The sequence below is a fragment of the Protomyctophum parallelum genome (genome assembly GCF_964188405.1).
Source record: "Protomyctophum parallelum genome assembly, chromosome: 7".
NCBI classification, from domain to species: Eukaryota; Metazoa; Chordata; class Actinopteri; order Myctophiformes; family Myctophidae; genus Protomyctophum; species Protomyctophum parallelum.
The window spans coordinates 18,085,241-18,213,529 of NC_139705.1; the positions used below are offsets into that span (position 1 = coordinate 18,085,241).

Sequence of the window (128,289 nt, forward strand, 5' to 3'; positions counted from 1 at the left end):
ATCATTTTTGAGGATTTGAAAAAAATGAAAAAAAACAAAAAACATGGGTTATAGCCCATCGTTTTTTTTTATTTTGAAAAAAAAAAAAAAACTCGTTTTTCATCATTTTTGAACATGGGCTATAGCCCATACCGTACGGCATACTATAGCACGCCGTTTTTCATCATTTTTGAGGATTTGAAAAAAATGAAAAAAAAAAAAAAAACATGGGTTATAGCCCATCGTTTTTTTTTATTTTGAAAAAAAAAAAAGACCTCGTTTTTCATCATTTTTGAACATGGGCTATAGCCCATACCGTACGGCATACTATAGCACGCCGTTTTTCATCATTTTTGAGGATTTGAAAAAAAAGAAAAAAAAAAAAAAACATGGGTTATAGCCCATCGTTTTTTTTTATTTTGAAAAAAAAAAAGAAACTCGTTTTTCATCATTTTTGAACATGGGCTATAGCCCATACCGTACGGCATACTATAGCACGCCGTTTTTCATCATTTTTGAGGATTTGAAAAAAATGAAAAAAAAAAAAAAAACATGGGTTATAGCCCATCGTTTTTTTAAATTTTGAAAAAAAAAAAAACTTGTTTTTCATCATTTTTGAACATGGGCTATAGCCCATATAGTACGGCATACTATAGCACGCCGTTTTTCATCATTTTTGAGGATTTGAAAAATATTAAAAAAAAAAAAAAACATGGGTTATAGCCCATCGTTTTTTTAGATTTTGAAAAAAAAAAAAAACTCGTTTTTCATCATTTTTGAACATGGGCTATAGCCCATACCGTACGGCATACTATAGCACGCCGTTTTTCATCATTTTTGAGGATTTGAAAAAAATGAAAAAAAAAAAAAACATGGGTTATAGCCCATCGTTTTTTTTTATTTTGAAAAAAAAAAAAGACCTAGTTTTTCATCATTTTTGAACATGGGCTATAGCCCATACCGTACGGCATACTATAGCACGCCGTTTTTCATCATTTTTGAGGATTAAAAAAAAAAAAAAAAAAAAAAAACATGGGTTATAGCCCATCGTTTTTTTAAATTTTGAAAAAAAAAGACCTCGTTTTTCATCATTTTTGAACATGGGCTATAGCCCATACCGTACGGCATACTATAGCACGCCGTTTTTCATCATTTTTGAGGATTTGAAAAAAATGAAAAAAAAACAAAACATGGGTTATAGCCCATCGTTTTTTTAAATTTTGAAAAAAAAAAAGAAAATGTTTTTCATCATTTTTGAACATGGGCTATAGCCCATATAGTACGGCATACTATAGCACGCCGTTTTTCATCATTTTTGAGGATTTGAAAAATATGAAAAAAAAAAAAAAACATGGGTTATAGCCCATCGTTTTTTTAAATTTTGAAAAAAAAAAAAAACTCGTTTTTCATCATTTTTGAACATGGGCTATAGCCCATACCGTACCGCATACTATAGCACGCCGTTTTTCATCATTTTTGAGGATTTAAAAAAAATGGAAAAAAAAAAAAAAACATGGGTTATAGCCCATCGTTTTTTTTTTTTTTGAAAAAAAAAAAAGACCTCGTTTTTCATCATTTTTGAACATGGGCTATAGCCCATACCGTACGGCATACTATAGCACGCCGTTTTTCATCATTTTTGAGGATTTGAAAAAAATGAAAAAAAAAAAAAACATGGGTTATAGCCCATCGTTTTTTTTTATTTTGAAAAAAAAAAAAGACCTAGTTTTTCATCATTTTTGAACATGGGCTATAGCCCATACCGTACGGCATACTATAGCACGCCGTTTTTCATCATTTTTGAGGATTAAAAAAAAAAAAAAAAAAAAAAAACATGGGTTATAGCCCATCGTTTTTTTAAATTTTGAAAAAAAAAAAAGACCTCGTTTTTCATCATTTTTGAACATGGGCTATAGCCCATACCGTACGGCATACTATAGCACGCCGTTTTTCATCATTTTTGAGGATTTGAAAAAAATGAAAAAAAAGGAAAACATGGGTTATAGCCCATCGTTTTTTTAAATTTTGAAAAAAAAAAAAAACTTGTTTTTCATCATTTTTGAACATGGGCTATAGCCCATATAGTACGGGATACTATAGCACGCCGTTTTTCATCATTTTTGAGGATTTGAAAAAAATGAAAAAAAAAAAAAAACATGGGTTATAGCCCATCGTTTTTTTAAATTTTGAAAAAGAAAAAAATCGTTTTTCATCATTTTTGAACATGGGCTATAGCCCATACCGTACGGCATACTATAGCACGCCGTTTTTCATCATTTTTGAGGATTTGAAAAAAATGAAAAAAAAAAAAAAACATGGGTTATAGCCCATCGTTTTTTTTTATTTTGAAAAAAAAAAAAAACTCGTTTTTCATCATTTTTGAACATGGGCTATAGCCCATACCGTACGGCATACTATAGCACGCCGTTTTTCATAATTTTTGAGGATTTGAAAAAAATGAAAAAAAAAAAAAAAACATGGGTTATAGCCCATCGTTTTTTTTTATTTTGAAAAAAAAAAAAGACCTCGTTTTTCATCATTTTTGAACATGGGCTATAGCCCATACCGTACGGCATACTATAGCACGCCGTTTTTCATCATTTTTGAGGATTTAAAAAAAAAAAAAAAAAAAAAAAACATGGGTTATAGCCCATCGTTTTTTTTTATTTTGAAAAAAAAAAAAAATCGTTTTTCATCATTTTTGAACATGGGCTATAGCCCATACCGTACGGCATACTATAGCACGCCGTTTTTCATCATTTTTGAGGATTTGAAAAAAATGAAAAAAAAAAAAAAACATGGGTTATAGCCCATCGTTTTTTTTTATTTTGAAAAAAAAAAAAAAACTCGTTTTTCATCATTTTTGAACATGGGCTATAGCCCATACCGTACGGCATACTATAGCACGCCGTTTTTCATAATTTTTGAGGATTTGAAAAAAATGAAAAAAAAAAAAAAAACATGGGTTATAGCCCATCTTTTTTTTTATTTTGAAAAAAAAAAAAGACCTCGTTTTTCATCATTTTTGAACATGGGCTATAGCCCATACCGTACGGCATACTATAGCACGCCGTTTTTCATCATTTTTGAGGATTTAAAAAAAAAAAAAAAAAAAAAAAACATGGGTTATATCGTTTTTTTTTATTTTGAAAAAAAAAAAAAACTCGTTTTTCATCATTTTTGAACATGGGCTATAGCCCATACCGTACGGCATACTATAGCACGCCGTTTTTCATCATTTTTGAGGATTTGAAAAAAATGAAAAAAAAAAAAAAAACATGGGTTATAGCCCATCGTTTTTTTAAATTTTGAAAAAAAAAAAAACTTGTTTTTCATCATTTTTGAACATGGGCTATAGCCCATACCGTACGGCATACTATAGCACGCCGTTTTTCATCATTTTTGAGGATTTGAAAAAAATGAAAAAAAAAAAAAAAACATGGGTTATAGCCCATCGTTTTTTTTTATTTTGAAAAAAAAAAAAGACCTCGTTTTTCATCATTTTTGAACATGGGCTATAGCCCATACCGTACGGCATACTATAGCACGCCGTTTTTCATCATTTTTGAGGATTTGAAAAAAAAGAAAAAAAAAAAAAAACATGGGTTATAGCCCATCGTTTTTTTTTATTTTGAAAAAAAAAAAGAAACTCGTTTTTCATCATTTTTGAACATGGGCTATAGCCCATACCGTACGGCATACTATAGCACGCCGTTTTTCATCATTTTTGAGGATTTGAAAAAAATGAAAAAAAAAAAAAAAACATGGGTTATAGCCCATCGTTTTTTTAAATTTTGAAAAAAAAAAAAACTTGTTTTTCATCATTTTTGAACATGGGCTATAGCCCATATAGTACGGCATACTATAGCACGCCGTTTTTCATCATTTTTGAGGATTTGAAAAAAAAAAAAAAAAAAAAAAAACATGGGTTATAGCCCATCGTTTTTTTAGATTTTGAAAAAAAAAAAAAACTCGTTTTTCATCATTTTTGAACATGGGCTATAGCCCATACCGTACGGCATACTATAGCACGCCGTTTTTCATCATTTTTGAGGATTTGAAAAAAATGAAAAAAAAAAAAAACATGGGTTATAGCCCATCGTTTTTTTTTATTTTGAAAAAAAAAAAAGACCTAGTTTTTCATCATTTTTGAACATGGGCTATAGCCCATACCGTACGGCATACTATAGCACGCCGTTTTTCATCATTTTTGAGGATTAAAAAAAAAAAAAAAAAAAAAAAACATGGGTTATAGCCCATCGTTTTTTTAAATTTTGAAAAAAAAAAGACCTCGTTTTTCATCATTTTTGAACATGGGCTATAGCCCATACCGTACGGCATACTATAGCACGCCGTTTTTCATCATTTTTGAGGATTTGAAAAAAACGAAAAAAAAAAAAAACATGGGTTATAGCCCATCGTTTTTTTAAATTTTGAAAAAAAAAAAGAAAATGTTTTTCATCATTTTTGAACATGGGCTATAGCCCATATAGTACGGCATACTATAGCACGCCGTTTTTCATCATTTTTGAGGATTTGAAAAATATGAAAAAAAAAACAAAACATGGGTTATAGCCCATCGTTTTTTTAAATTTTGAAAAAAAAAAAAAACTCGTTTTTCATCATTTTTGAACATGGGCTATAGCCCATACCGTACCGCATACTATAGCACGCCGTTTTTCATCATTTTTGAGGATTTAAAAAAAATGGAAAAAAAAAAAAAACATGGGTTATAGCCCATCGTTTTTTTTTTTTTTGAAAAAAAAAAAAGACCTCGTTTTTCATCATTTTTGAACATGGGCTATAGCCCATACCGTACGGCATACTATAGCACGCCGTTTTTCATCATTTTTGAGGATTTGAAAAAAATGAAAAAAAAAAAAAACATGGGTTATAGCCCATCGTTTTTTTTTATTTTGAAAAAAAAAAAAGACCTAGTTTTTCATCATTTTTGAACATGGGCTATAGCCCATACCGTACGGCATACTATAGCACGCCGTTTTTCATCATTTTTGAGGATTAAAAAAAAAAAAAAAAAAAAAAACATGGGTTATAGCCCATCGTTTTTTTAAATTTTGAAAAAAAAAAAAGACCTCGTTTTTCATCATTTTTGAACATGGGCTATAGCCCATACCGTACGGCATACTATAGCACGCCGTTTTTCATCATTTTTGAGGATTTGAAAAAAATGAAAAAAAAGGAAAACATGGGTTATAGCCCATCGTTTTTTTAAATTTTGAAAAAAAAAAAAAACTTGTTTTTCATCATTTTTGAACATGGGCTATAGCCCATATAGTACGGGATACTATAGCACGCCGTTTTTCATCATTTTTGAGGATTTGAAAAAAATGAAAAAAAAAAAAAAACATGGGTTATAGCCCATCGTTTTTTTAAATTTTGAAAAAGAAAAAAATCGTTTTTCATCATTTTTGAACATGGGCTATAGCCCATACCGTACGGCATACTATAGCACGCCGTTTTTCATCATTTTTGAGGATTTAAAAAAAAAAAAAAAAAAAAAAAAACATGGGTTATAGCCCATCGTTTTTTTTTATTTTGAAAAAAAAAAAAAATCGTTTTTCATCATTTTTGAACATGGGCTATAGCCCATACCGTACGGCATACTATAGCACGCCGTTTTTCATCATTTTTGAGGATTTGAAAAAAATGAAAAAAAAAAAAAAACATGGGTTATAGCCCATCGTTTTTTTTTATTTTGAAAAAAAAAAAAAAACTCGTTTTTCATCATTTTTGAACATGGGCTATAGCCCATACCGTACGGCATACTATAGCACGCCGTTTTTCATAATTTTTGAGGATTTGAAAAAAATGAAAAAAAAAAAAAAAACATGGGTTATAGCCCATCTTTTTTTTTATTTTGAAAAAAAAAAAAGACCTCGTTTTTCATCATTTTTGAACATGGGCTATAGCCCATACCGTACGGCATACTATAGCACGCCGTTTTTCATCATTTTTGAGGATTTAAAAAAAAAAAAAAAAAAAAAAACATGGGTTATAGCCCATCGTTTTTTTTTATTTTGAAAAAAAAAAAAAACTCGTTTTTCATCATTTTTGAACATGGGCTATAGCCCATACCGTACGGCATACTATAGCACGCCGTTTTTCATCATTTTTGAGGATTTGAAAAAAATGAAAAAAAAAAAAAAAACATGGGTTATAGCCCATCGTTTTTTTAAATTTTGAAAAAAAAAAAAACTTGTTTTTCATCATTTTTGAACATGGGCTATAGCCCATACCGTACGGCATACTATAGCACGCCGTTTTTCATCATTTTTGAGGATTTGAAAAAAATGAAAAAAAAAAAAAAAACATGGGTTATAGCCCATCGTTTTTTTTTATTTTGAAAAAAAAAAAAGACCTCGTTTTTCATCATTTTTGAACATGGGCTATAGCCCATACCGTACGGCATACTATAGCACGCCGTTTTTCATCATTTTTGAGGATTTGAAAAAAAAAAAAAAAAAAAACATGGGTTATAGCCCATCGTTTTTTTTTATTTTGAAAAAAAAAAAGAAACTCGTTTTTCATCATTTTTGAACATGGGCTATAGCCCATACCGTACGGCATACTATAGCACGCCGTTTTTCATCATTTTTGAGGATTTGAAAAAAATGAAAAAAAAAAAAAAAACATGGGTTATAGCCCATCGTTTTTTTAAATTTTGAAAAAAAAAAAAACTTGTTTTTCATCATTTTTGAACATGGGCTATAGCCCATATAGTACGGCATACTATAGCACGCCGTTTTTCATCATTTTTGAGGATTTGAAAAAAATGAAAAAAAAAAAAAAACATGGGTTATAGCCCATCGTTTTTTTAAATTTTGAAAAAGAAAAAAATCGTTTTTCATCATTTTTGAACATGGGCTATAGCCCATACCGTACGGCATACTATAGCACGCCGTTTTTCATCATTTTTGAGGATTTAAAAAAAAAAAAAAAAAAAAAAAAACATGGGTTATAGCCCATCGTTTTTTTTTATTTTGAAAAAAAAAAAAAATCGTTTTTCATCATTTTTGAACATGGGCTATAGCCCATACCGTACGGCATACTATAGCACGCCGTTTTTCATCATTTTTGAGGATTTGAAAAAAATGAAAAAAAAAAAAAAACATGGGTTATAGCCCATCGTTTTTTTTTATTTTGAAAAAAAAAAAAAAACTCGTTTTTCATCATTTTTGAACATGGGCTATAGCCCATACCGTACGGCATACTATAGCACGCCGTTTTTCATAATTTTTGAGGATTTGAAAAAAATGAAAAAAAAAAAAAAAACATGGGTTATAGCCCATCTTTTTTTTTATTTTGAAAAAAAAAAAAGACCTCGTTTTTCATCATTTTTGAACATGGGCTATAGCCCATACCGTACGGCATACTATAGCACGCCGTTTTTCATCATTTTTGAGGATTTAAAAAAAAAAAAAAAAAAAAAAAACATGGGTTATAGCCCATCGTTTTTTTTTATTTTGAAAAAAAAAAAAAACTCGTTTTTCATCATTTTTGAACATGGGCTATAGCCCATACCGTACGGCATACTATAGCACGCCGTTTTTCATCATTTTTGAGGATTTGAAAAAAATGAAAAAAAAAAAAAAAACATGGGTTATAGCCCATCGTTTTTTTAAATTTTGAAAAAAAAAAAAACTTGTTTTTCATCATTTTTGAACATGGGCTATAGCCCATACCGTACGGCATACTATAGCACGCCGTTTTTCATCATTTTTGAGGATTTGAAAAAAATGAAAAAAAAAAAAAAAACATGGGTTATAGCCCATCGTTTTTTTTTATTTTGAAAAAAAAAAAAGACCTCGTTTTTCATCATTTTTGAACATGGGCTATAGCCCATACCGTACGGCATACTATAGCACGCCGTTTTTCATCATTTTTGAGGATTTGAAAAAAAAGAAAAAAAAAAAAAAACATGGGTTATAGCCCATCGTTTTTTTTTATTTTGAAAAAAAAAAAGAAACTCGTTTTTCATCATTTTTGAACATGGGCTATAGCCCATACCGTACGGCATACTATAGCACGCCGTTTTTCATCATTTTTGAGGATTTGAAAAAAATGAAAAAAAAAAAAAAAACATGGGTTATAGCCCATCGTTTTTTTAAATTTTGAAAAAAAAAAAAACTTGTTTTTCATCATTTTTGAACATGGGCTATAGCCCATATAGTACGGCATACTATAGCACGCCGTTTTTCATCATTTTTGAGGATTTGAAAAATATAAAAAAAAAAAAAAAACATGGGTTATAGCCCATCGTTTTTTTAGATTTTGAAAAAAAAAAAAAACTCGTTTTTCATCATTTTTGAACATGGGCTATAGCCCATACCGTACGGCATACTATAGCACGCCGTTTTTCATCATTTTTGAGGATTTGAAAAAAATGAAAAAAAAAAAAAACATGGGTTATAGCCCATCGTTTTTTTTTATTTTGAAAAAAAAAAAAGACCTAGTTTTTCATCATTTTTGAACATGGGCTATAGCCCATACCGTACGGCATACTATAGCACGCCGTTTTTCATCATTTTTGAGGATTAAAAAAAAAAAAAAAAAAAAAAAACATGGGTTATAGCCCATCGTTTTTTTAAATTTTGAAAAAAAAAAGACCTCGTTTTTCATCATTTTTGAACATGGGCTATAGCCCATACCGTACGGCATACTATAGCACGCCGTTTTTCATCATTTTTGAGGATTTGAAAAAAACGAAAAAAAAAAAAAACATGGGTTATAGCCCATCGTTTTTTTAAATTTTGAAAAAAAAAAAGAAAATGTTTTTCATCATTTTTGAACATGGGCTATAGCCCATATAGTACGGCATACTATAGCACGCCGTTTTTCATCATTTTTGAGGATTTGAAAAATATGAAAAAAAAAAAAAAACATGGGTTATAGCCCATCGTTTTTTTAAATTTTGAAAAAAAAAAAAAACTCGTTTTTCATCATTTTTGAACATGGGCTATAGCCCATACCGTACCGCATACTATAGCACGCCGTTTTTCATCATTTTTGAGGATTTGAAAAAAACGAAAAAAAAAAAAAACATGGGTTATAGCCCATCGTTTTTTCTTTTTTGAAAAAAAAAAAAGACCTCGTTTTTCATCATTTTTGAACATGGGCTATAGCCCATACCGTACGGCATACTATAGCACGCCGTTTTTCATCATTTTTGAGGATTTGAAAAAAATGAAAAAAAAAAAAAACATGGGTTATAGCCCATCGTTTTTTTTTATTTTGAAAAAAAAAAAAGACCTAGTTTTTCATCATTTTTGAACATGGGCTATAGCCCATACCGTACGGCATACTATAGCACGCCGTTTTTCATCATTTTTGAGGATTAAAAAAAAAAAAAAAAAAGAAAAACATGGGTTATAGCCCATCGTTTTTTTAAATTTTGAAAAAAAAAAAAGACCTCGTTTTTCATCATTTTTGAACATGGGCTATAGCCCATACCGTACGGCATACTATAGCACGCCGTTTTTCATCATTTTTGAGGATTTGAAAAAAATGAAAAAAAAGGAAAACATGGGTTATAGCCCATCGTTTTTTTAAATTTTGAAAAAAAAAAAAAACTTGTTTTTCATCATTTTTGAACATGGGCTATAGCCCATATAGTACGGGATACTATAGCACGCCGTTTTTCATCATTTTTGAGGATTTGAAAAAAATGAAAAAAAAAAAAAAACATGGGTTATAGCCCATCGTTTTTTTAAATTTTGAAAAAGAAAAAAATCGTTTTTCATCATTTTTGAACATGGGCTATAGCCCATACCGTACGGCATACTATAGCACGCCGTTTTTCATCATTTTTGAGGATTTGAAAAAAATGAAAAAAAAAAAAAAACATGGGTTATAGCCCATCGTTTTTTTTTATTTTGAAAAAAAAAAAAAAACTCGTTTTTCATCATTTTTGAACATGGGCTATAGCCCATACCGTACGGCATACTATAGCACGCCGTTTTTCATAATTTTTGAGGATTTGAAAAAAATGAAAAAAAAAAAAAAAACATGGGTTATAGCCCATCGTTTTTTTTTATTTTGAAAAAAAAAAAAGACCTCGTTTTTCATCATTTTTGAACATGGGCTATAGCCCATACCGTACGGCATACTATAGCACGCCGTTTTTCATCATTTTTGAGGATTTAAAAAAAAAAAAAAAAAAAAAAAACATGGGTTATAGCCCATCGTTTTTTTTTATTTTGAAAAAAAAAAAAATCGTTTTTCATCATTTTTGAACATGGGCTATAGCCCATACCGTACGGCATACTATAGCACGCCGTTTTTCATCATTTTTGAGGATTTGAAAAAAATGAAAAAAAAAAAAAAACATGGGTTATAGCCCATCGTTTTTTTTTATTTTGAAAAAAAAAAAAAAACTCGTTTTTCATCATTTTTGAACATGGGCTATAGCCCATACCGTACGGCATACTATAGCACGCCGTTTTTCATAATTTTTGAGGATTTGAAAAAAATGAAAAAAAAAAAAAAAACATGGGTTATAGCCCATCTTTTTTTTTTATTTTGAAAAAAAAAAAAGACCTCGTTTTTCATCATTTTTGAACATGGGCTATAGCCCATACCGTACGGCATACTATAGCACGCCGTTTTTCATCATTTTTGAGGATTTAAAAAAAAAAAAAAAAAAAAAAAACATGGGTTATAGCCCATCGTTTTTTTTTATTTTGAAAAAAAAAAAAAACTCGTTTTTCATCATTTTTGAACATGGGCTATAGCCCATACCGTACGGCATACTATAGCACGCCGTTTTTCATCATTTTTGAGGATTTGAAAAAAATGAAAAAAAAAAAAAAAACATGGGTTATAGCCCATCGTTTTTTTAAATTTTGAAAAAAAAAAAAACTTGTTTTTCATCATTTTTGAACATGGGCTATAGCCCATATAGTACGGCATACTATAGCACGCCGTTTTTCATCATTTTTGAGGATTTGAAAAAAAAAAAAAAAAAAAAAAAACATGGGTTATAGCCCATCGTTTTTTTAGATTTTGAAAAAAAAAAAAAACTCGTTTTTCATCATTTTTGAACATGGGCTATAGCCCATACCGTACGGCATACTATAGCACGCCGTTTTTCATCATTTTTGAGGATTTGAAAAAAATGAAAAAAAAAACAAAACATGGGTTATAGCCCATCGTATTTTTTTATTTTGAAAAAAAAAAAAGACCTCGTTTTTCATCATTTTTGAACATGGGCTATAGCCCATACCGTACGGCATACTATAGCACGCCGTTTTTCATCATTTTTGAGGATTTAAAAAAAAAAAAAAAAAAAAAAAACATGGGTTATAGCCCATCGTTTTTTTTTATTTTGAAAAAAAAAAAAAACTCGTTTTTCATCATTTTTGAACATGGGCTATAGCCCATACCGTACGGCATACTATAGCACGCCGTTTTTCATCATTTTTGAGGATTTGAAAAAAATGAAAAAAAAAAAAAAAACATGGGTTATAGCCCATCGTTTTTTTAAATTTTGAAAAAAAAAAAAACTTGTTTTTCATCATTTTTGAACATGGGCTATAGCCCATATAGTACGGCATACTATAGCACGCCGTTTTTCATCATTTTTGAGGATTTGAAAAAAAAAAAAAACAAAAAAAAACATGGGTTATAGCCCATCGTTTTTTTAGATTTTGAAAAAAAAAAAAAACTCGTTTTTCATCATTTTTGAACATGGGCTATAGCCCATACCGTACGGCATACTATAGCACGCCGTTTTTCATCATTTTTGAGGATTTGAAAAAAATGAAAAAATAAAGAAACATGGGTTATAGCCCATCGTTTTTTTAAATTTTGAAAAAAAAAAAAAACTCGTTTTTCATCATTTTTGAACATGGGCTATAGCCCATACTGTACGGCATACTATAGCACGCCGTTTTTCATCATTTTTGAGGATTTGAAAAATATGAAAAAAAAAAAAAAACATGGGTTATAGCCCATCGTTTTTTTAAATTTTGAAAAAAAAAAAAACTTGTTTTTCATCATTTTTGAACATGGGCTATAGCCCATATAGTACGGCATACTATAGCACGCCGTTTTTCATCATTTTTGAGGATTTGAAAAAAAAAAAAAACAAAAAAAAACATGGGTTATAGCCCATCGTTTTTTTAGATTTTGAAAAAAAAAAAAAACTCGTTTTTCATCATTTTTGAACATGGGCTATAGCCCATACCGTACGGCATACTATAGCACGCCGTTTTTCATCATTTTTGAGGATTTGAAAAAAATGAAAAAAAAAACAAAACATGGGTTATAGCCCATCGTATTTTTTTATTTTGAAAAAAAAAAAAGACCTCGTTTTTCATCATTTTTGAACATGGGCTATAGCCCATACCGTACGGCATACTATAGCACGCCGTTTTTCATCATTTTTGAGGATTTAAAAAAAAAAAAAAAAAAAAAAAACATGGGTTATAGCCCATCGTTTTTTTTTATTTTGAAAAAAAAAAAAAACTCGTTTTTCATCATTTTTGAACATGGGCTATAGCCCATACCGTACGGCATACTATAGCACGCCGTTTTTCATCATTTTTGAGGATTTGAAAAAAATGAAAAAAAAAAAAAAAACATGGGTTATAGCCCATCGTTTTTTTAAATTTTGAAAAAAAAAAAAACTTGTTTTTCATCATTTTTGAACATGGGCTATAGCCCATATAGTACGGCATACTATAGCACGCCGTTTTTCATCATTTTTGAGGATTTGAAAAAAAAAAAAAAAAAAAAAAAACATGGGTTATAGCCCATCGTTTTTTTAGATTTTGAAAAAAAAAAAAACTCGTTTTTCATCATTTTTGAACATGGGCTATAGCCCATACCGTACGGCATACTATAGCACGCCGTTTTTCATCATTTTTGAGGATTTGAAAAAAATGAAAAAAAAAACAAAACATGGGTTATAGCCCATCGTATTTTTTTATTTTGAAAAAAAAAAAAGACCTCGTTTTTCATCATTTTTGAACATGGGCTATAGCCCATATAGTACGGCATACTATAGCACGCCGTTTTTCATCATTTTTGAGGATTTGAAAAAAATGAAAAAAAAGGAAAACATGGGTTATAGCCCATCGTTTTTTTAAATTTTGAAAAAAAAAAAAAACTTGTTTTTCATCATTTTTGAACATGGGCTATAGCCCATATAGTACGGCATACTATAGCACGCCGTTTTTCATCATTTTTGAGGATTTGAAAAAAATGAAAAAAAAAAAAAAACATGGGTTATAGCCCATCGTTTTCTTTTATTTTGAAAAAAAAAAAAGACCTCGTTTTTCATCATTTTTGAACATGGGCTATAGCCCATACCGTACGGCATACTATAGCACGCCGTTTTTCATCATTTTTGAGGATAAAAAAATAAAAAAATAAAAAAACATGGGTTATAGCCCATCGTTTTTTTAAATTTTGAAAAAAAAAAAAAACTCGTTTTTCATCATTTTTGAACATGGGCTATAGCCCATACTGTACGGCATACTATAGCACGCCGTTTTTCATCATTTTTGAGGATTTGAAAAATATGAAAAAAAAAAAAAAACATGGGTTATAGCCCATCGTTTTTTTAAATTTTGAAAAAAAAAAAAGACCTCGTTTTTCATCATTTTTGAACATGGGCTATAGCCCATACCGTACGGCATACTATAGCACGCCGTTTTTCATCATTTTTGAGGATTTGAAAAAAATGAAAAAAAAAAAAAAACATGGGTTATAGCCCATCGTTTTCTTTTATTTTGAAAAAAAAAAAAGACCTCGTTTTTCATCATTTTTGAACATGGGCTATAGCCCATACCGTACGGCATACTATAGCACGCCGTTTTTCATCATTTTTGAGGATAAAAAAATAAAAAAATAAAAAAACATGGGTTATAGCCCATCGTTTTTTTAAATTTTGAAAAAAAAAAAAAACTCGTTTTTCATCATTTTTGAACATGGGCTATAGCCCATACTGTACGGCATACTATAGCACGCCGTTTTTCATCATTTTTGAGGATTTGAAAAATATGAAAAAAAAAAAAAAACATGGGTTATAGCCCATCGTTTTTTTAAATTTTGAAAAAAAAAAAAGACCTCGTTTTTCATCATTTTTGAACATGGGCTATAGCCCATACCGTACGGCATACTATAGCACGCCGTTTTTCATCATTTTTGAGGATTTGAAAAAAATGAAAAAAAAAAAAAAACATGGGTTATAGCCCATCGTTTTTTTGTATTTTGAAAAAAAAAAAAAGACCTCGTTTTTCATCATTTTTGAACATGGGCTATAGCCCATACCGTACGGCATACTATAGCACGCCGTTTTTCATCATTTTTGAGGATTTGAAAAAAATGAAAAAAAAACAAAACATGGGTTATAGCCCATCGTTTTTTTTAATTTTGAAAAAAGAAAAAAAACTTGTTTTTCATCATTTTTGAACATGGGCTATAGCCCATACCGTACGGCATACTATAGCACGCCGTTTTTCATCATTTTTGAGGATAAAAAAATAAAAAAATAAAAAAACATGGGTTATAGCCCATCGTTTTTTTAAATTTTGAAAAAAAAAAAAAACCTCGTTTTTCATCATTTTTGAACATGGGCTATAGCCCATACCGTACGGCATACTATAGCACGCCGTTTTTCATCATTTTTGAGGATTTGAAAAATATGAAAAAAAAAAAAAAACATGGGTTATAGCCCATCGTTTTTTTGTATTTTGAAAAAAAAAAAAAGACCTCGTTTTTCATCATTTTTGAACATGGGCTATAGCCCATACCGTACGGCATACTATAGCACGCCGTTTTTCATCATTTTTGAGGATTTGAAAAAAATGAAAAAAAAAACAAAACATGGGTTATAGCCCATCGTTTTTTTTAATTTTGAAAAAAGAAAAAAAACTTGTTTTTCATCATTTTTGAACATGGGCTATAGCCCATATAGTACGGCATACTATAGCACGCCGTTTTTCATCATTTTTGAGGATTTGAAAAATATGAAAAAAAAAAAAAAACATGGGTTATAGCCCATCGTTTTTTTAGATTTTGAAAAAAAAAAAAAACTCGTTTTTCATCATTTTTGAACATGGGCTATAGCCCATACCGTACGGCATACTATAGCACGCCGTTTTTCATCATTTTTGAGGATTTGAAAAAAATGAAAAAAAAAACAAAACATGGGTTATAGCCCATCGTCTTTTTTTATTTTGAAAAAAAAAAAAGACCTCGTTTTTCATCATTTTTGAACATGGGCTATAGCCCATATAGTACGGCATACTATAGCACGCCGTTTTTCATCATTTTTGAGGATTTGAAAAAAATGAAAAAAAAGGAAAACATGGGTTATAGCCCATCGTTTTTTTAAATTTTGAAAAAAAAAAAAAACTTGTTTTTCATCATTTTTGAACATGGGCTATAGCCCATATAGTACGGCATACTATAGCACGCCGTTTTTCATCATTTTTGAGGATTTGAAAAAAATGAAAAAAAAAAAAAAACATGGGTTATAGCCCATCGTTTTCTTTTATTTTGAAAAAAAAAAAAGACCTCGTTTTTCATCATTTTTGAACATGGGCTATAGCCCATACCGTACGGCATACTATAGCACGCCGTTTTTCATCATTTTTGAGGATTTGAAAAATATGAAAAAAAAAAAAAAACATGGGTTATAGCCCATCGTTTTTTTAAATTTTGAAAAAAAAAAAAAACTTGTTTTTCATCATTTTTGAACATGGGCTATAGCCCATACCGTACCGCATACTATAGCACGCCGTTTTTCATCATTTTTGAGGATTTGAAAAAAATGAAAAAAAAAAAAAAACATGGGTTATAGCCCATCGTTTTTTTTTTTTTTGAAAAAAAAAAAAGACCTTGTTTTTCATCATTTTTGAACATGGGCTATAGCCCATACCGTACGGCATACTATAGCACGCCGTTTTTCATCATTTTTGAGGATTTGAAAAAAATGAAAAAAAAAAAAAACATGGGTTATAGCCCATCGTTTTTTTTTATTTTGAAAAAAAAAAAAGACCTAGTTTTTCATCATTTTTGAACATGGGCTATAGCCCATACCGTACGGCATACTATAGCACGCCGTTTTTCATCATTTTTGAGGATTAAAAAAAAAAAAAAAAAAAAAAAAACATGGGTTATAGCCCATCGTTTTTTTTAATTTTGAAAAAAAAAAAAGACCTCGTTTTTCATCATTTTTGAACATGGGCTATAGCCCATACCGTACGGCATACTATAGCACGCCGTTTTTCATCATTTTTGAGGATTTGAAAAAAATGAAAAAAAAGGAAAACATGGGTTATAGCCCATCGTTTTTTTAAATTTTGAAAAAAAAAAAAAACTTGTTTTTCATCATTTTTGAACATGGGCTATAGCCCATATAGTACGGGATACTATAGCACGCCGTTTTTCATCATTTTTGAGGATTTGAAAAAAATGAAAAAAAAAAAAAAACATGGGTTATAGCCCATCGTTTTCTTTTATTTTGAAAAAAAAAAAAGACCTCGTTTTTCATCATTTTTGAACATGGGCTATAGCCCATACCGTACGGCATACTATAGCACGCCGTTTTTCATCATTTTTGAGGATTTGAAAAAAATGAAAAAAAAAAAAAACATGGGTTATAGCCCATCGTTTTTTTTTATTTTGAAAAAAAAAAAAGACCTAGTTTTTCATCATTTTTGAACATGGGCTATAGCCCATACCGTACGGCATACTATAGCACGCCGTTTTTCATCATTTTTGAGGATTAAAAAAAAAAAAAAAAAAAAAAAAACATGGGTTATAGCCCATCGTTTTTTTTAATTTTGAAAAAAAAAAAAGACCTCGTTTTTCATCATTTTTGAACATGGGCTATAGCCCATACCGTACGGCATACTATAGCACGCCGTTTTTCATCATTTTTGAGGATTTGAAAAAAATGAAAAAAAAGGAAAACATGGGTTATAGCCCATCGTTTTTTTAAATTTTGAAAAAAAAAAAAAACTTGTTTTTCATCATTTTTGAACATGGGCTATAGCCCATACCGTACGGCATACTATAGCACGCCGTTTTTCATCATTTTTGAGGATTTGAAAAAAATGAAAAAAAAAAAAAAACATGGGTTATAGCCCATCGTTTTTTTAAATTTTGAAAAAAAAAAAAAAACTTGTTTTTCATCATTTTTGAACATGGGCTATAGCCCATATAGTACGGCATACTATAGCACGCCGTTTTTCATCATTTTTGAGGATTTGAAAAATATGAAAAAAAAAAAAAAACATGGGTTATAGCCCATCGTTTTTTTAAATTTTGAAAAAAAAAAAAAACTCGTTTTTCATCATTTTTGAACATGGGCTATAGCCCATACCGTACCGCATACTATAGCACGCCGTTTTTCATCATTTTTGAGGATTTGAAAAAAATGAAAAAAAAGGAAAACATGGGTTATAGCCCATCGTTTTTTTAAATTTTGAAAAAAAAAAAAAACTTGTTTTTCATCATTTTTGAACATGGGCTATAGCCCATATAGTACGGGATACTATAGCACGCCGTTTTTCATCATTTTTGAGGATTTGAAAAAAATGAAAAAAAAAAAAAAACATGGGTTATAGCCCATCGTTTTCTTTTATTTTGAAAAAAAAAAAAGACCTCGTTTTTCATCATTTTTGAACATGGGCTATAGCCCATACCGTACGGCATACTATAGCACGCCGTTTTTCATCATTTTTGAGGATTTGAAAAAAATGAAAAAAAAAAAAAACATGGGTTATAGCCCATCGTTTTTTTAAATTTTGAAAAAAAAAAAAAAAACTTGTTTTTCATCATTTTTGAACATGGGCTATAGCCCATATAGTACGGCATACTATAGCACGCCGTTTTTCATCATTTTTGAGGATTTGAAAAATATGAAAAAAAAAAAAAAACATGGGTTATAGCCCATCGTTTTTTTGAATTTTGAAAAAAAAAAAAAACTCGTTTTTCATCATTTTTGAACATGGGCTATAGCCCATACCGTACCGCATACTATAGCACGCCGTTTTTCATCATTTTTGAGGATTTAAAAAAAATGGAAAAAAAAAAAAAACATGGGTTATAGCCCATCGTTTTTTTTTTTTTTGAAAAAAAAAAAAGACCTCGTTTTTCATCATTTTTGAACATGGGCTATAGCCCATACCGTACGGCATACTATAGCACGCCGTTTTTCATCATTTTTGAGGATTTGAAAAAAATGAAAAAAAAAAAAAACATGGGTTATAGCCCATCGTTTTTTTTTATTTTGAAAAAAAAAAAAGACCTAGTTTTTCATCATTTTTGAACATGGGCTATAGCCCATACCGTACGGCATACTATAGCACGCCGTTTTTCATCATTTTTGAGGATTAAAAAAAAAAAAAAAAAAAAAAAAACATGGGTTATAGCCCATCGTTTTTTTAAATTTTGAAAAAAAAAAAAGACCTCGTTTTTCATCATTTTTGAACATGGGCTATAGCCCATACCGTACGGCATACTATAGCACGCCGTTTTTCATCATTTTTGAGGATTTGAAAAAAATTAAAAAAAAGGAAAACATGGGTTATAGCCCATCGTTTTTTTAAATTTTGAAAAAAAAAAAAAACTTGTTTTTCATCATTTTTGAACATGGGCTATAGCCCATATAGTACGGGATACTATAGCACGCCGTTTTTCATCATTTTTGAGGATTTGAAAAAAATGAAAAAAAAAAAAAAACATGGGTTATAGCCCATCGTTTTTTTAAATTTTGAAAAAGAAAAAAATCGTTTTTCATCATTTTTGAACATGGGCTATAGCCCATACCGTACGGCATACTATAGCACGCAGTTTTTCATCATTTTTGAGGATTTGAAAAAAATGAAAAAAAAAAAAAACATGGGTTATAGCCCATCGTTTTTTTTTATTTTGAAAAAAAAAAAAGACCTCGTTTTTCATCATTTTTGAACATGGGCTATAGCCCATACCGTACGGCATACTATAGCACGCCGTTTTTCATCATTTTTGAGGATTAAAAAAAAATGAAAAAAAAAAAAAAACATGGGTTATTGCCCATCGTTTTTTTAAATTTTGAAAAAAAAAAAAGACCTCGTTTTTCATCATTTTTGAACATGGGCTATAGCCCATACCGTACGGCATACTATAGCACGCCGTTTTTCATCATTTTTGAGGATTTGAAAAAAATGAAAAAAAAAAAAAAACATGGGTTATAGCCCATCGTTTTTTTTTTTTTTTTTTTTTTTTTTTTAAACTCGTTTTTCATCATTTTTGAACATGGGCTATAGCCCATACCGTACGGCATACTATAGCACGCCGTTTTTCATCATTTTTGAGGATTTGAAAAAAATGAAAAAAAAAAAAAAAACATGGGTTATAGCCCATCGTTTTTTTTTATTTTGAAAAAAAAAAAAGACCTCGTTTTTCATCATTTTTGAACATGGGCTATAGCCCATACCGTACGGCATACTATAGCACGCCGTTTTTCATCATTTTTGAGGATTTGAAAAAAAAGAAAAAAAACATGGGTTATAGCCCATCGTTTTTTTTTATTTTGAAAAAAAAAGAAAAAACTCGTTTTTCATCATTTTTGAACATGGGCTATAGCCCATACCGTACGGCATACTATAGCACGCCGTTTTTCATCATTTTTGAGGATTTGAAAAAAATGAAAAAAAAAAAAAAAACATGGGTTATAGCCCATCGTTTTTTTAAATTTTGAAAAAAAAAAAAACTAGTTTTTCATCATTTTTGAACATGGGCTATAGCCCATATAGTACGGCATACTATAGCACGCCGTTTTTCATCATTTTTGAGGATTTGAAAAAAATGAAAAAAAAAAAAAACATGGGTTATAGCCCATCGTTTTTTTTTATTTTGAAAAAAAAAAAAAAACCTCGTTTTTCATCATTTTTGAACATGGGCTATAGCCCATACCGTACGGCATACTATAGCACGCCGTTTTTCATCATTTTTGAGGATTTGAAAAAAATGAAAAAAAAAAAAAACATGGGTTATAGCCCATCGTTTTTTTAAATTTTGAAAAAAAAAAAAAAACTTGTTTTTCATCATTTTTGAACATGGGCTATAGCCCATATAGTACGGCATACTATAGCAAGCCGTTTTTCATCATTTTTGAGGATTTGAAAAATATGAAAAAAAAAAAAAACATGGGTTATAGCCCATCGTTTTTTTAAATTTTGAAAAAAAGAAAAAAACTCGTTTTTCATCATTTTTGAACATGGGCTATAGCCCATACCGTACGGCATACTATAGCACGCCGTTTTTCATCATTTTTGAGGATTTGAAAAAAATGAAAAAAAAAACAAAACATGGGTTATAGCCCATCGTTTTTTGATTATTATGTTGGCTTTCCAAGTGGGAGACTAGGGTTCGATTCCCGGCTGTTACACTATCATATAAAAGAAGACCTCAACAGCGCTAAGAAACATCTGATTAATATGATTCTGTGTTATTTAAACTTTACTAACTGAAGGCTAACGAACAAAAGATCACTTCAAAATTACCAGGAGACTTAGCCTGAGAGTGTCTGACTGATGGTGCAATGGTCTAATCATCAGGCTTTCAGTACAGACATTCCATGTTCAAGTCCTGTTCCTCCTACAGTTCAATGCTGCAGTAATTTGAACTTTTCAAGGCTTGAATAAAAAATATAAACTCAAAAGCACCAGGAGACATCTGCTGAATGCCCAAAGGTGCCTTGGCGTAATGGTGTGGAGCGCTTGACCCGTTGCCTCTGCTACAGGCAGTTGGCAGGTTCAAGTCCCATGTCATGACATCAAGGTGCTGGAGGACCATCGGGAGAGGGTGCTCTCTCCCCCTGTTTCCTGAGATGTAACGGTTGGGGCTTATGTCTGAAAGAACCCTGTCCAGCTAACCTTTTACCATGAAAATGTCCAATTTAACATACTCTTACCACCTCTCAGTGTGCCCTTTTCCAACTGGCCTGGAAGCCAGACATAAAAGAGGGACTTTCCAACCAAGTTTTGGGCCACCAATCAGGGCCCAGTATGCAAATACACAGACTATTCTGTCTGTCAGATGATGGGCCAAATTGCTATTTTATTTTTAAACGTTTGACCTAATTCTTATCTGTAAAATTTTAGGTGGACAGGGTTCTTTCAAACATAACCCCCAACTGCTACTTTTCAGGAAACAGGGGGAGAGAGCACTGTCTCCTGATGGTCCTCACTAGCAACCTTGCTGACATGGGACTTGAACCTGCCAGAGGCAGGAGGTAGCAGAGGCAACCGATCAAGCACACCACACCATTGAGCTAAGGCACCTTGGGGCAATCAGCACATGTCTCCTGGTGCTTATGAGTTTTTATTTTTTATTCTAGCCTTGAAAAGTTCAAATTACTGCAGCATTGGTTGAGTATTAGTTTTGAACCAGTAACCTTTGGATTATGAACCTCAGATTTATCTTTTGAGCCACATTGGCATGTAAGGTACAATCGGGAACTTATATTTAACCAGCCGTTAAGAATTTAGATGGACAGTGAAAATGTTCTTCAGGAGACTTGAACCCGGAATGTTGTGCTTATAAACCCCAGGTTTATCTACGGTGCCACACTGGCATGTGAGGTACAATCGGGAACTTATATTTAACCATCCGTTTAGAATTTAGATGGACAGTGAAAATGACGTTTTTTATCCCATTTTTAGACGCACGTCTAATAGCCGGCTATTGCTCAGTGGGATGGTAAAAGAATGATGAAAAACGAGGATAAAAAAAAAAATCAAAAAATCAAAAAAATAATGGGCTATAATCCATCGTTTTTTTTTTCTTTTTCATTTCTTTCAAATCCTCAAAAATGATGAAAAACGGCATGCTATAGTATGCCGTACGGTATGGGCTATAGCCCATGGTCAAAAATGATGAAAAACGAGGATAAGTTTTTTTCATCATTTTTGACCATGGGCTATAGCCCATACCGTACGGCATACTATAGCACGCCGTTTTTCATCATTTTTGAGGATTTAAAAAAAATGAAAAAAACAAAAAAAACATGGGTTATAGCCCATCGTTTTTTTAAATTTTGGAAAAAAAAAAAGACCTCGTTTTTCATCATTTTTGAACATGGGCTATAGCCCATACCGTACGGCATACTATAGCACGCCGTTTTTCATCATTTTTGAGGATTTGAAAAAAATGAAAAAAAAGGAAAACATGGGTTATAGCCCATCGTTTTTTTTTATTTTGAAAAAAAAAAAAGACCGCGTTTTTCATCATTTTTGAACATGGGCTATAGCCCATACCGTACGGCATACTATAGCACGCCGTTTTTCATCATTTTTGAGGATTTGAAAAAAAAAAAAAAAAACATGGGTTATAGCCCATCGTTTTTTTTTATTTTGAAAAAAAAACAAAACTTGTTTTTCATCATTTTTGAACATGGGCTATGGGCTATTTCAAAAAAAAAAAAAACATGGGTTATAGCCCATCGTTTTTTTTTTTTTTGAAAAAAAAAAAAAGACCTCGTTTTTCATCATTTTTGAACATGGGTTATAGCCCATACCGTACGGCATACTATAGCACGCCGTTTTTCATCATTTTTGAGGATTTGAAAAAAAAAAAAAAAAAAAAAAAAACATGGGTTATAGCCCATCGTTTTTTTTTTTTTTGAAAAAAAAAAAAGACCTAGTTTTTCATCATTTTTGAACATGGGCTATAGCCCATACCGTACGGCATACTATAGCACGCCGTTTTTCATCATTTTTGAGGATTAAAAAAAAAAAAAACAAAAAAAAAACATGGGTTATAGCCCATCGTTTTTTTAAATTTTGAAAAAAAAAAAAGACCTCGTTTTTCATCATTTTTGAACATGGGCTATAGCCCATACCGTACGGCATACTATAGCACGCCGTTTTTCATCATTTTTGAGGATTTGAAAAAAATGAAAAAAAAGGAAAACATGGGTTATAGCCCATCGTTTTTTAATTTTGAAAAAAAGAAAAAACTTGTTTTTCATCATTTTTGAACATGGGCTATAGCCCATATAGTACGGGATACTATAGCACGCCGTTTTTCATCATTTTTGAGGATTTGAAAAAAATGAAAAAAAAAAAAAAACATGGGTTATAGCCCATCGTTTTTTTTTTTTTTGAAAAAAAAAAAAGACCTCGTTTTTCATCATTTTTGAACATGCGTTATAGCCCATACCGTACGGCATACTATAGCACGCCGTTTTTCATCATTTTTGAGGATTTGAAAAAAATGAAAAAAAAAAAAAAACATGGGTTATAGCCCATCGTTTTTTTTTATTTTGAAAAAAAAAAAAAAACTAGTTTTTCATCATTTTTGAACATGGGCTATAGCCCATACCGTACGGCATACTATAGCACGCCGTTTTTCATCATTTTTGAGGATTAAAAAAAAAAAAAAAAAAAAAAAAACATGGGTTATAGCCCATCGTTTTTTTAAATTTTGAAAAAAAAAAAAATACCTAGTTTTTCATCATTTTTGAACATGGGCTATAGCCCATACCGTACGGCATACTATAGCACGCCGTTTTTCATCATTTTTGAGGATTAAAAAAAAAAAAAAAAAAAAAAAACATGGGTTATAGCCCATCGTTTTTTTTAATTTTGAAAAAAAAAAAAGACCTCGTTTTTCATCATTTTTGAACATGGGCTATAGCCCATACCGTACGGCATACTATAGCACGCCGTTTTTCATCATTTTTGAGGATTTGAAAAAAATGAAAATAAAGGAAAACATGGGTTATAGCCCATCGTTTTTTTAAATTTTGAAAAAGAAAAAAAAACTTGTTTTTCATCATTTTTGAACATGGGCTATAGCCCATACCGTACGGCATACTATAGCACGCCGTTTTTCATCATTTTTGAGGATTTGAAAAAAATGAAAAAAAAGGAAAACATGGGTTATAGCCCATCGTTTTTTAATTTTGAAAAAAAGAAAAAACTTGTTTTTCATCATTTTTGAACATGGGCTATAGCCCATATAGTACGGGATACTATAGCACGCCGTTTTTCATCATTTTTGAGGATTTGAAAAAAATGAAAAAAAAAAAAAAACATGGGTTATAGCCCATCGTTTTTTAAAATTTTGAAAAAGAAAAAAAAACTTGTTTTTCATCATTTTTGAACATGGGCTATAGCCCATATAGTACGGGATACTATAGCACGCCGTTTTTCATCATTTTTGAGGATTTGAAAAAAATGAAAAAAAAAACAAAACATGGGTTATATAGCCCATCGTTTTTTTAAATTTTGAAAAAAAAAAAAAGACCTAGTTTTTCATCATTTTTGAACATGGGCTATAGCCCATACCGTACGGCATACTATAGCACGCCGTTTTTCATCATTTTTGAGGATTAAAAAAAAAAAAAAAAAAAAAAAAACATGGGTTATAGCCCATCGTTTTTTTAAATTTTGAAAAAAAAAAAAGACCTCGTTTTTCATCATTTTTGAACATGGGCTATAGCCCATACCGTACGGCATACTATAGCACGCCGTTTTTCATCATTTTTGAGGATTTGAAAAAAATGAAAAAAAAGGAAAACATGGGTTATAGCCCATCGTTTTTTTTAATTTTGAAAAAAAGAAAAAACTTGTTTTTCATCATTTTTGAACATGGGCTATAGCCCATAGTACGGGATACTATAGCACGCCGTTTTTCATCATTTTTGAGGATTTGAAAAAAATGAAAAAAAAAAAAAAAACATGGGTTATAGCCCATCGTTTTTTTTTTTTTGAAAAAAAAAAAAGACCTAGTTTTTCATCATTTTTGAACATGGGCTATAGCCCATACCGTACGGCATACTATAGCACGCCGTTTTTCATCATTTTTGAGGATTAAAAAAAAAAAAAAAAAAAAAAAAACATGGGTTATAGCCCATCGTTTTTTTAAATTTTGAAAAAAAAAAAAGACCTCGTTTTTCATCATTTTTGAACATGGGCTATAGCCCATACCGTACGGCATACTATAGCACGCCGTTTTTCATCATTTTTGAGGATTTGAAAAAAATGAAAAAAAAGGAAAACATGGGTTATAGCCCATCGTTTTTTTTAATTTTGAAAAAAAGAAAAAACTTGTTTTTCATCATTTTTGAACATGGGCTATAGCCCATAGTACGGGATACTATAGCACGCCGTTTTTCATCATTTTTGAGGATTTGAAAAAAATGAAAAAAAAAAAAAAAACATGGGTTATAGCCCATCGTTTTTTTAAATTTTGAAAAAAAAAAAAAACTCGTTTTTCATCATTTTTGAACATGGGCTATAGCCCATACCGTACGGCATACTATAGCACGCCGTTTTTCATCATTTTTGAGGATTTGAAAAAAATGAAAAAAAAAAAAAAAACATGGGTTATAGCCCATCGTTTTTTTTTTTTTTGAAAAAAAAAAAAGACCTTGTTTTTCATCATTTTTGAACATGGGTTATAGCCCATACCGTACGGCATACTATAGCACGCCGTTTTTCATCATTTTTGAGGATTTGAAAAAAATGAAAAAAAAAAAAAAACATGGGTTATAGCCCATCGTTTTTTTTTATTTTGAAAAAAAAAAAAAACCTAGTTTTTCATCATTTTTGAACATGGGCTATAGCCCATACCGTACGGCATACTATAGCACGCCGTTTTTCATCATTTTTGAGGATTAAAAAAAAAAAAAAAAAAAAAAAAACATGGGTTATAGCCCATCGTTTTTTTAAATTTTGAAAAAAAAAAAAGACCTAGTTTTTCATCATTTTTGAACATGGGCTATAGCCCATACCGTACGGCATACTATAGCACGCCGTTTTTCATCATTTTTGAGGATTAAAAAAAAAAAAAAAAAAAAAAAAACATGGGTTATAGCCCATCGTTTTTTTAAATTTTGAAAAAAAAAAAAGACCTCGTTTTTCATCATTTTTGAACATGGGCTATAGCCCATACCGTACGGCATACTATAGCACGCCGTTTTTCATCATTTTTGAGGATTTGAAAAAAATGAAAAAAAAGGAAAACATGGGTTATAGCCCATCGTTTTTTAATTTTGAAAAAAAGAAAAAACTTGTTTTTCATCATTTTTGAACATGGGCTATAGCCCATATAGTACGGGATACTATAGCACGCCGTTTTTCATCATTTTTGAGGATTTGAAAAAAATGAAAAAAAAAAAAAAACATGGGTTATAGCCCATCGTTTTTTTTTTTTTTGAAAAAAAAAAAAGACCTCGTTTTTCATCATTTTTGAACATGGGTTATAGCCCATACCGTACGGCATACTATAGCACGCCGTTTTTCATAATTTTTGAGGATTTGAAAAAAATGAAAAAAAAAAAAAAACATGGGTTATAGCCCATCGTTTTTTTTTATTTTGAAAAAAAAAAAAAAACTAGTTTTTCATCATTTTTGAACATGGGCTATAGCCCATACCGTACGGCATACTATAGCACGCCGTTTTTCATCATTTTTGAGGATTAAAAAAAAAAAAAAAAAAAAAAAAACATGGGTTATAGCCCATCGTTTTTTTAAATTTTGAAAAAAAAAAAAGACCTAGTTTTTCATCATTTTTGAACATGGGCTATAGCCCATACCGTACGGCATACTATAGCACGCCGTTTTTCATCATTTTTGAGGATTAAAAAAAAAAAAAAAAAAAAAAAAACATGGGTTATAGCCCATCGTTTTTTTTAATTTTGAAAAAAAAAAAAGACCTCGTTTTTCATCATTTTTGAACATGGGCTATAGCCCATACCGTACGGCATACTATAGCACGCCGTTTTTCATCATTTTTGAGGATTTGAAAAAAATGAAAATAAAGGAAAACATGGGTTATAGCCCATCGTTTTTTTAAATTTTGAAAAAGAAAAAAAAACTTGTTTTTCATCATTTTTGAACATGGGCTATAGCCCATATAGTACGGGATACTATAGCACGCCGTTTTTCATCATTTTTGAGGATTTGAAAAAAATGAAAAAAAAAAAAAAACATGGGTTATAGCCCATCGTTTTTTAAAATTTTGAAAAAGAAAAAAAAACTTGTTTTTCATCATTTTTGAACATGGGCTATAGCCCATATAGTACGGGATACTATAGCACGCCGTTTTTCATCATTTTTGAGGATTTAAAAAAAAAAAAAAAAAAAAACAAACATGGGTTATAGCCCATCGTTTTTTTTTTTTTTGAAAAAAAAAAAAGACCTAGTTTTTCATCATTTTTGAACATGGGCTATAGCCCATACCGTACGGCATACTATAGCACGCCGTTTTTCATCATTTTTGAGGATTAAAAAAAACAAAAAAAAAAAAAAAACATGGGTTATAGCCCATCGTTTTTTTAAATTTTGGAAAAAAAAAAAGACCTCGTTTTTCATCATTTTTGAACATGGGCTATAGCCCATACCGTACGGCATACTATAGCACGCCGTTTTTCATCATTTTTGAGGATTTGAAAAAAATGAAAAAAAAGGAAAACATGGGTTATAGCCCATCGTTTTTTTTAATTTTGAAAAAAAGAAAAAACTTGTTTTTCATCATTTTTGAACATGGGCTATAGCCCATAGTACGGGATACTATAGCACGCCGTTTTTCATCATTTTTGAGGATTTGAAAAAAATGAAAAAAAAAAAAAAAACATGGGTTATAGCCCATCGTTTTTTTAAATTTTGAAAAAAAAAAAAAACTCGTTTTTCATCATTTTTGAACATGGGCTATAGCCCATACCGTACGGCATACTATAGCACGCCGTTTTTCATCATTTTTGAGGATTTGAAAAAAATGAAAAAAAAAAAAAAAACATGGGTTATAGCCCATCGTTTTTTTTTTTTTTGAAAAAAAAAAAAGACCTTGTTTTTCATCATTTTTGAACATGGGTTATAGCCCATACCGTACGGCATACTATAGCACGCCGTTTTTCATCATTTTTGAGGATTTGAAAAAAATGAAAAAAAAAAAAAAACATGGGTTATAGCCCATCGTTTTTTTTTATTTTGAAAAAAAAAAAAAACCTAGTTTTTCATCATTTTTGAACATGGGCTATAGCCCATACCGTACGGCATACTATAGCACGCCGTTTTTCATCATTTTTGAGGATTAAAAAAAAAAAAAAAAAAAAAAAAACATGGGTTATAGCCCATCGTTTTTTTAAATTTTGAAAAAAGAAAAAAGACCTAGTTTTTCATCATTTTTGAACATGGGCTATAGCCCATACCGTACGGCATACTATAGCACGCCGTTTTTCATCATTTTTGAGGATTAAAAAAAAAAAAAAAAAAAAAAAAAGGGTTATAGCCCATCGTTTTTTTTAATTTTGAAAAAAAAAAAAGACCTCGTTTTTCATCATTTTTGAACATGGGCTATAGCCCATACCGTACGGCATACTATAGCACGCCGTTTTTCATCATTTTTGAGGATTTGAAAAAAATGAAAATAAAGGAAAACATGGGTTATAGCCCATCGTTTTTTTAAATTTTGAAAAAGAAAAAAAAACTTGTTTTTCATCATTTTTGAACATGGGCTATAGCCCATATAGTACGGGATACTATAGCACGCCGTTTTTCATCATTTTTGAGGATTTGAAAAAAATGAAAAAAAAAAAAAAACATGGGTTATAGCCCATCGTTTTTTAAAATTTTGAAAAAGAAAAAAAAACTTGTTTTTCATCATTTTTGAACATGGGCTATAGCCCATATAGTACGGGATACTATAGCACGCCGTTTTTCATCATTTTTGAGGATTAAAAAAAAAAAAAAAAAAAAAAAAAACATGGGTTATAGCCCATCGTTTTTTTTAATTTTGAAAAAAAAAAAAGACCTCGTTTTTCATCATTTTTGAACATGGGCTATAGCCCATACCGTACGGCATACTATAGCACGCCGTTTTTCATCATTTTTGAGGATTTGAAAAAAATGAAAATAAAGGAAAACATGGGTTATAGCCCATCGTTTTTTTAAATTTTGAAAAAGAAAAAAAAACTTGTTTTTCATCATTTTTGAACATGGGCTATAGCCCATATAGTACGGGATACTATAGCACGCCGTTTTTCATCATTTTTGAGGATTTGAAAAAAATGAAAAAAAAAAAAAAACATGGGTTATAGCCCATCGTTTTTTAAAATTTTGAAAAAGAAAAAAAAACTTGTTTTTCATCATTTTTGAACATGGGCTATAGCCCATATAGTACGGGATACTATAGCACGCCGTTTTTCATCATTTTTGAGGATTTGAAAAAAATGAAAAAAAAAAAAAACATGGGTTATAGCCCATCGTTTTTTTTTTTTTTGAAAAAAAAGAAAGACCTCGTTTTTCATCATTTTTGAACATGGGTTATAGCCCATACCGTACGGCATACTATAGCATGCCGTTTTTCATCATTTTTGAGGATTTGAAAAAAATTAAAAAAAAAAAAAAACATGGGTTATAGCCCATCGTTTTTTTAAATTTTGAAAAAAAAAAAAAGACCTAGTTTTTCATCATTTTTGAACATGGGCTATAGCCCATACCGTACGGCATACTATAGCACGCCGTTTTTCATCATTTTTGAGGATTTGAAAAAAATGAAAAAAAAAAAAAAACATGGGTTATAGCCCATCGTTTTTTTTTTTTTTGAAAAAAAAAAAAAGACCTCGTTTTTCATCATTTTTGAACATGGGTTATAGCCCACACCGTACGGCATACTATAGCACGCCGTTTTTCATCATTTTTGAGGATTTGAAAAAAAAAAAAAAAAAAAAAAACATGGGTTATAGCCCATCGTTTTTTTTATTTTGAAAAAAAAAAAAAGACCTAGTTTTTCATCATTTTTGAACATGGGCTATAGCCCATACCGTACGGCATACTATAGCACGCCGTTTTTCATCATTTTTGAGGATTAAAAAAAAAAAAAAAAAAAAAAAAACATGGGTTATAGCCCATCGTTTTTTTAAATTTTGAAAAAAAAAGAAAGACCTCGTTTTTCATCATTTTTGAACATGGGCTATAGCCCATACCGTACGGCATACTATAGCACGCCGTTTTTCATCATTTTTGAGGATTTGAAAAAAATGAAAAAAAAGGAAAACATGGGTTAAGCCCATCGTTTTTTTTAATTTTGAAAAAAAGAAAAAACTTGTTTTTCATCATTTTTGAACATGGGCTATAGCCCATAGTACGGGATACTATAGCACGCCGTTTTTCATCATTTTTGAGGATTTGAAAAAAATGAAAAAAAAAAAAAAAACATGGGTTATAGCCCATCGTTTTTTTAAATTTTGAAAAAAAAAAAAAACTCGTTTTTCATCATTTTTGAACATGGGCTATAGCCCATACCGTACGGCATACTATAGCACGCCGTTTTTCATCATTTTTGAGGATTTGAAAAAAATGAAAAAAAAAAAAAAAACATGGGTTATAGCCCATCGTTTTTTTTTTTTTTGAAAAAAAAAAAAGACCTTGTTTTTCATCATTTTTGAACATGGGTTATAGCCCATACCGTACGGCATACTATAGCACGCCGTTTTTCATCATTTTTGAGGATTTGAAAAAAATGAAAAAAAAAAAAAAACATGGGTTATAGCCCATCGTTTTTTTTTATTTTGAAAAAAAAAAAAAAACTAGTTTTTCATCATTTTTGAACATGGGCTATAGCCCATACCGTACGGCATACTATAGCACGCCGTTTTTCATCATTTTTGAGGATTAAAAAAAAAAAAAAAAAAAAAAAAACATGGGTTATAGCCCATCGTTTTTTTAAATTTTGAAAAAAGAAAAAAGACCTAGTTTTTCATCATTTTTGAACATGGGCTATAGCCCATACCGTACGGCATACTATAGCACGCCGTTTTTCATCATTTTTGAGGATTTGAAAAAAATGAAAAAAAAAAAAAAAACATGGGTTATAGCCCATCGTTTTTTTTTTTTTTGAAAAAAAAAAAAGACCTTGTTTTTCATCATTTTTGAACATGGGTTATAGCCCATACCGTACGGCATACTATAGCACGCCGTTTTTCATCATTTTTGAGGATTTGAAAAAAATGAAAAAAAAAAAAAAACATGGGTTATAGCCCATCGTTTTTTTTTATTTTGAAAAAAAAAAAAAACCTAGTTTTTCATCATTTTTGAACATGGGCTATAGCCCATACCGTACGGCATACTATAGCACGCCGTTTTTCATCATTTTTGAGGATTAAAAAAAAAAAAAAAAAAAAAAAAACATGGGTTATAGCCCATCGTTTTTTTAAATTTTGAAAAAAGAAAAAAGACCTAGTTTTTCATCATTTTTGAACATGGGCTATAGCCCATACCGTACGGCATACTATAGCACGCCGTTTTTCATCATTTTTGAGGATTTGAAAAAAATGAAAAAAAAAAAAAAACATGGGTTATAGCCCATCGTTTTTTTTTTTTTTGAAAAAAAAAAAAGACCTCGTTTTTTATCATTTTTGAACATGGGTTATAGCCCATACCGTACGGCATACTATAGCATGCCGTTTTTCATCATTTTTGAGGATTTGAAAAAAATGAAAAAAAAAAAAAAACATGGGTTATAGCCCATCGTTTTTTTAAATTTTGAAAAAAAAAAAAAGACCTAGTTTTTCATCATTTTTGAACATGGGCTATAGCCCATACCGTACGGCATACTATAGCACGCCGTTTTTCATCATTTTTGAGGATTTGAAAAAAATGAAAAAAAAAAAAAAACATGGGTTATAGCCCATCGTTTTTTTTTTTTTGAAAAAAAAAAAAGACCTCGTTTTTCATCATTTTTGAACATGGGTTATAGCCCATACCGTACGGCATACTATAGCACGCCGTTTTTCATCATTTTTGAGGATTTGAAAAAAAAGAAAAAAAAAAAAAAACATGGGTTATAGCCCATCGTTTTTTTAAATTTTGAAAAAAGAAAAAAGACCTAGTTTTTCATCATTTTTGAACATGGGCTATAGCCCATACCGTACGGCATACTATAGCACGCCGTTTTTCATCATTTTTGAGGATTTGAAAAAAATGAAAAAAAAAAAAAAAACATGGGTTATAGCCCATCGTTTTTTTTTTTTTTGAAAAAAAAAAAAGACCTTGTTTTTCATCATTTTTGAACATGGGTTATAGCCCATACCGTACGGCATACTATAGCACGCCGTTTTTCATCATTTTTGAGGATTTGAAAAAAATGAAAAAAAAAAAAAAACATGGGTTATAGCCCATCGTTTTTTTTTATTTTGAAAAAAAAAAAAAACCTAGTTTTTCATCATTTTTGAACATGGGCTATAGCCCATACCGTACGGCATACTATAGCACGCCGTTTTTCATCATTTTTGAGGATTAAAAAAAAAAAAAAAAAAAAAAAAACATGGGTTATAGCCCATCGTTTTTTTAAATTTTGAAAAAAGAAAAAAGACCTAGTTTTTCATCATTTTTGAACATGGGCTATAGCCCATACCGTACGGCATACTATAGCACGCCGTTTTTCATCATTTTTGAGGATTTGAAAAAAATGAAAAAAAAAAAAAAACATGGGTTATAGCCCATCGTTTTTTTTTTTTTTGAAAAAAAAAAAAGACCTCGTTTTTTATCATTTTTGAACATGGGTTATAGCCCATACCGTACGGCATACTATAGCATGCCGTTTTTCATCATTTTTGAGGATTTGAAAAAAATGAAAAAAAAAAAAAAACATGGGTTATAGCCCATCGTTTTTTTAAATTTTGAAAAAAAAAAAAAGACCTAGTTTTTCATCATTTTTGAACATGGGCTATAGCCCATACCGTACGGCATACTATAGCACGCCGTTTTTCATCATTTTTGAGGATTTGAAAAAAATGAAAAAAAAAAAAAAACATGGGTTATAGCCCATCGTTTTTTTTTTTTTGAAAAAAAAAAAAGACCTCGTTTTTCATCATTTTTGAACATGGGTTATAGCCCATACCGTACGGCATACTATAGCACGCCGTTTTTCATCATTTTTGAGGATTTGAAAAAAAAGAAAAAAAAAAAAAAACATGGGTTATAGCCCATCGTTTTTTTAAATTTTGAAAAAAGAAAAAAGACCTAGTTTTTCATCATTTTTGAACATGGGCTATAGCCCATACCGTACGGCATACTATAGCACGCCGTTTTTCATCATTTTTGAGGATTTGAAAAAAATGAAAAAAAAAAAAAAAACATGGGTTATAGCCCATCGTTTTTTTTTTTTTTGAAAAAAAAAAAAGACCTTGTTTTTCATCATTTTTGAACATGGGTTATAGCCCATACCGTACGGCATACTATAGCACGCCGTTTTTCATCATTTTTGAGGATTTGAAAAAAATGAAAAAAAAAAAAAAACATGGGTTATAGCCCATCGTTTTTTTTTATTTTGAAAAAAAAAAAAAAACTAGTTTTTCATCATTTTTGAACATGGGCTATAGCCCATACCGTACGGCATACTATAGCACGCCGTTTTTCATCATTTTTGAGGATTAAAAAAAAAAAAAAAAAAAAAAAAACATGGGTTATAGCCCATCGTTTTTTTAAATTTTGAAAAAAGAAAAAAGACCTAGTTTTTCATCATTTTTGAACATGGGCTATAGCCCATACCGTACGGCATACTATAGCACGCCGTTTTTCATCATTTTTGAGGATTTGAAAAAAATGAAAAAAAAAAAAAAACATGGGTTATAGCCCATCGTTTTTTTTTTTTTTGAAAAAAAAAAAAGACCTCGTTTTTTATCATTTTTGAACATGGGTTATAGCCCATACCGTACGGCATACTATAGCATGCCGTTTTTCATCATTTTTGAGGATTTGAAAAAAATGAAAAAAAAAAAAAAACATGGGTTATAGCCCATCGTTTTTTTAAATTTTGAAAAAAAAAAAAAGACCTAGTTTTTCATCATTTTTGAACATGGGCTATAGCCCATACCGTACGGCATACTATAGCACGCCGTTTTTCATCATTTTTGAGGATTTGAAAAAAATGAAAAAAAAAAAAAAACATGGGTTATAGCCCATCGTTCTTTTTTTTTTGAAAAAAAAAAAAGACCTCGTTTTTCATCATTTTTGAACATGGGTTATAGCCCATACCGTACGGCATACTATAGCACGCCGTTTTTCATCATTTTTGAGGATTTGAAAAAAAAGAAAAAAAAAAAAAAACATGGGTTATAGCCCATTGTTTTTTTAAATTTTGAAAAAAAAAAAAAGACCTAGTTTTTCATCATTTTTGAACATGGGCTATAGCCCATACCGTACGGCATACTATAGCACGCCGTTTTTCATCATTTTTGAGGATTTGAAAAAAATGAAAAAAAAAAAAAACATGGGTTATAGCCCATCGTTTTTTTTTTTTTTGAAAAAAAAAAAAAGACCTCGTTTTTCATCATTTTTGAACATGGGTTATAGCCCATACCGTACGGCATACTATAGCATGCCGTTTTTCATCATTTTTGAGGATTTGAAAAAAATGAAAAAAAAAAAAAAACATGGGTTATAGCCCATCGTTTTTTTAAATTTTGAAAAAAAAAAAAAGACCTAGTTTTTCATCATTTTTGAACATGGGCTATAGCCCATACCGTACGGCATACTATAGCACGCCGTTTTTCATCATTTTTGAGGATTTGAAAAAAATGAAAAAAAAAAAAAAACATGGGTTATAGCCCATCGTTTTTTTTTTTTTGAAAAAAAAAAAAGACCTCGTTTTTCATCATTTTTGAACATGGGTTATAGCCCATACCGTACGGCATACTATAGCACGCCGTTTTTCATCATTTTTGAGGATTTGAAAAAAAAGAAAAAAAAAAAAAAACATGGGTTATAGCCCATTGTTTTTTTAAATTTTGAAAAAAAAAAAAAGACCTAGTTTTTCATCATTTTTGAACATGGGCTATAGCCCATACCGTACGGCATACTATAGCACGCCGTTTTTCATCATTTTTGAGGATTTGAAAAAAATGAAAAAAAAAAAAAAACATGGGTTATAGCCCATCGTTTTTTTTTTTTTTGAAAAAAAAAAAAAGACCTCGTTTTTCATCATTTTTGAACATGGGTTATAGCCCATACCGTACGGCATACTATAGCACGCCGTTTTTCATCATTTTTGAGGATTTGAAAAAAAAAAAAAAAAAAAAAAAACATGGGTTATAGCCCATCGTTTTTTTTTATTTTGAAAAAAAAAAAATACCTAGTTTTTCATCATTTTTGAACATGGGCTATAGCCCATACCGTACGGCATACTATAGCACGCCGTTTTTCATCATTTTTGAGGATTAAAAAAAAAAAAAAAAAAAAAAAAACATGGGTTATAGCCCATCGTTTTTTTTAATTTTGAAAAAAAAAAAAGACCTCGTTTTTCATAATTTTTGAACATGGGCTATAGCCCATACCGTACGGCATACTATAGCACGCCGTTTTTCATCATTTTTGAGGATTTGAAAAAAATGAAAAAAAAGGAAAACATGGGTTATAGCCCATCGTTTTTTTTAATTTTGAAAAAAAGAAAAAACTTGTTTTTCATCATTTTTGAACATGGGCTATAGCCCATAGTACGGGATACTATAGCACGCCGTTTTTCATCATTTTTGAGGATTTGAAAAAAAAAAAAAAAAAAAAAAAAACATGGGTTATAGCCCATCGTTTTTTGAAATTTTGAAAAAAAAAAGAAACTCGTTTTTCATCATTTTTGAACATGGGCTATAGCCCATACCGTACGGCATACTATAGCACGCCGTTTTTCATCATTTTTGAGGATTTGAAAAAAATGAAAAAAAAAAAAAAAACATGGGTTATAGCCCATCGTTTTTTTTTTTTTTGAAAAAAAAAAAAGACCTTGTTTTTCATCATTTTTGAACATGGGTTATAGCCCATACCGTACGGCATACTATAGCACGCCGTTTTTCATCATTTTTGAGGATTTGAAAAAAATGAAAAAAAAAAAAAAACATGGGTTATAGCCCATCGTTTTTTTTTATTTTGAAAAAAAAAAAAACCTAGTTTTTCATCATTTTTGAACATGGGCTATAGCCCATACCGTACGGCATACTATAGCACGCCGTTTTTCATCATTTTTGAGGATTAAAAAAAAAAAAAAAAAAAAAAAAAACATGGGTTATAGCCCATCGTTTTTTTTAATTTTGAAAAAAAAAAAAGACCTCGTTTTTCATCATTTTTGAACATGGGCTATAGCCCATACCGTACGGCATACTATAGCACGCCGTTTTTCATCATTTTTGAGGATTTGAAAAAAATGAAAATAAAGGAAAACATGGGTTATAGCCCATCGTTTTTTTAAATTTTGAAAAAGAAAAAAAAACTTGTTTTTCATCATTTTTGAACATGGGCTATAGCCCATATAGTACGGGATACTATAGCACGCCGTTTTTCATCATTTTTGAGGATTTGAAAAAAATGAAAAAAAAAAAAAAACATGGGTTATAGCCCATCGTTTTTTAAAATTTTGAAAAAGAAAAAAAAACTTGTTTTTCATCATTTTTGAACATGGGCTATAGCCCATATAGTACGGGATACTATAGCACGCCGTTTTTCATCATTTTTGAGGATTAAAAAAAAAAAAAAAAAAAAAAAACATGGGTTATAGCCCATCGTTTTTTTTAATTTTGAAAAAAAAAAAAGACCTCGTTTTTCATCATTTTTGAACATGGGCTATAGCCCATACCGTACGGCATACTATAGCACGCCGTTTTTCATCATTTTTGAGGATTTGAAAAAAATGAAAATAAAGGAAAACATGGGTTATAGCCCATCGTTTTTTTAAATTTTGAAAAAGAAAAAAAAACTTGTTTTTCATCATTTTTGAACATGGGCTATAGCCCATATAGTACGGGATACTATAGCACGCCGTTTTTCATCATTTTTGAGGATTTGAAAAAAATGAAAAAAAAAAAAAAACATGGGTTATAGCCCATCGTTTTTTTAAATTTTGAAAAAAAAAAAAATCGTTTTTCATTATTTTTGAACATGGGCTATAGCCCATACCGTACGGCATACTATAGCACGCCGTTTTTCATCATTTTTGAGGATTTGAAAAAAAAGAAAAAAAAAGAAAAACATGGGTTATAGCCCATCGTTTTTTTTCTTTTTTTTCTTTTTTTTTAAAGACCTCGTTTTTCATCATTTTTGAACATGGGCTATAGCCCATACCGTACGGCATACTATAGCACGCCGTTTTTCATCATTTTTGAGGATTTAAAAAAAATAAAAAAAACAAAAAAACATGGGTTATAGCCCATCGTTTTTTTTAATTTTGAAAAAAAAAAAAGACCTTGTTTTTCATCATTTTTGAACATGGGCTATAGCCCATACCGTACGGCATACTATAGCACGCCGTTTTTCATCATTTTTGAGGATTTGAAAAAAATGAAAAAAAAGGAAAACATGGGTTATAGCCCATCGTTTTTTTTAATTTTGAAAAAAAAAAAAAACTTGTTTTTCATCATTTTTGAACATGGGCTATAGCCCATATAGTACGGCATACTATAGCACGCCGTTTTTCATCATTTTTGAGGATTTGAAAAAAATGAAAAAAAAAAAAAACATGGGTTATAGCCCATCGTTTTTTTTAATTTTGAAAAAAAAAAAAGACCTTGTTTTTCATCATTTTTGAACATGGGCTGTAGCCCATACCGTACGGCATACTATAGCACGCTGTTTTTCATCATTTTTGAGGATTTGAAAAAAATGAAAAAAAAGGAAAACATGGGTTATAGCCCATCGTTTTTTTAAATTTTGAAAAAAAAAAAAACTTGTTTTTCATCATTTTTGAACATGGGCTATAGCCCATATAGTACGGCATACTATAGCACGCAGTTTTTCATCATTTTTGAGGATTTGAAAAAAATGGAAAAAAAAAAAAACATGGGTTATAGCCCATCGTTTTTTTTTTTTTTTTTTTTTTTAAAGACCTCGTTTTTCATCATTTTTGAACATGGGCTATAGCCCATACCGTACGGCATACTATAGCACGCCGTTTTTAATCATTTTTGAGGATTTGAAAAAAATGAAAAAAAAAAAAAACATGGGTTATAGCCCATCATTTTTTTAAATTTTGAAAAAAAAAAAAAACTTGTTTTTCATCATTTTTGAACATGGGCTATAGCCCATATAGTACGGCATACTATAGCAAGCCGTTTTTCATCATTTTTGAGGATTTGAAAAATATGAAAAAAAAAAAAAACATGGGTTATAGCCCATCGTTTTTTTAAATTTTGTAAAAAAGAAAAAAACTCGTTTTTCATCATTTTTGAACATGGGCTATAGCCCATACCGTACGGCATACTATAGCACGCCGTTTTTCATCATTTTTGAGGATTTGAAAAAAATGAAAAAAAAAAAAAAAACATGGGTTATAGCCCATCGTTTTTTGATTATTATGTTGGCTTTCCAAGTGGGAGACCAGGGTTCGATTCACGGCTGTTACACTATCATATAAAAGAAGACCTCAACAGCGCTAAGAAACATCTGATTAATATGATTCTGTGTTATTTAAACTTTATTAACTGAAGGCTAACAAACAAAAGATCACTTCAAAATTACCAGGAGACTTTGCCTGAGAGTGTCTGACTGATGGTGCAGTGGTCTAATCATCAGGCTTTCAGTACAGACATTCCATGTTCAAGTCCTGTTCCTCCTACAGCTCAATGCTGCAGTAATTTGAACTTTTCAAGGCTTGAATAAAAAATAAAAACTCAAAAGCACCAGGAGACATCTGCTGAATGCCCAGCAGATGCCCGTAATGGTGTGGAGTGCTTGACCCGTTGCCTCTGCTACAGGCAGTTGGCAGGTTCAAGTCCCATGTCATGACATCAAGGTGCTGGAGGACCATCGGGAGACGGTGCTCTCTCCCCCTGTTTCCTGAGATGTAACGGTTGGGGCTTATGTCTGAAAGAACCCTGTCCAGCTTACCTTTTTACCATGAAAATGTCCAATTTAACATACTCTTACCACCTCTCAGTGTGCCCTTTTCCAACTGGCCTGGAAGCCAGACATAAAAGAGGGACTTTCCAACCAAGTTTTGGGCCACCAATCAGGGCCCAGTATGCAAATACACAACCTATTCTGTCAGATGATGGGCCAAAACCATGAACTATAGTATGTCGTTTTTTCATCATTTTCATATTGGTTTTTGAAATCGTTGCGAAAATCATGAACATGGTTTTTGCGACGATTATTAAACAAATAATAGTGTGTAGTTTTTTCATTGTCATTGTCGACGATTATAATCGGGGCCCAGTATGCAAATACACAGACTATTCTGTCAGATGATGGGCCAAAATGCATTGGGCCAAAATGCATTGCTATTTTATTTGTAAACGTTTGACCTAATTCTTATCTGTAAAATGTTAGGTGGACACGGTTCTTTCAAACATAACCCCTGTTAACATAACTGTTACTTTTCAGGAAACAGGGGGAGAGAGCACCGTCTCCCGATGGTCCTTCCCAGCACCTTGATGACATGGGACTTGAACCTGCCAACTGTCTGTAGCAGAGGCAACGGGTCAAGCGCTCCACACCATTGAGCCAAGGCACCTTGGGGCATTCAGCAGATGTCTCCTGGTGCTTTTGAGTTTTTCTTTTCTATTCTAGCCTTGAAAAATTCAAATTACTGCAGCTTTGGTTGAGTATTAGTTTTGTTTGAGTTTTGAACCAGTAACCTTTGGATTACGAACCTCAGATTTATCTTTTGAGCCACACTGGCATGTAAGGTACAATCGGGAACTTATATTTAACCATCCGTTTAGAATTTAGATGGACAGTGAAAATGTTCTTCAGGAGACTTGAACCCTGAATGTTCTGTTTATAAAGCCCCGGTTTATCTCCTGTGCCACACTGGCATGTGAGGTGCAATCGGGAACTTATATTTAACCAACCGTTTAGAATTTAGATGGACAGTGAAAATGTTCTTCAGGAGACTTGAACCCTGAATGTTCTGTTTATAAACGTATAAAACAAGTCTAAAAATAGACGTGTTTTAGACGTCTATTTTTAGACGTTTTTTATCCCATTTTTAGACGCACGTCTAATAGCCGGCTATTGCTCAGTGGGATGGTCAAAAATGATGAAAAACGAGGATTAAAAAAAAATAATAATAATAAAAAAACGATGGGCTATAATCCATCGTTTTTTTTTTGCTATATAGCAAGCCGTTTTTCATCCACGTACGCCGTACGGTATGGGCTATAGCCCATGTTAAAAAATTATGAAAAACTAGGTTAATTTGTTTTTTTCGAAAATTCTATAACCCATGTTTTTTGTTTTTGTTTTTTTTTTTTATCCTCAAAAATGATGAAAAACGGCGTGCTATAGTATGCCGTACGGTATGGGCTATTAGACGAGCGTCTAAAAATGGGATAAAAAACGTCTAAAAATAGACGTCTAAAACACATCTATTTTTAGACGTTTTTTATCCCATTTTTAGACGCACGTCTAATAGCCGGCTATTTCTCATTGTGATGGTCAAAAATGATGAAAAACGAGGATGATTTTCTTTTTCAAAAATTCAAAAAACGATGTTTTTCTTTTTTTTTTTTTTTTTTTTAAATCCTCAAAAATGATGAAAAACGGCGTGCTATAGTATGCCGTACGGTATGGGCCATAGCCCATGGTCAAAAATGATAAAAAACGAGGATTAAAACATTTTCTAAAAGTCTAAAAACGATGGGCTATAACCCATGTTTTGTTTAGTTTTTTCATTTTTTTCAAATCCTCAAAAATGATGAAAAACGGCGTGCTATAGTACGACGTACGGTATGGGCCCATGTTAAAAAATGATGAAAAACGAGGTTAAAAAAATATTCAAAAAACGATGGCCTATAACCCATGTTTTTTTTTTTTTCCCATTTTTTAAAATCCTCAAAAATGATGAAAAACGGCGTGCTATAGTATGCCGTACGGTATGGGCCATAGCCCATGGTCAAAATTTCAAAAAACCAGGATAAAAAAAAAATCTAAAATTCAAAAAACGCCCTCATCAAGTCACCTTTCGCGCAATGTGGCCCTTGCCCCAAAATGATTTTGACACCCCTGCTATAGACCCTCTACAACAGTGGTTCCCAAACCTTTTCTTGTCATGGACCCCCGAATTTACACTTTATTAGCCCGTGGAACCTAACCCTAAACCTCAATGGCAGCTCTATGGGACGTCAAAAAGTCACTTTCACCTAGAAACTCCATTCACACTTTGTCAAATTCAGCTTACTGTGGAGACACATGCTAGAACTTTTTACTTTGAAATGTTTTGTAGTTTCTGAGTTATTTAACTTAAACGCCCAATGCATTCTCAATGTCAATAGCACAAACTTTGACATGGTACTAGTCCTACATACTTACACCTAGAAACTTACACCTAAAATGTTCATCTTACAGTGGACATGTTTGCCTGAAAATTTATCTTTGAAATGTTTATAGTTTTAGAAATATAGTGCTTTCAAATGTCATAGGCTACATTTATAACGGGGGTACATTTTTGGCACGTCAAAAAAAAAAACATTTTCACCTGTAGAAACTCACTTTTCACACTTTTCAGCTTACTGTGGACAAACATGCTGGAACTTTTAACTTTGAAATGTTTTGTAGTTTTTGAGGTATGTATGCATTGTCAATGGACGTGGAGTCGGACTACATGTTTTCTCAGTAAAGCGTTATTCATAGTCTGGATTTTCGGTGGTGATGTGACCACCGAACTACAACATGACGTCACATGCCGCTGTGAAGAGCAAACCACCGCCACCGCCCTAGCTCGGGGCGGTGGCAGTGTTTTTTTACTCACCACGCCTCAACGTTATTACAGCTCCGGTGGTCTCGTCACCTCACCACTGGAGCGGTGGTCACCTCACCACCGAAAATCCAGACTATGAATGAGCCTTTAGACAGCCCTCCCCCTATCCACAAAAGGAGCAGTGCACCAAAGTATTATGGGAATTGTGGTCCAGGAAGGAACTAAGCCCAGTGTCCATGACATCATAGACACTGGGCTCACTGCTATAATCTAAAATATCTAAAACCACATATTGCACACTAAAGACCCTGTGAGGAAGTGTCCCCAACACACTGCCTGCCAATGACGACATTTCTCATCATCTCACTCACTGTTTAGCAAAACAACCTCAACCAATAATAGCCGGTGACATTTTTTAGCAAAACAGTGTTTTATTAGAAATATCTGGTATAAAAATGATACATGCTCTACAACATTTTCATATGTTTCTCTATAGATGATCCATAAATATCCCAGGCACTGTAATAATCCTCTTTTTTGTATAGCTTTCTTTTTTGTTTTGTTTTAGTTTTTTTTAATAAGTTCAGTACATATAAAGCAGACATGATCAATTTTTTTAATAACGCACATTAAACTTGTCATTTAAATTCTGTCAGCACTCACATACTCTATTTTTTATTTAAATGTTTTGCAACACAGACAGTGTGTGTGTGTGGGGGGGTGTAGGGGTATTTCACTTTTTAAAACATGTCTGGGTTCATTTTAACATCTACCCTGTCACCTGTGTTTCACCCCAGACTGCTTTAAAGTTCCTTGATTCAATGTTTACATATTTAATATTCATCTGATTAGATACGCTCGATCCTTCCTACAGGATATGAAGGTCCGACGTACTAACAGTCCAACATGCATTAGTCCGACACCCTACCCAAAACCCAATCCGCCTCACAGGAAGCCACGGGTTAGTTTTAACCTGCCACGCATGCTGGGAGCCACTGGTTAATTTTAACCTGCCACAGGTTCATTTGAACCTGTCACATATATCGGCTGCCACGGGTGAGTTTAACGGGCCACGCATGTCTGGAGCGACGGTGTTGTCTGACTAATGTCTGACGGAATGTACTGTATGTCTACCCAACTTATGCACCCGTCACGATAAACTCAATGTTTACCATGTTAGACGCATTGAAAACACACGTCTCTACTTCCCGTGACTGATATTGTCCTAAGTATAAGTAAGTAAGTCAGATTGTTGGTATTAGGCAGGGTGCAGGAGTCTATTCCCGTTTCAATGCGCTAGACCTCTGGGAGATGGAAAGCTGAGGTGGAGGGCAACACCTACAGTACCATCATCAGCTCCTAGTACTTACACCACCACCTACCATCAGCTCCCAGTACTTACCGCATAACATCAAGCCATGCTACTCATACGCAGAGGTGGTGTTGGCCGGGATCGAACCCATGACCTTGCAGTCAAAAGGCAAGTGCTCTACCGACTGAGCTACCCAGACACAAATGAATGTTACTCCTTGTACTGTAAATACAAATCCCTGCTTCTGGTGACTGATATTGTCCTAATGAATGTTAGACTAATTGAAAACACGTCTCTGCTTCTGGTGACCAATATAGTTCTTCCAATGAACGTTAGACCATTGAAAACACACGTCTCTGCTTCCGGTGACTGATATTGTCCTTCTAATGAATACTAGACTCGTTGAAAACACATGTCCCTGCGAGGGGACCTTTTTTTTAAATAATATATACAAATAATAAAAATATTGAATCAAGCAACTTAAAAGATTGTCTGAGGTGAACACAAAAGCCTGAGTAGACGTTAAAATTACCCCAAAGACTTAAGTGAGAAAGCCCTTTAAAAACAGAACGGACAGGGGAAGAGAAAGCAGGAAATCATCAAATTTTACAAACACAAACAATCTCACAAAATACTTTATCAAAACATGGAGGAAAAACAACGTTAGCGGGCGGCAACACCTCGGAGCGCAAGAGAATTATATTAATTTAATCAAAATGTTATTTTGTGTTGTTTTGTCATTTGTATTTTTGTTAAATAGTTTCCTTGTGACACGTGGATATGGCAGCGGTCTCTCAGATTCTTCACGACATCATCAGTATGAGACTGACATCATTAGCACGTGACAGACACAACATCGTTTCCGATGATAGCAAAGTTGAAATGAAATGTAAATAAAATATAATGATCCACTATATTAAAATATCATAATGAAATGTGAACGGATCCACTATTAATGCATTAATGGATCCACTGGTCTCTGCAAATCAAACCCTAGAAACAGTAAAGTGTGATTACGGGCCGACTCTGAATGAGTCCTTCACTCAAAATCAACGTTTGGAAGAGCAGAGTGGGAAGACAGCAGATGTCTCAAATAAATCGTAACTTTATTCCACAAACTTAAAATACGGAACAAAGTGTACGTGTCCCGTATCAGTTAATTACGGCACACGTCTTTTTAGTTTCCAAGTAGCAATGGTTGGTAATGTACACTCAGGTAACATGTATTCAATTATGGACGATTAATTTAACACTTGGCCCGGAATAATAAAATGTTGGTCACGTTGGCTGGCCAGGAAAATGCCACCCTGATGTATGTGTGTGCGTACGTGCATGTACTGTATGTATGAACTGTTAAATACTGTATAGTGTATAGAGTATACACATATATACTGTATATTCCAGTTTTTGACTTTCATATCATTGTAACCCTCCCCAGCAGGTCAGTAATGAGAACCATTATGACAAAATGTTGCATTCCAAAGACAGACGGACGTTGACATCGTAAACACAGCACACAGTTAAACACGTGATGCAATGCCCACAGCATGCTCTAGATGGCACTGTTTACACAACAAGGTTCTCTGAGAGGAAGGCTTCATAATCATCACCATCACCAACATCATCATCATCATCATCAAACACTTCAGTCATTTTTTCACTTTATCTTCATGTAATTGGTCCACACTAAAGCCAAATTCCAATACTCAATGCCTCCTCGCTTCCCCCGTCATCTGTCCTCCAGCATAGCAGTGTTATGGTGAAGTCAGTGACCTGCCGAGATATGTGACCATCTTGTGGACTTTGCATCACTTACACAAAGGTCTTTAACACCAGAGTGTCTGTGAGGACTTTCTGACCCATTTTGAGATTTTTAAGTTGAATCTCTGAGAAGGTTCGATTCAAATTATTAGTTTTTGGTCATAATGACCGCTGCCTATTTCATCAGGTCACCAATTTAAAGCGCAAATAACATGCATTTTAAAACTGCTTTTAATATTTAATAATCATATTGTCCATGTCCCTCAAAGTTATTTCTAATGGTTTGAGCCTCAATCACCACTCTGATATAACCAGGCCTTGTCAATTCTTTCTGGACTTTGAAAGCAGTTTTAGCTGCAGTACCACACTGTCCTGAGGTGGAGTGGGTGCTGATATGCAGATTATTTAATATTTGAGTCATTATAATACTCATGCTAGATAAAACCAGGCTTGTTTCCATTCCATGCCAGCTTGGAAAATCAACAATGGTGGACATTGTAAACAAAGTGGAAATGCAAATTTGCAACTGAAGACTGAAGAAAAGGAGGAATTATACAAAGTAGGGTGACATTGATGACATCACGATGAGGCCAAAATCAGTCGAGCTGTTTCTGAGAGCAATTTCCATTAAAACACCCATATGACATGAAGGCCTGATTGTTCAAAATTGGTTATTTGTGGGGATAGAAAACATATAGGAGCCCCAAAAACACAAAATAAATGGAAAAAGTTGAATTTTATGTTATAGGTCCTTTAACTGCAAGAAAGAACATTTGAGTACTGGAATTCAGCTTTAGGCTCTTTTTAGGCGGAAGCGGGCTGTAGAGAAAACAGCTAAATCAAATACCGTTTAGACGACAATGGCATTTTCGGAGGTTGAAAACGCAACAAAGTGAAAACCCCTTCCGGAGTGGAAATCCTTGACAACACTCAACGGGGGAATCCGCAATACAAGTGACATCATGGCTCACGTCGACTCGCGTCAGGTATGCTTATTACATTGGTGCAGAGCCGAAGACGATATTTTTCAATAGCTAAAGTATAACATAATGTTTAAAACACCAAAAGGGGTTCCCATCCTGAATGGGTTAAGTCACTGTTGCGCCTCAGTCTAAACGCAGAATAAGAAAGTGAGAACACAATGGGAATTTGTTGTTTTGTCTAGAGACCGTTGTTGTCTAAACATGGCCTAATGTTCATTATGAGATGACACCATGTCTGTCTACTCACTCTGTGTCTCATTGGAGGGCTGTGGACAGTTCAGAAACCAGTGATATGATCGATTGGGGAATTTGAGTCTGCAAGCTTTCTATTCCTGCAGGGATAGGTAGCATGCTATAATAGAAGCCATTGTTCTCTCATTAATAAAACAAATACAAATATTGTTTACTTTGAAATTACCCAACATGACTTATGTCATCACTGGTAGGCAGGTTTCTGAACTGTCCACAGCCCTCCTCTGAGACACAGAGTGAGTAGACATGTAGGTTTCAGAACTGTCCACAGCCCGCCTCTCAGACACAGGGTGATTAGACAGGTTGCTGAACTGTCCACAGAGTGAGTAGACAGTTTATTGAACTGTCCACAGCCCTCCTCTGAGAAACAGTGAGTTTCTGAACTGTCCACAGCCCTCGACTGAGACACAGAGTGAGTAGACAGAAATGGTGGCATATTACGATAAAGAGCATTATTGAGGCCCAAATATATGAAGATAGGTTGAAAATGAGTGAAGTGCTCCTTTAACCTATCAATGATGATGATGATAGGTGTTGCACAGCTCCAAGTTGTTTGACTGCATTCAACTTATTTTCTTAAATATAATAATTATTATTCTTCATAGATTTTTTTCCTGTTAACATAACAACACAAACGACTCTGAGACAAACTGAAAATGTTGTGCTATTAGAACACTTCAGAAGGACAAGAGAACAGACTGTAGGGGGCGCCACGTGGCCACTTCAAACCTGCGGCAGGAAAAGTCAAGACAAAACCCTCGACACGTCGCATCACCGCCACGTCGTCGTCACGGAGAGGGTGAAGAGGGACAAAAACACCTCCCCGCCCGCCTGGCCGATCATCCAAATCAAACACCTTTTCCGTTTCTTTTATAGTTGGCGTTCCAATTATTTGCCCAAAGATCCTCTAACGAGGGGAAAACGAAACCAAACAAAAACCAAACAACATCCAGTCTTTTTTTTTCTTCTTTTTTTGCTTGTGTTTTATGAAGTGAGAATCCCTTCTTTTTCCCCGCTATCCCGGTATTTCCCAGTTCTGCGGAGGCAGCTGGTATGTATGGTTTCGTGGTTCTCCCCCGCGGTGCGGTGGTTAGGTGTTTTCCCCCCCATGGTGCGGTGGTCAGGTGTTTTTCCCCCCGCGGTGCGGTGGTCAGGTGGTCCCTCCTCGGCAGGCAGACAGACAGGCAGGCAGGCGGGCAGGCGGTTCCGTTCAGCTCGGCAGTGGGTTCCGACATGTCGACATCTCCCAGGTGTTTAGATGGCGTGGTTACTGTAGCTGATGTACGTCTGCTTAGAGGCCAGCGCTGGAGGAAGTGACAAAGTACATTGATTACTGCATTGTCTTCTTTTTTTTTGCTTTAGGGGGGGGGGGGGGGGGGGGATACTTATGGGTTTCACTCCACAAAAAGACAAATATTTTACGTTTGACTCCATTTAACCACTTATTTCAAATATAATGGAAGTAGCAGTTCTACAAGCTCTGCTATTTCATTATTAGGCTATTGATATGTTTTGAAGAAAGAAGGAACCATGACAATTAACCTCGTTTCCTATGGCCTGTAGGCTATTCAATTCGTCACTGTCAGGAGAAAAAAGAAAAGAGCAGCGGGTGCGGTCGACTGCCACCAACTGCACCAACATTTATATAATATCAAACAGTGTGTTACATTCATAATAATCATCATCATCATTATGTCTGTCTGTTAGTGAGGTGATTTCTGCCTCCGAAGGGTGAACAAAACATGTTATTTAACAAATGGTTGCTGTCGTGCAGAAGCCTTGTATGTGCATATTTAACTATTAGTATATTAATATTAATACTTTTAAAAAGTGTTATTGTTTAAGCTTATAGTCACTGTTCATTGATTCACTCGTATAGCAAAAATCCACTTGAACAAATGCTTCACTGTTCTCAGGTCAAATATTGTTATGCGATTAAAATGCAATTAATGTTGATCAATTAATTACAAAGCCTCCAATTATTACTTGCGCAAGTAATAGTTTCGCCCGGGACTCGTATGCACCGTCCCAGCCAACCCGCCACTTTTGATGCGTATGCACCGTCCCAGCAAACTGTGCCTGATACGGCAGTGGTGCCAGATTACATGGTGTGTATATGTATAACTAGCTCTCAATGATGACATAAAAAAGATGTGGATTAAAGGACCCAATGCCAGAGTGTAATTGGTTTTCGATGGTGACGTAATGACGATATGTTTTAGTGTTGGGAGGATTAAAGGTAATGCTCCTATGTATACATGTATGTAATCTGGCACCACTGCCGTATCAGGCACAATTTGCTGGGACGGTGCATATGCATCAAAAGTGGCGGGACGGCTGGGACGGTGCGTACGGCGCAAAGTAACCACAGTATACCGCTAATCAACTTACAAATTACATGTATGTATAACTAGCTCTCAATGATGACGTAAAAAATATGTGGATTAAAGGACCCAATGCCAGAGTGTAATTGGTTTTCGATGGTGACGTAATGACGATATGTTTTAGTGTTGGGAGGATTAAAAGTAATGCTCCTATGTATACATGTATGTAATCTGACACCACTGCCGTATCAGGCACAAGTAGTCATTACTGAGATTTGACAGTTTGTAGCGGTCGAAAGTACTAGTAGGCCATTTATGGCCTAATAGTGTGCAACAAGCAAGTATGCACTCGATAGAGTGCAGTTCTAGTTTAGATTGTTTTAATCAAGTCTAATTATACCTGCATTGGATCCATTGGTCTTTGGGACTTACAAGGTTTACACCCGTCCGCCCCAGACTAAATAACATCTAAATTCAAACAATGTCAGACGAAAAGTGTGAAGAGAGACGAATGTTCCCTTCTAAAAATAAATAAATAAATAACGATAAGACCAAACTGCAACGTGTATTGATTTCTGTTGGAAAAGTTCACTCCTTGCTAATAACCATCCGTTCTAAAATTACATTATTGCAAAACAAGTGATGCAAAAGGTGAACTATCATGTGCCAATGCTTATAATAGTTCTATTTAGAGGAAGGGTGAAAATCTGACGTAACAACACTTTGCGAAAGTAGTGGGTATAGTCTATTTACAAGAGTTTGGGCTGGAAAGCAGTGTACATTTACTTAAGTACTGTACTTAGTCCAATTGTGAGTTATTTGTACTTTACTTGAGTATTTCCAATTACCAGTAATTTTACTCCACTACCTCGTGAATCCAAATATTGTACTTTTACTCGTTGTACCTTACTAATAGCTGATCTACAAGCTTGCATGGTGAGCTTGTAGATCTGCTATTTTCAAAATATTATTTTAGCATTTGAAATATTGAAATGGGAGATTCTGCACAATGAGTATATTTACTTTTGGTATGTTAAATACATTGATGCCAATACTTTTGTGCTTGTACTCAAGTAAATGTTGAATTCCCAACCTTTAGCCTACTTGTAACAGAGTATTTCTATATTGCAATATTGATACTGTTAGCCTACTTAAGTAAAACATGAGTATTTTTTTGCACAGAGGCAATTCACTGGGGATATACATACAGTAATTAGAAAAAGTGCCCCTCGGGACCAGGCCAGGTCAGATTATCATGGCCTCCTGGTGGTGCTCTAATAATAGGTCAATGTGAAAAGGTTGCCATTTCTTCTCACGCCTTTGGCAATTGGAGGCATGTTGTTCCAAAAATGTGTTTAGCAAAAATCCACCTGTTGGTTGTGCTATAACAGGCTAATGTGGAAGGAGTGGGATATATTCCTCTGCCTAGTAGGAAAGTGTGTGGAAAAAGTCACATAAATTGCACGCTGCGTTCATGATTTGAGGCTTTTTGTTCAAAACCGGCCAATCCTGCCAATTTTGGAAGCCAATGTTAGGCAATTAGGATGGAATATGAAATATCAGACAGATCCGGATTGAACAAATGACTATAGAGATAATGTGTAACTATTTGCGGGATTTTGGACAGAATCAATATAAAAAATTTGTTTTACAAAAGTTGGCTTCCTTTTTTTTTTTTTATATATATATATTTTTTATCCCACGATTTTGTAACCCATTTTTCACCCCTGTGTCAATCATCTAATGTCATCCTGGGCTCTACACAAAAGTTGGCTTCCTGGTGGCGCTATAAAAGGCAGATGTGAAAAATGCAGGTCAAAGGTTTTTCCTTGGCGCTATAACAGGCCATTCTGGAATTTTTTGGGCAGAGGTTCGTCGTTGGCATCCAGGGAGTGTGTGTGTACATTTGGCATTGATGACGCATTAACGGTGCCGGAGATTAGGTGTACGCAGACAGACGGACGGACGGACTCACACACACACGGACGGAGTGCAAAACATACTCTCTCCCCACGCCTTCGGCCTGGTGGAGACAATAATAGGCCTTACAGGGTTTAGATTAAATATATGCAAGTTCCTCTTCAAAGGAAAACTTCAACCGCAAAAAAATAACCTTTTTCATCTTCTAATTCCACACCTCAAATTTCATAGCTGATTACAGAACAGGTGATAAGACGCACTGTATGGCGCCAACTACAGATGAAGTACACAGTAGTACTTTATTTATGAATTTATTAAATGAATCAATCCCATGGTTTTGTAACACATTTACCACCCGGTGCCAATTGCCTAAAATGTAATCCTGGGCCCTACTCTCCCTCTGCCAACCTGGGAAGAGCCCCTAACTGAGCTCAGTGCATGAGGAGTGAGCAGGCCGATTCTTATCATCTCGACAGGGGGGGTTTCCCCGGATGGACGTAGCGCGTGGAAGGAACACGTTATTCCAACCCTCCATCAGGATGACCATGAGGAGGCAGTATAGAGACCAGGATTATTTTTCTTTTGTTTCGTTTTTTGTGAGGGGACACGGGGCGAACATGCAAACTATACAGAAAGGCCCTTTCAGCCAACCCCACCTAGGTTATGGGCACTGATGACGCAGAGGAGAGAAAGCGCACACAGCGTCCCTGGCAGGAATCGAACCCCGGACACTCTAGCTGTGAGGCTGTGACCCCCACATACCAGTTATTGTTATATGTATTTTCACTATACTTTTTAGCCTGTGATCCAAAACAGAATTTAGACAGATCTACATGCAGATTGGCTATTTAGTACATTACTTCTTTGCTTATAATTAATGGACATTTCTTAGATGAAGTTACAAAGTTTTTTTAATGTTTTGAAATAATAATTGAAAAACCAAATTTAGGAAATAAAAAAGGGGTCCCATAACGATCTACAAATGGGTTCCGGCCCAGTGTTTGGGACCCAGTGCACTATAGCGTTAGAGTTAGTCAAACCGTTCAGATGCAAAGTGTTCAACAAACATGCAGAGATCCAGCATGTCTCTGTGCACCAAGCAGCCATGCATGCGGTCAGCGTGATTGAACATAGTTTTCGACCGGAGGGACGTGGCGTCCTCAATGAACTGTATTGACAAATGATAAATATACACATAGTTTGTCCTCTTGCATTTCACCTAAATGTCTGCAGCAGTGGTCAGCCATATACAGTATATATACGGTCTCTCTCTCTCTCTCTGTGCATGTCAGGCAGGAGTGAGCATGAGCAGAACAATAAAGGGGTGTACGTGTTTGTTTTTGTTTAAAGAGCTCTTCATTGTGACATAATTCATTGTTTAAAGAGCTCTTTATTGTGATATAATTAATTGTTTAAGAGCTCTTTATTGTGGTAGAATTAATTGTTATAATTTTATGTATTTATCGTGTATCATGAAAGAGTTCTCTTTTGATCGGATGAAATTGGCACACTATAGCAAATTATAACTATCACAATATAGAGCTTTAAACAACACATTGTTTTGTTGAAACAAACAAACTTTCAGCACCTTTCAAGGGTTACCATCATCATCCATTAAAGTGAGAAGGATGCAACAAGCTTAAAGGTTCTAGTTTTACCTTTGAGGGTCTACAGCCCTTCACTGGGCTCTGGTCCCTCTACAGAGTCTGAAAAAATACACCTTCAGTTTCACAGTGTTTCTACACGGTCTGAATGGCAGGGTAGAAAATACACCTTATAGTGTGTCCAAATTAACCTTAATTTTCAGAGTGTGTCAAAATGGAACCTTCATTTTCAGAGTGTCAAAATAAACCTTCATTTTCAGTGTGTTTCAAAATAAACCTTCATTTTCAGTGTGTTTCAAAATGGACCTTCATTTTCAGAGTATTCATTTGCATGTTTGAGTGCAGCTAATCTCCCAAACGCTTGTGTAATGTGTTATGCTATGTTGATTAATTGAACACAATTAACAAAATGGTCAATTAACGTTAATGACAATAACCTTGTGTCCCCAGACTCACTCACTCTTGACCTCTCTATTAGTAATAATAATTAGTATTAATTTGTATTAATTCGTTAATTGACCAACCTTGCGTCTCCAGGCTCTCACACAGTTCACTCTTGGCCTCTCCGTTCGGCCTCAGGCCTCCCTTGGGGTTGAACTTGTTGGACATGGTCGCCGCGGTAACGACAGCCTTCAGGCTGCGCTTGCGCTTGGGCACGTTCTGCTCGGGATGGACCAGGACCACATAGACTTTGGGCATGTAGAGCATGCCCAGAGACACGCTGGCGCTGAGGCTGACTGAGATGGTCAGAGTGGTGGTCTGGATGTAGAGCTGTAAGGACATAGAGCGGGGAACACATCTGTCACTTTGAGCAGTAATACATTGGGCATGTAGATGATGCCCAGAGAGACGCTGGCGCTGACACTGATGGTCAGGGTGGTGGGTCTGGATGTGGAGCTGTACATAATAGAGAGAGACGTATAGACATTAAAGGACCACTTCACCACTTTTCAACCTATCTTCATATAATAGGTCCTCACTAATAATCATGAAAATATGGCGCATTTTTTTCTACCGGATGTCAACCGTCCTCCAGTGACATCATCGATGGGGGAATACAAGCTAATAGAAACTGCAGGCTTTCTAGTCCTGAAAAGTTGTAATGCGAAATGATGCCTAATGATGCTGTCACTAGAGGACGGTTTCTAAGATGCCCACAGCCCTCCTATGAGACACAGACTGAGTAGAAAAAGATTGTGCCATTTGATCATGATTATTAGTGAGGAGTATAATAGACCTGATAGATAGTCTGGATGTACAGCTGGAAATTATAGAGAGACAAAGTGAGTTATGTTTAACATCTCATCTGCACAGGCAAGGAGCGAGCGAATGACAGCGCACCAATGGCGATATTGCACGGAGAAAAAAAAAGCCCTGATATGGAGCGTCAGCAATTGCATTGCATTGCGACGTAGCCTGAACCAGTCAACCTCGCTCAAAATAAGACTGTGCTAGTGAATATAGGAGGGGTGGACGATGTCGCTATTCTAATGAGATTTCATCGTTCGCTCAATCACATCCCTGGCAGTGCGGATGAGGTGTAATAGACTAGAGAGACGCTGGCGCTGAGACTGACAGAGATGGTCAGGGTGCTGGTCTGGGTGCAGCCGCTGTAAATTAAAGAGAGACACATTATGTCTCAAATGATGCGCGTGGCTGTCCTGTATACAGAAAATGCAGACAATATGCAGAGATAATGTGTCTCAAAGATGCACGTGGCTTTCCTGCTACTGGGAAAGAAGTTCTGTTCAGTTTTGATAATCCAGTGCAGTTAGAAGGCTCGGACTGCACCCTGTTCCTTTGACTCACTGCAATAGAATGTATGAGGTAACAGATTGTATGCGTGCTTTTTGCAGTAAAAAAACTAAAACAAATGGTGGCTCAGAGGTTAGAACAGCGGCATCTAGTGGCCAAAAGGGGAATTGCGTCATATTACGATCCTTGGCAGTCATGGGCTTAAAAAAAAACACACCCGTGTGAACTGAGTGGTGCACTCAGTTCCCCCCCCCCCACACCTATCTCTCTCTCATTAGCAGGCAACAGTGCATCACTATCCCTGTCTGTTTCTGCACAACAGCGCCCCTACTGGTACTCATTACTTGCGCAAGCAGAGCGCGCAAGTAATAATTTCGCCCGGTCTTCGTTCACCGTGACAGCCAACCCGCCATTTGATGTGTATGCAAAAAAACAGCAAATCCGTGCCTGGTTTGCTGGGACCAGATTACATAAATGACCATATGTCTTACGTCATCATTTAGAGCTAGTCATACGTATACTATATACATAATCAGTAAAATAAAATAGCAAATTGTGCCTGATCTGCTGGGACCAGAGTACGTGGTGTGTATATGTATGACTAGCTCTCAATGATGACGTAAGAAATATGGTCATTTGTGTAATCTGGTCCCAGCAAACCAGGCACAAATCTGCTGTTTTATTTGCATACGCATCAAATGGCGGGTTGGCTGGTACGGTTTTTGGCGCAAAGTAACCACAGTATACCGCTAATCAACTTACAACTACATACTCTATATAGTATATGTATATGTATACTAAATTGAAACTTGAACCATACTTGATAATACTAGGTGTTTATATGCATAAAGTAGGTAGGTAGCAAATAGTTACACCTAATAATTAGACATTTCAAATGTTCCTTCACAGAGATAGTGAGATTTGACAGTTTACAGCGGTCAAAAGTACTTGCGCGCTCTGCTTGCGCACTAGTTGGCCATTTATGGCCTACTAGTGTGCAACAAGCAAGTATGCACTCGACAGAGTGCAGTTCTAGTTATACTGGTGCTCATTTACCAACACATAGGTGAACACACACGGACATTGCTGTTCCTTGGAGTGGTTGCACCACTCAAAAAGTTTTGTCACATTACGTCACGCATGCACACACACAAATAGAACTGGAGGTACATTCTTTCCCTCTCTGACAGTTTGACATGAACAACAACAACACTCTATTGTTATGGTGCAACACAACAGCAATTGTCTCTATCTCTCTCACACACACACACGCACGCACACGCACACGCACACGCACACGCACACGCACACGCACACGCACACACACACACACACACACACACACACACACACACACACACACACACACCGGCTGCAAAATGACACATTCTGGCTGCAAAATGACACATTCTGGCTGCAAAATGAAACATTCTGGCTGCAAAATGACACATTCTGGCTGCAAAATGAAACATTCTGGCTGCAAAATGAAACATTCTGGCTGCAAAACATTGTGTTTGACCTTCTGCTTTTGTTTTCAGCAGCTGTGACCGTGTGGCTGCTGTTCTTTCTACCGTGTGAGTGTGTGTTTATGTAAGTCTGTGGACAGATATGAGAGTCTGATTGACTGGGGTTGCGTCAAAATAATCCTATTTATTACATGAGTAAAAGAGTTAAGGTAGAGTCAGAGGGTTTCCTGCCGGCCCGGGCCTCCCGTCAGGCTTTGCCTCAGTGCAGGGACATGCAGAGAAAAGAATGAGAGCTTGTAGATCAGCTGTTTTCGGTGAGCGAGCCCACATTCTTTAGCTACTGAAGCCTACAAGATTTTTAAACAGGATAGTTCGGGAAAAAAAAGCAATTCTGTATACCTTCTCAGCAGACTGCGACGTTCCAAAGAAGATGGGGATGAAGGCGAGCCACACGATGCAGGTGGTGTACATGGTGAAGCCGATGGGTTTGGCCTCGTTGAATGTCTCCGGGACGCCTCGCGTCTTTATGGCATACACCGTACACGTCACCATCAACAGCATGCTGTACCTATAGGGTTAATTATACATGTATATACAACTATTATACAATATGCTGTATACCATTACGGTTAATTTTACAATTTACAAGTTAGGCATTTAGCAGACGCTTTTAATCCAGAGCGATGTACAGTAAGCAGGAACAAAAATACATGGCAATACATTGAATACATGAAAAATAGTCATTATGAATCATACGTATGCTAAGAACCTAACAGTGGAATGAATATCTTTGTCTACATAAAATGCCATCTAAGTTACATAAGTTGAGCTTTTGCGTATGCCTGTAAGGTTGTCGGGGCAGTGGCAAGTGCTACAGCAAGTGCTACGGGCTAAGATGGAGACTGAAGAGGTGGGTTTTCAGACTACATATACGTATACAAATATAAATCTACTATACAGCATGCTGTACCTACGATTAATTATAGCAAAGGTTCTATGGTCACAAATCACCAGGATGACTTGATTCTAGGCTTAAAATAATTGATATACCGGTAAATACTTTTGAAAATCTCTAAGGGAAAAATGAATGGCCGATTTTTCAGTGGAACCAGAAAACCATACCCACTGCTATGCCCTATAGAGGCCCCTGCCGTACGTACCCCAGCAGGCAGATGAGCGACAGGTCAGAGATGTCACATTTGAGGACTCCGCGGGCGTTGTGGGGGTTGGACGTCCGCTGGTCCTCGTAGTCGATGATGGCCTGGGACGGGTCCACGCCGAACCACACGCACACACCCAGCAGCTGCACCGAGATCAGGCTGAACGTGATGACCAGCTGGGAGGCCGGCGAGATGAAACGAGGCGCGCTGACCGACAGCTTGCCTGAACACACACACACGAACACACACACACACACACACACACACACATATTCAACTCAACAGATGAAGTGAGGCACACTGACCGACAGCTTACCTGAGCGCACACACACACACTCACATTCAAGCGAGATGAAGGGAGGCACGCTGACTGACAGCTTACCTGAACGAGCGTACACATGCGTGCGCGCACACAAACGCACGCACGTGCACACGCACACAACTAGCTTCTGGCTAACTCTTGTCCATTTACATGGAATCAACATTGATTAAATTAATTAATTACCAGCTGCATTATTATAGTCTGCGGGGGTCTGCTCCCTCTTTGTCCGTTTCAGCGCAGAATAGTTTAGGTATAGGAACCAAAACTCTCTAAGGCGGAACTATTGTGTTCTGAGTCGTTCGTTTCCGCCCTGACATATTTGCGGTGGGCAGCCAGTGAGAAAACCAGCTGGGCCAGAGGACTAGAGGACTAGCTTGCACATCAATGATAGACTCAGGTTGCTATTGCATATAGCAGCTGGTAAAAAAAACACTATCATATTCATCACTGGTTAAGAAGCAATACGCATCCTATCCTAAGCATCCTAACCTTGCTCGAAGATGCGGTAGATGCGGTTGGTCTTGGTGAACAGCGCGGCGTAGCTGATGCTCATGCCCAGGCCCAGGAAGATGCGGCGCAGCGAGCAGATGCCCACGTCGGGTGTGCTGATCATCAGGAAGGTGGTGGCGTAGCACAGGAAGATGCCTGTCAGCAGCACATAGCTCAGCTCGCGGCCCGACGCCTTCACGATGGGCGTGTCATTGTAGCGCACGAACGTCAGCACCACGAACAGGGTGGCACCGATGCCCGCCACCGAGATCAGCACGGGGATGACGGCCCACGGAGAACTCCACTCCAGCTTGGAATGGATGATGCAAATGTATCTTTTTCAGATCTACAGTCTCACTTAAAGGTATAGGGTCAGTGATATTTTGGGGTTTAAACAAAACGTTTTTGTTAAAAGGTTAAATCACTATATTCTGACAGTAATCATTGCTAGTGTTTGTTCAGTAACAGATGCCTGCCTGTCTCTCCAGCTCTTTAATAAACATTTTTAGGTAGGTGACAACATTTCAGCCAATCAGGAGAAAGTAGCCATTTATCAGCTTAATGTTTATAGTGTTCCAGTTTCAATTTTGTCTGCTCATTTATTTGTGTCACCTATAATTCCACTTGTTTCATCTGTATCCAGATTCTCTATACTGATTGGATAAAATTGGTATTCCGACCTGAACAAACATTTTTTTAGCAATGAGTACAATCACAATATAGAGCTTTTTATTACTTATTTGTTAACCAAAGAAAATCACTTATCCTACCTTTAACATGCTGTGGTGGAAAAAGTATCAACATTTATTTATATAGCGCATTTCACACAACCGGAATTGACAAAGTGCTTCACTGGTTCAAAGAGCCCTTTCCTTAATGATGGGGGTGGAGTCACACATCCCTTACCTTAAAGATGGGGGTGGGGTCACACAACCCTTAGCCTCGATAGCCAGGCTTTCATTTCGTCTGCGCGAAAGATGAAAGCCTGGAAAAAGCCGTGGGCTGAACAAGTCTAAAAGTGGGAGTCAACCCTTCCGGGTGGGCGTCGCTCTAAATGATGTGACGTAGCGCTGCACTAGGGGGGAGAGGAGGGGCCGGGGGTGACGGACAGATCGATGAGATCCAATCAGGGTGCGCGCATTTCTGAGGCGCGACCCGCCCCTCTAGACGAGAAATGTCTCGCTCTGGGTCAGGCTACACAACCCTTTCCTTAACGATGGGGGTGGAGTCACACAGCCCTTACCTTAACGATGGGGGTGGAGTCACACATCCCTTACCTTAAAGATGGGGGTGGGGTCACACAACCCTTTCCTTAACGATGGGGGTGGAGTCACACACTCTTACCTTAACGATGGGGGTGGAGTCACACATCCCTTACCTTAACGATGGGGGTGGGGTCACACAACCCTTTCCTTAACGATGGGGGTGGGGTCACACAACCCTTTCCTTAACGATGGGGGTGGAGTCACACATCCCTTACCTTAACGATGGGGGTGGAGTCACACAGCCCTTACCTTAACAATGGGGGTGGAGTCACACATCCCTTACCTTAACGATGGGGGTGGAGTCACACATCCCTTACCTTAACGATGGGGATGGGGTCGCAGGCGGTGTGGTTGGCGTTAGGCCTGAGGTCGAAGCGACACATCTTGCAGGAGAAGGTGTCGGCCTGGTACTGGTAGCCGTCGCAGTTCTCGCAGTGCCAGCAGCACGGGATGCCCTTCACCGTCTTCTTCCTCTGGCCCGGAGTGCACGGCTGGCTGCAGATGGACGACGGGACCTCCAGGCTGCCAGACGGCCACTGCATCTGGTCGGTCTGACGGAGACAGAAACGGTACATCTCATTGGTCTGACATGGCGTTCGGCCATTTAAGCCAGGGCTTCTCAACCTGTGGGTCGCAACCCCTCGGTGGCGTCGCCAAATTATTTCGGGGGGTCCCCAAATTATTAAAAAATAAAAACATATTTTTTTTGTGGTCTAATATCAGTTGAGTCTAATGTAATAAGAGGTTTAAGGGCATATTATATAATGTACATAGAGGAGGAATCATGCACATTATAAAAAGAGTTACATATGGTACATTTGCTCTCCAAAGGGTATTGATCAAATTTATCTGTTGAAAATCCAAGATGGCAGTCATTTTTCAACAGTTGGCCTCCCAAAGTAGTTTTTTCTATTGAAATTTATGTAATTACCCAATTAGATTTTTTCTTTTCAGAGGATCGGTGGGCGGATTGTTGTGGAGAAAAAAATCTATAGTTCTTCAATGGTTAGTAAAAAACGATTGAAATTGCTGGCAAGGGCAGCTATAGACAAATCAACAATTTGGTTGCCGGGGAATTTTTTAGATGGCGGAGGAAATCATGCAAGGCACATTAGGGGTTCAGAGTCTTGCCCAAGGACACTTAAACACTAACTCTGGGGGAGCCCGGTATCAAACATCGGGCCTCTCTACCAGCCACTCTACACCTGAGCCACTGCCGTTCTAGAGTCAAGCATACATTATTTAGAAATAACACACCCACCGCTGAATTCAGCGATTGACCAATCAGAATCAAGCATTCAACCAAGCCGCAGAATAAACGGAGTTAACTACGTACGTCTAAGTGCAGCTGGTCGCTCCAGTGTCCGATGCTCTTGTACTCTGTGCTGTCGTTGTTCATCTGGTATTGGTAGATCTCGTAACGACCGGGAGCGTCTCCGTTCACGTTGAACACCACCGGAGTGCCTGCAATCCCTGAGAAAACAACAATAACTCAGTCATGCTTTCCAGCTGTCAGCAAGCTCTCGTTTATGAAACACGTTGCAGCGTTCAGAATATGGGTTTTATCCATTCAGACTATGGGTTCTATGGGTACGTCTGCCATTGGCTTAGAGGCAGCCCAGAGGCAGCCAATGATGAGAAAGTTTCCACTAGGTCGCTAATACGGTCGCTAGTAGAGGTAGGTAAACATGGGCCCTATTTTGCGTGTCTTAAGTACCAGGTTTTATGACTTAACTTAACTTAAGACATGGAGGTGTGGCCAGTGCTGTTTGGCTGTTTTTAGTAGCTAAACAGCATTGTTTCAGGTCTGTTAAGTCATACTTAAGTCGTACTTAAGACACGCAAAATAGGGCCCCATGTTGTCCAGCCGCTTTTGAAGCAGCTGGCAAAAAAAGGGAAAAAGAAAAGTAAATGAGACACCGTTTTTTGCTTACTGCAAACTGCAGACCTGCTGATACGGCAAAACGGCCCAAACTCTCGTGCACTTTGTTATCGTCTGCAAATTCATTCAACTTTGTGCTGAGCCAGTCCACTCTACACAGTATAGTACTTGACACTGATGATGGAGCAATGTTCTGAAGTTAATAGAACAATATGTGGAAAAGTGTGTTGTCTCAAAGTCTTTCTGTGAGAAATTTCACTCTCTCTCTCTCCGACTGTCTGCCTCTCTCTCTCTCTCTCTCGTTGCGTTCACACGGGCAGACGCAACGACGCCAAGACGTGTTGTGAGTTAATTTGGAGTAGCTACTAAAATATTTTTTATCCCACGATTTTGTAACACATTTTTCACCCCTGTGTCAATCATCTAATGTGATCCTGGGCTCTACACACCCTCCACCAACCTAGTCCCCATACATGGGGGACATGGGGAGAGCAACGGACTTGAACTCATGCTTCCTTCATGCCTGAGTGTCCAAGTTGCTCCTTTACACCTGACAGTGGGGAGTTTCGTGGTTGGACGTAGAGCGTGGAAGGAACACGTTATTCCAACCAGTTCCTTTCCCCTCCATCAGGCGCCCCGGCTGGCCAGAGGGAGGCAGTTTAGTGACCAGGATTACTGCATGTTTTTTGTGAGGGTACCTACCCTAGGGGACACGGGGAGAACATGCAAACTCCACACAGAAAGGCCCTAATTTGGAACAGCTACATGCATCATTATTTTGCAACGTCATTTTGCTGGCTTCCATTGACAATGAACGGTAGACTGCATATTTTTCATCTGCCTGTGTGAACAGCCTGTGTAAAAACAAAACGATCAATCTATAAGCTCGATATAAAAAAAGGAGAAAAAAAAAGATTTGGATTATTACAAACCAGCCATTTTAAAATAGCTCACAATGTTCCCAATGTGAGCTTGTAGATCTGCTATTTTCTAAATATTTGTAGAAATGGTACATCCTGCATAATGAGTACTTTAAGTACATTTTGATGCCAATACTTTTGTACTTTTACTCAAGTACATTTTGAATTCCAGACTTTTACTTGTATTTCTATACTACAGTATTGATACATTTACTTAAGTAAAACATTAGAGTATTTTTTCCACCACTGCTGTTAAGTCACAGAGGCAGAGGGTGGCTTCACGGACCAGCGTGCTGTTTCTCCAAGCATTTCCTTCTAAAACAAAAGGAATAACGGTTAGAAATAGAGACACAAATTGCAGCGTTTCCAGATAGCTTTTTTAAAAGCGCTGAAAGCAGCAGAGACAGTAATTTATGGTTGGAGTGAAGCAGAGAGGCTGAACCTTCAGGACTATTATTCATTCTGTTGACTTAACCCATTCAAACCGGGAAATCAGTTTAGATTTGATCAAAATCCGATCAAAAAAGTTTCATTTTAAATGTGGGCTGTCACTTTTCCACCGGTTGGTTCCCAATGGGAACCGGTTCAGTTCTTTTTGGTTAAGGATAAGGGAAACTTTATTGTCCATTACATTTACATGAAATGGAAATTTGACTTTGGCACACCGGCAGTCAGTTACAACAATAAAACATTACATAAAATACATGCACAGATGCATTAAAATACTATATAATATAGTATTTTCTTCTAGTTCTTAGTCCATGAGCCAGAGCTCCAAAATTGGTGGGAAAACTAGACCTGTATTAAATTGTTGTATTGTATACTAGGATGAATACAAGTACATTAATACATGATAACCCTTCCACAGTAGTAGCTTTTTCATGTTTTCTATTATTTTGCATATTTTCCTACATAATGCCTCATTTGCATATTTAAAAATGTAAAATTTGTAATACAATAAATCATTGTCTTCGTGTAAGTAATCAAATGGGGAAGTATCATGGTGATAACAATCTAATATAGGTATGGTTTTGCCCACTCAATTATTAACGTTCCAATTTTGGAGCTCTGGCTCATGGACTAAGAACCAAAAAGAACTGAACTGGTTCCCATTGGGAACCAACCGTTGGAAAAGGGGCCTTTGAGCTTGTAGATCTGCATTGTTTTTAAAAAATATAAAAAAGTGAAACATGAACATTTTAACGATATATTTTTTTGAAGCAAACAATTTTAACTGAAATCTTTGCTTCTGGGAGGTTCATGGAACAACATATTTTCAGATGTGGGTCAGCGACCAAATACATATAATTCTGGGGGAGCCCCTTGAGCAGCAGTCCACTGATATAGAAACATACATTTAATAATAAAGCTGTTAACATTTTAGAATACGTTTGCACAAGCGGCCTCAGTTCTTAGTGGGTTAAAGGTTCAGTTAATTATTGTTCTCTTTCTGGTGATACTGACCTCGTATAGGAGCATCCCTTTGTCTAGAGGTTGTATTTTACCCTATTGTGTTGGAGGTAGTATTTTACTCTCTCTCTCTCTCTCTCTCTCTGTGTGTGTGGTGTTTAGCTGTCTTTCTGCCTACTCAGGAATAAAGGGTGGGTTGTGTACGGACTCGTCAGGCCTGTAATTAAAGTTCCCAGAGCAGACGTTATGGCTCCGTACAGGAGCTAAACCAACAGTAAAACAGAATGCATGGAGCATGTTTATGCCTCCATGCAGGGATAAATAAAGCAGCCTTGTTGGCTGTAAAGTGGCCATAAGTTGTTTTACAACTAGACACCTCTTCCTCTCTTCCTGAAAGGTTGAAACTTTAGTTCTTCCACATTACTGTCCTCAGATGGATGTTCTAGCGACGCCGTGCTTTACTCCCGAGGAGATGTGCTCCTGATGTTGAAGTGCAATGCAGTACTTTATAGGAGAACAAAGGAAATGCATGAACTAATAATGTTGTATAGCTAATAAAGCTTCTGCCTTGTCGGATATTCAGCTGGAAGTTTTATTTTAAAGACCACACGACCGTGAGGCAGCGACGCTTTAACCCTTTAGGACTGAGGCTGAGACTGATTAAAAAGAAAAAGTCTTCTAAATACTAATTTTTGAAAAAATCAAGCGTAGCGATAGTTCAATGAGGCACGGAAGGCAGAAGGTTATTATATGTATATATAGTTCCCCTCATTCATTCCCCCTATAGAAATTCATTCTGCTTCTTTAAATCAGCTGCCTCTCCACAGTGCATTCAGGTAGCCTACTTAAGCAGCCTCAGCTCATGCACTACTCATTCTCCATGCTGAGCTTTTTCATGTCAAGGACCCCCAGAATTATCTGTATTTGGCCGCGGAACCCCATCTGAAAATATTATGCTGTTTCCCACAAAAGCAAAGATTTGATTTAAAAAACGTTCACTCTGAAATAATATATTCAAAGATTTTACAGCACATTTTCATGATTTTTCAAAATTTGCAGATCTACAAGCTCGTAGCGTGGCACTCGGTGCCATATAGCTAAAGTGTAACATAATGCTTAAAACACCAAAAGGGATCCCGTCCTGAATGGGTTAACTATGAGCCGTGAACAACGCACCATTTTGATCAATAAACCTACAAGCTCCGTCTGACCCACGGTTGTACAGAACCGCCACAAAAGGCCTCTGCCCACGCTCTGGACAGGGCCCCTGCCCAGGCTCCATTATATAGAGCTGGCCTGTTCTGACATCACAACACTCCATATTTGGGCACGCCTGACACAACCCCATATATAGGAATAAAGGGACACAGAGAGTAACATACAGAAATCTCCTTATATGGGCATAAAAGGGACACAGACATATGGGTGGAACGGGTACTCTGCATTTCCAGTTGTCCCGAACCAGCACAAAAGCCTAATTTGGCACGCCTGACAAAGAACTCCATGAAGGGACACATACATAATAACTGGGTGGACCTCGCCCTTCATTTGCCATTTGATCACACCTGATCACCCCCCTATACGGGCACTGTTCTAGTGACAAAAATGAACATACTCTGTAGGTGTAAATGTGTTGCTGGTGCTCTGAACACAAATTAACATAATATCAGTAGATATAGATGTAAGAGTGTTGCTGATGCTCTGACAAGAAATTTGCATAAGCTCCGTAGATATAGATATACGTGTGTTGCTGATGCTCTGAAAACAAATTAACACTAGATAAAGTGCCAATCGGCACAGGTCTCCACCAGGATTCTTCCTCAGCCTAGTGGGAATATGCGTGCACAGTTTCATCGCAATCGGACGCTGCGTTGAGGAGTTGTGGCCATTTGCTACTCCTGAAAACTGTAGGAGCCAATCGTGGCCAATCAGGATGGAATATGATAAATCAAACAAACCTGTCTTGATCACATGACTATGGAGATCATGTGTACCGATTTGCGTGAAATTTGGATAAAATGTGAAGGAGTAATAATAGAAAATGTGTTTTACATATGTCGGCCTCCTGGTGGCGCTATAAAGAGCAGATGTGAAAAATTCCAGGCAAAGGTTTTTCCTTGGCCTCTAGGGAGTTGGCATACAAAGTTATCCACAGATCCGTGCAGTTAGAGGTAAAAACACTTTTGGGCCAGTTATAGCGCCACCTTGAGGCTGAATTGTAATTGTTCATGTGGCATTTCGTCCTGGGCCTAGTGGGAATGTGGGTGCACAATTTCACGGAAATCACGCGATGTGTTCATGATTTGCAGCATTTTGTTTGAAACTGAGCACTCCTGTGAATTTTGGAAGCCAATCTTAACCAATCAGGATGGAGTCTGAGAAATCTGAAAGACCGGTTTGGTTGAATGGCTCTAGAGAGACTGTGTAGCAATTTGCGTGATGTTTGGACAAAATCTGTAGGTGTACTGTGCAAAAACTTGTTTTGCACAAAGCGGCCTCCTGGTGGCGCTATAACAGGCCGTTCTGGAAAGTTTGGGGCAGAGGTTCATGGTTGGCATCCAGGGAGTGTGTGTGCAAAATTTGGCATCGACCGGGTTAACGGTGGCCGAGATTAGCTGCTCACGGACGGACGGACGGACACACGGACGGACGGACGGAGTGCAAAACATACTCTCCCCCATGCCTTCGGCTGGTGGAGACAATAATATCAGTAGATATAGATGTAAGAGTGTTGCTGATGCTCTGACAAGAAATGTACATAATCTCAGTAGATATAGATGTAAGAGTGTTGCTGATGCTCTGACAAGAAATTTACATAATCTCAGTAGATATAGATATAAGTGTGTTGCTGGTGCTCTGACAACATATTAACATAATCTCAGTAGATATAGATGTAAGTGTGTTGCTGATGCTCTGAAAACAAATTAACATAATCTCCGTAGATATAGATATACGTGTGTTGCTGATGCTCTGAAAACAAATTAACATAATATCAGTAGATATTTAAGTGTGTTGCTGATGCTCTGAAAACAAATTAACATAATCTCAGTAGATATAGATGTAAGTGTATTGCTGATGCTCTGACAACTCATTAACAGGTACGATATAATTATTGCTTTAGCATCTGGCTCTGCTGCTTCATCTCATCGTTAATTTGACTCAATTGTGAACACAGTCTGACGAGCGAACACCATAAAGCTCAGCAATGAGTCATATATAGCTCTGTGTGGGAGTGGAGGGCAACAGGGTCCACCATTTTCAATTCATCAGAACATTTAGAGACGTACAAATATACACAGGAAATCATGTAAGGAGGTACTAAAAAGGGAAAATAATACATATACAGTATAGGGGGTGGGGGGGATTCAGAATTTATGGGGGCCAACTTCGAATTGCGTCCCTTTGAGAGCAGTTTTAAAGGAGTCAAGAGATTTGCATGTCTTAATGGCTGTTGGTATAGGGCTTTCCAGATTTTGGTGGCATAGGAGTGAAATTAATGTAGTCCCTTGTTTGTGCCGAATCTGGGTTGCACATGGTTTGTTGAACTCCCTCTGGGACAATCAATCAATCAATCAATCAAAATGTATTTATGTATACGATAAATAGACCGTGAGTGTGATCCAGTGCCCTCTACCATTTAAACCTGTTATACTTGGTTGACCAAGACCCTCTCCTTTTTTTTAGACCCTCCAATGCATGGCTTTCCGAAATAACGTCATGTTCCAGCCAAGTCTATATGTACTTGTTTTAGATTTTTAGATTTTTGTCTCTAGACCAAATGACTTTGTACAACTGGGGTCAGATCAACTAATCAAATCCCGAGTGTGGCACGGCTGCACTTTGACTTTGATCTACAAGTTACAACGCAGAGGAAAACCAGCATGTCTTCCCGTCTATCATCGTCATTTGCTAAAATGCATGAAAAGAGCCTCATCAAAATTACACAGCTCTCTCTTTCTCCCTCCCCCTGTGTGTGTGACGTGTGTGTGTGTGTGTGTGTGTGTGTGTGCGCGCGCGTGCATGCGTGCGTCTCTCTATCTCTCTCAGTCGAATGCATCAGTCATCTTCCCAGCATGTGTCTTGTTAATGTGCGAGTGAAAAAGACCATCTCTCTCTCTCTCTCTCTGGGGTCTGTAAATAATTAAATCCACCGTCTCAGGCCTCCGTAAAGGCCCTGCAGGGGGCGCCATAGACATTGCGCTCCACATGCTCTGTCCCTGCACTGCACTACAGGACCATGCAGGCATCACGGTGTTAAGTACAGTTACAGTAAGCAGTAAAGTACATTATAGTACCTACATCAATACTATGATCTCATTATCAACAGATTATTATCTGTAGTGGTTGGCGGCTCTCTTCTTTCATGTAGTCAGCATGTATGACATACATTAATGTACAGTAAGGCTGCCTGCTTGCATACGACACACTTCCAGGATATAATGTGTATTTTTATGTACGTTTCCCGTTTTTCCTTACAGAAAAAAAGAAGAAGAAGAAAAAAACCCTTTTAAAAGGCGTCTCCATTGCACTGTCCACAGACTGCAGACTCCAGACAGACAGTAATGGCTTTGTAGAGCATTGATTTTAACTGTGTAAAGACACATAATATAACCACATGATGTGTAGAGTTCCCAATTAAGGTAAAGTAGGCCTATATAATGTCACAATGTAGAATGTATTTTACTCGACTTTAATGTTTTGTAAAAATAAATAATCAAATTGCAACAATTTTCTTCATTTTGTTGAGGAAATTAATGCAGAGCCAGATCACTCATAGCATCTCTGAGGATAGAATTCTGGATGAGCAGGACATGTGCAGCATTTTGTACAAAACGGGCTACTCCTGAAAACTTTGGAAGGCAATCTTAGCTAATCAGTGTAGAATCTGAGAAATCCAACAGACTCGTCTTGATCACATGACTACAGAGATCATGTGTACCGATTTGCGTGATATTTGGATGAAATCTGTGCGACTAACATAAACAATGTGCAGAAATCGGCCTCATGGTGGCGCCACCGTGAGGCTGATTTGGGAAAGAAATAGTGGCATGTCGTCCTCGGCCTAGTGGAAATGTGCGTGTATAATAAAAAAAAAAGGCTATAGCGCTATTTCCATGCTCAGACGGACAGGCCCAGAGACAGACCCAGCCAGGGACACATATATGTTTAATGTTTGTCTTTAGTTCAAAGTTTGTTTTGTAAACGCATTGACAATGAATGTATGTCATATTGTGTCGTTTTCGTCATATTGTGTCTTTATTTGTTAACAGCGTTTAATGTCTGTGTTAGCACCATTTGTTTTACATCACCATTACATCACCTAATCAAGATGAGTTAGACTTTAATATATTAGAGCCCCTCACTTCACACGGGTGTGATTTATTTTTTCATCATCCGGTCTTGACCGGATCACACAGCAACTTAGAAACACAGACCAGCCTTTCCTCTGAGGTGGAAAGTCTGGTGACACAATTAGCTTCCACCTACCTGTCTGCTTCCACCTGTCTCACTGCTTCCACCTGTCTGTCTGCTTCCACCCACCTGTCTGTCTGCTTCCACCTGTCTCTCTGCTTCCACCTGTCTGTCTGTCTGTCTGGTACCACCTGTCTCACTGCTTCCAGCTGTCTGTCTCTCTGCGTCCATCTGTCTCTCTGCTTCCAGCTGTCTGTCTCTCTGTTTCCAGCTGTCTGTCTGCTTCCACCTGTCTGTCTCTCTGCTTCCAGCTGTCTGTCTCTCTGCTTCCACCTGTCTCTCTGCTTCCAGCTGTCTGTCTGTCTGCTTCCACCTGTCTCTCTGGCATGCTTCCACCTTTGTCTGTCTGCTTCCACATGTATGTCTGCTTTCACCTGTCTCTCTGCTTCCACCTTTGTCTGTCTGCTTCCACATGTATGTCTGCTTCCACCTGTCTCTCTGCTTCCACCTTTGTCTGTCTGCTTCCACATGTATGTCTGCTTCCACCTGTCTCTCTGCTTCCACCTTTGTCTGTCTGCTTCCACATGTATGTCTGCTTTCACCTGTCTCTGCTTCCAGCTGTCTGTCTCTCTGCTTCCACCTGTTTCTCTGCTTCCAGCTGTCTGTCTCTCTGCTTCCAGCTGTCTGTCTCTCTGCTTCCAGCTGTCTGTCTCTCTGCTTCCAGCTGTCTGTCTCTCTGCTTCCACCTGTCTGTCTCTCTGCTTCCACCTGTCTGTCTGGTTCCAGCTGTCTGTCTCTCTGCTTCCACTCGCCTGTCTCTCTGTTTTCAGCTGTCTGTCTCTCTGCTTCCACCTGTTTCTCTGCTTCCAGCTGTCTGTCTCTCTGCTTCCACCTGTTTCTCTGCTTCCAGCTGTCTGTCTCTCTGCTTCCACCTGTCTGTCTCTCTGCTTCCAGCTGTCTGTCTCTCTGCTTCCACCTGTTTCTCTGCTTCCAGCTGTCTGTCTCTCTGCTTCCACCTGTCTGTCTGTCTCCTTCCACCTGTCTCACTCTACTGCCTGCCTGTCTGTCTGCATTGTGTTTATCTAAGTACGGAAAACAACACATGGCCAGAGATCAATAAAGTCACAAAATTATGCTTCTACGATCCATACTCCTACGTCGGCTGTCATCATCATCAGAAAATACAGTCATAACTGCATGTGAGTTTCCATGGTTTTATAGGAAACTGGGCTAATCCTTTATTGAAAGGTTCAATACTGTCTTTGTGGAATAATTACAGAGCAATTATCAAAACAAAGTTACCAGAGTGCTGAAGTGTGAAATAAAAAGTATGCCATCAACGTCTAAATTATGGAAGGGTCCTTCTACAAAAGAAACGTCTCAGAGCACTTTAGCAAATGTGAAACAATTAAGTGCACTCTGAAATAAAACTTTACGAGTATAAAATGATTAAACTAAATCACTTCACTGTTGCGACACTTTATGTGCACTTGTAGATCTCCTATTTTTAAATGGCCGAAATTAAGTGGGTATTGTAAGGCTATGTATAATAATCAAAATCTACAAAGTACTGTAATTAGTAACTCAAGTTTTCAAAAACATGTAATTGAGTAAAAGTGCAATTACTGGATGCGAGATGTAGGCTAGTGGAGTAGAAGTAGAAGGTTTGGAATTCGGAAATACTCCAGCAAAGTAAAAGTACCTCAACATCTTACTGTTAAGTTACTGTTACTTGAGTAAACGTACTTTACGCCACCATTACCAGTGAAGTTGACTTGACAGATGAATTCATGTCGGATGTATTTACCAGAATAGCTCATCAGTGAGGTTGACTTGTTGGGTGTGTTCATGTCAGATGTACATGTACTCATGTCGGATGCATTCATGTTGGATGGATGTATTTAAAGGAAACAACATACAACATGCATTGTTTTTTTTATATTTAATATCATATTGTTTATGTTCCTCAAACATATTTCGAATGGTTTGAGCCTATAAATCTCTAAATGTCTTTCAGGCTTCTGAAGCAGTTTTAGCTGCAGTACCACAGTGTCCTGAGGTGGTGGGGGCGCTGATATGCATGTTTTGTTTTTTATCTTTGAGACATTATAATACTGATGATAGATAAACCAAGGCTTGTTTCCATTCCATGCCAGCTTGGGGGAAAAAATGCTGGACATCGTAAACAAAGTGGAAATGCAAATTTGGAACTAAAGACTGAAGGAGGGGCAGGAATTATACAAAGTAGGCCGGGCGTACAGAAGACATCGGTTGTTCTCCATGCGCTCCATGTCAACTGATTTGGTCATATAGACCAAATCAGTTGAGCTGTTCCTGAGATACATTTCCATAAAAGCCCCTATGATGAGAAAGCCTGATTGTTCAAAAGCGGAGCGTCTGATGACACCGCCTAAAACTGGGGAGCAGGAAAGATGCACAACGGAGACAGCGTTTGTTTCACCTGACAAATATGACAATGTAATATTTCTTGTTTTAAGTAGAATTTCATGTTGTAGGACCTTTAACAGATAAACTCACCGGTGAAGTTGACCTGTCGGATGTACTTGAGCAGCAGGCTGCCGTTGATGGCATCCATCTTGGGGCAGAGACCCACCTTCCCGGGGCAGAGGTCACGGTGCATGGCATGTAGGGCGTGGGCCATGGAGTACACGGCGTCGATCACAAACTGGACCTTCCCTTCCTGCTCGTACTGGGAGTCCTTCCCGATGCGCTCCATGTCTGGAAGGAAACAAACAGAATAACTCGTATTGAGAGTCCTTATATCCATGTCTGGAAGGAAACAAACAGAATAACTCGTATTGAGAGTCCTTATATCCATGTCTGGAAGGAAACAAACAGAATAACTTGTATTGAGAGTCCCCATGTCTGGAAACAAACAAACAGAATAACTCGCACTGAGAGTCCTTAATTATACCAAAAACTAATTCTACTCAGTCTGTGTCTCATAGGAGGGCTACGGGCAGTTCAGAAACCCCTTCCTGGCTTCCTTCTCTGCATTACTTTTTAACAAGTTAAATTAAAAGTCACAGATCGCCAAGGTCGACATTGGACGACTTATTAGGTTATTATTAATTCAGAATCGCAGTTTTAACTTTCGCTTCACGGACCTGGCTGGGGTAATTATTTTCCCCTCGCATAAGATATGGCTGAAAAGACCCCGGCACCAGGGCTGCCAACTTTCAGAAAAAGCCAAGAGTGAGACTTTAGTGTTTTAATGCGCGCGACGCAAAAAAAGTGGCCTTTTTTAATGTTGATTTGGCCTTTTTTAACATTGATTTAGAGGAATACAGACATCCAACCCTAGAAAAAAAAGTGAGTGATGCAACGCTGTGTGGGGGTCCCCGGGGGTCTCCCCAGAACATCCAGACCCCCATGAACACACGCGCCCGGGGGGCCGGGCCGGTTCCGGTGTGCTGTTTTCATGCTCAGACCCAGCCAGCCAGCCAGCCACACACATAGCTCCGAAAGGGAGTGGTTGCACCACTCAAAAAAATCCAAAAATAGGCCTATATGAACATATATTTGTACATGCCACATCAACATATTTGTGGATATATTGTTTTTGTTTAAACTGCAAAAGAAAATGATATCTGCATATTATGCTGAATAATAGGGCATTTTGAATAATAGCATTTAACAAAATGAGTGAAAGAGTTGCACCAGGTGAAGAGATGGTCAGTCTCCTATTGGTCATATGGTGCACCTTCTCCATGTGTGCCTATGTCTTCTATTAAATATCCATATTGGTTTACATAAAAACGTATTCTGATGTGATAAAACAGACTACATCACAAATTAATCACCCACCTCAGTGGAACATTCTCTGTCAGTCAGTCAGTCAGTCAGTCAGTCAGTTGTGGTCTCTCTCTCTCTCTCTGAACAGAACTAATGAGTCGCGATGCGGCCCCTCCCCCTTCACACACACACACACACAAACAGACACACACCACAGACATATTATAATGTGCGTCTGGCACCGTTCCTCATCTCGCGCAAGAGACGCCACACACCAAATATATATATATAGAAGAGAGATAGTCACTTGTTGTGGAGGCTATTGTCTTCCATGAAAAATATTTCGAAGCGATGTTAAACTCTGCATGGCTCATTTCCATGCGTCACAGTCAGGGACCCTGCTGACGAGTTGGAGGTTACACTACTGCATTTAACAGCATATGCATTATCTCATGCAGAACGGCTACTCTGCCGTTTGTGAGGACGCACACATCGGCGCGCGGAGCCGCGTTGAAAACTGTTATTATGAGAGCCGGCTTGGCTTTTTTGGCACATTATATGCCCCCCTCGGCGTGCATATTGTGAGTGCGTGAGAAATGGTGGGTGTGGCGTGAGTGCGTGTGAAAGACGTCTCATGCGTGAGTCTCACGCTGAATGCGTGAGAGTTGGTAGGCCTGCCCGGCACCCTGAAGGAATTAAAACTCCTTCAGTGCCACATGACGCCTTTGGACGCCTCCCCCTGGTGGCCAAGATTGCCAATGGCGCCTTTGGACGCCTTTTTGAAAGAAAAAATATATTTTCAAGGTGCTGATATGCACATTACATGCACAATATAATGACAAATTCTTTCTTTTATTTATAATGGGCTTCGGTGGCAACGAGGACCAAAACTGGTGTCCACCAGGTGGCACTGGATGAGTTTATGTGGCAATCGGTGCCCTCCGAAGCCTGAAGATCCCGGAGCTTACCCTCTGAAGACCCCCATGTAATAAGTACATATTGACTGAACAGTGTTACTCACTGGTGCATTTCTTGACCCCAGAGCCTTTCTTCAGAGCGTGGCGACTCAGCTTGCACTGGAAGTTGTTCTCCCAGAACTCAGCAAACCAGATGTTCCGTCTGTTGTTCTCCAGAGTTCTGCTGATGAAGTAGCGATCAAACCCTACGGGAACATAAAGTACACTTTAACATTCTGCTGATGAAGTAGCGATGAAACTCTAAGGGAACATAAAGTACACTTTAACATTCTGCTGATGAAGTAGCGATCAAACCCTATACGGGAACATAAAGTACACTTTAACATTCTGCTGATGAAGTAGCGATCAAACCCTACGGGAACATAAAGTACACTTTAACATTCTGCTGATGAAGTAGCGATCAAACCCTATACGGGAACATAAAGTACACTTTAGCATTCTGCTGATGAAGTAGCGATCAAACCCTACGGGAACATAAAGTACACTTTAACATTCTGCTGATGAAGTAGCGATGAAACTCTAAGGGAACATAAAGTACACTTTAACATTCTGCTGATGAAGTAGCGATGAAACTCTAAGGGAACATAAAGTACACTTTAACATTCTGCTGATGAAGTAGCGATCAAACCCTACGGGAACATAAAGTACACTTTAACATTCTGCTGATGAAGTAGCGATGAAACTCTAAGGGAACATAAAGTACACTTTAACATTCTGCTGATGAAGTAGCGATCAAACCCTACGGGAACATAAAGTACACTTTAACATTCTGCTGATGAAGTAGCGATCAAACCCTATACGGGAACATAAAGTACACTTTAACATTCTGCTGATGAAGTAGCGATCAAACCCTATACGGGAACATAAAGTACACTTTAACATTCTGCTGATGAAGTAGCGATCAAACCCTATACGGGAACATAAAGTACACTTTAACATTCTGCTGATGAAGTAGCGATCAAACCCTACGGGAACATAAAGTACACTTTAACATTCTGCTGATGAAGTAGCGATCAAACCCTACGGGAACATAAAGTACACTTTAACACTCTGCTGATGAAGTAGCGATGAAACTCTAAGAGAACGTGAAGAACACATTTACCCTTCATTTATTATTCTGTCTGTCCCCATCTTTCCGGGTTTGTGTGAACACAAACATTGGTTTGTGATCACCCTACTAGCGATGATTTGATTGGCTGAGCAAAGTACACATTGAAGAAAAAAGTGATTGGCCGGAATGACTTTTGTGATGAATTGATTGGCTGAGCACGGACTGTGATGTATGATGATAAGAGCGCCACTCACTTCACATGAGTGTGATTTTTATTTATTTATACAAATAATAGATTTGTAGATCGGCTATTTGTGCCACTTTTGTGTGACACTGCAGTATAAGGAAGTAGGGCGTTACTTTACGGGGGAAAAATGCAACTCATAGGAATCTCAATCTGTTACAGCAATTTTTTGGCAAAGAGGTTTGGTGAGGTAGAGGAAAACAAAAGAGCAGTACAGTACAGTACAGAGCCAAAAGCCTTTTTACTTAGTAGAGAGTTTGCACATGCATCACTTTTCCATCATCTAGATCAGTGTTTTTTCAACCAGTGGTCCGGGACCACCAGTGGTCCTTGAGGGGGCTCCAGGTGGTCCACAGAAAAATGATGGGAGAGTTGGTGAGTGTAAAATGAAACCAGAATGGACCCGTAAGGGTCCATGAGGTTTGACACTCTCAAGCGTTAAATTATTGTTAAACATATTACTTAATTTACAAGAAGTCTACACAGTTAGAATAATGTAGAAGAATTAAGAATAACGTTTGTGTGTTACCGTTACTATCGTATGGTACCACATCAATACAGCATGGAAATAAGAACACATTCTTATATAACAATAACACAATTCTTTAGTTTTGGGTCTGAGAGGCAAAATCTCATCAAATGGTCTGGGTGAAAAAATAATGGTCCTTGATATGAAAGAGTAACATGTCTACGGTGGATTTTTATTAAACTAAAAATCACAAAAAATATAAAATAAAGGCGAAAGCCGCAAAAACAAATACATCAAGGGAGACAAAACGATTTGGAACTTGGGGGCATAGGTCAAGAGGATCAATGGATTCAGGGGAAAGCCTTGTGAAAGGGGTAAGTCTTTAGCCCTCTCTCTTTTAAGTCGCTTGACTTACTGAATTACTGTTCCAGTTTGGGGCCAACTGCGCAGAAGGCCCGGTCACCCATGGTGTGTACTGCAGGTTGACCTTGACAGGGTTGTGGCAGTATGTATTTGAGGAGCAGAGGGTGCGCTTATATGGGATGTCAATGTAAGACATTATATGGGATGTCAAGGTCAGACATTAGTTGTGTTGCCACTCAGTCAGTTCCCACATACCTTCTACGATGATGTTTTGGGCAGGATGAGGACAGCCCCCTCAGCCATCTATTATTATTATTATTATTATTATTATTATTATTATTACCTCGTATGGACTGTCTTGTGGGCAGGATGGTCACCGCCCCCTCTGCCATCTCTTCCTGGTTAAGGATGGGTGTGATCTTTGACCCCCAGCTGTCCGAGCCCACCCAGATGAAATGGCCCGTCTGATTGGCCCTCTTGGCTGCTTCCAGGAGACGCCTGATTGGTCGACACAGTAGAGAGAGAGAGAGAGAGAGAGAGAGAGATTACATACAAAGTCAATGCAAATACAAGAAGTTTTGCGAATGGGCGCAGCGCGACCTGACGCGGCACAAACGAACTGAGCGAATATTCATGTCTGAACACAGCTTTAGGGTCAATTTGGTTCAATTTGGGGCAAGTGACTGTGTCACTTGCGTCACTTGCGGACCGGAATAATTGTATTATCAATTAAGAAAATATGAACCTTGAAATGTGGTATAACAAATATATATCTGAACGAGCTCCTGTTCTGTGACACAGACGTGGCTACTTCTCTCAAGCAGTTTTTACCTGTCACCGTGGTAACAGGTGTTTTTACCTGTCACCGTGGTAACTGTTTTTACCTGTCACGTGGTAAGTGCCGAGAGATCTTTTTCAAAACTGAAAATCATCAAGACATATCTGAGAAGCACTAATATCCCAGGAAAGACTGTCTGGATTGGCACTAGAATGGAGAAGGGAAGCACGCTTTGGATGCATATTGGTTAAAGTCCTATAGTGTTATAGTGTAGTCTGCTCTGTTTTGTGCTTGTGTATGGATGTGTAGTGCATGCACGCATGAGCGCGCGCACACACACACACACACACACACACACACACACACACACACACACACACACACACACACACACACACACTTGAAATGTTTATTTATGTCCACATAATGAGAAGTACAGGAATACCTTGTACAAAGAACATAAACACTGCCAGTGCAGTTTGACAGTGGGAGAGCAGCCAGTTACAACGTGCATGGACGGCAAAGCATCGTTACAGACGGTACAGCTGACATGTCGGACACAGGGCAGCAGACATAAATCATGGATAAAGGAAACAACGCCTCCTCCAAATTGAGCGGCTTCCTATAATGGCTGAAACTGAGCAATACCTCGCTAACTGCTTGGCTCTCCTTTTGGAAAGGCCGGCCATTTGTAAGGCCCTCACAACCAACTTATGCACATGCCCTAGGCTGCCAAAGATAAAAATTTAAAGTTTACATCTGTGAGAGATTAAGTTTAGAAGGTAGGACCTGTAATCTCGCTTTCAAAGTAAAAACAACAATGCACTCATCAATGGCAACATTTTTTAACACAGAGTGAGAGACAGAATGGTCCGCAGCAGGAAGACTGTCTTTCCTTGTAATCTCAACTCAGTCCAATGTTGTCGCTGTCTTTGTTGTTGTGCGGCTTGTGCCCATAGGAGGCGACCTCGGGCATTAGTCAGTGGAAGTTGATGCTCCGTTCCACACACACAGTCGCTCTGACAGAGATACTGGGGTCAGATATAATATTCTCTGAGGCAGCCACCGCCTCAGAGTTAGACCCTACCCACTCCAGGGTAACATAAGCCCAGCAGCACATGTCATTTAGGTCTGGCCAGTCTGACCACACACCAAAGCCAGGAGAGCGACTGTCCAGCTTTCCATTGGGTTTCCTCTTGAAGCCTATAGGAAGCTAGAGTCCGAACCACTCGCCAGGGGGACCTTGCATCTTTTTAGGTCCAAGAAAAGAGAAGAACGATTCTCACATACTGGTCATCACTGTTCAGCATATTCAACAGATGGGAGAGACGCAAAGCAATATGAACCCATTCAAAGTTGGGACCCCCAGACCACCCTCACCTTTACTGTGGAATATAATGTCACGTGTTGTGTGTGTTTAGGCCAGTCCATTGTCTCACTAACTGTACAGTTTTGTCAGTCAAATCACGTAGTGACTTTCGTGGAACATGTATATTGGAGAATAACTGTTGAACTTTGGCTAATGCCATTACTATGACTGCCTCCAGCTTCATGATGAGTGGTAGGGGCGATGCATGGATTTAATCAAGTCTGCTGGAGTACTCAGAAATGATCTCCTCGACCTGATCTTTCCACTCACATTAAACTTGTGACCCAGGTATGTGTATGTCTCGTGACGTGAATAGACTGTTTTAGACTGGTTTATTGCCAATTGTGAATGCAGGTATTGTATCCGTTTTGGAGTGATACCAGCGGTTTCCCCCGCTCCGCCTTTCATAGAGAACTGCACATTTTGAGTCATTGACCTCTAATCCTGACCACTCCAAAAAGGAGTCGGTTCTGGAGAGCATGCTGTTTATTTCAGCCTCATGATAGGACGCAACCTGTTGGCGGGGGCACACATACAGAGCCACTTCAACCACTGGTTTAGTGCTAGCACAAAATTAACAGCACTCCACGGGCAGCCAGTCTTAACACCTACTCGGAGAGGGATGGGGTCTGTGAGCCGTTTACCACAGAAAACCTGTATAAATGAACCACAGTACACATTTTTGACCATATCAACATAAACCATTGGTAGATGGATTTCCTCAAGAGCAGCTATCGTCACGTTATGTGCTAGGGTTCCAAATGCATCACGGAAGTCCAGAAATACTGCAAAGAATTCACTAGACCCATGCTTAAAATCAATCAATCAATAACACATGTGCATTCATGCCTTGCCGATCGATGTAAGCCTTTTGCTTGGGAGATAGTATGTTCTCATCCACAAGCCACGGGAGAATTCGGGCAAGAATGCATTTCATAAACACCTTGTAGACGGTGGGTAAGAGGGAAATGTATCTCCAGGTTGATGGATTGTCCGGTATATTGCCTTTTTTGGGGATCCTATAGATGAGAGCACCCTTCCATGATTCAGGGACACTCCTGTTCACCAAGCAGATATTAAAGATAGACGTTAAAATATCTGGCTGCGTAGCCCTGAGATGCTCGTATGACACACACACACACACACACACACACACACACACACACACACACACACACACACACACACACACACACACACACACACACATCATTATGAGTGAATGGTGATACTGCACTCTCTATAATGTATGGCACTTTATATTGGCCGCCTCAATTATAATAATAATACACAGCCTCTCTTTATTTTCTTTTTCTCTCACTGCAGTACTTCCTTTCCTTTCGTTGTCTATAGGTGCTGAAGTTTCAAGGGACATTTATTTGTGTAAAATGGCTGCAAGTTTCAACGTCCTAACTGGACTGTGTTATATAGGCAACAGGGCAATTGTGACCGTTTCTGACCAAGGCTAAGTCATTGATTTATTTTTTCATGTCATATGAAAGCTTCAAATTGGTTGTTCAGTTAGACACACCAGTTTTGGAGATATGGCTTATAGAGTAATTTCTTGCAGAAAACGGTGAGTTGAGAAAACAGGCTTGAAAGGTTCACTTCTGTGGTCTCTAACATTACACATACATGTTTAAGCATTCATTTCATATTTACAATCTCTAACATTTATTTCAGACATGCTCTAGTTAGTATGTGAAGAGTCTGCCTGTGCTATTACCCATTTTGGATATACTGTAGATATTTAGACTAACGATGGGTGTTATGGTGGACGCTACTACAGTATATACTTTCACTCAGAGAAGACATAGTTTTACAGCGATCGTCAGGTCTTTTGGCTGATGTGGGCCATTGAATAAATTAGATTTTGACCAGGGGTCAAGATGTTTACAACAATGTGTGCAGAAATCCTCCTTACGGTACACATTCTGTTTACTTCATTGCCTAGCAACCCCAATGCTAATGAATGTAGCATTATGACGTTGTTGAGTGGTGTCGTGCGGTCCAGCTCAATGCCGTCACGTTGCTATTAGCCTCAAATGTCCTTTAGATTCACACTTTGTCTTGGATCAAAGGTGACCTTTCTGCGTCTCTCTCTGTGTGTAAACAGCTCTGTTCCCCCCCAGGTTAAATATCACCCACATTTACCAGAACAAAGCTTTTAATCACTGCATTACTTAATTACTGATCCTTTCCACACCAGAGGGGACATGACCGCAGGAAAAGAAACGCCACACATGACACAGATTAAAGGTGTAAAGACTTATAAAATCCTACCCCCTCTAAAGTCCTACAAATTGACTGGAGGTTTAAACATTAAACATGCGTTTAAAAAGGCATTATGATGCGGGTTTCCAGCTCTTTAATGAACAAACACAATTGATAATATGTTTGGGAAACTCACAACTCCCTGCCAATAAAAACATTGCGCTAAATACTGTTATCCATGACAGCAGCAGCCTGCTGCAGCCTCTTGCTACGGAACCACAACAAACAAACACACAATGTGGCAACAGGGTTGCCACATTTGGTGGCAACCCTGCGAACAGTTCTACAAGCTCACAATATGAAATATAAGGTATTAATAGGCTAGTTGTATTGTTAATATCCATAATTAGGGCTCCTGGTCTAATGGGCCACCTGGCCTGATAAACCCGTTCTCAATGACTTATTTCTGGTCATTATTATCCCTTGGCAGATCTACAATATGCCCAGGATTCATCTTAACCAGACAAGACCAAAGGGATATCAATATGGACCAGTGGAGATATTAGACTTTTGAGGCCATCAGGCAGAGGCTCTGAGCCACTCTCCCCCCTTTTGACTTACTCCAACGGGGAAACCCGATCCGGGTAACAGCACCATTGTAACGCCTGGGATTCGAACTCGGCTAGGAGCCACACCGCTACACAAGCTCACTCTGCGTGCAGAATCGGTGTGAGCTTAATTGGCAAATGTTTTGGTGCGCGACGACACATGAAGTGGGGTACAGTGAGGGTTTTTTCCTCCTGGTCAGATTGGGGCCTCTAGGTTTCTCTGGGTACCTCTGGGTAACTCTTCTCAGCCACACCCCTAGTCTAACCCCCAGATTCTTAGACACACCCCTAGATTTATGTAATGTGCAGTGTGGCCATTAAACCACAGGGTGGTGTTTTTAAACTAGTGAGCACTGAGAGCAGGGGATTTTCTTTGTGCATGATCATTTGCCCTGAAGTCAGTCTAATTCAATTCGATTTATTTCAGAAGGTCCTTTTAATTATTAAAAGTTATTTAATAATCAAAATCTACAAAGTAACTAAAGTTTTCAAATAAATGTAGTGGAGTAAAAGTGCAATATTTGCCTCTGAGATATAGTGGAGTAGCAGTAAACAAAACTTTTATTTTAAAATAGCCTATCTACAAGCTCACAATCTGCCACAGCCCGCGATGCGATGCATTGAGCTTGTAGATCTGCTATTTTCAAAAGATTTTTATATACCGGTATTTGAAAACTTGAAATGAGACATTGCAAAAAATAAAAAATATATATTTAGAAGCTTATTTCTCTCCCTCTCTCTCCCTCTACGCTCTCCCTTTTTCTCGACAAGGAATCACACTCCAATTACAAGCCAAATCTCTTCTAAAAAAATGGTTTGACTGGTTTTAAAAACTACAGCTAAGCTGTATTATATGCGTATTATTCGTGTATTATTCGCGTATTATACATGTATTATTTGCGTATTCGCATATTATTCGTGTATTTGCGTATTATTCACGTATTATCTGCATATGTAAATTCCTTGGCACCACTATTATGATGCTCCCTGAAATGGGAAGTTAACACTTGTAACATCTTGAGTAAAGCCCACCAGAGGCTTCACTTCCTACGCCTCTTAATTAAAGAAGTTCGGTGTGACTGGGGAGGCGTTAGTTCACTTCTACAGAGCCACTGTGGAGAGTGTCCTCGTCTTCTCAGTCTCAGTGTGGTATGGAAACACCACCGACTTAGAGAGGAAAGGGTGGTACGCACAGCGTAAAAAATCAATGGCCTCGACCCCCCATCCGTCTCCTCGATCGCTGACCCCTCCCACCCTGCCCCTGCCCTCAGGTAAGAGACTCCGGTCTCTAAAGTGCAATACCTCCCGCTTTAAGAACAGCACTAATCCCGAGGCTGTTCGCCTACTGAATGCTGACCCTCTTTTCACTCGCACTTTACAGCGTGAAGCTGCTTTGTAAAACGATGAACTGTGATGAAATTGCTATTTATTTATTCAACATGAATTGTAAAGTTTTTCATTCTTCTTATTTATTGGTCCCCCTCATATGATGTCTGTACATTTGTATCGTGTTCTATTGTCTGATTATGTGAAGTGTCTTTTTGTATGTCTGTTTTTAGTGCACTGAAACAAATTCCAATCAACTCTGTTGACATGGCAATTAGGGCTGTCAGTTCACCTCTATAATCCAATTCGAATTTCATTGCTTCATTATTTGTAATTTTCGAAAATATTAGAATATTTACATTGTTTATTTTAGCTCATATTTAGCCTATAATAATACACAGAATATAATACGATGCACGTTCTGTCCACTAGAGGGCCCCCCCTTCCAAACGAGAAAGCAGTACTTTCAGCACATGTAATAATGGTTTTCACGGCACAAAATAGCGTTTAAACTGTTTTATTGAGCACAGTGCACTCAGCACGGTAAGATTGTTGTCTGTCTATAATGCAAATGCATTTTACAGTGAACGTGAAATGTAAACGACAGGCCTAGCGCGAGACCCACCGAATGCTTGTGTTTCCACGGACATTATGTCATGTCATTGCGGTCATACTGTCGTGATATCGCCGTGCTTAATGTGGTCCGTGACCGTGGCCCTGACAGGCGCTATGTCTGTCTGCCCTGCACGTGTCCCCGTCCCCCTGTACGTTGGGACCAGTGGACTAGTCCGCTCTGACAAGGCGTAGTTATGCATATCATGTCAATACTCTCGTCTCGGACGGGCGTCCCGCGTCCCTGGTTGTGGCTTGCGAGCAGCCCACCAGGGGGGCTTTAGCTCACTCTAAGCGCCGCCGCTCCTCCGGACATTTCGGAACTTTTCGGGGGTACCGCCTGGGTTCTGCGCGACGGGCTTGACCATGCGGAGTAGCCCTCGTCGCCCCGCTCAGGACCAACGGAACCGCGGGCTTGTCAGCGGCGGTACCGCGAGGCCACGGGGCATAGAACGCACGAAAATCGAGCCTCCGAAAATATTTTCGAGACATTTCGACGTTTTTGACCGCGTGCTCAGCCTTTGCAATTGGGGCCCTTGTCACCTTTGTGTAGCTGGCTAGTCTCCGCTCATTTATCACCGGGCCACTAAGCCGTCTCTATTACGGTCGCGAGGCCACGGGGTCCGGAACCCGGCCCACATTCGCTCGAGACGTGAACGTGCACGTTTTCACATGCAGTGGAAGCGGCCGGTGAGATTTCACAGCAGTAGATTCGTTACTCAATACATTTAGTGAGCGGATAAAATAACATAAAACAAAATAAAAATATTAAAAAGAATTAATAAATGATAAAAGCTCCATTCGAATGGCAATTTTAGCTTTCGAATATATATATATTTTTTAAAGGTATATTCAGTGATTTCACTTAATTCAAATATCACTTATTTTTTTGTTTTGTTGTGATAATCCTCCCTACTATAGAGTGTGCTGGCCATATAAGGAGTTCCTCCCTGTCCCCAGTTAACCCCTGGGGGTCAAAAAACCTTAGGTTTCGTTTTTGACTCTCTATCCTGATTGGACGAAAGGCTGGGTCCCACAGCCAAAAACGAAACCTAAGGTTTTTTGAGTGAAATCACTGAATATACCTTTAATATTCGAATTTCTTTCATATTATGAAATTCGTTCTGACAGCCCTAATGGCAATAAAGTCTTGAATCTTGAATATTCGCGTATTATTCACGTATATTATCCGCATATTCATGTATTATTCACATATTATACGCGTATTCGCGTATTATTCGTGTATTCCAGTATTATCCGCGTATTATAACACGTATTCGCGTATTATACGCGTATTAGCATATTATTCGCGTATTATTAGACATTCTGACAGGTCATTCATTTAATATTTGGCAATCAATTATGAATTTACTTATCATTATACACATGTTCATGAAAATGTATTTTCATGTATTTTCAAAATACAAAATAAGTATTTGTATCTCAAATACATTTCTCAGACCAGTATTTGTATTTTGTATTTAGATAAATTTTTTGACCCAGTTTTTGTATTTTGTAACAAAAGTATTTTGCCCATCTCTGTGACATTTGAAAGTAATGGCGCACACAAAATAACACAAAGCCGCTCAACAGCCGGCTCGATAAAACCGCCCCGGCTCGATAAGGTGCTCCTTATCAATGAAAATTAACAAGCTCCATCCCCAGTCAGGATACCAATTTCATGCAATCAGGAGAGAGAGAGAGAGAGAGAGAGAGAGAACAAACAGGATAATCGGAGGTATGAAACAAAGGCTTGACCTGTGACCTCCGTCAGCTCAGGTTGGAGCAGATGATACAGTGAGAGGATCATCAGGGGTCACAAAGGTCACAAAGGTTCAAGGATAGAGCTGATCTCCCTCCCTCCGTTCACTCAATTCAACCTTTGATCCACACCCAATGTAATCAATGAGTCATGTGGGACGAGAGACACACAGAGAGAGAGAGAGAGAGAGAGAGAGAGAGAGAGAGAGAGAGAGAGAGAGAGAGAGAGAGAGAGAGAGAGAGAGAGAGAGAGAGAGAGAGAGAGAGAGAGAGAGAGAGAGAGAGAGCTACATTGTATACCCCAACGCCAGGGTGATCATCATCTTGGCCAATGAGGATGACATCAGGTGAGGCACAGAGTACAATCATGTTTAGTTTAAAATGAGGATGACATCAGGTGAGGCACAGAGTACATGTTTAGTTTACAATGTAGGCGTTTAGGAGACACTCTTAATCCAGAGCGATATTACAATCAGCAAGAACAACACATGGTAATACATCAGATGCATATAAATAGTCATCTAGGATCATATTAAGTAAACCAAGAATGTGTCATCAGTCTAACAGTAGAACATCAAAAGAAAATCAATAATCTGTACATTGGAACTATAAACAGTATAGGATGCCAAGTAAAAAGAAAAAAATATAGCATCTGTTGACATAACATGCTATGTAATTTACATTTTAGTCTTTGTATAAGCCTAGTTCGAGGCCGGGCTCCCCCTGAGTTAGTGTCAAAGTGTCCTTGAGCAAGACACTGAACCCCAAATTGCACCCGATGTGCTGGTTGGTGCCTTGCATGGTTTCCTCTGCCATCGGTGTGTGAACGTGTGTGTGTGTGAATGGGTGAATGTAATGCACAATCTATGCAAAGCACTTTGGATAAAGGCGCTATATAAATGCACCATTTACCATTCATTTCCTAAGGTCGTAGCAAGCGCTACCGGTTAAGGTGGGGTCTGAAAAAGATATAATCCCCCGATCTGGTCGCCTTGGTCTGCCACGTGGTCTCTTTCCAGTGGGACGACCAGTGAGGAACTCCCTAGGGAGACGCTCAGGAGGCATCCATATTCCGTACTAGATGCCCGAACCACTGGCTGGCTCCTTTCCAAGTCAATGAGAATTTCAGCCGCTTGTATCCGCAATCCTATTCTTTGGGTCATGACCCACACTTCATGACCATAGGTGAGAGTAGGAACACTTCATGACCATAGGTGAGAGTAGGAACACTCTATGACCGTAGGTGAGAGTAGGAACACTTCATGACCATAGGTGAGAGTAGGAACGAAGATTGCTCGGTAGACAGAGAGCTTTGCCTTCTGGCTCAGCTATCTTGTCGTGTGTTACAGTGTGGTACAGCGATTGCAATACCGCTCCTCATGCTCCGTCCTCCCCTGGAGTTTCTAGACAATATATTGTAGCAAAAAGAACTGCAGCAACTCAGATAAATTGAAGCCTTTTTATATTCCAAGTGTAAAAGTCCAACAGATGATAAGACTTTGATGTGAACAGTACATCTTGGTCAGGTCGTGACCCGTTTAACCCCATAATGACCCGACCAACATGTCCTCTTCACATAAAGAGAAAATGTCATGTCTTGTACTTCTGCACTTGATTCATCCGATTCATCCGAGTTGCTCAAAGTGCCTTCTTGGTTCTCTGTCAGGCTCAAACCTCGTAGCTCCATGATTAAACTAAACTGTGGAATGAAGTCCCCATTGCAGTTCGAGCTGCAACTGCACACTCACTTCCGATCTTCCGCCGTAATCTGAAGACTCACCTCTGCCCGTAGCAGTTGTGTGCAAACGTTAACATGTCATTTACATTGCATGTTATGTAGACATCCTATATAGTGTTTATAGTTTCAATGTACAAATTATAGATTTTCTTTTGATCTTCTACAACTGTTTACTTTTAGTGTTGCACAAGAGTAGTGAAAATAGCCGATCTACAAATTGACACGCAGTGTTGTAGATTGGATATTTTCACTATTGTATATATATTTTTGAGTGGTGCAACCACTCCAAGGAACAGCAATGTCCGTGTTCACCTATGTGTTTGTTAATGAGCACCAGTATGAGTACCAGTAGGGGAGCTGTTGTGCCAGAAACAGAAACAGAGAGAGAGATAGTATTAGTGCTGCACTGTTGCCTGCTAATGAGAGAGGAGAGGAGGGGGGTGGGGGGGGGGGGGGGGGGGGGGCAGAGGGAGAGAGGAGGGTGTGAATAATAATGAACGGTATTGGACATACAAGGTCAAGTGTTGAAGTGAAACTGAAGTTCAAATTGAGCGTCAGTCTACATTCTTTTAGTAAGACGAACGCTGAATGTTTTACCTTCGCAAACAAATTCACCTTTCCTCTTTCTGCTGAATAATACGCTTCTCAGTAAGGAATAAATCAATTTCTTGGATTTATATAGAGACAAGATCGTGACCTCTTCCTCCAATTAGAGGAGCTCTGCATTCCAACGGGGGGGGGGGGGGTAATTCAGATTCAGTATTTCAGTGAAAGTCGGAATATGACATTGTAGAGGAGGTTAGGGTGCGAACTTTGGTTTGTTGCCATTTGTGGATTTCTGCAAAATGAAAAGAAAACAAAATGCTCCGTAACACAGGTGCAATTTCAGAACCACTTACCGGTAAGCCTCAACTGAGCTTTAATTCCGAGATAAACTCTGCTAAAGATCGCGGCCATTATGGGACTCTATGAAGACCGTTTTTCAACTGTTTTTGTTTTCTCTCGTCCGTTTCAAGATGGATGCCGTTTCAGGCAATACACGCCATGCCATAAGAGGCCTGCCGTAAACGGACGTCGTAAAACGTATATTTAAAACATTGTCAGACCAGTGATAAGGTTTGTAAAACGATTATGGCGCAAAATGTGTTAAAGTTCTCAACGGGCCCAAAAATTACCCTAACTGGGTTGGCCCTAAGCTCGGCCCGATCCTAAAAATTACCATAATGTTAGGCCTGAAGTCCGATAAAGCCAGACAAAAAAAAAGAAGAACGCCACTTTAATGGCCAGCGCAGCGGCGCGCGCCGTGGTTCAGTGTGTGTCTGTGTGAGAGTGAGAACGGAGTTCAATGGAGTTCAATGGTCGAAATAAAGGATTTATGTAGCTCACGTTAGACTGTTAATGTTCCATTTCCATATAATTCTAATGGATTTCCAGGGGTTGGTGAGTAGCTCACCTTTAGTTTCCTCTGAACTGAAGCAGCTATGTCCAAGACTCCAAGTATCGTCCCCGTTCGGTGTCCAAAAGAACAAACATAGCCTACAAAGTTTACAAACCATCCACGCACCGCTCATGGCGTGTCTCGACAGCTTAGAGATCTGTTATTTTAAATTGGGCACACATAACGAGGTGCACCGCCGCACCGAGGGACGGCGGTTATAATACTAATCATTTTGGAAATCAAATGTACCTTGCAGTGGACTGTAACATTGCTTGGTCATCACATAATTATATCATTTATATCGATCAGTTGGTGACTATATGACGTTGATTAGGCCTAATGATTAGGTTATTCATCGCAGCCATCTGGGTTTAACGAGATAGCTCAGTGCAACTGCATGCAACATGACGGAAACCTGACACTTCAGCTATGATGAGCGATCGTGTGATAATCCGATTGATTTTATAAAACATTTAGCATATGAACTGAAGCTCATTTGGTGCACCGCAAACCAGAGGCCAGCCAGTGAATCAGAATCAGAATCAGAATCATTTTATTTGTCATTTTCCTATGTACTTGCATACAAAAGAACATGAAATATCGTTTCCCCTCAGTTATTGACAGTGCAACATAAAACATAGAGCCTATTTAAAAACACAAGCTAAAAACTAAAACCAAACATGGACAAACATTTAAAAAGATCCCCAGTATGTATGATGACGTGCAATTCATATGGGCAAGTTAAAAGTTACCAACACCACGCACAACTATAAATAAATAAAGTGGCATGGTGCAATCCTTAAAAACAAAACGTTACCAGCACTGTTTTTTTTAAAGTGCTGTTGTGCATCCAAAAGTGCATTTTTTGTCCAGTTCAGTCCAACGCTTCATTCAGTTTTGCCGGGGGAGGGGGGGGAGGGGGGGTAGGGGGCGCAGTTCGTTTATGAGCCTCACTGCACTTGGGAAAAAACTGTTTTTCATCCTGGTTGTCCTTGCCCAAATACTCCTGTACCTTTTCCCTGAGGGTAGGAGCATAAACAGGCCGTGGGAGGGATGATGGGGGTCCCCAATGATGCTGGTGGCTCTTCTGGCACAGCGCTCTTTATAGAGCTCCAACAAGGGGGGAACAGAGGCACCAATGATCCTTCCAGCTGTCTTCACCACCCGATTCAGCTGGTGTTGTTCCTGTGCCTTGAGGCTGCCGAACCAAGAGGTGAAGCTGTAAGTCAGGATCGACTCTATGGTGCCCCTGTAGAAGGTGGTAAGGAGGGGAGTGGGAAGGCCCGCCTTCTTGAGCCTCCGGAGGGGGTAAAGTCTCTGCTGAGCCTTCTTAATGATGGCTGTGGTGTTGATCGTGGAGGTCAGATCGTCTGCCAAATGCACCCCCAGGAATTTGATGCTATTTACCCTTTCCACAGGGGCACCACCGATGGTCAGTGGTGTATGATGGCAGCTGCTGGCTCTCCTCCTAAAATCAACCACCATCTCCTTTGTTTTGTCCACATTCAGAAAGAGGTTATGTGAACTGCACCACTCTGTAAGCAGATCCACCTCCTTCCTATAGTCAGACTCATCATTTTTACTAATGAGCCCCACCACAGTAGTGTCATCGGCAAATTTGAGGATGTGATTACTGCCAAATTTGGCAGAGCAGTCGTGGGTCAGCAGGCTGAACAGCAGGGGGCTCAGGACGCAGCCCTGAGGCGATCCTGTGCTCACTGTGATGGTCCCAGATGTTTGGCCGTTGACTTTGACTCGCTGTTGCCTCTGAGACAGGAAGTTGAGGATCCAGGTGCAGGTGCCATGGTCCACATTCAGCAGCCGCAGCTTTTTCACCAACTGTTGTGGAATAATGGTGTTAAATGCTGAGCTAAAATCAATGAACAGGAGCCTGGCGTAGGTGTTCTCTTTCTCTAGATGTGACAAGGTGAGGTGGAGTGCAGTTGAGACGGCGTCATCTGTGGAGCGATTGGCTCTGTATGCAAACTGTAGTGGATCCAGGTCTGCAGGCAGGCTGCTCTTGATGTGTTGTAATACAAGCCGCTCAAAACACTTCATCACCACAGGTGTAAGGGCCACAGGTCGGAAGTCATTTAGACCAGTTGGATTTGGCTTTTTTGGCACTGGCACGATGGTGGCGCTCTTGAGGCAGGTGGGCACAACTGCCTGGCTGAGCGATATATTAAAGATATCTGAAAAAACATCCTTAAGTTGCTCAGCACACCCCTTCACCACACATCCAGGAATCCCATCCGGTCCTACCGCCTTGCGTGGGTTGACGCTGGCGAAGGCCCTCTTTACCCCAGCTGCCGACAGCTGCAGCCTCTGCTCGCTGGGAGATGGTGGGGGGATCTGTCCCTCGGTGGTGGTGTCGACCTCAAACCGTGCATAAAAGTCATTGAGTCTGTCTGGTAGTGAGGGGTCGTTGTGGCCAACCTGCTGGGAGGGGGGCTTATAATCAGACAGTGTCCTAAAGCCCTGCCACAAGCGTCTGGGGTCGTTGTTGTTCGTGAAGTAGCCGTTGAGTGTCTGCCCATACAGCCGCTTCGCGTCCCTGATGCCCCGAGCCAGGTTGTTTTTTGCCAGCTTAAACGCTGCGGTGTCCCCAGATTGAAATGCCACATCTCGAGCCCTCAACAGTGTGTAGACATCTCTGGTCAGCCAAGGTTTCTGATTGGCTCTCTTCCTAATGGTCTTAACCACCCCACCGTCCACTTGGCTCTGCTCATGCCTGTATAAACAACCACCCCACCGTTCACTTCGCTCTGCTCATGCCTGTATAAACAACCACCCCACCGTCCACTTGGCTCTGCTCATGCCTGTATAAACAACCACCCCACCGTTCACTTCGCTCTGCTCATGCCTGTATAAACAACCACCCCACCGTTCACTTCGCTCTGCTCATGCCTGCGCGTAGTCAGTATATGCGTGCTGGCCCTCCGAGTCTGAAATGCCAGCACGCTGCGCCAAGCCCCCCGCCTCCACTCCTACGTCGATAGCGCAGCTCTCTTCATAATATACATACTTGTAGGCTATAGCCTACACATTACACAAATAACAGAATTGCTATTTTTATTATAATAACTTTTTTTTCTTAAATTTTTATCCCACGATTTTGTAACCCAGTTTTCTTTTTCACCCAGTGCCAATTATCTAATGTAATCCTGGGCGCTACACTTCCTCTGCCAACCTGGGGGGGCAGCGGACTGACCTCATGCCTCCTTCTATGCATGAGGAGTCCAAGCTGCTTCTTTTCACCTGACAGAGGGGAATTTCCCCGGCCGGACGTAGCGCGTGGAAGGGACACGTTATTCCGACCAGTTCCTTTCCCCTCCATCAGGCGCCCCGGCTGGCCAGGGGGAGGTAGTTTAGAGACCAGGATTACGGCATGTTTTTGTGAGGGTATCTACCCTAGGGGACACGGGGAGAACATGCAAACTCCACACAGAAAGGCCCTATCGCCAACCCCCGCCTCGGGACGCGGAGGAGGGAACACGCCGCCAGTGCCCACAGAGTCCCCAGCGGGAATCGAACCCAGGACCTTCTAGCTGTGAGGCGACATATAATAACATTCTTATAGAAAAAAGGAGAAAAAGAGAAAGAAAAAATCACGGAAAATCACTGAGCCCGAGGCTCGGCCCGGCCCGACTAATTTGCATAATATCTTGGGCCCGGCTCGAAAACGTCGGGTCGGGTAGAGTTTGAGAACTTTAGTCCACATAGACAGTTTTCTTTTCTTCAACATATTGCTACCGGAGTGTTACTGTATGAGCGCATACAGGACACAATTGATTATCGTAATCAATTGAACTCAATTGTCCGAAGGTGATTCCGGTGCCAGGGGCCTTTGGAAAACAGGCGTCAAAAGGAGATTTCGGCGATAAATGAGTTCAACATGGAATGGACTGGGTGCCTCACCTGATGTCGTCCTCGTTAGCAAAGATGATGACCACCCTGGCGTTGGGATTCTCACTCAGACGGCGGACGATCTTATCGAACTCTCCGGACCGAGGTTCACGAGGGATCTTCACCGACTGGGAGATGCACAGACCTCCTGTTAAAGAGACAGTACACATCACGTTTTAGATAGATCTGACAGAATTCCTGTTAACAATATGAGAGCCCAGCGTCAGTTGGAACCAGTAAATCGGTGTGGCCAGCTATTTGAAGATCCAGAGGCCATTGTAGATCCAGGTCACATGGACTCCATCTTGATTGTGGTGATGGCATAGCATCTAAACCTATACACCCGAGGCATGATTTCTTCTAACGCGACCATCGACGGCACCGCGGTGGGCCGTCATAAAGACAATCTTTGGTTAGAATTGGAATCATTGATTTAGATTCAGAGTTAATATCGTCAGAATGTTTTAGGGTGGAAAAGATCACGGCACTTCATCTTCAAGTAAAAGTACAGAATCAAAATGTCAGCATCAAAATGTCCTTAAAGTACCAAGAGTATAAAGTAGTCATTGTGCAGAATGTCCAGTTTCAAAATGTCAAATGTATAATATGCAAATATCAGATCTACAAGCTCACAATATACATTATGAGCTTGAAGATCGGCTACTTTCAAATGGCCAAACCGTATATAGGGCTGAAGTGATTCATGTGTGTTGGTATTAGGGATGTTGAAAAAAGTTGAAAATCGACTCGATTATCGACTCATGCCTCCCGCGACTCAAAACGTATGAGTCGAAAAATCGTTTTTATTTGTATCATTATTTTTTCAGTCAGTCAGTGCCGCTCGTTGCATGCAAGTTTACTTTGAGCAGAGCGCTGTGGACCCCATCGTCCAAGGGTGTGTGCGTGTGTGTGTGGTGGGGGGTGGTATCTTAGCAACACTGAATGATCTGTCCCATTGGTCGTGTGCTCGTATCATGAGCCAATGGCTGCAGCTCTGAGCTTCCCAGACCCAGCTCATCTACACATGCCGTAAAGTGAGCTGACAGCCACAGGTCTGCTCTGTTCTGAGCGGTGAGCGCTCTTCTCTTCTCGTGAAAAAAGCAGGACAGAGTTGTCAAATAAATCCCGCCGTCATTTATACTGTATTTATTATCCGACCCGACATTAAAATACGGAACAACGTGCGTCTCGTATCAGTTCATTACTCGTGACAGGCTGCAGACACTTGAGAGTTGGGACTAGCGGCTAGCCGATAGCGCCGCTGCTCCTTCAGTTTCGTTGTTTACAAAATAAAGTTTATTTTGTATTATTGGGATTTGATCATTGTGCAAATTCTAAACATATGGATGCAGCTGCAGAAGTTGTGTTGCTTAAAGGAATGCATAGTTGCGTTCTCCTCAACTGCTGCGCTGCTGCGCAGCAACAAAAAAATATAAAAATAATGAAGAAAAAAAAGGAAAAAAGTCGTTCGACAAGTCGATTTTTGGCCTCGATTCGTCGATTGGCCAAATATGAGTCGTTTGGCATCCCTAGTTGGTATGTTTTGTAATAATAATCAAAATCTACAAAGTAACAACAAACATTTTCATGAAATTGTAGTGGAGTAAAAGTACAATATCGATTTGAGATGTAGTGGAGTAGAAGTAAAAGTATTGGAATTTGGAAATACTGAAGTAAAGTATACCTCAAAAGTGTACTCAAGTACAGTACTTGAGTATACATGCATTGTTACTTTCCACGACTAATTGGAACACATGGTTATTTTTACTTCCATGTCCTGGAAAGCTTTTCCTACTGTGCAAGGTTTCCACCTGTCAGTGCAGATATTCTCATTAATGCAAAGATTAAATAATGTCTATTTAGGTATATATATCTCTAATGTGGCAAAGTCAAGAAAAAACTAAAATAAAAAACAATAGGATATTGTATTTCTTTGAAGCCACCGAAAACAGAAGAAGAAGCTATAGGGGAAAAGGAAAATCTAATTTAATCTTGTGCAGTTTTTATGACGTCTGGAAACAAGATGAAATGTTTGAAGGTTCCATATTTCACAGCGGGAGGGTATGAAATGCTCCACTAGGGTCCACTTTGCACCCACACAGAGCCATCAATCAGCTTTATGCTTCTGCCAATGACAACGTGCCGGGGAGAACCGTTCCGTTTTGGGAATTTTATTTCCTAATTGAAAAAAATAAAGAATGAAAAAATGTATGAAACTGATTCTATTCGGTCCAACTGTTGCTCATTTTCCTCACGTTCAGCTCAATATATTATTTTATGTATTTTTCACGGTCACCGCACTAAGATAATGGTGTAAGTCATCTTCTGCAATGTACTTATGTTGTCGAAATCATCTCTTCATGACACAAACGTATATAGATGTGTACAACAAGGTAGATGCATACATGTTTTATACATGCATGTGTAACACTTGGGAATATACAGAGGTCTCCCGCATGAAAGCCACCATCTTAACCACTAAGCCAAAAGGGATATGTACTCAGGGGAGATATTAGACCTTTATGCCATCAGGCTGAGGTTGTGAGCCACTCTGCTACACGCATGCACGCGCACGTATCTCACACACACACACACACACACACACACACACACACACACACACACACACACACACACACACACACCTTTGAGGAGCTTTGAATTGAGCGGTCCTGTACTCTGTAGGTTTGTTTGTGTTTAGACAGAAGGTCCATCGATGTCGAGTCTGATTGCTTTTCAGAGCCTGATGCGAGTGGAAGTTAAACTTAATCAATAGCGTGTTATTTAACCGCGTGCTCCAATCACATTGATCCAACCCGTCTCATGTGGGATGCTGAGCATCACTGCACACGTTAAACATTTCCCTGTGGAGGCGTTGACAAAGGTTGGAATGATCCTGGTCTAAAAGGTTGTTTTAAGGTCTAAAGGACTCCTTTAGCTGGGGGCGCATACGTTGGTCCGACAGTCCAACAGTCTGACATGTGTGGCCATGCGTGGTTAAGACTCACCCGTGGCTTCCGCGTGCAGTTAGGGTTAGGTTATGGTTTGGGGTAGCGTGTCGGACCAAAGATATACAGTAGAGGGTAGGTACCCTCACAAAAAACATGCCGTAATCCTGGTCTCTAAACTGCCTCCCCCTGGCTACCCGGAGCGCCTGATGGAGGGGAAGGAACTGGTTGGAATAACGTGTTCCTTCCACACGCTACGTCCAACCAGGGAAACTCCCCCCTGTCAGGTGTAAAGGAGAAACTTGGACACTCAGGCATGAAGGAAGCATGAGTTCAAGTCCGTTGCTCTCCCCATGTCCCCCATATATGGGGACTAGGTTGGCAGAGGGTGTGTAGAGCCCAGGATCACATTAGATAATTGACACAGGGGTGAAAAATGGGTTACAAAATATATATATACGAAGATATACAGTATGTACGCCTTTAGCTGAGAGAGAGGAAAGGGTTTAGGCCCAGTTAATAGGGCAACGGACTCTAAACGGCAAAATAAAATGTCAGATGTTTATCGGGGGTTGAAAACATTAACAAAGTGAAAACAACGCTCCGCCAGGTTTCTCCATGTAACTGGGCGGATTCACACGGTTGAATCCGCAAAATGCGTGGCGCCATCGTGGCTCACGGCGCCGCACGTATGCCGTCACATCGTCCTAAACAAAGAGTAGTGACAGGAAGTAGAACAGAAGTGGTCACTGATCATGACAACGCGTCACGCCGCAGTGCATCACCGCCACCTAGCCACACGGCATGCAAACTATGGCGTTTTCAATCACTTCAGTGTCAGCGTGTGAACGCAGAGTAAAACGTCAGAACGCCACAGAACAGATGGTTGCCATTTAAATGTGGCATTTAATTAGGATATGGGGTTAGAGTTAGGGTTAAAAAGGTCAAAGCACAACGCTGAGAAAAATGGATGAGGAAAAATAGCAATGCAAACTGACATCGCTGAAATCTCAAGCATATAGGAATATTGTACCGTGTGTGTGTGTGTTACTGTGTGTGTGTCTGTGTTTGTTTGTGTGTGTCTGGGTCAGATGTGTCACAATGTGTATGTGGCAGTCCTGGACACACGGATGTGCATGCTCATGTACGCACAGTCACACACACACACGTACACGCATACACCGACGCACACACACACACACACACACACACACACACACACTGTGGTTAATGGATTAATAGGTTTACTTGGTTGAGCTCCTTTATGTCTGCTTCTATCCCCCTGACACGCGCACGCCGCACACACGCGCACACACACGCACACACACACACGGAAACCATGTATCTCCACATTTCAACTTTGTCGGAAAATTTACACACAAAAGTATCAAACAAAGCACAAAGCTAAATGGAAACCCTGAATGGCTACGATGCATAATAACAGCTTTACAAGTGAGTGTGCCGATGCATCCTCACAACTCGCATATACACGGTATAAGCATCACAGCATCTTTAGTCCATGCATGAGCCGGACAAGTTTTCATTACGTGATGAGTGGGCAAAACCATACCTATATTAAATTGTTTGTAGGGTCAATATAAGTAAATTTATATATGATAACCTTTCCACATCAGCAGCTTTTTCATATTCATCACACATTTTCTTATATTCACCTATATACATGACGGGTATATGATGATGTATAATGTAAGATATAGTGATCACCATGAAACTTCCCTCGTGGATTAATTTCATGAAGACAATGATTTATTTTATTACAAATTCTCTGAAATTGTATATTTAAATATGCAAATTAGGCATTATATAGGAAAATATGACCGATAAAGCCAGAGTCAACATTCTTATTTTATTTTGTTAACATTTTAAAGTCAAAGGTTTTAAACGAGGGGATATTCAATGTCCATACAGGATCCAGATGTATCATTGCATAAATAAGAAAATGCTGTGAGCAGCCATAAAATAAACACTTTTTGGTGGCCAAATGCTATTATTATTATTATTATTATTTTTCTATGTATACACCTCAAGTCAAAATGAATTAATGGTTTGCTTCATATGACACAAATAGTTTGAAGGACCAAATGGTCCGTTTATCAAGTAAGATGAGTTACGTAGTTATGTGGAAAGGCAGACGGAGCCTGTTGTATTGGTGAACATTTCATTTTTACTTTCCAAAAAAATATAGAGACAAATAAAAAAGAGGAATGGATGGCATGGCCAAGGAGGGGTGTGCTGGCAGGGAGAGGCTTCAGGGGGTTCTGGGACATAACAGGGGTAATGCATAGCAAATTCACTCCTCTATTTCCGAGTCAGTCAGGTCTGCCTCTGATAATCAGGTCCTCTTCTTGGGGCTGGTTATTGCATGTTTGTAATTTGCACATTGATGTGCATTACCAGCCATTTGTTCAAGCATGTGCATTCTGGGATCTTGCAAACCTGATCGCAATGGTTATCATACAAAAAGTAGAGATGTACAGCTAGTTAAAAATTCAAACAAGAATTTGCCCACCCATTTCGTAATTAACGTGCACGCACATCAGGGGAGTCTGGCTCATGGACTATTTGGCTTCAGTATATAGGGCTGCTGCCAGTGTCCTATCTGCACGTCCCCAGGCCCTAGAGGATAGGTACACTCACAACAACAAAAAAAGAAATGCAGTAATGCTGGTCTCTAAACTGCCTCCCCCTGGTCAGCCTGATGGAGAGGAAAGGAACTGGTTGGAATAACGTGTTCCTTCCAGGCACTGTGTCCTATACCGGGAAAACAAAAATCGTGGGATATATATATATTTTAAATAAAACTGCCTCAGCCACACCATCGAAGCCGAAGTCGGTATATACTCGCTTAAAGCAAACTTTAATTTAAGCTCCTATAATTAGAACAGTAATTAGTCAAAATGTCATTTCCTATAATGATATGATTATGCAAACTTTCCTACTACTATTTATACACCTGCAAACTGTGTTTAATTAATGTATGTGTGGATTTTATAATTATGCAACCAATGAAAAGCATGGACCCATTGAAACAAATAATATTTTTCCTCGTATCCTGAAAAGTAACGATTTTGGACATACTAGGTTTCTACAGTCAAGCATGACTCACTCTCACTACCCCCCCCCCCCCTCTCTCTCTCTCTCTGTGTCCTGTGGATTGCAGCCTCCCTCATAATCATCCTCTCTTCATTCCATTTCTTTTTCACTCCTCAACCCCCCCCCCCGCCCCGCCCCCCCCATCCCCCATGCATCAATCTGACACCCAGCCCCCCCCCCCCACCCCGCACGGAGACCCGCGCGTCTGAACAAGGATTTCAATTTGCGATGGAAACGCCGCTCCCAGGGGAGGTGTGGATGGAAGTGTGTGACAAAGACATGTCACCACCGCAATATGAGTCAGACAAACCACATGCTCCAATAATAATAACAATAGCTCAAATTTACATAGCACCCACAGCACTTTACAAAAACAACAACACACTTTATTCAAGAAAGAAAGAAAAGTGAAACGAATAAAATATCACTAAAAACATAAAAGGCAGACCTCAGTTGGGGAAAGCTATATTTTGAAGAGGTGGGTTTTGAGCGAGGTTTTGAAGGAGAGGAGGGAGGGGGCAACTCTGAGATGATTGGAGAGAGCATTCCAGAGGTTGGGGGACAGAAACATTATGACCTCCTCTACCTATATACCTTTTAGTTAAATAGATCTATTTCAATAAAAGGATAGATCACACCAATATGGAATAAGCAAATGTTTATTGGAAATATTATTTCTGCAGCAATTTAGCAAGCAAAATGGCAAATGATTATAGAGGAAGATTATTTTGGTGATTAGACTCCAATTGCATTTATTGAATAAGATTAGCTTTTAACACCACGAACACCAGGGGGTATTTAGGACCATTAAATCAGAGCACCCAGCGATTTACAGCAACGGAGCACATTTAGTGACGCACCAGGCGCCATCTGCGATGTAGCTGCTGAAGTAGCTTGATGTAGCCGAAACACTCCCGAGGCGACAACAACATGATTAATTCAGTAAAACAAATTAAAACAGTATGATTCATTCTAACGTGACTTGCGATGGGACTGCGATGGGCCGTCTAAAACATAATCTTTGCTTAGAATTGGACGGAATGATTTAGATCAAGAGTTATTCACGTTTTAAGATTTTGATGAATATCCGTTCTGAGTGCTGAGCGTTACTATTTGATAGGACGGAGAACTCAGTTTGTGCCGCTCGGGGTGTTAATAGGAAGAACTCCCCATTGGAGCATTGGAGTCTAGACGCTGGTGGTGGCAGAGCAGATGAACCTCCTTTTCTCAACACTAGATGACAAGGTGGAGTTGGGGATGGAGGTGGGTTGCTTGCTGCAACCTGGAAAGAGAATGGCAAGTGTCAGAGGCAGCCTTCAACAGCTTCTGACAGACATACTAGGGATTGGAGCATGCAACCACCAAGCCCAACCCAATAGTGACTTTGAGTGGCACTACACAAAGCCACAAACGGACCCCTCACCAACCTTCATTTGGTCGTTTTCCCACTATTACCAAACCCAAACACCAAACCTAAACATAACTGCAAGCACGTCGCAATACATGTCGGACCAAAGCAAACTTCACTTCATGCACAAAAATAAAGTTGTTTTCAGACACAAAAATGATATGAGCAGGATTCAAATCCACTCAACACATGATGGATTGAAAGTCTATTGCCTAACGAGGCATGCTACGAGCTGGCTGCTGGAATGCTTTTCTATAGTCTACTTCATTATAACACGCCCAAGTCACGTAAAAGAAAAGGAAAACCCCCGCCCAGTAAGGAAAAACCCCACCCAGTAGGGGGGAGGGATCTCCCCCCATATGTCTGTCAGAAGCTGTTGAGGGTTGATTTCACCCAACACCCAGAGGCAACGGATATTTAAAGGTGGAGTCAAATCACCTGATTGGCTGCTGCAAAGTGCTCGTGCTTGGATATGGTTAAGATGTTCCTTATTGAACCTTCTCTAAAAGCTACATATAGATCCAACAAGCTGCCGTCGCTAACCGTCGATATTGCCGTGCCGACAGGACCCCGGAACCCTCGATGGAGAGCTGAGCCGACCATGAGTCATTGCCAACGTCTTCGGTAGCTGTTAAGGTTGGGCGATATGCCAATTTTTTTCAACCGCCCATCGTCTGACAAATATTCGCCGATTAACGATGTATTCGTGTCATAAAAGTAAAGTGAGAACAGCTCACTGCAGGTCGCAAAAAAGCCAGATCTACAAGCTCTCAAGGCGCCGCGTCAGGCCTGTTTTTGCAGCTCCGTTCGCTAGGCGTTGAGAGCTTGTAGATCAGTCTGTTTCTGCAGCGCAGCTGCGCAGCCAGGGTAACTTGCTCCCTTGCCTCCCCGCACCGGTCAGTCGGAGGCTCGGAGCGGAGCAGCGGAGCCCACAAGCTGCTGCGGCCGGGCTGCTCTCAAGCTCTCAAGGCATCGCGTCCTGCCTGTTTTTGCAGTGCCGTTCGCTACGCGTTGAGAGCTTGTAGATCTGTCTATTTTTGCAGCGCTGGTGTCGGGGTTCGTCACGTTGTCAATAAAAATAACTTAGATTACAGGCGGATATGAAGTTCAATCAGTGGGTTGCAGCACCAGTAGGGGCTACACGCTAAGCTAACGCTAAGCTAAGCGCTATTATGATCCCCGAGCCTATACACTAACACTAGTAGACAGTTTTTTTATTTTCCCCCCCGACTTCACGGGTGAGGCATTGGGATTGTGATGAGACACGAGACAGCAGTGTGCATTCTGTTGTGACTGTATATTATTAAACTGCATGTGTCTGGACTCCGGAGCTTAAACAACATGTAGGCTACAGCCTCCCTCAGCTCCCAGGCTCCCAGCCTTTACTTTGGCTGGCGGCTGCCGTAAGTGCCGTGCCCCGGTGCCCGATGCTGCTGAGTGCGGGGACTGTGGGAGCATACATTATAACGGAGGAGGTGATTTCCACCCGGCCGCTGTTACTACTTTGCTGGGCCAAATTGATTCACATGTTGCTCACACTTTACAGGTTAATTGGGCTAAACCGTCCCGAGAAATCGCCTAATAAAAATATTCGGCGATTGGATTCGTATATTCGCGATTGACGATGTATTCGTATCGTCACCCAACCCTAGTAGCCGTCGATATCCGTGTGGCAGTTAGAGTTGCTCCGATCGATCCGCCGCCAATTTAAATCGTCCGATTTTCCCTCCAATTGGCATTTTACCCAATCTGGAGAAACAGATCTTTCATACCATTCTATAGTGGTATAAAAGTCAATCAGGTAAATATCGCTTTTCATCTTTGTGACGGTCCTAACATTATTCTCCCCTTCCTCCCCACAAACACAGGAACAGTTTTGACATATAATAATTTTGGAAATATTCAAATGTTTCCCTTGCGCACAAGATTGGTATCGGCCAATCGTATGTAATCTGTAATCGGGATCGGTCCCAAAAAACCTGATCGGAGCACCCCTAGTGGTAGTGATGAGGGGGCTAGAGTGGACTTCTAAGTGTAGAAGAAGAAGAAGCAGGCCGAAATAAGCCAGACACATTTGAACTGAGCAGAGAGTGAATCATATATTTATACATTCATAAAACATAATTAACAGTATATAAGAGCAGAGAGTGAGTCATATGTATAGATATATAAAACATAATATTAACAGTATAGAGCCTATGAGCAGCAGAGAGTGAATCCATCTTCTCTCCCAGCAGTGATTCACACTCCCTCGAAACCCAGACTGTATATTTCAACATCCTCTTGTGTTCAAATACCCAGACTCCATCAATCACTGTGTTCTGTGCATGCACACACGCACACACACACAAACACACGCACACACGCACGCACGCACGCGCACACACAGCCTCACTGGTCCCACGTTCCCACGACAGATGCTGCCTTTCCTCACATCTGAGACTAACAGCCAGCCACACGGCTCACTGTGCGCACACACACACGCACGCACACACGCACGCACGCACACACACTCACACACACACACATTCCCTTCCTCTGGGAACTGTGCCAGTCGATCAGCAGAACAGAACTTCTGGGCTCCGAGACTCACTAAACTGAAACTGGACACCGGTGGAAGAGGCTGCTGCTGCATCTCTATACCCCCAGGAGGTGCTGCTGAGACACGATTAAGTGAGACTGGACCACCAGCTGCTGCAACAGCCTTCATGTGGGTGTGTCCTCTGCATGCTGAGTGCAGCTAGAGCAGCGGTACTCGACCAGTGGCCCTTGAGGGCGTTCCAGGTGGTCCTCAGGTAATGATGGAGAGTTAAACTCTCGATGTATTGTTTAACAAGATTTCAATTGTTGTTAAAGGAGAATTCCATACTAGAAGGCTTTCTTACCTTTATTTGTAGTTGTTACATCCCCACCAAAGAAGGTCCAGGTGTAATTTTGTGCAAAAGTGCATTATATTTCCCCTACCATAAGTGTTTGTGCTAATTCGCTTATTTCCATCAAAATAAGTAGTAAAGTGCACCGCTTGGGATACTATTTACATTATGAAGAGAGGATATACCAAAATAAAAGATTTTTGAGCGATGGAAATAAGCAAATTAGCACCCATATAGCCCCATTCAATTAAATGCAATTCATTGAGGGCTTATGGTATAGGGGAAATAGCCAATAATGCGCTTTTGCACAAAATAACACCTGGACCTCTTTGGTGGGGACATAATAACTACAAATAAAGGTAAGAAAGCCTTCTAATATGGAATTCTCCTTTAAACATCAGCATTACCTAATTTACAATAAGTCTATACGATTAGAGAATGTAGAATAATTGTTATTTTGATCAACGTTTGCCTGTTATCTCTTCTAATGGTGCCAACATCAATGCAGCATAGTGTTGTGGACAAAATATTATCCAACAACAACAACAAAATATTATTCTTTAGTTTTGGGTCTGGGAGGCTAAATCTCATCAAACGGTGCTCCTTGGCTCGAATGCAGAAAAAATGATGGACCTTGATATGAAAAGGGTTGAAAACGACGTAGCTAGACAGCTTGCGAAGCAGATGTCGTCAACCAATCATCATCAAGCCGTGGTCAACCAATCACCACCAGGCGGACATGTATCATCATCACACAACCTTTTTTTCGCTCTGTGTTAAGGATCTAATCTATTTGTATTGGAATTGAGTGGGGTGGACCCGATCCGACCCGGACCCGTTTTTCGGCCTCCCTGGGCCTGTCCTAAATGGACCTATAGCCCATAAATATGGTCTATAGCCCTTCCTATGTCCTAGCTGCGCCTAAATCACTAGATGGTGCTGTGGCATGGAAGAGTTAAAAGAAAAACACACTGATACTGCAACATGTAGCGATTTCTGACATGTTCACTCCTTTAATAGTATATCAATTCAGAACTCAAGTCTGCTCCTTTTAGAAATACAGTTTGCTCCTTTAATAACAGAAATGAACTATGCAATCTTGAAAACGTGACAGAATCTCAGCTGGGCTAATCAGGTTATTTATGAAACATAGTTCTTCTTATACAACGCTATTCTAAGATTTCTCTATGGGACGTTCACTAGAAAAAATACCTCAGTGACTCTGAGGAGTATAATGAAGTGACATCAGGACTTCTATACTTTGTACATTTAATATCCTCATGTGTAAATTAATATCTTAACAGCCTAACGTGTTTTTAATATCCTCATATGTAAATTAATATCTTAACAGCCAATGTGTATTTAATATCCTCATATGTAAATGTATTAATATCTCAATATGTAAATCGATATCCAATTTGGATATCTATGGATATCTTAATATGCGTGGCAGCCTCGCAATGAAAACCACTTAACAACTGCATCTCCCCCAGGGAAACCACGCATAGCTAATTAACTGTTGATTAATTATGTGGTTACGTATCTATATCAATCTCACCTTGTGATGATGTCAACAGCTTAACAAGCTTAACGAGCCGGGGGCTCAATGACACAACACACACAATATACACACACACACACACACACACACACACACACACACACACACACACACACACACACACAGACACACACACACACACACACACGCAGAGAGAACAGAGAGCATCCTGGGAAAAAAAGATGTGAACATGAAACGTATGTTGGCTGGCGACACGTTGCAAGCGTGTATTGTATTCTATTCTTTATAATTCATCCAGAGTACAGAGACCTATAATAGGTTATGAATGCTTCGGGTCAGGGAGGAGGCCGTCATAAATCATGCATCATAATTCATAATTGATCATAAACGGTGACCTCGTGGTGGAACTGTAGCCGTCGTCGATGGTTGAGCTGTCACACCTCAGCGGTGCATCCATATGTTTATAGCCTCAGGCTTCAAGCTTTTATATTCTCCTTTCATCTTAAAACTGATGCAGTCCATGTCCTTCATTCTACTTTCATCTGAAAGTAGAATGCCTCGGTACCCAGGCTTTTATTTTTGTTCGTATTCGGCACAAATTCGGCGGAACGAGACACATTTCCTGGTCTAGGAGTGGGAGTGAACTATATACAGTGTAGAGGGGCGTCGCTCGGAATTTAGTGACGTCAGACGTCAGGGGGGCAGAGGGGGCACTCAGATCGGTGAACCAATATTATCCAGCGCATTTCTCCATGCAACATTTTATATTCCCAGATTGCATTTTTGATCAAGACAAGCTTTATCCACGGCTCATATCACAGAAGGATTCAACCTAAAGAAGTGCTCAGGTTTTATCACTTTAGTAAAAGTGGCAAATACTGACGATATAAAATGTTCTGTTAGAAGTAAAAGACCGTAATTAACATTTTACTGGAGGAAAGTATAGGGCAAATAAGCCTTGGAAAGGTCTAGCGCCGACAGCTTGCAATAACATACTGTATCTTCTTTGTCTTCGTCATGCAGGCTGAAAGGCATGGGCGAGACTATGTTTAGCACCCTGTGTACATTATCACATGTACATATACATTTCTGCCATTTGAAAATATATAGCAGATCTACAAGCTCAATATTTAAAACCTGAAATTAATCTCATTCTGCAGAGTAGGCCTACTTTCTACTTTTGGTACAGTAAGTGCACTTTTATACCAATAATTTTGTACTTGTGTAAAAGTACAATATATATTCCTACATTGCAATATTGTTGTCCAGCACTGCTGTTCGAGGGAGACATTTCGTTTCATAATACACAGCAGTCTTATTAATAATTTAGCCTGAGAAAGAAAATGTCATCCAGTCATTTTTAAATCGTGTAATCAAATAATTCATGATTTTTCCAGCTCCCTATTGTCATGTAGCTGTTATTTATTCAAAGCCCTATAACTGTAGAGACTGTACACTCAGGAGAGAATGCATGGGGATTTATTAATAAAATACATTATATAAGATTACTATTATTAAAACTCATTGGCCGCCAATTTATTTCGCCCCCTGTTCTCCCCTTGACAGGCTTTTTCTTTATCTTACCTTTTCAAGACATGCTTTTAATCAGCTTGCAGAGCTGCTCAATGGTCGGACTTTCCAGCACGTGGTCAAGTAGTCATGTGGTCTAGTAAATGGTAAATGGTGCATTTATATAGCGCCTTTATCCAAGGCACTTTACATGCACGCACATTCATACTGCAATTGCGGCAGAAGCCATGCAAGGTACCAACCAGCACATCGGGAGCAATTTGGGGTTCAGTGTCTTGCCCAAGGACACCTCGACATGTAGACAGGAGGAGCCGGGATTCGAACCGCCGACCCATGGATCATTGGTCTACCTCCTGAGCCACAGTCGCCCCACTTCTGTTCCATTACAACAATGTACTGCAGGCCGGCCCATAGAAGTGCATTGAAATTCAACTGTAGTTGGCCTACTTTTAAAATAATATGAAATTAGACTAAAAATATGTTTCCAAATGTATGAAGTGTCTTTGTCAACATAATATATTATTGTTTTCTCAATAGAGGATGTATTTCACATTTAATTTACTTGAATGAGTTACCCATAATGTTAACAGCAGAGGGGAAACGGCAGGCAGAGAACCTGTCGCTTTTAAGGGACGTCACTGCCTTTACGAGCTACGAGCGCCGACTTTGAAGAGTGGAATTCTCAATATTACATCTCGATCCCGACTGTCTATATTTTGAACATGTATGTCATGGACTTGTATGCTCTACCTACCGCGGAGCTCCGACGAGGTGTTTTACCGTTGACAACTTGTTGTATAATTAACTTGGCTGAATAGTTGAGAGAAAAACCCAGCTAATTGGAGGAGTGACATATATCCTGACATTTTCAACTACCTAGTGAAAAGTATTAATAATTATTCTTACAAGATGCTGTTTAGATAATTTTCCACAAATAACTACACATGTACATTTGTACGCTCTCAAATTAACATTGATTTTACAATATCAATTGGGGTCTCAGAGATAGAAATGCCCTTAAATGGGGGTCCGTAGACGAATGCATGTCAAACTGGGGGTTCTGGAAATTAAACGAGTTGAGAATCTCTGCTAGAGCCGTACAAATCTTCTCTTATGGGGGTCCCTGGCATGTCATTTCAAATCAGGGTCCATGGGGCTAATTAGTGTCAATTTAAGGGTCCTTGACATGAAAAAGTTTGGGAACCACTGCACTATGGTACAACATATTCCACACTGGCCTGGGAACGCCTCGGGGTCCCCCCAGGAGGGGGAAAGGTTGATATTCACTGTCTATGAACACATTTTCAGAACAGTCACTATATATTTGTTAAAGTGTCTTAATGATCAACGCTGAGGGCAAGCAGTGGCCACGCATGTCATGTGTCATTAGAGTGACTTCACGGACATGCATCCACTCTGCCAGAAACATGTTGTGTGTGATGCGTCTCAAATGAATGGAAACATACATTTAATGTCGCTGCTGCTCAGCCTCAGTCCAGGAGAACACATCCGTTCACACATCACTGATCTGGAACAATTGTTGTGAAATAGTGTCATCATACTGGGATTCTGTGCTGGACAGTATGTACATTATGCTTAACTATCTATACTTAAAAGAGGGTATGCACTTGACATCATCATCAAACCCGCATTGCATTAAACAACAATAAATAATGTTAAACTTACTTTGCCTCTCACTTTGCCACTCAATTTGCTATTCACTGTATGCATGCGCATACCCTCTATACCACTAATTTTCAACATTGACATCATGTAATTACTATGTCGGCTCTAAAGATCAATTAATAACAGTGTGGACAGTAGGTCTTACAGATCAGATTTGAGAAACAAACACATTTGTCTGCCAACTCTGAATGTGTAAAATAAATAACTTACTTGGTCTGACTCTCTTTAAGAACACACTGTGTGCCACAGGGATAAAACAATAACCAAATAACATCTCATCTCAGTGAATTGATCCTCAGGGACTTCCAGACTGGCTTTGAGCTGGAACCATAGACTAATAATATTTATCCCAGACTGGCTTTGAGCTGGAACCATAGACTAATAATATTTATCCCAGACTGGCTTTGAGCTGGAACCATAGACTATTAATATTTATCCCAGACTGGCTTTGAGCTGGAACCATAGACTATTAATATTTATCCCAGACTGGCTTTGAGCTGGAACCATAGACTAATAATAATGATTCCAGACTGGCTTTGAGCTGGAATGGAACCACAGACTAATAATAATGATTCCAGACTGGCTTTGAGCTGGAATGGAACCACAGACTAATAATAATGATTCCAGACTGGCTCTGAGATGGAAGTACAGACTAATAGCCGTATTGCTGACAGATGTGGAACTATACTGTTATGTGAACCGGTTCTCATTCAGCGTTAGAAAAAACAGACAATGTGCCAGCAACCCTCTACAGTTGATCAATCAACATTACGGAAGTGTAACTGCACGTACAGTGCTGCTGCCTAAGCACACACGTGTTCACACTATTGTTTGTGAGCTTGTATATCTCTCATTTTCAGCTTGCAACCAAGCATGAAATGACCTGTCTTTTAATATTTTAGTAGGCCTTGATGGCATTGTAATGGCTGATTTTAGACTTGGTTGCATGCTGACAATAGTGTTCTTCCATCCCCAGATCAAAGCTATCCTCTGCACATCACCAGTGTTCACCATAGTGTTCTTACATCCCCAGATCAAAGCTATCCTCTCACATCACCAGTGTTCACCATAGTGTTCTTACATCCCCAGATCAAAGCTATCCTCTCACATCACCAGTGTTCACCATAGTGTTCTTCCATCCCCAGATCAAAGCTATCCTCTGCACATCACCAGTGTTCACCATAGTGTTCTTCCATCCCCAGATCACAGCTATCCTCTCACATCACCAGTGTTCACATTGAGTTTACACGTTTTACTTCAGAGAGACATGGTCACATGCAGGCAGCTTATTGTTCTAATTCAGAGAGACGTGATTAGCCTGACACTCATTCTCATGAATTTTCATTTAATTTCACTTAATTATTCAGGCTGAGCAGTTTCTGGGATGGGCGTTGCCAAAGCGGCAGTCTTTGGTCGATTGGTTCACACCAACCAATCAAAATAGTAGTAAAGCAGATGACGTCGTTGTCGATGTGGCTAACCCGGTTGTTGCTAACCAAACAAACACGACCACCGAGCGCTACTAGCATGCAAACAAACACGGTAAGATATGTCGGATGATGATGTGTCTAAAACCTGTTTCTGTAAAGAAAAAAATCACACCTGTGTGAAGTGAGGGGCGCTGCCGCTAATATATTTAAGTCAAACTCATGTTGATTAGTGTGTCAAACATTAAACGCCATTAACAATAAAGAGACAATATGTACTGAGGCACATTATGACGTAGATTTTCCCTGCCATTGTCAATGGCATTTACAAAACAAACATTGACCTAAAGACAAACATTAAAACTGTATATAGGGGGGGCTGGCGCCCCTCAAAAGGCGATTTAACAGCCAGATCGATACGGTCGCAAGTTACCACAATGGGGGCAGCCATGTTTGTTGTTTGACGTCATCGAGTTGAAATGCTGCTGATTGGCCGTAGCCGCGGTATCAGATTTTCAACCAAGGCTGCCATAGAGTCACCAGTCCTGAATCGCCAGAACGTATTGAGGGGCTCCTATATATGTCCAGCTTTGAGGGTTGAACACAAACATTGAAGTCAATGGTGAGGACGCAAATTCTGATTGGCTGGAATGAGATGATGTATGATGATAAATGGTGCATTTATGTAGCGCCTTTATCCGAGTAGCTTTACTTAGATTGTGCACCCATTCATACACCGATGGCGGCGGAAACCAGCACATCAGGAGCAATTAGGGGTTCAGTGTCTTGCTCAAGGACACTTCGACACTAACTCTGGGGAGTCCAGATTTGACCTGGCAACCTTGCGGTTACCATCCAGCCACTGGATGGTATTAGCCACCGCCGCCCCCTAAGAGTGGCCCTCACTTCACATGGCTGTGATTTATATACAGCTTTTGGCCCCACACGTCTCAATATTTACCATTGACAATGAAAGGAGAAATTAGGTCAAATGTCCACCAAATATGACGTAAATTTATCCAACCAATCACATAAATCCAGTTGTTCATGAGATGATGTATGATGATGTATAATGATAAGAGCGCCCTTCACTTCACACAGGTGTGATTTTGCCTTCCCCACACGTCTCAATATTTGCCATTGACAATGAAAGGAGAAATTAGATCAAATGTCCGCCAAATATGACGTAAATTAACAAACCAATCACATAAATTCAGTTGTTCATGAGATGATGTATGATGATGTATAATGATAAGAGCGCCCCTCCCGTGTGATTCTTTTTGTCAGGGTCTGGAGCCAGGCTAAGATGTGATAACGCAGCTTATTGCACTGTGGTGTTGATGTTGGGATAATTGCATGCTGCACTGCTGAGAACATGTTTGTCCATCAGTGGAGGGAGGGCAGAATCCATTTCTTCCGGCCTATGCGGCGGCCGGTAGGCACCGTCGGCCGGTCCGTGTTTACGTCGGCCGGTCCGTGATTACGTCGGCCGGTCCATGTGTACGTCGGCCGGTTGGGAGGCGGTCCACCCCAGGAGGTTAGACGGGACAATAGTGTGAAAGTAATAATGTGAAAGTAGTTAAGTGTGTGTGGGGGTTTCATATGTAAGCAATGAGAAATAAGTATATTGATTCACACTATAGGCTTATACATCAGTGGATCCTAGCATTCAGTATGTTGATTCACACTATAGGCTTATACATCAGTGGATCCTAGCATTCAGTATGTTGATTCACACTATAGGCTTATACATCAGTGGATCCTAGCATTCCACACACTGTATACATCAGTGGATCCTAGCATTGCACACACTGTATACATCAGTGGATCCTAGCATTGCACACACTGTATACATCAGTGGATCCTAGCATTGCACACACTGTATACATCAGTGGATCCTAGCATTGCACACACTGTATACATCAGTGGATCCTAGCATTGCACACACTGTATGCATCAGTGGATCCTAGCATTGCACACACTGTATGCATCTGTGGGATCAGCTAGCATTCCACATCCACATACTAAAAAACATTGTACCACTCTATACTGTTTACCAAACTGTTAATACCAGTAAGACGCATAAGGGCAAGAAGTGACCTTGCCATAAAGGGCGAGGTCATGTGCACGCATCCGCCTCGTTGGCGGCAGACTGCTGGGCGAGCACTCACACTTTGGCATGGGGGGTCAGATCAACATGGAATGAATTATGTACTGGCCATATAAGGAGCATGTCTTGAGTGTACACAGGGTGGGGGAGGCCCGTCTAGCGTTTCAATGGACAGGTATCAGTCAAAAGGGAGACATCGAAGAGGAAGGATGGATGGGGAAGGATCAACATATGGAATGTCAGAACAGGTTCTGACATACTGTATATCCATATATGGAGATCTAAGAGTTTGACGTTTGAGGTCAGATGTAGAGTTGCTGGCCAATATTGATGACAACTACAGGGCAGCGCTCTGTGGATTCTCCAGCTCAGCAAACCAGCCGGCAGGAAACCCCCTGTGCCAATTAAGCTATAGCTCCGTTGGCGGCTTGCCAACCGTCATCATTAAATATTATTGGCTATTCATGAAACAAAAAATAATGCTACCATTTCCCACCAATCAAGAGGACGTCCCACATTAACATAATGTGGACGTACTCAAGTAAGATGCAGGAGCACAACGTACCAACCAGCTGGCCAGGTGTATGGAGAACCGGGATGACTGGAAGCAACGATGGAGGGCTCGTATGAGGACGACCTAGAGAGAGATTTTACAAGTAGCAGTTGCGCTCGTGAGACTTTCAAAGTGACTGCCGCCACTCTGCAGTTATGGATTGGAGTTAACACAAATTGGATTTACTTTTCGGGCAAGTGGGCATGACCTTTGAGCACGTAGATCTCGATTTGTACTTCCAGACAGACAATTGCCTCTGAGACCTCAGCGTCAGCCCCAGGTTTGATTAGTGCAGATTAGTCTGGCCCCGCTCGGTTGTGATCGGATCAGATGCCGGATCAGGGCCGGGTTTATCACGAGCAATGTTCCCCCTAACGTGCGCCCATGCGAAAAAAGACCATGGATATAATTAAACACATGGTTCCCCTGTGCACAGCAGAGATAACGCACTTACTCCTCCAGGTACAAACTAAAAAATTGACTGAAGCTGAACTTTCACAATTCACATTGTTGTGTTGACATATCTAGCCTTAAAACCTATATTTATGTCATTCAATATATTAGTGCAAAATATAGGCTTTTCTAAACCAAGCCCTGCTATAGTCTACACTCTACAGTTTAACCAAGTGATTCTCAGCTATTTTAATTTCAAGGTCCCCCAAATTAAATTGATATAAATTAGCCTAGGCCATTTCATTATGATTTTAATCTCTGGACTGGGACCCTGGTGGACCCTATTGTAAACAAGTGTAATGCTTTATGGTGTCGTCCACAGAACACCACGAACACCCGGGGGTATTTAGGCCCAACAGATGCTCCCAGCCTGTGGAGCGATGCAATCGGTTTTGATATTAAAAAAACTTTTATTAATCTCCGTCCTAAGCGCTGGGCGTTACTATTGGATAGGACGGAGAACTCCGTTTATGCCGCTCAGGGTGTTTACTTGAAATGTTCTAATCCATTGCGGTATAACCAACTTTGTCGAGTGTCTATGTGAATTGTGAACAATTCGACGGGGGGAAGGAAGCCGGGCGGGGCTGGGGAGGAGGGTGATTGGTCACTGCACATACTCCTACAGGCTGGTGGGAGGAGCCCGTCAACAGAGAGTGCCGGGCGGGGAGAGTAGGGCGATGAAGGCTCTGCATTCTCCCGGTGGGGCCTCCTCACTGGCAGGTGAGTCAGTAGGATACAACAGTATGTTCTATAGACAGATGGCATTTGTTTTTGTATTTGCTCTTTGCTTTATGATGGCCATGTGCCTGCTGTTTGCATTAGATTGCATTTTAGTTTTTAGTTTACTTTGTTAATTAATTGTAATATATATTTTTCCTTGCGATGTTTTCTCTTGTCTAAGTGGACACTAGTGTCTTTTTGCGTGCCTTGTGGTTCACTGAGAACTACAACTCCCATGAGCTATCATTTTAATTGAAATGTTTGACACAGGTGTGAACATTCATTCAATCAAGTGATGAACATATATTCTGTCCTATGTCACTTTTTTGATGCCTGAAGGTCATGTAGACCGAAAGCTTGCAAAATAAATGCATTGATTGTGCACAGATCTGAGTGTGCGGAGATTCCCTTTATTCTTTTCAAACATGAAACACAGAAAGACCAGAACACCGGGCTCACGTGGTTTGACCTTTCAATTAAAAATAATTTCCGGCGCATCGTCGTTTGTTGATAATAGTTTCGGGTGTAATTGTAAAAGTCTCACAGCCTGAGGCGGTGTCTGGTAATTAAGGGACCAAGAAGACACGCAGTGACTTTGGTCACTTCTTGTTTTTGTAGTTTTTTTTCTTCTTCTTCCGCCAAAAATAGCTGTTCTGACTGAACCGTGCAGTCGCTTTTCGTGAAACTCGGTAATCTGGTAGAGGGCCATGCCAAACGGTGACTATGTGAAGCCTATGACCATTGGCCAAATGGTGGTGCTATAGCACTGAAAATTGAAAATTAAGTTAAAATGCAAACTTTGAATGTGCATATCTCATGAACCGTTATACCGTTGCCAATGACACTTTGATTCACATATTTGTCTCCTCATGCCGAACAACTTCCATATGCTGACTTTTGACCTCTGACCTTTAGATTACCCACCATTTTGAATTATATGAAAACCATTTAAAATGTATCTCCTCCCAGAATCTTTGATCAAAATGCACAAAAACGTCTACACTTGAACTTTGGACTTATACGAACAAAAAATCGTAACAGATTTCTTTTAAGTGAAAAAATGAAGTTTTTATGAGCCAATAAAAAAAATCTGTCTTGTGAAACCTCTCATGCAACCAATACGTCTACCAAATACGGTTGGCAGAGCTAATACCTATACTGCATGTTACTGTATAGAATGAGTCAACTGACAGAGTCTGCTTAGCTCAGTCGGTAGAGCTCTCAACTTTGGACCACAGGGTCACTGGTTCAAATCCAGGTAGTGACAACTCAGCCTGTGATTATTTGTGCATATTGTTCTCTCTCTCTCTGTCTATCTCTATATCTCTATCTCTCTCTCTCTCTAATAGAGATACTAGTAACTGTAATAGAGTAATAAGTCTAATAGTGTAATAAGTGTATTTAGTGTAATAGTGTAATAAGTGTAATAGTAGTGCAATAGTGTAATAGTGAAATTGTGTATTAAGTCTAAATTTGTAATAGTGTAATAAGTGTATTTAGTGTAATAGTGTAATAAGTGTAATAGTAGTGTAATAGTGTAATAAGTGTAATAGTAGTGCAATAGTGTAATAGTGAAATTGTGTATTAAGTCAAAATTTGTAATAGTGTAATAAGTGTAATAGTAGTGTAATAGTGTAATAAGTGTAATAGTGTAATAAGTGTAATAGTAGTGTATTTAGTGTAATAGTGTAATAGTAGTGTAATATAATTGTAATAGTAGTGTAATAAGTGTAATAGTGTAATAGTAGTGTAATAGTGTAATAGTAGTGTAATAGTGTAATACGTGTAATAAGTGTAATAGTAGTGTAATAGTGTAAGAAGTGTAATAAGTTTAATAGTGTAATAAGTGTAATAGTAGTGTAATAGTGTAATAAGTCTAATAGTGTAATAAGTGTATTTAGTGTATTAGTGTAATAGTGTAATAAGTGTATTCTGTCTTCTCTCTCTCTCCACCCCCCCTCTCTCTCTGTCTCTCTCTCCACCCCCCCCTCTCTCTGTCTCTCTCTCCCCCTCTGTCTCTCTCTCTCTCTGTCTCTCTGTCTCTCTCTCTCTATCTCCTTGGTCCCGCCTTATCGCTGCTTGCAGCTATATTTGGTTGTTGGGATTGGGAAGGAAAAGGAACAAAGTGGATATGCTGCATCAGCACTTTGAGTCTCTCGTGTCTCTGTCAGTCTCAACGTTGCGTAACACTGACTATATTATTAAGCTGCGGCAGTCGGGCAGAAAGCTCATGTCACCATATTTCAACTCATTATGTTTTTTCACCACTGGAAGAAACTGCAGTCACTCAATGTTAATAGTAGTTGTAGTGGATAACAGCACAGTTTGAAATTTGCACCGTATGGCCATGAAGAATTAAGAATGAAGTCTGTGTGTCTCACTAGGGTTTGACTGGATTGCTGAATTCCTACAATTCCCACAATGCTTTAGTGCACTTCCCTTCCTTGTTGAGAGGGGGAGGCTGCATGGAGGTGTGACTTTGTAGCCCAGGAAGGAAGTGAGACCACATTTTCATGACTTCATTACTAAAAAAAACATATTACACATGAACATAAACAATCCCAGTGAAGTATGTATTGTGTCCTAAACATCATTAAAATAAGCTCTGGTTGCAAAAGGGGTGAAGTGGCCCTTTAAGGCCCAACTTCATCATGTAAGAGTGTCACACAAGATTTGTGAAAATAGACGATCTACAAGCTCGTGAGCTTGTAGATCGTAGATCGTCTATTTTCACGGTGTGAGGCATGGTGATAATAATAATCATAATCCCATAACCGTGTGGAGATGCGAGGTTTCTGACAGACATGATGTAAGCAGACTGGGTGCAGAGCATAGACTGGAAAAAAAATCTTTCTAGAGAATAAATAAATGAAGCCTATATTTTTGCAGTGATTTCAAACCCGGCATCTCTCTATATCCTTTCCCGAAATGAAACGAATGCTATTAGTTCATGGGACCACAGCAGTGGTGGGCCAATGGGTGAGCCTGCAGTATGGGCGGCAGTGGATCAGGGGTAGAGTGGCCGTACGGTTCCCGGTTCAATCCCGGGCTCCCCCAGTGGTAGTGTGTCCTTGACCAAAGCTTATCACACGTTAAACCTTTAAAGGGACATTTCACAGCTGGACGAAACTGCAATGTTAATAACATTTGTAGTAGATGACAGTAGCACAATTAGACATTTGCACCCTATGGCTAGAAAAAAAATGAAGTCTGTGCGACACAATAGTGAGCATGTAGATCAGTCTATTTTCAAATGGCCAAAATGTATCCGAGATGTAGTGGAGGTGAAGTAAAGTACTGGAAACCATGGAAGTCCTCAAGTAAAGCACAAATACCTCAAAATTTTACCTAATTACAGTACTTAAGTAAATGCACTTTTACTTTCCACCACTGGCTGTTTGCAGACATCCAGCGTTTAGGACTCAGACCAATATTAAGTTTCAGAGCTCTGAGCTTCGTTTTACTGCAACGTGATAAACTTAATGGAGTTGAATTCATGAACCTCAAGGCATATATACTTGTCACGTTCACACACTCATTATCTGCTCTTCTATGGGAACAGGTTGAAAGAGCAGATACATTTATGCTAATTCGATCAGCCGCACACATCGCCATTAGCTCTGGAAGTCTTGCGGAAATGAGCAGTAAATTAATTTGCTCTCTGTCATGATTATGACGGATGGTTTTGGGTATTTACACTTTATGGTCTTCCATACAGTTAATGTCCTATGGTGCAGTTATTTGTAATACTGTATCTTGTAGAACAGTTATTCATTGTATAAGATGCGGAAGGAATTGTCTACGCTTCAGCTGAGCTGCAAAAAGAGCAACATTTTGACAACAGGTGTTTTCATCAGATTAGAGTGGTTTTCAACCCTTTTCACATCAAGGTCCATTATTTATTTAGCATTTGAGCCACGGACCATCACTTGATGACATTTAGCCTCTCTGACTCAAAACGTAGAATATACGGCATCACCTCCAACTGCTGATAGTAGCCGCGGCAGTGTTTCTGCATTAGTCCGACACCCTATACCCCAAACCCTATAACCTCAAAGGGAAGCCACAAGTGATTTTTTTTTACCGACAACGCATGTTGGGAGCCACAAGTGATTTTTAACCAGCCACACGTGTCTTACCGACAACGCATGCCGGGAGCAACAAGTGAGTTTTAACCAGCCACACGTGTCTTACCGACAACGCATGTCAGGAGCCACAAGTGAGTTTTAACACATTGTATGCTAGAGTTTTCTATTTGCTCAGGCTTGCTGGTGCTAAGCGATTAACATTGGACTTTTGAACTTTTTAGGGGCCCACAGCGAGGGGCCTCTTATAGCGAGAATCACATCGCATAAATCAAAAGTAGGCCAAACATGTCCACTTCAATAAAAAAAAAAAAAAAATGATTCTACCATCTTCCATTCTAGAGATATTGACCTTTTTCTAACACCTGCTTTTGAAGGCACGCTGCTCGCTTGAAAAAACAGCAGAGATATGGAAGGTTGAAGTTGACAGACATTTCAGTTCAGTTTTTTCAGACCGACAGACCGATATAAATATGAGCACAAATACTATCCTATACATACCATACACCGAATGAAAGCCCTGAATGTCTACTTTTAGGAGGAAAACAGTACACATTGTACACATATACAGTTTGACAGTAATTGGTCATTGAATTCAGCTTGTGCCCACCAGAGATAACTAAGACTAAGACATGGACCTGAACTGCTCAATATTCACAAAATAAGGCCTATAGCGACATACTATATACCGTATGAAACATAAGACTCTCTGCTTTCATAAGAAAAATACTTCTACTGTAATAATAATAAAAATCACACCCCTGTGAAGTGAGCAGTGCAATGTTGCACTACTCACTTCACAGGGGTGTGATTTTTATTATTATTACAGTAGAAGTATTTCAAAAGGTATTTTTTGTTTTAACTGTTACGCTGCGGACAAAGCCAACTCGAGTCGTGACAACTCATGACAACACATATATTTTGGACCAAACAAATAATTACAAAGAAGAAAAACAACAAAAGAAGTGTTGTAACCTGCCGTTTTTTTCTTCTGTTCGGCCCAAAAGAATTGTGTTTGTTGTCATGATTTGTCACGAGTTGGCTTTGTCCGCGGCGTAAACGTCTTTAAATAAATACTTTTTGAAATGTCTATGAGGAAAATGAACGGAGAATCATTTCCTGGGCCCTGGTAGGGGGCGGGACTGTGACGCTCTATTGGCATTACGAACCAATGGGACACAAGAGATTGTCGTCCTTGAGAGCTGAGTCATATAGCAGACATATAACACAATGAAAACTCCTCCAAAGGGACACATTTTGGAGGAGTAACTATTGATTCCCGGACTCGATGGTTTTTACCCTGATAATGGTCCCCGTGGGACTCCAATGTCTGTCTGTCTGTCTGTCTGTCTGTCTGTCTGTCTGTCTGTCTGCCTGCCTGCCTGCCTGCCTGCATATGCCTGTCATTGGAAGTTGCTACCGTAGTTTGGCGTCACGCCAAACTTCTATAAGAGGTGGAGAGAGGACAAAAACATTTTAGACAACTTTAAAGGCCATCTGTGTCTCCAGAACTAAACGATGTTCTGTTCCTGTCACCCTACTGCAGACTGAGCTAACATTTGAAGCGCCAGGGTTAGGTTTAACGCCCAGAAGATTATGGGGGACAAAAAATGTTTTGTTAAAGGCGCTTTTGTTGTGGCAGATTTCATTTGTCAAGCTTGGAAGAGAAAACAGAACACTGTATACCTCTGGGCTGTAATCGTATGTGAATATAATGTAAACATGCTGTGCAGGACACAAACAAAATGAGAAAATCAATCAAATCACAACAGCTAACATTTAAAGGCCAATGTTTCAGTGTTTGACTACACCAATATTTGTTTAACTGCTGTAAACAAACATTAAAAGTCCATAGACTTTAAGAAAAAGCAAAACGGCAATAACCAAACAGGCCTTCAGAAGACAAACGGAGCAGAGGGAAACCCAAAAACACCTGGAGAAGGAGCACAGAGCTGTTAAACAAAGAATCACACCCGTGGGAAGTAAATGGTGCAACTCCATGTGGGGTCCCCGGAAGCTCCAGACCCACAGGAACGCACCCAGGGTGCCGGCCCGGTTCTGGCCAGGCCGGCCCACGTCCGAAACGGTCGAGAAATGACAGAGTTACCGTGTGGTGCTCCCCAGGGGGTCCCTAAACTGTACTGTCACACCCAAAATCATCATATATACAGTTAATGTGCGTGCGTGCGTGCGTGTAATCAGTGTGTTAGGCTGCACAACAGTGACACCTGGAGAAGGAGCACTGCAGAGCTAGATGTTAAACAGAAGGGACTGACGTGGAAACAGCTGGAGAGGGTGGCTCAAGACAGACGAGGGTGGAAATGATTCATCAATGTCCCAAAATGAATAAAGCCCGTCTATGTAAGTACGACTGGGCTGCCACATGACATCACATTTAGTCTGCCACTCTGTTTGTTAAACGTGCTAAAAAGTACTTAAAAGAGGAAAATGGTGTTCCGGTGGTGGTGTGTTCTGGTTGGCGTCTCATTGTTTTTGGTCCTCACATAACGCAAATCAATTAGTTTAGTCTCGCTACAAGATAGAATAAAAGATGAACATACCAAACTATTATTATAACAAAAGAAACAAAAAAATTATTACACCAAACTAAACACATTTTTAAACCATATAGGGGAATCATTTTGGGGGAGCTAGAGAGAGAGAGAGAGAGAGAGAGAGAGAGAGAGAGAGAGAGAGAGAGAGAGAGAGAGAGAGAGAGAGAGAGAGAGAGAGAGAGAGAGAGAGAGAGAGAGAGAGAGAGATATAGCGAGATAGCGAGAGACAGACAGACAGACAGACAGACAGACAGACAGACAGACAGACAGACAGACAGACAGACAGACAGACAGACAGACAGACAGACAGACAGACAGAATCCAATCATATTCTCTTCACGTCCTCACAGACAGTAGGTACTTATTATCCTCCACCTGTGCCAGGGGTCATAGGTCAGATACAGCGCAGGTGGGCAGAATTCCCAGCATGCCTTGTGCAAGGCTCCAGGGCTGTTTCTGATTCTCTCTCACATACTCATAAAACCTGGAGAGAAGACTCGAGGGAACAGATTCTGAGTGTAAACTAGGAGTGAACTATAATGGCTCAAGCCTGTGTGTGTGCGTGCGTGCGTGTGTGCGTGTTTGTGTGCGCGCGTCTACTAGAAGTGAACTGCTCAGCATTGCCTCCACCTACACAAAAACACACACACACTCGGTTCAGCAGAATGACCACTAATCACAAAAAAGAGTATGTCCTTATTATTGTCACGTTAACCTTGTATCGTGTACAATTTGTAATTTACAATGAAGGCATTAATCAGTATAAGCAAGGACAACACAAGGTAACATCAAATGGGTTGTCGAGGCTAATGCAAGTGCTACAGGGCAGAGGTGGAGTCTGATGAGGTAAGTTGTCAGACTATGGCGGAAGATTGGGAGTGCGTCTGCAGTTCAACTTCTGACTGCGATGGGAAGTTAATTCCATAGTTTGGAATGAAGAGAGTCTAGGACGCGTTGTCCAGGGTGTTTTAGGGAAGGAGGAAGAGTCTATAGGACGTGTGTAGCGCTGTCCAGTGAGTTTTAGGGAAGGGAGAAGAGTCTGGGACGTGTGCAGCATTGTCCAGGGCGTTTTAGGGAAGGGAAATTGGACGTGTGGAGCATTGTACAGGGTGCTTTAGGGAAGGGAGAAATGTCTGGGACGACAGTGGGACGTGTGCAGCGTTTTCCAGGGTGTTTTAGGGAAGGGAGAAGAGTCTGGGACGAGGGTGTTTTAGTGAGGTTTCTGCCAGCTTCCCTGCTGTAGAGCATTGGTTCCCAAACTGGGCCAAATTATTTTCAGATGATTAGCTTAATGTGCTTGTTTGTACGTCTATTTTCACAATATGTATCTGTGGAAACGAGTCAAACTAATCCCAGAGAGATACAGAACTGTAGTGGTGGGAACTAACTAAGTATGCAGCCTGTCTTTTTTTGACAATCTTTATTTGAGGGGAGCTCCAACGTCTGGCTTTCAGACATGACATCACATGGCAGCCAAATCTATGGAACTTTAATGTTTGCTTTAAGCAGTGACGTCATGTGGCAGCTACAGTGGGCGCCCCTCACTTCACACGACACGAGTGTGATTTTGTTGTTCTTTGTGTCATTTCATTACATAAAATGTACACATATTACACATGAAATCAGTATCTTCTTATTCAGCAAACGCATCCATCATTATATTTAAGTCGAGTAAAAATCTGAGATGAATGAATGGCCTCGAGATCTATACGCCAACAAGTAAGACGAACCAGAATCCATCATTCCTCGCCCTGCCTCTGTATCCCAGAATATCTCAAGATATCCCAGAGGGACACAGAGCTGCAGCATAAGAAACAAAGTACATGTACTCTCATTTGCTTGTTCTATATCCCACAGGGAGAATGAGATGGGCTCCATCTTGCGGAAAGGGCCCTTTCTATTTATTATTGTGTGAGAGGTGTGGCCTCGTAAAATGTGTGCCTAAAGTCCATAAAACACCTCCATTACCCCTTACATTAAGCATGGGTGTGGTTTGAGCGTTACAATGATTAAACCAATCACCGTCTCAGAGTCAGGAGCGCATTCTTTTATCAAACAGAATTCACATTACGGGTGGTTTGAGGAGGCACTTTCCATTGTCCTAAACCTGTGTGCATATATAGGGAAAGCGCATCAACACGCCTACAGACACACCTCCACCCACAAATATAGGAGTCGGCAAAATTAATAGTCGGTTGTGTGACCGCAAGATAACGTTTACGCATAGTGGAAGCTCCTAAATGCGTAATTCAAGGAAAATGTTTATTACTTGAGGATAAAGCATGGCATAAGATGGAGACCTGCATCTCTACACACAGAAAAATAAAAGTGTCCCATGCCAGAAAAACTGTTATCTGGTTCCAGAAAGAACCTTCCAGTTCTTTGAAGCACGGGTTTCCCAAACACATGGGTCGGGACTCAGAACCCATTTGTGGGTCATGGACCAATTTTTTATGGGTCACGACTTGAGCAATAATTACACTCACTCCAGAGGGCCACTATATTTCCACACTCACTCCAGAGGGCCACTATATTTCCACACTCACTCCAGAGGGCCACTATATTTCCACACTACAATTACAATTTACAATTTAGGCATTTAGCAGACGCTCTTAATCCAGAGCGACTTACATTTAAGCAAGAACAAAAGCATGGGAATACATCACATAAAAGCATTTATCAATATCATGAAACATGCGTAAGCTAAGAAAGTAACAGTGGAATATCTATATAATGAAACTATACATACACTATACATATAAACTATACATATTTACTACTATGCTATACATATGTACTATGGCGTGTTTCCACACTCACTCCAGGAGGGCCACTATATTTCCACACTCACTCCAGAGGGCCACTATATTTCCACACTCACTCCAGAAGGCCACTATATTTCCACACCAGAAATCATGTACTAATACCACAATATAGAAATACTTTGTTACAGCAAACAGGCTTTATTCACATTTTACTTGAGTAAAAAAGGGGAAAGTATTCATTATGCAGAAAGTCCCATTTCAGGGTTAAAATGTATACAAATCTTTTTGATAATAGCAGATCTAGGCTTCTATTTTTGCATCGCTCTGCAACACGTCAGATTTTAGATCTGCTATTTTCAAATAGCTGAAGTAGGCTACACAATAGAGCTTAGTTGGTTAATGTATGTTTTGTGATAATAATCCAAATCTGCAAAGTAACTAAAGCTGTCAAATACTTTACAGTGGAGTAAAGTAAAAAGTGCAATATTTACCTTTGAGGTGTAGAAGTAAAATAATTGGAAATACTCAAGTAATATACCTCAAAACTGTACTTAAGTGCAGAACTTGAGTAAATGTACTTAGGTACCACTGCATCACCACGCACAGCCGCACACACACTAGGAGAGAGAGAGAGAGAGAGAGAGAGAGAGAGAGAGACTCAGTGACATAAATCTGTGTCTCTCTCTGCCTCACGGGAGGCGGGACACAAACACTAGCTTTAGATCCCATCCATCCCATGGCCCAAGGGGACAGGACTCTCAGCTGAAACCGTGATTGGCTGGAGCCACTTCGTGCCTCCGTTTCACAGCAGAAGACATCACTATGATGGAAACACACTGCAGCAGCTGGTCTTTAAGGGAGTAGTTTAATTGATAACAAATTACTAATTTGTTATCAATTACACACACCCCATGAAGCCTTGAATTATTTTTTTTGTTTTTTTTAATAATTTGTTGACCACGTCAGTAGGAGACTCAATTAGTCTCAGGCTTGAAGGCTGCATGGGGTGTGATAAGAAAAATAAAACTGTATTTATATCAGCCAGATGACGTCTTACGTTGTCATTTACTGCCCTAAACAAACATTAAAGTCCATATACTTGGCTTCCACTTGACATAATTTCCGAAAGCCACGCTCAGAAAAGGCAAGTTTTGGGTGAACATCCCCTTTAAGCCTGTGTGATTCATAAAGACCCCTGGGAGACGTAGTCTATGTAGAGACGACGTGATGTTGTCGTGTGGGACTCACCGTCCTCCCGGCTCTTCTGGATGAAGGCGTCCACTCCGCTCTCGCCGTAGTTCCCCTCGGACGCCACGGTGGACACGTAGTTCCAGCGCATGGCCTTCACGATGTCCACCATGGCCTGGGCCTGGTAGGTGTCCGGAGGCACCACGCGAGAGAAGTAGTCGTAGCGACTGTTGTCGCTCAGCTCCGGAGCCGTGGAGGCGTAGCTCACCTGAGGAATCTGTGGGGAAAAGAGAGAGAGAGAGAGAGAGAAGGTAAGACCACAGATATAAAAAACTAGATACCTCATTGGCCGCTGCGATTCACTGGAGCGACCCGTAGCGCATGGAAGCACAGGCAAAGGCGGAAGTGTGGACGGAAGGCACGCTGCCACTCAAGGGACTAAGACCCTACCGAACGTCCGCTCTGTAACGCACGCGGATGCTTCTGTGGCTTCCATTCCTTCCCTGTAAGATGGTGTCCGAGATACAGACAACCCAGAGCCAAAGGAGATTTAAACTGGACCTTAACCTTGTTGGCTGGATCATTGACTTCTTAACTGATAGGTCTCAGTGCATGAGGGTAAATTATGTCCTGGCTTCTCTGCTGCACTCTTCTACTGGTTCTCCCCAAGGCTGCTCACTTCTGTATATTTTGTGTCCGCCCTGAGACTGGGAGGTCGGGGTTCAATCCCCGGCCGGGTCATACCAAAGACTCTAAACAATGACACTCAGCATCAAGGGTTGGATTGGGGGTAAGTCCCTGCGACATACTAGCGTCATGTCCAGGGGGTGTACTTGTACATCAAGCTGCCTCACTCTACAGAAACAGGAGATAGGCTCCTGCCCCATGGGCCTCATGGCTCGGCAAGGCTACTTACATGGTCACTGAACTAAATATTGGTATCGATATTGCAAAGTAGAAAAATTTAGTAAAAGTACAGAAGTATTGGTAACAAAGTCTAGAAAGTTTAGTCATATTATGCAGAAATGTCCCTGAAAATAAATAGTACATCTACGCATTGTGCATTCAGTTGAATTCAGTTCACACTCAATGACTGCAGGCATTTAGCTAAAGCAGGGATCACAGCCCGAGGCTATGGAACACTTACAACCGATGCTTATTCAGTGTATTGTCCCACTGCACAATGACAGAGGCCATGAGTCACACTAGACTGTTTCATAACGTGAATCATTCCTTTTATCAAGTGAAAAAATAATATAGTTTAGTCTCTCTCCAAACCGCGTCTGCCCAAACACACCACTATAGTGGAGCAGAAAACTCTTATCTGCACATTCAAATTGTTGTGTTAACTTTCCTACATTAACGTCCTACTTGATCACACTACACTGCAGCATCGTACAAAAGCATCCAACGTAGCAGATCTAAATTCGATGTTGAGCTTGTAGATCTGCTACTTTTGAATTTGAATCCTGAGAAGTTAACAGTTGTGGATGTATGAAGCTTGCACCTGACAAGAGGCGATGGTGTGGTGGCGCGCACGCACGCATGCGCACACACACACACACACACACACACACACACACACACACACACACACACACACACACACACACACACACACACACACACACACACACACAGTATTGCAGAATAGCATCACGAGTACAGCAAGTCAATAACAATGTCTTGTGTTTTTCCACAGATTGACAAGCTCATTATATCAGATCTATAAAAGCCATTCCAGCGCAGACAGAACAGACAGAAGCTGTTTCGCTCGAAAAAGCTCCACTTTAACTTCAAACTATACAAACAAAGAGAATATCATTGTGAAAACCTTTGTACGTCCAAAACCATCAGACAATGCATCTTTCAGGGAATGATGTACTGTATAGTGTGTAATGCGATATAATAGATCACACTGATTGGGAGGGATTTGTTAACGGATGATCTTGGGAAGTTGGGTTGAACTTGGGAACAAAATTAATGTTATTAGCTAAGATAGATAGATAGATAAGTTATTGTTTTTGACGGAAATTAATTAAATTATGATTGTTAAAATGTTTGGTGTTTGTATGCACAGAAAACTGTGACCCATACATTAACCTGTGTCCCTCCCAGGGGGGCAGTCAGCCAGATATTTCGTGAAGCCTCATTTGAAATCGGTAGTTCATATAATGGCCTGTTGTGGCGCTGGACTGGACCCAAAAAGCCCCATAGCTCCATAGAGGCCGATGTATTTTGGCCCAACTTCACCTAGACTGTATTACCTTAATAAACATGGTCATGAATACTTTCTTCTTCCAGTCACTAGTTTAAAGTCTCATTTCTAATGTCATAATATTCTTTTTGGAAAATTATGGTCCCATTAATTAAAAAAATGACCATAAAGTCGCGTATGTACTGAGGGGCGTGGCTACCGTTACAGTCTATGATCGGGATTCCCCTCCCACTCAAGAGTCTTCTCCTCCCACACGAGTCAAAATAAAAACCAACGGAGAAGAAGGGGGGAAGTCCCGCCTCGTTGTCTGGGCAGCCAATGACCAGCTGGTACAAAACGGAGCCAGCCAATGGCCAGCTGGTACCAAAAGATGGCGACTTACATCAGGAATTAGCATATCATTACAGGCTTCATTTTACGTTCATGTTAGACCCGGGGAACGCTTTGTCCATATTTTTTACAGTCTATGGTCCCTCCCAACATGCATTTCACTGGTGACACGTGATCTGCGGGAAGATGAGTTGTTTTTGACGAAAATGAATTAAATTAAGATGATTGTTTTTTTTGTTTTTTTTATCCCACGATTTTGTAACCCAGTTTTCTTTTCACCCAGTGCCAATTATCTAATGTAATCCTGGGCGCTACACTTCCTCTGCCAACCTGGGGGGGGCAGCGGACTGACCTCATGCCTCCTTCTATGCATGAGGAGTCCAAGCTGCTTCTTTTCACCTGACAGAGACGATGATTGTTAAAATGTTTGGTGTTTGTTAGCAGGCCACATTGAGCCTGGAGGACAGGGCTGTGCGGTGCTAGGTTCCTTGAGGCTGTCCGTGTGTCGTGGCGTTTTGAGATGGCCACCTAAGTGAGCAGCAGTCTTGCTCTGTGCTAAGGAAGTGTACAGACAGACAGCTTTTCTTAGATTCAGAATAGATGTTAGACATTGAGGGAGATTAAGATTCTCAGATTTATTTATATATATATTTTTTTTAATTTTGTTTTTTTTGTGGCTTTCGCCTTTATTTTATATGTTTTATGGAGGGACAGACAGTAGGCCGACAGGAAATGGGGAGAGAGATGGGGGGAAGACATGCAGTAAAGGCCGTCGAGATCGGGAGTCGAACCCGCGGCACACTGCCAGACTGGATTACCAGCCAAGATGATTATCAATTCATTAATTAATCCTACCTTTTTTAATGGGATTAATCTAGCGTTGCAATACCCTCCACTGACAGCCCATTGATCCAAATCTAATTTCCGATCTGCTTGTAACAACGTTAAATTTGCCAACATTGCAGCTGTAGGGCAAACTTGAATTATCCTCTTTCAATCTGCAAAGCGTTTGTTTCATACAAATCCACCGTAGACATGTTATGAGCTACTTTGTGCTAAGACATTCTTTTCTAAGTGTTGGAGTTTGGAAGCACTTGTTTTATTAACAAGCAGTTGTGCTGCTGCCTCCTGCATTATGTGCAAATTCAAAACAGGTGGTATATGCAGGGCTGTTCAGTGACTTTGACGAGCACTTCCAAACTCCAACACTTAGAAAAATAATCACCTGCACAGAATTCCTTGAAAGAAAGTGAGTTTAACATTATTTATACAAGCAGATCGGAAATTCGATTTGGATCAATGGGCTGTCAATGGAGGGTATTACAACTCTAGATTCATCCCATTATAAAAAGAAAATCTATTGTTGCAAATTGCAGCTAAATTAATCCATAATTCACATCCCTACTTTCCGTACACCTGCAATGTTGTTTAATACAATCAGATAGGACTTTTCTGTTCAAACTCAAACACTTCCTAATCCTAACTCTGCATACACATCAAATTTAATCTTATTAAAAATAGAATCTAGGGTTGCTAGCAAAGAGATGTGGTGTAGAGGGGGGGGGTGGAAAGTGTCAAACATACGGACCCCATGGGGTACTCAGTTGTAGATCAGCTGTTTTCAGTGAAGAAACTTATTGGTGTATTGGTGTGGAGGGAAAAAAGGAATAACCGATGACTGAGCGCTGGTATTTCATTGAACTCCACAGAATGTCCATTGAGAAGAACACTAAGTGACTTCCGGTCAAAGTGAAAGTGTCCAATTCAATTTCAACAACTAGGTTGGTCACACGTTTAGATCATAATCCATGGTCATAGTGAGGCTGTTATTAACATGCTGCCTGCCTGTCTAGACTACCTATTAGCTACAGGCTACAAACATTTGCCTGCTCTGCAGGTGACAGTGAGACAGGTGAGAGTGAGACAGGTGACAGTGAGACAGGAAGAGGAAACAAAAGAAGATATGAAACACAATGACATCACTACAATAAGACATAATGTCCTTATTGTTAACATGAAGTTAGAGATGAAAAAGTGGAACAAAGTTTTAGGGCATCTGATGATTAGAGGACGATGTGACGACCCTGGAGGGGGGGGGGGGGGGGGGACACACAACCCGAGGGCCAGCCTGTCAGCGATCCGATTGGCCCGCTGTTACAGCCAGCTGTTTGACTGACAGCATGTGATGACCCATTAAAGTCCCCGGAGCTGAAGAGGGGAGGAGTGGGGGTGCAGTGGGGCATTGAGCACGAGCCACAAGATATACTGTCATGGCCTGTGTGTGTGTACGTGCGTGCGTGCATGTTGATGTGTACAGTTACATTACACCCCCACTCCATGTCAGATGTAGTGAAGCAAAAATGCAGGATTCTCATGTCATCATGTGAAGATCTGATAAGACGGAGAGAGACTGATCTAACATTCTGAAGAGCACAGTGTTGCACAGCCAAAACCTCTGCTCTACAAGACCACAACATTCCGAAGGGCAGGGCAGTGTGCCAGTGTTGCATTTCATACATATTTAATTAGAATCCAAGAAATCTCATGAATTAGAAAACGTAATGTTTAAAAGAGGTAGTGAAAATCGCCGATCTACAAGCTCACAATGCGCGTTGTGAGCTTGTAGATCGTCTATTTTCACAAGTTTGGGTCCCGGGCGAATTTCTCTTTCGGGACACGGGCTAAAAGGTTTGGGAACGACTGTATTAAGGAGCTGAAGAGACGGGGAGACTAAACGCGCGAGCACTCGCACACACACACACACACACCGCACACGCACACACACTCCACAGCAAAGTGGCAGCGTTGGAGGAATGCCCTTGTTCCTGGAAGGTTGCCAGTTCCATTACGATAAAACTACCCAATTTTTATGAATTGTTTGAAGGTGAAATATCCATTTAACAGTAGACTACATCCTCCTTACAGCAAATTCTTTACACTGAAAATAGCCGTCCTACAAGCGCGAACAAAATTGCAACTTGTAGAGCGGAAAATTTTCAATCCAGGATATTATGAATCATGCGAGCATGATTGACTTTGCACACATCATACGGCTGGTTGTCAAATAGAGACCAATGTTCTTTTAGCAGCTCTGGGATTTTTAACACGGAATCGAACAAACATAAATTGACTCTCCACTCGACATGTTTGCAGCATGGGTAGTTAGTACAGATTAAAATCAGCCCTTCTGTGATGTATGTCTTACATGTAGACATGGCGCGCTTCCTAATGGGCCGTTGAGCAGTTGTCAAAAAACAGCCTGATCTACAAGCCCACAACGTGTCACAGGGCGACACGTTGTGGGCTTGCAGATCGACTAGTTCCGACGCATGGCGCAGTGTGCGACCGAGTATGAAGTGGACGGAATGAAACGTACTCTGCGCACATCGTGGCCAGTCGCCACACATGCAGGATCGAGTCTTGTGCATGGGATTCATTTCGTGACGGAAATTAACAAAGAGAAGTGACATGAGTACAACATGTTTCGCAGCATGGCTAGTTGTTACACATTAACACGTTAAGTACGGGAAATAATTATTTTATTTATTTTTACTAAAATCTTTGCTTCTTTTTTTTTAATATATTTTTTATCCCACGATTTTGTAACCCATTTTTCACCCCTGTGTCAATCATCTAATGTGATCCTGGGCTCTACACACCCTCCGCCAACCTGGGGAGAGCAACAGACTTAACTCATGCTTCCTTCATGCTTGAGTGTCCAAGTTGCTCCTTTACACCTGACAGGGGGGAGTTTCCCTGGTTGGACATAGCGAGTGGAAGGAACACGTTATTCCAACCAGTTCCTTTCCCCTCCATCAGGCGCCCCGGCTGGCCAGGGGGAGGCAGTTTAGAGACCAGGATTACTGCATGTTTTTGTGAGGGTACCTACCCTAGGGGACACGGGGAGAACATGCAAACTCCACACAGAAAGGCCCTTTCGCCAACCCCGCCTTCGGGTATGGGCACTGATGACGCGGAGGAGGAAACACGCCGCCAGCACCCACAGCGCCCCGAGCGGGAATCAAACCCAGGGCCTTCTAGCTGTGAGGCGACAGCACTACCAACTGTGCCACCGTGCCCCTAAAAAAAAATCTTCGCTTCTGGGGGGGTCCCTGGAACAACATATTTTGTTGACACACACACACACACACACACACACACAAATTTAACATATTTATTTGCATTGACATTTTACAAGGAATTTCTTGAACACAAACAATAGCAAGCTTGAAAGAAACTCTACAACAAGTGCTTCAGGATACAGATCACGGGTACAGAAAGCATCGCCTTCTCCATATATGGCGACTGCCAATTATTGCAGACACTGAA

The 128,289-nt window shown here is 39.2% G+C and overlaps 1 protein-coding gene across 1 annotated transcript; it reads right to left on the minus strand.

Moving 5' to 3' along the window:
• Positions 1-47,190: 47,190 nt before the first annotated feature.
• On the minus strand, positions 47,191-121,584 carry LOC310861389 (metabotropic glutamate receptor 4-like; the record flags this gene model as incomplete). Its single annotated transcript, XM_083768810.1, has 12 exons — positions 47,191-47,240; positions 52,309-52,555; positions 55,405-55,573; positions 56,166-56,388; positions 56,977-57,286; positions 58,559-58,792; positions 59,578-59,714; positions 70,404-70,604; positions 72,643-72,783; positions 75,069-75,223; positions 90,488-90,623; positions 121,473-121,584. The coding sequence occupies 12 exons, from the start codon at positions 121,582-121,584 to the stop codon at positions 47,191-47,193; spliced, it is 2,115 nt and encodes a 704-aa protein (XP_083624936.1).
• Between the last annotated feature and the right edge of the window lie 6,705 nt (positions 121,585-128,289).